The 144,179-nt window shown below is 43.4% G+C and overlaps 1 protein-coding gene across 1 annotated transcript; it reads left to right on the top strand.

The window, feature by feature from the left end:
• Nucleotides 1-53,764: 53,764 nt before the first annotated feature.
• On the top strand, nt 53,765-139,420 carry LOC126286995 (myosin heavy chain IB-like). Its single transcript, XM_049984887.1, has 2 exons — nt 53,765-53,926; nt 139,046-139,420. The coding sequence occupies exons 1-2, from the start codon at nt 53,765-53,767 to the stop codon at nt 139,418-139,420; spliced, it is 537 nt and encodes a 178-aa protein (XP_049840844.1).
• The last annotated feature ends 4,759 nt before the right edge of the window (nt 139,421-144,179 follow it).

Below are 144,179 nucleotides of genomic sequence, written 5' to 3'. Positions count from 1 at the left end.
CAAGACACACTGGCGACAGACCGGTCTTTATGGTCTAGGGTGAGACAAGGTACAACTCTTGTTCATCTTTGATGTTTCTGGAGTAAACTCTAACCAGTGCTTAGTATGTGCAAAATGTTATTAGACCCTTTCCTTTGCCATTCTTGCAACAGGAAAGTCATGTGTTGTTCCAACAGGATACTGCTTGGCCACATGACACCTATGAAACTCAACTCTCTCTGGAAGACGCTCAGCAACTTCTCTGGCCAGCACTATCTGCGAATTTATGTTCAATGAAGCACAAGAGGGATATGACAGTATGAAAAGTGACTAGTGCTGCTCGGCGCCCAACAACTCTTACAGAATTATGTAAACAGCTCGAGCGAGCAGGCATCGCATTACGTATCCCAGAACAGTATTCATCATCTGCATGATCGACTGGACTCCTGAGTCATAACCTGCGTTGCTTCTACATCACTTACAAAGATGGAGTATCAGCATGGGTCGGTACTTGGTACTTCAGAACCGCTTGTGCTATTAGTCTGTAATTGTAATTATTCGATGTACTCCATAAGCATAGTTTCAACAATAAATCTTGAGTGAATCTGAAACCTCTAAATTTGTGTACAAATTTTTTTTTCTGGCAGTATAATACATTTTCAGCTCTATTTCAACTTAACCCTTAGAAGAACCGTTATAGTAAGAAGGCCAGAGGAACAAAACCATTTAATTCTCAATTTTATCCTGCTAAAATTATCAAAATTGTGCGGAAATTTAACAATTTTACACTTATTAAGTGCAGACTAAACAGGTGACGTGTAAGGGTGAGAGGACGTAAAAATCTCGGATGGTTCTCAGTTGCGGCACCTTAGGTGACTTTTGTCGGACAATGTGGCGTTGTTGCGTTCTTGATAGATCATCTACATCTACAGAGGGTTCATCGAACCACAATCATACTATCTCTCTACTATTCCACTCCCGAACAGCGAGCGGGAAAAACGAACACCTAAACCTTTCTGTTCGAGCTCTGATTTCTCTTATTTTATTTTGATGGTCATTCCTACCTATGTAGGTTGGACTCAACAAAATATTTTCGCATTCGGAAGAGAAAGTTGGTGACTGAAATTTCGTAAAAAGGTCTCGCCGCGACGAAAAACGTCTATGCTGTAATGACTTCCATCCCAACTCGTGTATCATATCTGCCACACTCTCTCCCCTATAAAGTGATAATACAAAACGAGCTGCCCTTTTTTGCTCCCTTTCCATGTCCTCTGTCAATCCCACCTGGTAAGGATCCCACACCGCGCAGCAATATTCTAACAGAGGACGAACGAGTGTAGTGTAAGCTGTCTCTTTAGTGGACTTGTTGCATCTTCTAAGTGTCCTGCCAATGAAACGCAACCTTTGCTCGCCTTCCCGACAATATTATCTATGTGGCCCTTCCAACTGAAGTTGTTCGTAATTTTAACACCCAGGTACTTAGTTGAATTGACAGCCTTGAGAATTGTACTATGTATCGAGTAATCGAATTCCAACGGATTTCTTTTGGAACTCATGTGGATCATCTCACACTTTTCGTTATTTAGCGTCAACTGCCACCTGACACACCATACAGCAATCTTTTCTAAATCGCTTTGCAACTGATATTGGTCTTCGGATGACCTTACTAGACGGTAAATTACAGCATCATCTGCGAAAAGTCTAAGAGAACTGCTCAGATTGTCACCCAGGTCATTTATATAGATCAGGAACAGTAGAGGTCCCAGGACGCTTCCCTGGGGAACACCTGATATCACTTCAGTTTTACTCGATGATTTGCCGTCTATTACTACGAACTGCGACCTTCCTGACAGGAAATGACGAATCCAGTCGCACAACTGAGACGATACCCCATAGCTCCGCAGCTTGATTAGAAGTCGCTTGTGAGGAAGTATGTTATATTGTTTCTCTCGATTTCCCTCACGTAATTACGGTACGCTGGAAACAATTAACGTTTAAACCTGGTACTCTCTCTCAGCATGTTGGAACAACAGTCTCATTGCCATTACAGTCATAGTCCGCTGTTGTATCTGTTGCAGTGGACCGCAACGCAATGGCATGAATGCCATCCATCCTACTCGCAGGTGAGGGTGCCTAACTGTTGACGAAGACAGGTCCACAGTGGATGTGGGGTTCCAGCTCCAGGGCAACACTGTGTATGAAGCTGTGTCGTTCGTTACGTCCGGGTCGACATATTGGCGATCGTCCTGTTCTGTGCTCCTGTTCTGTGGTCCATTACAAATCAGCGGCAGTGAAGAACACTCTTCTATCCACTGTTTTCAAAAAACAAACCAAGCACGTAGTGTGACAAACACATTGAGCCCACTCTTCAAGCTCCTAATTATGTATCCTGTTCCTGATTATATATCAGGAACAGGAACTTACCGTAAGACCGTACAACATATTTATGTTACAGTAATACACAGTATGTTACAGTTTTGTTAGAAGTGTGGCTATGAAAAATGAAAGTCATGGATTGTGTTCAAAATCACTGTATTTATTCAAAATAGTCTCCCCCTGAATCAATACACAGCAGAAATAGTTCAAAAGTGTTTAGAAACGCAGTTCTTTTTTGAGTTGCATTTAGTACTGTAGTACAATTTTCTTAGATGTCCGTAAGTCCATCATAACAGTGAGTGTGGCGGCAGTTAGTAATCAGGTTGTCGTTTCTTCGGTGTGCGTAATGAAAAGGTGCTTAAATGATGTGTTATTTATACTTACCTTCGCCGTTTACAAGAGCCTGAAAACGCTTTCTTCGATCAGCCAGAAAGCGATGGAAAACATACTAAACATAATTTTCAGTTTGCAGGTCCACATTACTCTTTACACTCACGGAAAGTAAATGTTCCTACTTGCTTTTTTATACAACAGAATCAGGAACTCAGGCTATAAATAATTTGTTTTAGTTTTAATCGACTGATATATTTTGTAAAAAGTTCACACGCACAAAATGTAAGTCTTAGTATTCTAACTAATATCCCTATGGGAAACAGCATTATTGACAGTTCAGATACCACTTATACCGGAAGTTCCATGTAAAATGATTTATCGTCCTGACTGATAATCACAGAAAGTTAATTGCTCACCTCGTCATTTTCCACGCGACTATGTCAGTATTACTGGCGGCACACAAGCAGTTACTTCAATGAGATCTAAGCGATCCAGGAGGGTACACAGTCGTCACGAGTTCACTTCCTACTTTTATCGAAAACGCATTGAAATGTGACCATCTCTGACGCCAACCAAGGCACAATCCACGTGGCGTTTGACTGACAAAGACAGTTTAGTTTCTTGGTGCGAAGTACCATTGTCTCTCTGACTGTATTTAAATAGGGGACAACCAAGCGGAACTCCAGCTATCAACTTCACTATACACAGGTAGCAATATCTGAGTGACCTCTTTCTCGGAGACGTATTAATTAATAGCTCTGTTGTTTAACCATTTACAGTCGTCTTAACTTTTATATAAATAAAGTTTTCTTTAGTTACTGAAGAGGTTTTAATTCTACTGTATTTAAACTTCGCTGCCTAGAATTTTTATAACGTAACTGACAGTGGAACAGGACCTCTGAACTGCCTCATTAAGATTTCTTCTAATCATTCTTATTTACAATGCTGTCTTGAAACTTGGCACAGATTTATTACTGCGTAAATGTAATCGAGTACCGTAATTATAACTTTGTATTACAAATACAAATTATACTTAATGTACCATGAATAATGACGTTTCCTTTCCAGATTTGGTTTTTAGTAAATAACTTGAAAACTGTTAGAGGTAGCTTATTGGCGTCACGGATTTAACTTTTTAGATGCAACTGAGGCTACACACTAATTCTTGGCTTTCGCAGTCTAATATTTAATGACTCAAATTTTTCATAAAAACGCCGATTTTAACCAAAATATTGCTCTGATGAAGTTGGGTCTATTAGCTTTACTTGTGACATACACACATCAAAAAAAGTCTTGCATCACCGGTTCGGAGAGTTCCGGAAACTTTACAGAAAATTGGAATAGAGATCAACATAAACATCATTTCCGCTCTTTTTGTTGCTTATGAAAACCACACAGTCCATGTTGCAGCACCATATACCGAGACTTTCAGAGGTGGTGCTCCAGACTGCTGTGCACACAGGTACGTGAATTGTCGTCCATGAAAACGAATTCCTCGCTAATATGCTGCCGATCCGGTTGCAGTAGCGGTCGGAGGATGGCATTCACGTATCGTACAGCCGTTGCGGCGCCTTCCATGACCACAAGCGATGTACGTTCGCCCCCCAACATAATGTCACCCCAAAACAGAAGGTAATCTCCACCTTGCTGCACTCGGTGGACAGTGTGTCTAAGGCGTTCAGCCTGACCGGGTTGCCTCCAAACACGTCCCCGGCGATTGTATGGTTGAAGACATATGCGACACTCATCGGTGAAAAGAACGTGATATCAATCCTGAGCGGTCCATTTGGCATGTTGTTGGGCCCATCTGTACCGCGCTGCATGGTGTCGTGGTTTGCAAAGATGGACCTCACCATGGACGTCGGGAGTGACGTTGTGCATCATGCAGCCTACTGCGCGCGGTTTACGTCATAACACGACGTCCTGTGGCTGCACGAAATCATTATTCAACATGGTGGCGTTGCTGTCAGGGCTCCTCCGAGCCATAATCCGTAGGTAGGGGTCGTCCACTGCAATAGTAGCCCAGCCCTTGGGCGGCCTGAGCGAGGCATGTCATTGACAGTTCGTGTCTCTCTGTATCTGCTCCATGTCCGAACAACATCGCTTTGGTTCAGTCCAAGACTCCTGGACACTTCCCATGTTGAAAGCCCTTCCAGACATAAAGTAACAATGCGGACGCGATAGAACCGCGGTATTGACCGTTTATGCATTGTTGAATTACAGACAACACGAGCCATGTACCACCTTCCTAGTGGAATGTTTGGAACTGATCGGGTGTTGGACCCCCTCTGTCTAATAGGCGCTGCCCATGCGTGGCATCATTGGGAAGTTTAGTGACGTCTCTGAACAGTCTAAGGGACTGCGCCTGTGATACAATATCCATAGTCAACGTCTATCTTCAGGAGTCCTGGGAACCGGGATGATGTAAAACTTATTTTTGATGTGTGAATATTTGCAAAATCTGAACAGCTATAAAATTTCTATTATTCAGCGCCACTTCGTTTTTCTTCAGCATGTATATTTTCCCTAATGTATACATTTTATCATTTTCAGACTTTACGATGTTAACATTAATATATGCAAGCAAACACTGACAAAGTTTAGAAAAGTTATTTTAATTCCACTTTTAGATTATGGTACAATCCTTTGTATGATGAGCACAGGTGCGTTATGATGGCGTGACACTGGCAGTAGTTAACTGAGGTAAGCCCCTGCACGCTCGCTTACTCTCTGTAGCCCTTACAATGATACAACGCTTTTTCTTTCCTGAAGTGTCCTATCATTGTCAGCTTCAGTCTGGAGAACAATTAGAAGTCGTCTGGGACCAAATCTGGCGAATGTGGTGGGTGATCGATGACTGTGATCCGATTTATGGCCAAAACGTGGCACACAGTCATAGTTTTGTGAGCTGGGGAGTTGTCTTGGAGCAGCATCCAGGAAGCAGCCACTCGGTATTTGGGTCGAATTCGACGAATTCTCGCCCACAAACGATGTTGGTCTCAAACAACTTGATATTGCCACACTGCTCCACCGCCATTTTCCGACATGTGTTGTCCTTCTTTCTACACGGCTGTAGCATTGCCGTTTGGAATTTCACGTAAACGGCCCTAAAGAAAATGGAATACACTGAGTAATACAATGGTACTAAGGAAGCACAGAAAATCCTGAGTGAAAAATTGTATGGTAACAAAGTGTACTCGGGATATGAGAATATTTTTGGACAATGGAGGGAGGGGAAATGGTTGATGGCAGTTTCGCGGTGTGACTAAATTCGTTTGTAATTGGGTGGCAGATGGCTCTTGGTACCGCAAGGTGACGTTCGATGAGGTGGATTAAGAAACCTCTGTGTTACTGCTCTTTACTTCCAAATATATAATTGTATGTATTCTTTTGCTGATAGTTTTAGGAAGCGGACCATGAAGAGTCCCGTTCACAGCAGTTAATGGCAGATCACAGACTATACTTTTTATTACTGACAATATTACTTGTATTAAAGCAGTCTAACTACCCACAGTTTTAACAGCGTCCCGTATGCCATGATACAACATAAATCACTTCATACTGGAACTATGACACCATAATATAGTGGCATGAATAATCAGACTGAATAAATTGCTACCGAACACGCTAGTCTCAGGTGAGTGCGACCGATCAACGACAACTACTACTCACTCACACGCTCTGCCAAGCGCACGGCTGACACAAAACTATAGTCAGAGTTTAAAAATACACTGTCATTACTCTTAATGCTGCTCACGTTAGTATCAACCGAGGAACTAACATAACATTTACTCCAATACATCACGTATTCTGATGTAGGAGATTATAAGAACCTCACAGTATTCTGGCATCTAATCAGTAATCATTACCCCTTTTTTCTGACACTACATTGATACGTCAGTCTGTCTTGCGGGCCAGGATGTGAGTTCAACTTGGGTAGGTTTTTTTTTTCTTTCTTTTCTAGGGACAGGTGAGGAGAAGCATCTGCCCTCATCTGCCTCTGGCCGGGTCCCCTTTTGATAAGGTAAAATAGTTATCGAGCACAATATTAAATTTAATTTATCAGTAATGCTATAAGTAAAGCGCAGATTGTCACAGGGGTGCATCGTGAGCCGTAATTATCGAATGGCATAGAAATTAGGTAGATGTTCTAAAGGGTTAATTCGTCACCGATTTGCGCTAGAAAATAATTAGCTCCAACATAGACCAGCAGCGGCACATCTGGTGCTGTGAATGCAAGAAAGACATACAGTAATGTCTCCGTATATAATGGATTAGAAACAGGGTTGGTGCAGAAAAGGACAAACGTGTGAAAAAGGCATGATGTTCCTTTTATTATTAATTGCCGCTTTCGCAATTTGTTCTATCAGCGCCGGAGGTGTCGATGAGATGCTGTACAGCGCCAGATTGGCACCTGGTGGCCGGAATTAGAACTAAATTTCTTCCAGCTTCAATCGATTCTGCATTAACACATGAACGTATCTACCAAGTTTCGCTACCATACGGTAATTACGTCCTACACTGGACTTCCGTGAGTAGGTACACTTTCATTAAAACCACGCCAGTGTCTTGGGTCTCGGTCAGGAAGGCTTTACGTTGCCTGGATGTGACTTAAATTCATGCATGATATATTGGATGCTCTGAGCTGTCTCGCTGGAAGAAAGCTTTAAGTTTATCTGAAAATAAAATTTTGCATTATCCTCGGTTTTTGTATATTAGCTACCTTTCACACACGTCCAGGCAAATCGATATGTTCCTGCTTAGTACAGGTGTTCAGGTTTGTACTTCTGGTGATACTTCTTGGAAACATATTTGCACTCACTTGTATTTGGCAAAACCCTAGACAGAACATATTATAACACTTTTTATTGTTGACCCTGTCAACAGGCTAACTGTGGAATGTGGCGTTGGAACGTAATCACGAATGGGATGCTTGGTATTGTTCAGTATCTTCATACTCAGGTATCAGAGCTTCCTCCCTTCTAAATTTAGGTGGGAGCCGAAAAAAGTAAGAAATTAGCGAGCCCTACGACACCCTTCGAACACACTCACTGAAGTACTAAAATTGAGTCTCAATACTGCTGGTATAGTTGCTGTTGAGCGATACTCGTACAAGTGCTGTGCCATACACACATCTCAAAACAGGGTAGCAAAACTCTCCCCCTTGGTACCACACATCTTCTACTGCGAAGTTTGACTGCAGTATTTACATGTATATCGAAATATCAAGTATCGGTTAAGTACACTACTGGTCACAGAGCTTGGATTGCGTGTACAGGTATAGCTGCCCATGCACATTCAACACGATACCACAGTTCATCAAGAGTAGTGACTGGCGTATTGCGACGAGCCAGTTGCTCGGCCACTATTGACCAGACGTTTTCAATTGGTGAGAGATCTAGAGAATGTGCTGGCCACCGTATCAGTCGAACATTTTCTGTATCCAGAGAGGCCCGTACAGGACCTGCAACATGCGGTCGTGCATTATCCTGCTGAAATGTAGGGTATCATAGGGATCGAATGAAGGGTAGATCCACGGGATGTAACACATCTGAAATGTAACGTCCACAGTTCAAAGTGCCGTCAATGCGAACAAGAGGTGACCGAGACGAGTAACCAATGGCACCCCATACCATCACGCCGGGTGATACGCCAGTATGGCGATGACGAATACACGCTTCAAATGTGTCTTCACCGCGATGTCGCCAAACACGGATGTGAGCATCATGATGCTGTAAACAGTACCTAGATTCATTCGTGCACCCAGGTTCGTCGTTGAGTACAACATCGCAGGTGTTCTTGTCTGTGATGCAGCGTCGCAGCCACGGTCTCGAAGATGATAGTCCATGTTGCTGCAAACGTCGTCGAACTGTTCGTCCAGATGCTTGTTTTCTTACAAACGTCCCCATCTGTTGACTCAGGGATCGAAACGTGGCTGCATGATCCGTTACAACCATGTGGATAAGATGCCTATCATCTTGACTGCTAGTGATACGAGGCCGTTGCGATCCAGCACGGCGTTCCGTATTACCCCCCTGAACCCACCGATTGCATATTCTGCTAACTGTCATTGGATCTCGACCAACACAGGCAGCAATGTCGCGATACGATAAACCGCAAACACGATAGGCTACAATCCGACCTTTATCAAAGTCGGAAACGTGATGGTACGTATTTGGCCTTACAAGAGGCATCACAACGTTTCACCGGGCAACGCTGGTCATCTGCAGTTTGTGTATGACAAATCGGTTGGAAACTTTCCTCATGTCAGCACGTTGTAGGTTTCGCCTACGGCGCCAACCTTGTGTGAATGCTCTGAAAAGCTAATCATTTGCGTATCACAGCATGTTCTTTCTGTCGGTTAAAGTTCGCGTCTGTAGCACGTCATCTTCGTGGTGTAGCAATTTGAATGGCCAGTAGTGTATTTTACAGCGCACAGATTTATTTGATGTTGAATAAGACACGATGACGTCTTGAGCATTACAACCTGCTCTTCAGAAACTTGGCGCATTGCGGATATTTCAGTCAAACTAGACAAATCGATAATGTACACCATCTGACAGAAATGCTGCATACTTCAGCAGAGCGGCATGACTGTGCAATCGGTGCCACGTGCGTCTCTACTATCAGCAACCTACAGCCAGCCGCAGGCGGCCCTGCTTGGCTAGTGCAGTGCAGCGTGGCTGCTGCTGCTCGGTATGCCAGCAGATTCGTCACCACGTCCGTCATGCGGGGCTGGCTCGTCAATATAATTCTCCCCTTCAATCGGCGAAGCTTGCAGAGGAGCACTGGGCGTGGAGGAGCCAACCTAATCCGTGCTGTTGGGTTAAGCCCCACGCGTCGTTAGCAGGCGCTGCTGGTCGCGTGGGGAGGGGTGGGGTGGGGTGAGTTGGCCACGCCCCAGACGGACGCTGGCGCGTGACGGGAATTCCCCGGCAGTCGCGGCGACCACTGTTCATCAGTTCTATTAATCGCGACAGTTTAATTAGCTACGCCTTCCCTGCGGCCACAGCTCTTTCCACCGTCGGCTGCACTGGCGCTTTCCCTTATTCCTCTACAGCCGACCGTCGACCCACCCTCCCAGATATACCAGCGCCGCATCCTACTGCTGAGGGTTCCAAATGCGTCCCTGGAGGGAGAGAGAGGCGCGGAGCACGAGATGAATTTTAATAATATGTAACTAACGTGCCGGAAGAGAGCTAGGCGGAGACTGCGGTCTGTCACGAACAGAATGTCAAGTTTCCAACACAGTACAGGACTAACAGGAGATACGGCTCGTTTGCTTATACTATATTGTGTGCGCACGTTGATTCACTTTCAATATGTGCGTGTGTGTGTTTCTGTGTCTGAGCGAGTCTGCAATGTACAATGGCAATGTTCAAAGACCGAGAGAGATTTGTCAAGTGAGAGGAAGGTTAGAATAGACACTGCGCAAACTTCATAGAATTATGACAGCTACTGCAATAAAACAGTGATGGTTTAGATAGCGTGAGTAGCTCCATAGATCTAATAGAACTCAGCAGATTATTCTCATGGAGAGAAATCGTTCTATCAGATGTACAAAAATACTGTTTATTTGGACGATTTACTTAGAGTATTAACTGGATATGTTATCAGTTTCGACGAGACTTTTCGATGATAACGCTGTTCTGTACAAGGTATCGGAAGTCTTTAGGACCAAAATTATACCAGTAGTGGAGGATTGTAAAATGAATATTTGGCTGTCAGGAACCAAATGATCGGAGAGGCTGTACGAAATATTGGTTAAGTAATTCATGTCACTCGGCGCGCTTCCTGCCGTTCCTTACGACGGACCTGCACCTAACTGTGAACATTGTCTCAGCAGATCATCAGTATGGAAGCCGACCGAAACCTACTGTACTTCGACATAAACCAGGCTGCAATTAAAGTCACTAATGTACGTTTCGGGAGAAAGTTTTCACACGAAATGAAAGGTTGGAAATTTTGTCCTTAATTAATATATTCTAAAACTTAGGTGAACAAGTATCACTGCCAAGCCCGTGCTGGTCTTAACACAGTCACTCACAATACCTTTCACTCACGTTAGCAACTTCATTGTGTTGCATTTCCCCAAAACGTAATAACTACGAATGTAGGGATTGTTTTTGATTGAGAATGCTCGACAAATATTAAGTCTGTCGGTACCTAATGCAGTCACTGTTTTTAGCCACCGAGCTGCTCAATACGCCACGCGTTATTTATGTCTTTTCTCGTCAAAAATTCACTTCAAAATTCAGAAATTTCTACACACCCATCGGAATAATTATGCCGTCACTTTAGAACACTTTTGACGTATGAAACACTGCTAGAGACGGCAACTTATCATTTCCATAGGAATTACTACTACACACAACCGAACTGTTTCATGGCAAGGCTCCGTCTCCTTTCTAGAATACTCTGTCTTCTTTACCAGCAGAGAAAGGCGCTCGAATAATATTGCTAGACAATTGATAAGTTTACTTAACAGCCAATAGCAAAACAATATTCTCCCGTGTCAGTCCGCGCTTTTCATCAATAACCAATAGCAAATAGCAAACCTAACGACTGCACTTTTTACCGACGTATATATCTAATATGCTGAAGTTTTGTTTATGCATAAAGTTATTTGCTATTGTTATTCATACCTGAATTAACTTTCCCTTTACCATAAACTTACTTTACAAATCTATTCTACAAAAACCGCCTTTGTACACATCCATACTTCAAAACTTTCCCGCGCTAAATCGCACTACATATCTCGTTAAACAATTATCTTCATATTAACCTTAAACCACATTCACGCATCATTCATACTGCTAAAACACTTTTATAACGTTTTACATACCCAAAAGGACATAGTAACACTTTATGAAAATACTAGAACAGTTTATGAAAAACATTCTATTACTTTAGTGCACTCTAGTGGGCACAATCGAAACTAAATCACAGTCCCCCCTCCAATACTGTCCTCTATCGGCTGATATACACTCCTGGAAATTGAAATAAGAACACCGTGAATTCATTGTCCCAGGAAGGGGAAACTTTATTGACACATTCCTGGGGTCAGATACATCACATGATCACACTGACAGAACCACAGGCACATAGACACAGGCAACAGAGCATGCACAATGTCGGCACTAGTACAGTGTATATCCACCTTTCGCAGCAATGCAGGCTGCTATTCTCCCATGGAGACGATCGTAGAGATGTTGGATGTAGTCCTGTGGAACGGCTTGCCATGCCATTTCCACCTGGCGCCTCAGTTGGAGCAGCGTTCGTGCTGGACGTGCAGACCGCGTGAGACGACGCTAGTGGGCACAGTCGAAACTAAATCACAGTCCCCCCTCCAATACTGTCCTCTATCGGCTGATATACACTCCTGGAAATTGAAATAAGAACACCGTGAATTCATTGTCCCAGGAAGGGGAAACTTTATTGACACATTCCTGGGGTCAGATACATCACATGATCACACTGACAGAACCACAGGCACATAGACACAGCTAACAGAGCATGCACAATGTCGGCACTAGTACAGTGTATATCCACCTTTCGCAGCAATGCAGGCTGCTATTCTCCCATGGAGACGATCGTAGAGATGTTGGATGTAGTCCTGTGGAACGGCTTGCCATGCCATTTCCACCTGACGCCTCAGTTGGACCAGCGTTCGTGCTGGACGTGCAGACCGCGTGAGACGACGCTTCATCCAGTCCCAAACATGCTCAATGGGGGACAGATCCGGAGATCTTGCTGGCCAGGGTAGTTGACTTACACCTTCTAGAGCACGTTGGGTGGCACGGGATACTTGCGGACGTGCATTGTCCTGTTGGAACAGCAAGTTCCCTTGCCGGTATAGGAATGGTAGAACGATGGGTTCGATGACGGTTTGGATGTACCGTGCACTATTCAGTGTCCCCTCGACGATCACCAGAGGTGTACGGCCAGTGTAGGAGATCGCTCCCCACACCATGATGCCGGGTGTTGGCCCTGTGTGCCTCGGTCGTATGCAGTCCTGATTATGGCGCTCACCTGGACGGCGCCAAACACGCATACGACCATCATTGGCACCAAGGCAGAAGCGACTCTCATCGCTGAAGACGACACGTCTCCATTCGTCCCTCCATTCACGCCTGTCGCGACACCACTGGAGGCGGGCTGCACGATGTTGGAGCGTGAGCGGAAGACGGCCTAACGGTGTGCGGGACCGTAGCCCAGCTTCATGGAGATGGTTGCGAATGGTCCTCGCCGATACCCCAGGAGCAACAGTGTACCTAATTTGCTGAGAAGTGGTGGTTAGGTCCCCTACGGCACTGCGTAGGATCCTACGGTCTTGGCGTGCATCCGTGCGTCGCTGCGGTCCGGTCCCAGGTCGACGGGCACGTGCACCTTCCGCCGACCACTGGCGACAACATCGATGTACTGTGGAGACCTCACGCCCCACGTGTTGAGCAATTCGGCGGTACGTCCACCCGGCCTCCCGCATGCCCACTATACGCTCTCGCTCAAAGTCAGTCAACTGCACATACGGTTCACGTCCACGCTGTCGCGGCATACTACCAGTGTTAAAGACTGCGATGGAGCTCCGTATGCCACGGCAATCTGGCTGACACTGACGGCGGCGGTGCACAAATGCTGCGCAGCTAGCGCCATTCGACGGCCAACACCGCGGTTCCTGGTGTGTCCGCTGTGCCGTGCGTGTGATCATTGCTTGTACAGCCCTCTCGCAGTGTCCGGAGCAAGTATGGTGGGTCTGACACACCGGTGTCAATGTGTTCTTTTTTCCATTTCCAGGAGTGTATAAACTACGTCACACGGCACCATCTGTCACCATCCAGCTATGAGACATATCTCCCACTTAACCGCCTCCAAGGCAGGATCGGTAGACGGCGCTACGCCTCAACACGTATTTACGTAAACCACTTACGTTTCACAGGAAACATCTACCTGCTACTATTACATTGATGGCGTAGTACTGAGGTACAGTACATTGTCGACTGCAACATTCTCGTGGTGAAGTTGAGCACCTTTTATGGTTGGTGACTCGTTGTAAAAGAAGGAGCATTAGTCAACAAAGGAATGTGCAGTTTATTGTGTAGATTAGCAATGGACATAGTTCCCCATTTATCTCCCATACCTCAATTAATATTTTGTGAGGAGAGCAATAAGAAAAAGTGTAATTGAAAATTTGTTTAGTTAAGGGAAGGATTTAAATGAGCATGATAGCATTTTTTTGCTTCTATTCCCTAGCGAGATATGAACAGAAAAAAATGGTTCAAATGGCTCTGAGCACTATGGGACTTAACTACTGAGGTCATCAGTCCCCTAGAACTTAGAACTACTTAAACCTAACTAACCTAAGGACATCACACACAACCACGCCCGCGGCAGGATGTGAACCTGATACCGTAGCAGTCTCGCGGTTCCAGACTGAGCGCCTAGAACAGCTACACCTCCGCGGCCGCCTATGAACAGAAGTACATCCTGTTTCAAACAATAGCGTGTAGTTTTTATCATGTAACCACTTCCTCTCCTTAAGATGCTGAGACAAATTTGACCTGCCGGGCGGGATGGCCGAACGGTTCCAGGCGCTGAAGTCTGGAACCGCGCGACCAAAACGGTCGCAGCTTCGAATCCTGCCTCGGGCATGGATGTGTGTGATGTCCTTAGGTTAGTTAGGGTTAAGTAGTTCTATGTTCTAGGGTCTGATGACCTCAGCAGTTAAGTCCCATAGTGTTCAGAGCCCACATTCGACCTCAAATGGCTGTATGGATACGTTACCGACAGTGGTTGCTGCCTTTCATCAAATGGCTCTGTGCACTATGGGACTTACCATCTACGGTCATCAGTCCCTAGAACTTACAACTACTTAAGTCTAACTAACCTAAGGACATTTCACAACACCCAGTCATCTCTTGCCTTCCATTATTCTCTCCCGTACATATGTATATGTAGGAGATATACTATTTGTCTCACACAAAATGTGGACACATCTACCATATCAGAAACGGTGGTCGATGATTTCGTCCGAGGCTTATAGCGTTATTTATTTGCATATACGTTCCAAGTGTTCGCCGTCGGATAACACTGCGCATGTCACACGATATTTCAACTAACAACTCATCAGATTACCTTCCATCAGCAACGTGAGTGTACTCAACGACTGTGATAAGAATTTGAGATCGTAGAGCACCGAAATCAGTCGTCCTTTTCTTGGAGGTTTTATTTGGCAAATCTATATTTCCGCTAGTGTTTAGCCATTACCAATGCACCATTTCATGTTATAAATGCATATTCCATTTCGCCAGGCCCCTGTTGTTCGGGTATCTGTCACAGTTCTTTCAAGAATACTCTCTTGATAAAACTGCCCAAACAACAGGGGACTGACGCACTGGAACATGCTTAATACTATGAAATGGTGCATTGATAAAGGCTAGGTACTAGCCGAAATCTAGATTTGCCGAATAAAACCTGCAAGAAAAGGGCGACCCATTGCTGTGCTCTATCGTTTGAAAATAAAAAAAAAAAATAAAAAAAAACCTGTTCGTCATCTTCAGGAGGTGGTTGTTGCAGTGTTCACTGCTCTTAGACCTGACTGGTGACAATGGGCAGTGGCGTCTAAATTTATCAGGGTCAGAAGTAGCAAATGTGCAAGTGTCGACAGGCGTCTGCAGCTGATGAAAGTAGCTCTACTAATGTCTCTTCCGGTATCACAAGAATCCGTACGTGCGCAGTGGGCAATGACTGTGCTTCCAGACATTGCGGTTAAGAGCTGAACTAACTCTGTGCAATACACTGCGTCGGCTCAGAAATCAGATATTTGGTTTCTCCTCCTTATATTCAATGGGTGGCAGTGCTGGATTCCAAACAGTGCTTAAATGAACTCTCGAATTCCTGTTGATAAGATTGCCTGTCGTGCGGGTATGTACATGGATTCCTTAAATACGCACTCCCAGAACGATGAAGTTGTTGGTAAGATTTCAGTCTTCTCATATATCGTTTGAAGTCTCGTGTTTGCTTACGTCGATGGCGCTCAGTACGATGTTCTTGGAACGGTACAACATGTTCGTTCAATGTACGACTTCCCAAAAGGAATGGGATCTTATGGAGGCTGTGTTTCCTGAAGGAGAGATCGTCTTTGAACGAGCGTGTATCATCAGCCGAGTCTCACAGTTGTTAACTCAGCAGCAGCCACCATCTAATACGTTTGTCAGTTATTTCGATGAAACGTTGTGTGACTTGCACAATTTCAGCCAGCGGCTAGTTCAAGCTGTGTGTGTACTTAAGATGTGACATTAAGATGCTCACGAAGCCTGCAGCCATGACGTAAACTTGAGGAGACGTGTCCCACTACTGAACAAGTCGGCAGAACAAGTGATCACTTGTTGCTCAAAAAGTCTTGCTTCTTGATTCATTTCAGACACAGTGCATCAGAACTTGAAAAAGAAAAGTCTTCATACAATGTACAGAGTCATATATGTCAGCTGCCAGCATCACAAGTTAAAGAGTTGAGTTCTGATGCCTACTGCTGACACATGTAACTCTATACGGTCTATGAAGACTTTCCTTTCTGATGTTCTGATAACGATCTGCAGGGGTCGCTCATTGCCGGGCTGGAAACCCCTACTGTTTTGTCAGGGTGTAGACCCAGGACCTGTGCAGCGTCGTTAGAGGCGATGATACGGAATTCAAGGCAATTCCATTTATTATTCAGAAGGCAAGTCGCTGCTGTGTCTTCTTGGAGGGCTTGTGGCTACACAATCCGCGTAGGAATTCGCTGAATCTAACAGTGGTATCAGTTCTGCCGAGGATGCTTAATCAGCTGGTAGTGGAAGTCGGTGACATCCTGATGCGGCGGTTTGCCGCCCTTCGCCGAGGCAGGAACGCCTCTTCGACAGCCGTGCTTGGAGATGGCGGTGTGTTTGGTTCAGACGCTGTTTCCGGGAATATTGAGTTCCTCCCGCATCACTGACCGCGTTGTTCCATCGCGTGGACCGCGATGTCGGTTGCCGTGACGCCCTGAATGCTGAACGTCACCCGCCGGGACGGTATGGCGTCAGACTGGTGCAACACTGCAGTTATATGGCAGCTTCTATCCTGAAATGGAGCCGTGTTGGTAGGCCGATGGACTATCCATTACTGCTAGCTTCTGCCGTGCTGGACAGTGGACTTCATTAATCCGTTGCTATGGATCGCTGATCTTCTAGTAAGACAGCAAGTGTGAGACCAACTTTGGAAGAATCTCACACACAAGATGTTACATTATTATAACCAGAGAATCGAATTAGAGCTATATGAACGTCATCTATCCTGTTAATCTAGTACTCTAGGGTAGGGGGGGGCAGGGGGTTGGAGTATTTACGTCGCCTAGAAGTCGCTCCGCTCTACAACATTGTAGTGATGACCGATTCAGCTCTGGTCTCCTCGAGTTGACGGCAGTCTTCATTTCTGTTAGATGCTAAACGAACTTTTACAGTGTTTTTACTGCCTAGTCAAATCCCTGTTGGTGATGTTGCATCCTACTTCGACGCTCTTCCATAATGTTATGAAAGCAGTTCGGTCTGCACTCTTCTAACCATTTTCTGCTGATCTCGCTTTCATTCTAGCTCAGAAGTGGCGAGGTTGCTGTTTTCTAGAGGGAGTAACGGTGTGCAAATGTTTACGCTTCCCAGCTAGCGCCTGTTGATACTTCCGCGTGATTGAGTAATGTCGGCTATTCGAACTTAGAAAATTTTGCTCACCTGTTTCCTTTGCTACTTTGTCGCGCAATAGGGCTGTGCCAGATACGCGTCGAGAAATAAGAATTTTGAGCACCGAGTGACTATTTATTCTAGCTACCTATTCAGCAGCGGCATTTCTCTTCAAGCTGTGTATTTGAAATTGGTTCGCCGAGAAAGGCGAAACTAGAGTTAGAATCGCTGGGTTCTAACATTTGTCAGGAACTAAAAATATAAAGGAATCTTACTAAACAGTTTTCACGAAGATTCTCAGTTTCCGTGTGTACTTTCCCCTGACTTAGCCGGGCGATGTGACCGAGCTGTTCTAGGCGCTTCAGTCCGGAATCGCGCTGCTGCTACGGTCGCAGGTTCGAATCCTTCCTCGGGTATGGATGTGTGTGATGTCCTTAGGTTAGTTAGGTTTAAGATGTTCTAAGTCTAGGGGACTGATGACCTCAGATGTCCCTCAGAAGTCCCATAGTGCTCAGAGCCATTTGAATCATCCCCAGACATACGTGTAAATCTGAGATATTATTACGACCACTAATAATTGATGGAAAACTTAATAATAAAACCATTCGTCCGTGCTTTGCATACAGTTTTTTACTGTTCTAATGTACATTTTGAAGTCACAGCTAAATCACCATGGCTTGAATTATGTAGAGATCTTTATTGCAACACAAGTATGCTAGAAATGCATACCACTCATTTCCTTATTGTTTACATAATTACGGAGGACATCATAATGAAGATGCCTATATGATGCTTATATATCTACCGAAGCGATGTCGCTGAAGGTGTAACTTCTAAATGTACTGTGGAGAGTAAAACTCCTATTTAAAGGCTGTAGACGTATTTTGATGTCAACCTTAGCATTCATTTCACAATGTCGGTTTTGATAATGTGCCGTGAATTGCGGCACGTTCGTCTTTCTCGCCGTTGGTGGTGCGTGGTGAAACTGATTTAGTGCCAGAACATGCGAGAGGTCGCAAGCAGAGGACGGCACTTGCTGGGAACACCATCACCGATCGGCGACAGACAGCATCTGGAAAGGCTATCCGCCAGCGAACAGAACACTACTAGCAAGCAGCTTGGAGGACGAGATCTGCCACCTGGAGACGCGCAGAAGGAAACGTGTGGCGGAGCAGCGAGGTGGCTTGGCGGACGAAATGCCGAGGGTGACAGGCGTTTGCTGTCAATACGAGGTATCGCTACGGCAGGAACAGGGTACGGTGCTGGGCCCCGCGAATCCAAAAACTGCAGCTCGGTGTTGTGGCGTGCTCTCGGACACGACAGTGGAGTACGTGTTTGCTCTGAAAAGTGTTGGCTGTAGCGCATACGAGTGAGGTACGGCTGGCTTGCTTTAGTTGCCTATTGATTAGGCGTTGAAACACAAGAAGGTCGCTGTTGGACCTCGTGTATTCAAGGGAAAGATTACCAGCTGAAGGAAGTGTGGCTGCTGAACTTTAAGTTGCCACTGTTGTTAGATATAGTTGCCTTACCGGATTTTCTTTGTGTGGAAAATCGTACGTACACTTGGCTACATTGTGAGTTTCATCTTTCTGCTTTTATCTGGTAAGTATTAAGTAGGATGTGGGCATAGGTAGCGTCTACCTGGAATTTGGTTTTGGGGTGAGATCGATTACTGAACGTTTCATATGCTTTCATTGTGCATTGTTATCTATGTATCTTAATTCAACTTGTGTGTAGACTGAACGAACTCAGAGTTCCTGATCTATTAACATTTCGTCTATTGTATTAGGTTCTACTGTGTAATTAAATTGTATATTCATTTGTGACCCCATATTATACGTTGATTGATTCCACTGGGCCAAGCTAATTTAATGTGTTTGTATGTATTAATTCGTAAGACATATTTTGTCTTTTCGAGTGCTAAGTCTAGGTTCGTGGCTTTTTCTGCATTTGCTCCGGGTTGCTTATACAAATTAATAAACTGAACTATATTTGCCTAAGAAGTTACGAGAACACAAACTCCAGAAACTTCCCAACCCCATTAGTTCCTGTGCCTCAGCGCGTTTAACCCAATTAGTTACAGAAGGGATATTTACATAAGAGAGCACAGAAATGATAGCAATTGTTAAGGAAGATAAGACTTGTTATTTCTACAGAGGGCGGGGGCGACAACTGAGAGGCAGGTTATTAGAGTCAGGGGCAGGTAAAAATGTGGAAGAGAGAGGTACAATGAAGGAACGTGGACCATCAATTCCTTTTCGAAAATTGAAGATAGTGTAATTTCTGGGAGTCAGTTGTACAGAAAAAGTATTTATAGTAGGTGGCTTTCTTGTGTACTGATATAGTAAGGATTTTATGCTTTTTGCTAACGACTATTTTTACTACTGTTCAAAGAGGAATGATAGAATTGTGGATAAGAGGAAGTGAGCTAACAGTGTATGTGATAGTCTCTATGATTATTTGCAAGTAGACATAATAATTGTTCGTAGGTAGTGATTTGTCATTTGAGAATCTTTGGAGAATAATGAAGCACCATAAGACTCAAACGTCACCAGAATTAAAAATCAACGTAATCAAGCAATAGTCTCCTAGTCACTCCAAATCCACGCCCACTGGTCCAAATCTAGGTTTCCCGCAGATTCGTTTGGTTAACACGAGTGCCAGGATTCTTTCTTGTATATGCATACCACGTCTAATCTCACGTCGTTGCACTGTCTCTAACGAACGCGCTCTTCCTAACATTTTTTACTATTCGTGCCGTAGAGCCCTTTGGCGTATGAGCATATCAACATGGCGCACATTTAAGAATGCCGCCTAACTTTTACAAAATAAATCACAAAATGTTCTATTTGTGGAAACCAAAATTGGTGACACCATTATTTGAAGCCAGTGTGTTACACTTTTGTGGAAGCTTTGGCCATTATAAAGGGTGGTCCATTGATCGTGACCGGGCCAAATATCTCACGAAATAAGCGTCAAACGAAAAACCTACAAAGAACGGAAGTTGTCAAGCTTTAAGGGGGAAACCAGATGGCGCTATGGTTGCTCCGCTAGATGGAGCTGCCATAGGTAAAATGGATATCAACTGCGTTTTCTCTTTTTGGTTTTTTTTTTTTACTAGGAACCCCCATTTTTATTACCTATTCGTTTAGTAGGTAAAGGAATATGAATGTTTTAGTTGGATCACTATTTTCGCTTTGTGATAGAGGGCACTGTAATAGTCACAAACGTATGGCTCACAATTTTAAACGAACAGTTGGTAACAGCTAGGTTTTTTAAATTAAAATACAGAAAGTAGGTACGTCTGAACATTTTATTTCGATTCTTCCAATGTGATACATGTACCTTTGTGAACTTATAATTTCTGAGAACGCATGTTGTTACAGCGTGATTACCTGTAAATACCACATTAATACAATAAATGCTTAAAATGATGTACGTCAACCTCAATGCATTTGGCAATACGTGTAACGGCACTCCTCTCAACAACGAGTGGTTCGCCTTCCGTAATGTTCGCACATGCATTGACAATGCGCTGACGCATGTTCTCAGGCGTTCTCGGTGGATCACGGTAGCAAATACCCTTCAACTTCCCCCACAGAAAGAAATCCGGGGACATCAGATCCGGTGAACGTGCGGGCCATGGTATGGTGCTTCGACGACCAATCGACGTGTCATGAAATATGCTATTCAATACCGCTTCAACCGCATGCGAGCTATGTGTGCGGACATCCACTATGTTGGATGTACATCGCCATTCTGTCATGCAGTGAAACATCTTGTAGTAACATCGGTAGAACATTACGTACGAAATCATCATACATTAAACCATTTAGATTGTCATCGATAAAATGGGGGCCAATTATCCTTCCTCCCATAATGCTGCATCATACATTAACTTGCCAAGGTCGCTGATGTTCCATTCGTCGTAGCCATCGTAGATTTTCCGTTGTCCAATAGTGCATATTATGCCGGTTTACGTTACCACTGTTGGTGAATGACACTTCGCCGCTAAATAGAACTCGTGTGCTAAATCTGTCATCGTCTCGTCTTTTCTCTTGTCCCCAGTAGCAGAACTGTACACGACGTTCAAAGTCGTTGCCATGCAATTGCTGGTGCATAGGAATATGGTACGGATGCAATTGATGTTTATGTGGCATTCTCAGCACCATCGTTCTTGAGATTCCCGATTCTTGCGCAATTTGTCTTCTACCGATGTGCGGATTAGCCGCGACACCAGCTAAAACACCTACTTGGGCATCATCATATGTTACTGGTCGCGGTTGACATTTCACATGTGGCTGAAAACTTTCTATTTCCTTAAATAACGTAACTATACGGCGAACGGTCCGGACACTTGGGTGATGTCGTCCAGGATATCGAACAGCATACACAGCACGTGCCCGTTGGACATTTTGATAACGATAGCCGTACATCAACACGATATCGACCTTTTCGCAGTTGGTAAACGGTCCATTTTAACAAGGGTAATGTATCACGAAGCAAATACCGTCCGCACTGGCGGAATGTTACGTGATACCACATACTTATACATTTGTGACTATTATAGCACAATCTATAACAAAGAGAAAACAGTGGTCCAACTAAAACATTCATATTTATTTACGCACTACACGAATATGTAATAAAAAATGGAGGTTCCTATTTTTAAAAACGCAGTTGATATCCGTTTGATCTATGGCAGCGCCATCTAGCGGGCCAACCCTAGCGCCATCTGGTTTCCCCCTTCAAGCTAGATGAGTTTCGTTCTTTGTAGTTTTTTCGTTTGACGCTTATTTCGTGAGATATTCGGCCCGGTCACTATCAATGAACCACCCTGTATAATAATATACTCAAAGACAGAAAAGACGCACCAACAAGGGTTTACTCAAATGGGGCGGAAATCGGTAGACATGTAATCGCTGGTTCTCGGGGCTCCGTTCGAAGCTGGACTCATCACTGAAGACAATTCTATTCCAGTCAATGAGATTCCGAGCCAAAGACATGCCTGGGTACGCCCCGAACAGCTGTGCCACACCAACCGGACTGTCGCCCGACACACAGCGGAACAAACAGGAATGGTGGTGTGAGGTGCCTCTTTCCTTTCGAAGCAGGACCCCTTCGGCTGTCGTCTGCTGCACCCTCACGACAAATTGGTACGTCGACGATATTTGACGGCCCGTTTTGTTGCCCTTCATGGCAAGCGATCCTGGGTTTACGTATCACCAAGAAAATGCTCGCCAACACACAGTGAGACTTTCTACTGCGTGTCTTCGTGCTTGCGAAACCCTCTCTCAGTTAGCAAGCTCACCAGATCGCTCCCCAACTGAGAACGTTTGGAGCACTGTGATCAGTAACCTCCATCCATCTCGGGATTTAGACACGACTTACCTCAGAAGAACGTCCAACAACTTTATCTCTCAATGTCAGGCGGTGAAAGTGCTTGAATAGTGGCCAGGGGTGGACCAACACGTTGTTGTCTTGCTCAGTTTGTGAAGCTCGTTCTCCCGGATGTATAACCAAGTTTTACTGAAATGGTAACGATTTGTTTGCCTGTATACATTTATTACATTTGCCGATTTCAGTCCCATTCGGATAGTTAGTTTGCGGTGCGCCGCGTTTCTTTTTTTCTCTCTATTTTTTCTTTAATTTTTCTTAAAAAAGAATGAGTAACTTAGAAAATATCACGATTTTTCTTGCGAATATTTTCATTGAAAACTTCTTGATGTGGTATATAATTTACATTTCAACAGCTATTCAGTTTTGCATTAAAAATATTTTCATTTTTTAGGAAAGAATTAGTTTTATCAAATATACAAATACTTTCAGATGTGGAAAAGTTGCTTCGAGATGATGAACTGTTTTGGGAATATTAAGCAGCCACTTAATGCTGCAGGGCTGCGCTCCGTTCCTGCCTCAGTAAGTGATGGCGTAAGTTCACTTCGGCCACCTACTCCAGTAATGTGTCGTGATTTCGCTTTCATATTTTTTGCTCCTCAGTCTTGTAACTAGATAGATGAGGCCCGCCACGACATTCTCTCCTATGCCAGCCTCTTCATCCTGAGTAGCTCTTCCACTCATGAACCTCTGGTCTCGGTCTTTCAAGGCAATTTCTTACTCAGTGCTGCTCTCTCTAGTACCATGAAAGATATTACCTCCTGCCTTAATACGTGCCCTATCATCCAGTTCCTTGTTCTTCCTTCTCAGTGTTCTCCATATTATGCATCCTCCTCCGGATATTCTGCTCGAATCTCCTCATTTCCCGTCTTACTTTAGTATAATATCCGATCGACAACGAGGTCGTTAGGGATTTGTCGTCTCATCAATTATAACAAGCCAGGATGAATAATAACTTTTCAGATTGCGGAAATTTGCGATACAACTTTGTTGTCAGCTGTGATTGAACCGATTTTCGGACATGAAGTAAGTGATTCATGAAACTTCCTGGCAGATTAAAACTGTGTGCCCGACCGAGACTCGAACTCGGGACCTTTGCCTTTCGCGGGCAAGTGCTCTACCATCTGAGCTACCGAAGCACGACTCACACCCGGTACTCACAGCTTTACTTCTGCCAGTATCTCGTCTCCTACCTTCCAAACGTTACAGATTAGAGCCCACACAGAAGCATACCGACAATCCTTCTTTCCACGTACAATACGAGACTGAAATAGAAGGGAGAACCGATAGAGGTACTCATGGTACCCTCCGCCACACACAGTCAGGTGGCTTGCGGAGTATGGATGTAGATGTAGATGTAGAAGCTCTCCTGCGAACCATGCAGAACTAGCTCTCCTGAAACAAAGGATATTGTGGAGACATGGCTTAGCCACAGCCTGGGGGATGTTTACAAAAGTGATTCATGTTTATCCATAGTTACACAATGCATTACCAATGTAAGTTCTATATTGCTCAAAGTTGGCCCGTTAAGCATTCATCATTTAACATGGTCCTAGGCTATGCTTCGGAATTTAGTCTTAAGATGAATGTTCCTACAAAGCACGAAACATAAATATGTTTTTATTTATGAGTAGTAAAATTGACGTAACATCATTCATAACAACTGATTATTAATTTACAAACTTATACTAGGAGAATCTTGTGACGTGACATATTACGGAAAAATACTTCATTTATTTTCACACTCACGTAAACAACTTTTAAATGCGCTATTTTTCTAAAAGTTTTCTGTTTACAAAAAATACAACTTTGTTCGAATCGCTCTTAAATATGATAAGTATAAATCTTCTCGGTCTATGTATGAGTTACCAGTCGGAATATATGTACGTTTTATACAGGGTGTTAACAAACCAGAATAACTCGAAAAATAAGCTTCACACGAAAAATGTGTAGAATACAAAGTTAATTATTTTAGAGGAGGACATTTGACCCAAATATTAATTTTTTCTTCAGATTCCGGTAAGTTTTATTAGTTTCGTGGTCAACATTAATAAAAACATCAATAAAAATGGGGGTTCCCATTTTCAATTTTAAAGTTGCTTCCTGACCCACCCCTGGGGGCTAGGGTGGCGGGATAATTTTAGCACCAGCAGATGTACCTCTCGAAAACAATCAACTTTGAATTCTACACATATTTTCGTTTGAAGCTAATTTTTCGAGTTATTCTGGTTTGTCAACTTAAAATTTACACCCTCTATATGCGGGTCTAGGGGTAGTGTTTTTGATTAGTAGCCAAATCGTACTCGGTCCCATGTTCGAGACTTGCCACAAATAATCAGCATTGGCTGCCGAAGACTCCCGGCATAAGTAGTCATTCTCATTCTGTCTAATTATAGAGGACGGGGAGCGGATAGAGGTTCATGGCATTTCTTGTCCTTGGGATCGGAAACTTCCCCATAGAGGTGGAAGAATCAGCAATAATCAGCAGCATGAGTCTCACCTTGATATCAAATTTGTCTGTCAGTCTGGTTATTCGACTTCTTGTGCTGCCGTTCATGAACATCATTCCAGGGGGTGTTTTCCAATGGGATAACTATCACCACATGCCGCTGTTGTGACTGAGCATGCTCTGTAGACTGTCAATTCTTGCCTTGGCCTCCTCAATCTCCAGCTCTCCTCCAATAGAGCACAGACGGGACATCACTGCACGACAACTCCAATGCCATCCGTAAACAGCATTAACTGTCCCAGTACTGACCAACCAAGTGCAACTGTCGTGGAGCTCCATCCCACAAAAAGATACGTGGCACTTGTACAACAAAATGCAAGCAGGTTTGCATGCTTGCATTCAGCAGTCTGTCGTTAACATCGGTTGTTAATGTACCAGCATTTCACATTTGTAATTACTTATTTCGCGCTGGCGTTAACCTGTGACCTGTGACCTTATGTAGACATATGTATTCCCGAAATTACATTACAGTACATTAACTTTATTTATTGGTATTGGATTGTTTTAATATCAAAAATGATTACCAGTTGCTTTTATGGTACAATATGTGTTATCAATGGATATGTAACTGAGTTAATATTCACTGAGTTCAACGCTTAATGTTAAGCTGTTCGCAAACCTGCTTTTGTCTTGGCAAAATATGACCGTGAAGTCCATAAATGAAAGAAATACTTAAACTAAGTTATAAATACCCTCCAAAATGACACTCGCAGAACTGTGAAAGGAAAACTATCCCAAAGATTTACTACGCAGGATAACCACGCGTCCCGTTACCGGCCGTTAATAACCAATATAAACCTGTGAACCTAAACAAATTACAGGAAAAACAGTTCTTTGGATGAGCTTTCTTGAGTTATGAACCATGTAGAGCTACTCATGAGAGGTAGAGCATCATTACCGATGGTGATCTTTGATAATAGGCCCTCAAAATCTCAACTGAGAGCAACATTATTGATTTCAAGCCTAATTCGACATCGTTAAGGAAAACAACAGAGCTACTGCGGGTAAAAGTATACAGGAAATGTCATTAATTCGTAACTGACGTGAAGACGAAGATTGCTGTTACGCCCACATCTGCTGTGTCTAACACCGATCACTTATGATTAGTGAAAGAACTACGAGCGAACCACACTTGATGATTTCGAAGCAAGAAAAAGAGGTAGTCTGCTGTGCAATTTATTAATGCTAAGACACATTTATATAACGATTACTGTTTCTGTAGCTTTGCATCTGTCTTCAGTTACCTCAAGGCATATTGAGACCAAATATAAATGACGGTAGAAATCTTATCACTGAAGGTAAACGGTCTCCCAATGTTCATATGGTTTTCGAATCGTCAGAACCATTTTAAATGGATGGTTACAAAATGAAACATCCGATATCAAAGAGCCCAACTTTGTATGTAGTTGTACTTTCTAATTCTAGCATTATTTTATGACTATGGAACGGTTACTTCTTTCCACTTAGTATGTTCGTGTAATGAGTTCTGTTGCAATTTTAACCATTTTATAGGTCACTCTGTATTTTTATATTGCTAATATTTTACCACATAACACTTTTGTATGGTACTTTTAAGTTTAATCTCATTTTTTAACAGTTCACTGGATTCAGTTTGTAGGTAATCGTGTTTCTTTTCTTTCCATCTTTTGCACCCTCTAGCGGCACTTTACATGCTTCCTGTTGGGTGCTGTTCTCGAACACACTACGTGCAGACCCTTCCATTAACACTACGTCAACTGGTTTCTTTTGTGGCCTGGCCTCCGAAACTCAGACTTACTCGTTCTTTACTATATGGCTTTTACGATCATCTGTTGATTTTTCATCACTGGTGTGCCTTTATATTTTTCTTTCCAAATGCAGGTTCATTGCGTATAGTTTTCTTGCGGGATATTATTTGAATTCCTTTTTCAGATCGATGCGCACGGCACCAAGTATTCATCTACACTGCTGCCTTCACCTGCTTGGCATTGGAATTGTGGAAGTTTCGCTTTGTAACCATCCAATTCAAGCGGTTCTGACAGTTCAACGCCATCTGAACGTTGGATGACCAAGAATATTTAAAGACTAAATGCTAAATTAATTATGTGAGTATTTATTCCTCTACTTTGCTTGTTTAATTGTCATGTTTTTTACCGTTACTGTACTTTCTAAATTTCATTATATTTTTAATACATGTATACACCTGAACATGAGATTAAGTAGTCACGGAACTGGTCGTATGTGATCCTACAATAAAGAAACTATTGAAGCTAATGCATTACCAAAAGGTTTTTAGAAAATTTTAATACTTAAAAAAATTAAAATATTTCTCTTATGCATCTAAGCTTTGGAGGCCCAAACTGTACAGTTATACATATGTAAGACTTCAGATGTCGATCTGGCTCTTACTCAAAACATTAATGATACGTGATATTTTTTATGGAGTAAGTGCGTTTAATTCGTGCATCTCGTTACATATATTAACAGTACGTGGAGGTATGCGCTCTTCTCACGGCCGATCACGCGCTAGACAGAAAGGGCTGTACAAACCGCTATCATATGTATTCTTTCGTGCGACGAAAACAAGTAACAGAACAATTTTTAAGCAACACACCCAGTCCGTCTTAACAGGTAAAAATTAACGAAGAGTTTCTTTTGTTATATACCCGCTGCACAAAAAACGCCAGGGAGGGTTTCGACATGTCCGATTGGACCATTCCCAGGTCAGACTATCATCTTCAAAGTGCGAATCCAACTATTTGTTGCATTTAGTAAAATATCTGTCTTTTCCTAAAGTTTTTACCCTCCAAAATTGCCTCTGGTACCTCGTAGTTTATTCCCTGAAGCCTTAACACATTCCTGTTATCCTGAACCTCCTTCTTCTTAGCGTTTTCAATACGTTCCTTCCTTGGCCAATTCTGAGGGAACCTGTTATCTCTTATTTTATCAGTCCATCTGATTTTGACTATTCTTCTATGGCACCACGTCTCAAATGCTTCTACTGTTTTCTGTTCCAGGTTTTCCCACAGTCCAGGATTAACTACCATACTATGTTGTGCTTCAAACGTACATTCTCAGAAATTTCTTCATCAAATTTAGGTCACTGTTTGACGCAAGTAGACTTTTCTGAGCCCGAAATCCCCTCATCACCGGTGTTTGTCTGCTTTTTATTTTCTCCTTGCTCCGTGTTCATAGGGAGAAAGGCATCACCTTCATTCTCGTAACGCGAGAGGAGTTCCCGGCAAATTTCAAGACTGTGCGCTTTCATTTCAGTAGTCAGCATCGGGGGTACCCATTGTGCACAGATCTTCCTATAGCCAGGCAAAGCAATAATGTGACCCATACGTTCTTATGATATGCCGACTGTGCTTGCAATATCTCTCTGAGTGATACGACGTTCGTCCTTAATCAATCTGTCAACATTTTGCTTGTGAAACTCTGTGGTTGCTGTAACAGGACGTTCAACTCTTTCTTTGTCACGCAGGGCAGATGTTCCCGACTCAACATCTTTAAACTTACTCGTCCAACGACGCACATTAATCACGGCCACAAAATCAGCATAAACTGCTTTCACTCTCTGATGAATCTCCTTTGGCGTGACACTTTCTGCTTAAAGAATTCAATGAATGCACGTTGCTTAAATCACATTGACCCAACGTCCACGCAGGGCTCCATACTTTACACTGTAACAACACAATCATTCAGTGCTACGGCTTCTCGCCAACTGGAGCTGTCGAGAAGAGGCTACGGAACAACCCAGTACCTGCCGCATATCAATGCTGCCAACTGCTGAAGAGCTACGTAGGAAGAGGCGTTACTTTTCAGACACCCCTCGTAGTATTAGAACCCATCTCCTACCCCTTCTAAATCGACGCCTGTTTCTTCTTCTGTCACATGAGACAAACCTTGGCTCTCATAGAGGCTTTCAGTGTATTCTTTCCACCAATTCGCTCTCCCCTCTGCATTTAAGAGTGGACTTTCCGTTGCAATCTTAATGTTACCACTCCCACTTTTAATATCACTGAAGGGCATTTGACTTCCAGTATGCTGAGTCTGTCCTTCACAAAATCATTTCTTTTTACAATTCTTCACGTTTTTCATTCAGCTTTTTCGTCTTATTTCCCCTGCACTTCCTACACTCCTGGAAATGGAAAAAAGAACACATTGACACCGGTGTGTCAGACCCACCATACTTGCTCCGGACACTGCGAGAGGGCTGTACAAGCAATGATCACACGCACGGCACAGCGGACACACCAGGAACCGCGGTGTTGGCCGTCGAATGGCGCTAGCTGCGCAGCATTTGTGCACCGCCGCCGTCAGTGTCAGCCCGTTTGAAGGGGCATACGGAGCTCCATCGCAGTCTTTAACACTGGTAGCATGCCGCGACAGCGTGGACGTGAACCGTATGTGCAGTTGACGGACTTTGAGCGAGGGCGTATAGTGGGCATGCGGGAGGCCGGGTGGACGTACCGCCGAATTGCTCAACACGTGGGGCGTGAGGTCTCCACAGTACATCGATGTTGTCGCCAGTGGTCGGAGGAAGGTGCACGTGCCCGTCGACCTGGGACCGGACCGCAGCGACGCACGGATGCACACCAAGACCGTAGGATCCTACGCAGTGCTGTAGGGGACCGCACCGCCACTTCCCAGCAAATTAGGGACACTGTTGCTCCTGGGGTATCGGCGAGGACCATTCGCAACAGTCTCCATGACGCTGGGCTACGATCCCGCACACCGTTAGGCCGTCTTCCGCTCACGCCCCAACATCGTGCAGCCCGCCTCCAGTGGTGTCGCGACAGGCGTGAATGGAGGGACGAATGGAGACGTGTCGTCTTCAACGATGAGAGTCGCTTCTGCCTTGGTGCCAATGATGGTCGTATGCGTGTTTGGCGCCGTGCAGGTGAGCGCCACAATCAGGACTGCACACGACCGAGGCACACAGGGCCAACAGGCGGCATCATGGTGTGGGGAGCGATCTCCTACACTGGCCGTACACCTCTGGTGATCGTCGAGGGGACACTGAATAGTGCACGGTACATCCAAACCGTCATCGAACCCATCGTTCTACCATTCCTAGACCGGCAAGGGAACTTGCTGTCCCAAGAGGACAATGCACGTCCGCATGTATCCCGTGCCACCCAACGTGCTCTAGAAGGTGTAAGTCAACTACCCTGGCCAGCAAGATCTCCGGATCTGTCCCCCATTGAGCATGTTTGGGACTGGATGAAGCGTCGTCTCACGCGGTCTGCACGTCCAACACGAACGCTGGTCCAAGTGAGGCGCCAGGTGGAAATGGCATGGCAAGCCGTTCCACAGGACTACATCCAGCATCTCTACGATCGTCTCCTTGGGAGAATAGCAGCCTGCATTGCTGCGAAAGGTGGATATACACTGTACTAGTGCCGACATTGTGCGTGCTCTGTTGCCTGTGTCTATGTGCCTGTGGTTCTGTCAGTGTGATCATGTGATGTATCTGACCCCAGGAACGTGTCAATAAAGTTTCCCCTTCCTGGGACAATGAATTCACGGTGTTCTTATTTCAATTTCCAGGAGTGTATTTATTTCATTCCTCAGCGGCTTGTATCTGTGTATTCCTGTGTTTCCAGGAACTATTTTCTACTTTCTGTTTTTGCCGATCAACTGAAGTATTTCTTCTGTTACATCTACATCTACATCCATACTCCGCAAGGCACCTGACGGTGTGTAGCGGAGGGTACCCTGAGTACCTCTATCGGTTCTCCCTTCGATTCCAGTCTCGTATTGTACGTGGAAAGAAGGATTGTCGGTATGCTTCTGTGTGGGCTCTAATCTCTCTGATTTTATCCTCATGGTCTCTTCGCGAGATATACGTAGGAGGGAGCAATATACTGCTTGACTCTTCGGTGAAGGTATGTTCTCGAAACTTTAACAAGAGCCCGTACCGAGCTACTGAGCGTCTCTCCTGCAGAGTCTTCCACTGGAGTTTATCTGCCATCTCCGTAACGCTTTCGCGATTACTAAATGATCCTGTAACGAAGCGCGCTGCTCTCCGTTGGATCTTCTCTATCTCTTCTATCAACCGTATCTGGTGCGGATCCCACACTGCAGAGCTGTATTCAAGCAGTGGGCGAACAAGGGTACTGTAACCTACTTCCTTTGTTGTCGGATTCCATTTCCTTAGGATTCTTCCAATGAATCTTAGTCTGGCATCTGCTTTACCGACGATCAACTTTATATGATCATTCCATTTAAAATCACTCGTAATGCCTACTCCCAGATAATTTATGGAATTAACTGCTTCCAGTTGCTGACCTGCTATTTTGTAGCTAAATGATAAGGGACCTATCTTTCTATGTATTCGCATCACATTACACTTGTCTACATTGAGATTCAATTGCCATTCCGTGCACCATGCGTCAATTCGCTGCAGATCCTCCTGCATTTCAGTACAATTTTCCATTGTTGCAACCTCTCGATACACCACAGCATCATCTGCAAAAAGGCTCAGTGAACTTCCGATGTCATCCACCAGGTCATTTATGTATATTGTGAATAGCAACGGTACTATGACACTCCCCTGCGGCACACCTGAAATAACTCTTACTTCGGAAGACTTCTCTCCATTGAGAATGACATGCTGCGTTCTGTTATCTAGGAACTCCTCAATCCAATCACACAATTGATCTGATAGTCCGTGTGCTCTTACTTTGTTTATTAAACGACTGTGGGAAACTGTGTCAAACGCGTTGCGGAAGTCAAGAAACACGGCATCTACCTGTGAACCCGTGTCTATGGCTCTCTGTGTCTCGTGGACGAATAGCGCGAGCTGGGTTTCACACTACCGTCTTTTTCGAAACCCATGCTTATTCCTACATAGTAGATTTCTAGTCTCCAGAAAAGACATTATACTCGAACATAATACGTGTTCCAAAATTCTACAACTGATCGACGTTAGAGATATAGGTCTATAGTTGTGCACATCTGTTCGACGTCCCTTCTTGAAAACGGGGATGACCTGTGCCCTTTTCCAATCCTTTGGAACGCTTCGCTCTTTTAGAGACCTACGGTACACCGCTGCAAGAAGGGAGGCAAGTTCCTTCGCGTACTCTGTGTAAAGTCGAACTGGTATCCCATCAGGACCAGCGGCCTTTCCTCTTTTGAGCGATTTTAATTGTTTCTCTATCCCTCTGTCGTCTACTTCGATATCTACCATTTTGTCAACTGTGCGACAATCTAGAGAAGGAAGCACAGTGCAGTCTTCCTCTGTGAAACAGCTTTGGAAGAAGACATTTAGTATTTCGGCCTTTAGTCTGTCATCCTCTGTTTCAGTACCATTTTCGTCACAGAGTGTCTGGACATTTTGTTTTGATCCACCTACCGCTTTGACATAGGACCAAAATTTCTTAGGATTTTCTGCCAAGTCAGTACATATAACTTTACTTTCGAATTCATTGAAAGCCTCTCGCATAGCCCTCCTCACACTGCATTTCGCTTCGCGTAATTTTTGTTTGTCTGCAAGGCTTTGGCTATGTTTATGTTTGCTGTGAAGTTCCCTTTGCTTTCGCAGCAGTTTTCTAACTCGGTTGTTGTACCACGGTGGCTCTTTCCCATCTCTTACGATCTTGCTTGGCACATACTCATCTAACGCATATTGTACGATGGTTTTGAACTTTGTCCACTGATCCTCAACACTACCTGTACTTGAGACAAAACTTTTGTGTTGAGCCGTCAGGTACTCTGTAATCTGCTTTTTGTCACTTTTGCTAAACACAAAAATCTTCCTACCTTTTTTAATATTTCTATTTACGGCTGAAATCATCGATGCAGTAACCGCTTTATGATCGCTGATTCCCTGTTCTGCATTAACTGATTCAAATAGTTCGGGCCTGTTTGTCACCAGAAGGTCTAATATGTTATCGCCACGAGTCGGTTCTCTGTTTAACTGCTCAAGGTAGTTTTCAGATAAAGCACTTAAAAATATTTCACTGGGTTCTTTGTCTCTGCCACCCGTTATGAACTTTTGAGTCTCCCAGTCTATATCCGGCAAATTAAAATCTCCACCCAGAACTATAACATGGTGGGGAAATCTAGTCGAAATACTTTCCAAATTAATCTTCAGGTGCTGAGCCACAACAGCTGCTGAGCCCGGGGGCCTATAGAGACATCCAATTACAATGTCTGAGCCTGCTTTAACCGTGACCTTCACCCAAATCATTTCACAATTCGAATCTCCGTCAATTTCCTTCGATACTATTGCACTTCTTATCGCTATAAACACGCCTCCCCCTTCACTGTCCAGCCTGTCTCTGCGGTATACATTCCAATCTGAGTTTATGGTTTCTTCGCATTTACCTTCTTTGTACCTATTTTTTTCTTTCCAGCTACTGCGGTTGCTCTTTTTAGAGATGTCCATTCCTCTTCAACTGTGCTGCCCACTGAGATATTCCTTATTGATGTGTCTATAACCTTAGAGAACTTCAAGCTTATCTCTGCGTTCCTCAGTACTTCCGTGTCCCACTTCATTGCATATTGATTCTTCCTGTCTAATGTCTTAAACTTCAGCCTACTCTTCATCACTGTTGTATTGTGATCTGAATCTATATCTGCTCCTGGGTGCGTCTTAGAATCCAGTATCTGATTTCGGAAATTCTGCCTGACCATGATGTAATTTAACTTAAATCTTTCAATATCACCCAGCCGTTTGCAAGTATACCTCCTCCTCTAATAATTCGTGAACAGAGTATTCTGTATTACTAGTTGAAATGTACTGCATAACTCAATTAGCATTTCTCCTCTTTCATTCCTTGTCCCAACCCCTTATTCTCATGTAACATTGTCTTCTACTCCTTCTCCTACAAATGCATTCAAGTCTCTCTTTACATACTGTACTTATTACCCTTTCAATATCCTCATATAATTTCTCTCTGTTTTCATCTTCAGCTTACGACGTCGGCATGTGTAACTGAACTATCATTGTCGGTGTTGGTTTAATGTCGATTCTGATAAGAACAATAATATCATTGAACTTTTCACAGTAACACACTCTCTGCCCTGCCGTCCTATTCATTACACAATTTTCCGCTCTTGATATTACCGTATACTCATCTGACCAGAAACCTTTGTCTACTTTCCATTTAACTTCACTTACCCCTACTATATCGAGATTCAGCCTTTGCATTTCATTTTCAGATTTTCTAGCTTCCCTACCACGCTCAAGCTTCAGCGACATTCCACGCCCATACTCGTAAACCGCTACTCTGCGTTGATTATTCATGCTTTTTCTCACTGTCACCTCCTTGTTGGCAGTCCCCTCCCAGAGATCCGAAATGGGGGACTATTCGGAATCTTTTGCCAATGGAGAGATCGACACTTTTTCATTTAGAGACTTCATCTCCTGTGGATACACGTTACATACCTATAATGCCGTGGTTTGCATTGCCTTATGCATCCTCATGTCGTTGTTCCTTTATTCCTTTATTCGTTTTCTTTTTTTTTAATTACAGAGGACACCTAGCACTCTGCCTGAACGACCACGTGTACGTGAGTGCACAGAAGGTATGAAACCTGAAAATACAAATCCTAAGGCTCTATATAAATATACTGAGGCTCAGAGAAGTGAAGTGGAAGAAAGACGTGCATTTGTGTTCAAACGAATATAGGGTAAAACCAGCAGCAGAAGGAAATGGTATAACGTGAATGAGAGTCGTTATGAATAGGAAAGTAGGGAAGAGAATGAGTTTCTGTGAACATTTAGCGATATGGTTGCTCTTATCAAGATCAACAGCAAACCAACACCGACAACAATGGTTCAGGTATATGTGCCGACTTCACAAGTTAAAGATGAAGAAGATATAGAGAAACTATTTGACGATATTGAAAGGGAGATGAAATCTATTTGTCATGGGGTCATAAATGGTTCAAATGGCTCTAAGCACTGTGGGACTTAACATCTGATGTCATCAGTCCCCTAGACTTTGAAATACTTAAACCTAACAAACCTAAGGACATCACATACATCCATGCCCGAGGCAGAATACGAACCTGCGACCGCAGTAGCCGCGGGATTCTGGACTGAAGCGCCTAGAGCCGCTTTTGTCATGGGGGACTGGAATGTGGCTATTGGGGAAGGAGTAGAAGAGATGTTGCAGGAGAATAGAGGCTTGGAAAAAGGAATGAGAAGAAATGCACTGTGGCGAGTGCCCTCCGTCGGGTAGACCGTTCGACTGGTGCAAGTCTTTCGAGTTGACGGCGCCAGCCGGAGAGGCTGTGCGGTTCTAGGAGCTACAGTCACCACTTCGGCGACTTGCGTGTCGATGGGCATAAAATGATGATGATAAGGACAACACAAAACCCAGTCCCTGAGCGGAGAAAATCTCGTGCCTAGTCGGAAATCGAACCCGGGTCGATAGGTATGACATTACGTCACGCTGACCACTCAGTTACCAGGGGAATACGAATGAGAAGATATGAAGACTATTTGAGTTCTGTAGTAAAATTTTAGCTAGTAATAGCGAATACCTTGTTCAATAATCACAGGAGGAAGAGGTATACTTGGAAAACGCCGGGTGATACGGGAAGATTTCAACTAAATTACATCATGGTCAGGCAGAGTTTCCCAATCCAGAAACTGGATTTTAAGGCGAACCCAGTTTAAAAGATTAGTGAGGATTTCTGGAAAAATCATCATCCAAACAATTCCGAAGATACAAAGAGCCGATAGGTTCGTGAAATATAGCACAAACCGCTTAACAGTTCATCAGTGAAAGTTGCTGACACGAATTATACACACAACACCTTGTACGGAATTTGGTATCTGTTAGATGAGGATCATCTTGGCGTTAGCAAAGGTGAAGGCACCAGAGTGGCAGTTGTAACGTTAGGGCTGATAATGGAAGCAAGGCTGACGAAAAATCAAAAGACTTTCATAGGATTAGTGCCACAGTGTAAAATTGTGCAAGAGGTTTTATATTATTAGAAAAATAGGGGTACGGTGTAGGGAAAGATGGGGTATGTACAATATGTGCACGAACCAAAAGTGCACAGTGAGACTGAAAGACCTAGAACAAAGTGCTCGGTTTAAAAAGAGTGTAAGAAGGCGATGTAGTCTTTCGCCCCTACTTTTCGATCTACAAATGATATTGACAAGATTTGCTAATGGCATTTCTATCCTCAGTGAAAGTGAAAAAAAAATTACATGATCTGCTGAACAACTTGAATAGTCTAATTAGTATAGAATATGGATGGAAAGCAAACGGAACTAGTGAGAAGTAGGAGAAATGAGAACATGGAGGAACGTGACATGAAAATCAGTGAAAACGAAGTTGATGAAGTTAAGGAATTCTACAACATAGGTAGCAAAATAACCCGTCACCAGTGGAGCAAGGCGATATGAAAAGAAGCAAAAAAGGGAAATTCTGGCCAAGGGGAGTCTACTAGTATCAAACGTAGGCCTTAATTTAAGGAAGAATTACTGAGAATGTGCTTTAGGAGCACAACATTGTATGGTGGCGAAACAAGGACTGTGGGGAAACCGCAAGAGAAGAGAATCAAAGTATTTGGCATGTAGTGCTACATAAGAATGTGGAAAATTAGGTAGGATGATGAGGTAAAGAATGTGGAGGTTCCCCGCAGAATCGGTGAGGAAAGGAATGTTTGGAAACACTGACAAGAAGAAGGGACAGTATCATAGGATATCAGTTAAAACGTCGGGAAATAACATGCATGGAAGTAGAGACAGTTATAGAGAATAAGAACTCTATAGAGGAAGACAGTGTTTGGAACACATCCAGCAGATAATTGGGGACGCAGGTTGTAGTTGTTACTCAGATATGAAAACTGTTGCAGAGGAGAGGAATTCTTGGTGAGTCCCTCGAAAGCTATCAGAAGAATCGAGACTACAGAAAGGGAGATCTTCATGACATATTTTTCAATTACAGGCCTCATATCCTATGGATACACATTATGTGGCTTTAATGCAGAGGTTTCCATTGCGTTCTGTATCCTTATGCCGTTGATCATTTCTGATTCTTCCACCTTTTAGGATCAGTTTCCCACTTTAAGGGCAACAGGGTGCTCTGAACCTCTGTCCGCTCTTTCACCCTCTTTGATAAGGCCGTTGACAGAACGAGAGGGCTTCTTATGCCAGGAGTATTTCCCCGCCATTGCTGACAATTTTCATTAAAAAATTATGCAGTCGCTGGTATCCAACCCAGGACTGAGTCTGTTTATATTAGTTAGTCAAAGATGCTATCCCTATTTTCTTTCCCTTCATTTTGTTTGTGATTGTTCTCTTCGTTTGTCACAAGACACTCCTTCTAATACATCTCTGAATATGTCACTCTTGTTTTAATTTTTTTTCTTATAGAGGGCAACATCGTCAGTCCACCAGTGACTCCAGTCAGATTATTACCATTAAGTGTTAGAAAAAGGTTCTGTGTTACGTGAAAATGTTTTTTGTGTTGTTGTTGTGGTCTTCAGTCCTGAGATTGGTTTGATGCAGCTCTCCATGCTATTCTATCCTGTGCAAGCTTCTTCATCTCCCAGTACCTACTGCAACCTACATCCTTCTGAATCTACTTGGTGTATTCATCTCTTGGTCTCCCTTTACGATTTTTACCCTCCACGCTTCCCTCCAACGCTAAATTTGTGATCCCTTGATGCCTCAAAACATGTCCTACCAACCATCCCTTCTTCTAGTCAAGTTGTGCCACAAACTTCTCTTCTTCCCAATCCTCTGCAACACCTCCTCATTAGTTATATGATCTACCCATCTAATTTTCAGCATTCTTCTGGAGCACTACATTTCGAAAACTTCTATTCTCTTCTTGTCCAAACTAGTTATCGTCCATATTTCACTTCCATACATGGCTACACTCCATACAAAGACTTACAGAAACGACTTCATGACACTTAAATCTATACTCGATGTCAACAAATTTCTCTTCTTCAGATACGCTTTCCTTGCCATTGCCAGTCTACGTGTTATATCCTCTCTACTTCGACCATCATCAGTTATTTTGCTCCCCAAATAGCAAAACTCCTTTACTACTGTAAGAGTCTCATTTCCTAATCTAATTCCTTCAGTATCACCCGACTTAAATCGACTACATTCCATTATCGTCGTTTTGCTTATGTTGATGTTCATCTTATATCCTCCTTTCAAGACACTATCGATTCTGTTCAACTGCTCTTCTGAGTCCTTTGCTGTCTCTGACAGAATTACGATGTCATCGGCGAACCTCAAAATTTTTATTTCTTCTCCATGGATTTTAATACCTACTCCGAATTTTTCTTTTGTTTCCTTCAGTGCTTGCTCAATATACAGATTGATTAACATCGGGGAGAGACTACAACCCTGTCTCACTCCCTTCCCAACCACTGCTTCCCTTTCATGTCCCTCGACTCTTATAACTGCCATACGGTTTCTGTACAAATTCTAAAGAGCCTTCCGCTCCTTGTATTTTACCCCTGACGCCTTCAGAATTTGAAAGAGAGTATTCCAGTTAACATTGTCAAACGCTTTCTCTAAGTCTACAAATGCTAGAAATGTAGGTTTGTCTATCCTTAATCTAGCTTCTAAGATAAGTCGCAGGGTCAGTATTGCCTCACGTGTTCCAATATTTCTACGGAATCGAAACTGATCTTCCCCAAGGTCGGATTCTACCAGTTCTTACATTCGTCTGTAAAGAATTCGCGTTAGTATTATGCATCAGTGACTTATTAAACTGATTCTTTGGTAATTTTCACATCTGTCAGCACCTGACTTCTTGGGATTGGAACTATTATATTCTTCTTGAAGTCTAACGGTATTTCGCCTGTCTCATACATCTTGCTCACCAGATGATAGAGTTTTGTCAGGACTGGCTCTCCCAAGGCCGTCAGTAGTTCTGATGGAATGTTGTCTACTCCCGGGGCCATGTTTCAACTCAGGTCTTTAAGTGCTCTATCAAACTATTCACACAGTATCGTATCTCCCGTTTCATCTTCACCTACATCCTATTCCATTTCCTTAATAATGGCCACAAGAACTTCGCCCCTGTATAGACCCTCTATATGTTCCTTCCACCTTTCTTCTTTCCTTCTTTGCTTAGAAGTGAGTTTCCATCTGAGCTCTTGACATTCATTTAAATGCTTCTCTTTTCTCCAAAGGTCTCTTTAATTTTCCTGTACGCAGTATCTATGTTACCCCTAGTGGGATAAGCCTCTACATCCTTACATTTGTCCTCTATCCATCCCTGCTTAGCCATTTTGCATTTCCTGTCAATTTCATTTTTGAGACGTTTGTATTCGTTTTTGCCTGCTTCACATACTGAATTTTTGTATTTTCTCCTTTCATCAATTAAATTCAGTATCTCTTCTGTCACCTAAGGATTTCTACTAGCCCTCATCTTTTTACCTACTTGATCTTCTGCTGTCTTCACTATTTCATTCCTCAAAGCTACCCATTCTTCTTCTACTGTATTTCTTTCCCCCATTCCTGTCAATTGTTCTCTTATGCTCTCCCTGAAACTCTGTACAACCGCTAGTTCTTTCAATTGATCCAGGTCCCATCTCCTTAAATTCCCACCTTTTTGCAGTTTCTTCAGTTTTAATCTACAGTTCATAACCAATAGATTGTGGTCACAGTCCACATCTGCCCCTGGAAATCTCTTACAGTTTAAAACCTGGTTCTTAAATCTCTGTCTTACCATTATATAATCTATCTGAAACTTTCTAGTATCTCCAGGGTTCTTCCATGTATACAACCTTCTTTCATGATTCTTGAATCAAGTGTTAGCTATGATTTAGTTGTGCTCTGTTCAAAATTCTACCAGGCGACTTCCTCTTTCATTTCTTAGCCCCAATCCATATTCACCTACTATGTTTCCTTCTCTCCTCTTCCTACTGCCGAATTCCAGTCACCTTGACTACTAAATTTTCGACTCCCTTCACTGTCTAATAATTTCTTTTATTTCATCATGCATTTCTTCAATTGTTTCGTCATCTGCAGAGCTAGTTAGCATATAATCTTGTACTACTGTAGTAGGCGTGGGCTTCGTGTCTGTCTTGGCCACAATAAGGCGTTCACTATGCTGTTTGGGTCTCGCGGTTCTAGGCGCGCAGTCCAGAAATGTGCGACTGCTACGGTCGCAGGTTCGAATCCTGCCTCGGGCATGGGTGTGTGTGATGTCCTTAGGTTAGTTAGGTTTAAGTAGTTATATGTTCTAGGGGACTGATGACCACAGCAGTTGAGTCCCATAGTGCTCAGAGCCATTTGAACTATGCTGTTTGTAGTACTTTACCAGCACTCCTATTTTTTTATTCATTATTAAACCAACTCCTGCATTAACCCTATTTGATTTCGTATTTATAACCCTGTATTCGCCTGACGAAAAGTCTTTTTCCTCCTGCCACTTTCACTAATTCCTACTATATTTAACTTTAACCTATCCATTTCCCTTCTTAAATTTTCTAACCTATCTGCCCGATTAAGGGATCTGACATTCCACGCTCCGATCCGTAGAACGACAGTTTTCTTTCTCCTGATAACGACATTCTCTTGAGTAGTCCCCGCCCGGAGATCCGAATGGGGGACTATTTTACCTCCAGAATATTTTACCCAAGAGGACGCCATCATCATTTAACCATACAGTAAAGCTGCATGCCCTCGGGATAAATTACGGCTGTAGTTTCCCCTTGCTTTCAGCCGTTCGCAGTACCAGCTCAGCAAGGCCGTTTTGGTTATTGTTAGAAGGCCAGATCAGTCAATCATCCAGACTGTTGCCCTTGCAACTACTGAAAAGGTTGTTGCCCCTCTTCAGGAACCACACGTTTGTCCTGCCTCTCAACAGATACCCATCCATTGTGATTGCACCTTCGGTACGGCCATCTGTATCGCTGAGGCACGCAAGCCTCCCCACCAACGGCAAGGTCCATTTTTCTCCTTGTGAAGAGATCTAAAAGCAAAAAACTGTTAATACCAAGACTGTGGCACTGAGCTTCAATCTTATCACACCCGACACCTTAACCATACTGAAAATAAATGACTGAATGTTGCAAAATCATTTGATTTAGAAATAATGCATTTTGCCGTTGTTAAGCATCATCAGATTATGTAAAACTGTCAGCTGAAGTCTTTGTCAACCACATACACAAAAAAGGTCTGGATGAAAATCGGATGATCAGAATAACTTAAAGGAACTGTCGGAACCTTTGAACTGTTATAGCAGCAAAAGTTCCCACAGTTCCTGTTAGTTATTCTGACGACTGGCTTTTCATTCAGACGGTTTTCTGTGTATGTGGTAGCCGGCACAATGAACTTAACTTGACAGTCGTACATAATCTGATGATGCCTTGATGCCTAACTTTGCAACCGTGAATGTTTTACTTGCAATATAACCATAAAGATGGGTTGATATTTCAGTCGGTCAACGATGGAGTGAATACTACCCTGGACCATATTTAACTAAAACAAGTTTTTGCAGAGGAAGCTACACCTTGACGGTGACACCAGTTTAAAGTGAAGTAATATTAATAATATATTGTTGGTAGTTAGAAAAACTTTACATATTTTGAAGAAGTAGAGTATAACAGTATACTCCAATATGACATTATCACTACTACGAAGTATTCAATGACAAAATTTATTCAGCTCACCTAATTTTCAAAATTCTTTATAGCACCACATCACAAACTTTTCGATTCTCTTTTTTTTGCGGTTTCCCCGCCTTCCAAAATTAACTTTTATACAATCTTGTTCTCCAAACTTACATTCTCAGAAATCTCTTCCTCAAATTACGAACGATGTTTGATACTAACAGTGTTTTTTTTTTTTGGACTAGAATGCCCTTTTTGACTGTGATTTTGCTTCCAAGGTAGCAGATTTCCCTCACTTTATATACTTAGTGGTCAAGAAATCTAATCTCATTTCACCAACTTCTCGTTGCTGTCGTCTCCCTTCGATTTATTCTCAATCACTTTTCTGTACTCATTATACCAAGGGGTATTTTCACTGAGGATCGCAATGTCATTTGCAAATCTTATCACCAATATTTTTTCATCCTGAATTTGGATCCTATTCTCGAACCGTCCTTCTGCTTCCATAATATCTTCTTCCACATATACATTCAACGGTAGTGGCAAAACACTACATCACTTTAATTCGAGTATTTAGTTTTTCGCTCTGCTTTCTCAACGTTCTTTGTTGGTTTTCGTACGTACTGTATATTACGTGACTTCCCTTTAGCTTAGACCTATTTTTTTTTTAATTTCGAAAGTCTTGCATCATTTTACATTGTCGAAAATGTCTTTTGGTAAACCCTATGAAGGTGTTATGATTTTTCTGAAGACCTGGCTTCCTTACGAAGCACGCTGAAACTTCCTCTTTGGTACCTTTACCTTTCCTAAAGCCAAACTGATCGTCATCTAGCAGATCCTACATTTTCTTTTCCTCCTTTCTTTACAGAGTGGTTATAGCTAAACTTCCGCTATTTGGGAGGGACCTCATGAGAGACGAGTGATCATAGGACAATGACACTTCGTGAAAACATCGATAAGGACACATAGAAGAGAAATAGCGAATAAATCATTGAATGAAATATTTTAATTTGTATATGAGAAAGGGAGACCAAGAGATGACTAGACTAAGCAGATTCAGAAGGATGTAGGTTGCAGTAGGTATTGGGAGATGAAGAAGCTTGAACAGGATAGAGTAGCATGGAGAGCTGCATCAAACCAGTCTTAGGACTGAAGACCACAACAACAACAACAACAATGAGAAGGTATTATTTATTAATTGCGTACCATGTTTACGTTCCAGATTACAAACGTTGTTCAGTGTGACACCCGTCTGCATGCACGACAGGCTAGATCCACACTAGAGATCGCGGTACGGGTACCCGAAACATCTCAGATGAGATTTTAGCTACCTCACTCGCTACGCTCATTTTCAACCTCTGATGTCTAACGTGCTTCAACCATGGCAACTGCAACTCCACCAACAATCGGCCGTCGGCCTTTGCCGTGTGTAATTCGAAAATGGCCAGTTAATTAAAATTTTCGAAACATCCTCTTGAACTGATGCTTTCGTTTTGACCGTACGTTGCCATACCGTAAAGGCGACCTTACAGCAAATCACTGTATTAACACTCCTGACAACGCAGATCTTGTGCGTGCGGTCTGAACATCATTCCTACAAAGCTGCATATCTAGACGATAAATAGTTTTGTGTATACACTGGCTCAGGTGCGAAAGTTTAATTACAACTACATTGTAAATTATTCATCTCAGCAACGTACATGCATCATATGTTAAGCTGATTGTACGATAGTTTCCACAGTTACCTCCCATTGTTATTTTCGCAGTCTGTCAATGATGCTTTTCTGAAAGGTTGATGCTTTGATGGTTTATCTGCGATCTCTTATACGCAACAAACCAGCATGAATAATAGTTTGCTTACCAAATACCCTAATTATTTCAGTAGTTCCTAATGAATGTCATCCATTCCTTCTGCCTTATTTGATTGTAAAGATTCCAAATCTCCTTAGGCTCTGACGTAATACTAGATCGCCTATGTCTTTCACATAGAATACCAGTTTTCTGTCACGTCATGAGAGGTTTCATCCAATCATAGAGTCCATTAATGCACTCATTCCACCTACCCGCATTTTGCGTTTAACAAGAAATGTCCTATTCAGTTCATATTCCTGAAGCCATTGCTTTTACTTTTTAGGAAGAATGTACTGGGGTTTCTGTATGCTGAAACTCTCTGGTTACGATTTCTTTTTCGAATTTTTCTTATTTTTCCTTTAACTGTTTCGCTGTACGTTCTATGAACTTCCACCGGCCAGGGTGGCCGAGCGGTTCTAGGCGCTACAGTCTGGAACCGTAGGTCGTAGGTTCGTATCCTGCCTCGGGCATGGATGTGTGTGATGTCCTTAGGTTAGTTAGGTTTAATTAGTTCTACGTTCTAGGGGACTGATGACCTTAGAAGTGCAGTCCTATAGTGCTCAGAGCCATTTGAACCATCTATGAACTTCCTATTAAGTTCATTCGTAGGAGACAAAACAGAGATTTAGGAACCAGGTTTTAAATTGTAAGACACTTCCAGGGGCAGATGTGGACTCTGACAACAATCTATTGGTTATGACCTGTAGATTAAAACTGAAGAAACTGCAAACAGGTGGGAATTTAAGGAGATGGGACATAGATAAACAAAAAGAATCAGAGGTTGTACAGAGTTGCAGGGAGAGAATAAGGGAGCAATTGAGAGGAATGGGGGAAAGAAATACAGTAGAAGAAGAATGGGTAGCTTTGAGGGTTGAAGTAGTGAAGGCAGCAGAGGATAAAGTAGGTAAAAAGACGAGGGCTGCTAGAAATCCTTGGGTAACAGAAGAAATATTGAATTTAATTGATGAAAGGAGAAAATAGAAAAATGCAGTAAATGAAGCAGGCAAAAAGGAATACAAACGTCTCAAAAATGAGATCGACAGGAAGTGCAAAATGGCTAAGCAGGGATGGCTAGAGGACAAATGTAAGGATGTATAGGCTTATCTGACTAGGGGTAAGATAGATACTGCCTACAGGAAAATTAAAGAGACCTTTGGAGATAAGAGAACCACTTGTGTGAACATCAAGAGCTCAGATGCCAACCCAGTTCTAAGCAAAGAAGTGTGGAAGGAGTATAAAGAGGGTCTATACAAGGGCGATGTACTTGAGGACAAAATTATGGAAATGGAAGAGCATATAGATGAAGATGAAATGGGAGATAAGATATTGCGTGAAGAGTTTGACAGAGCACTGAAAGACCTGAGTCGAAACAAGGCCCCCGGAGTAGACAACATTCCATTGGAACTACTGACGGCCTTAGGGGAGTCAGTCCTGACAAAACTACCATCTGCTGAGCAAGATGTATGAAACAGGCGAAATACCCTCAGACTTCAAGAAGAATATAATAATTCCAATCCCAAAGAAAGCAGGTGTTGACAGATATGAAAATTACCGAACAATCAGTTTAATAAGCCACAGCTGCAAAATACTAACACGAATTCTTTACAGACGAATGGAAAAACTAGTAGAAGCCGACCTCGGGGAAGATCAGTTTGGATTCCATAGGAACACTGGAACACGTGCGGCAATACTGACCTTATTATTTATCTTAGAAGAAAAATTAAGGAAAGGCAAAACTACGTTTCTAGCATTTGTAGACTTAGAGAAAGCTTTTGACAATGATGACTGGAATACTCTATTTCAAATTCTAAAGGTGGCAGGGTTATGTACAGGGAGCGAAAGGCTATTTACAGTTTGTACAGAAACCAGATGGCAGTTATAATAGTCGAGGGACATGAAACGGAAGCAGTGGTTGGGAAGGGAGTAAGACAGTGTTGTAGCCTCTCCCCGATGTTATTCAATCTGTATATTGAGCAAGCAGTAAAGGAAACAAAAGAAAAATTCGGAGTAGGTATTAAAATGCATGGAGAAGAAATAAAAAGTTTGAGGTTCGCCGATGACATTGTAATTCTGTCAGAGACAGCAAAGGACTTGGAAGAGCAGTTGAATGGAATGGACAGTGTCTTGAAAGGAGGATATAAGATGAACATCAACAAAAGCAAAACGAGGATAATGGAAAGGAGTCGAATTAAGTCGGGTGATGCTGGGGGAATTAGGTTAGGAAATGAGGCACTTAAAGTAGTAAAGCAGTTTTGCTATTTGGGGAGCAAAATAACTGATGATGGTCGAAGTAGAGAGGATATAAAATCTAGACTGGCAATGGCAAGGAAAGCGTTTCTGAAGAAGAGAAATTTGTTAACATCGAGTATAGATTTAAGTGTCAGGAAGTCATTTCTGAAAGTATTTGTATGGAGTCGGACGTTGTGCCCGTGCGGTTCTAGTCGCTTCAGTTTGGAATCGCGCGGCCGCTACGGTCGACAATTCAACAACACGAGAGACTTAATTTTAAGAGAAGACTTCGTTATTACATAGCGCAGATGCTGCAGCCATAACTACTGTTTTAGTTATCCCACTGTGGAAGTGCTTAATTTTCTTGGTGTAGCATACATGACACAGGACTGCAGAAATTACGACCAATGTATGTTTAAGGTTCTGAGTAAGACGACGATATATATATTGCGCTTGTCACTTACACGATGCATATCTATTCTTGATGTGACAGAAGTTGGAGTTATACGACCCCGAAATCGATAGCATTATGAATGAAACATGACAACAGAGTTACAGAACCCATCTGAATCAGTCGTTTCACTAGACTGGATCTAATACAACTTTAATTCTATTAAAAAAGAAAAGAGAAAAAATATAACATTGTCAATACTGAAAGCTGCAGATAAAGCTATTAGGAAGAAAATGAAGTGAAGGAAAAACATCTGAAATGATTCGGAGTCAGAGCCCAGAAAATGATGAATTTTATCGAAGCTGTAGAAACACTGTCAACTCAGTAACAAAGAAACTGTAGCAAGAATCTTGGGATAGATTAAAACTTCAATAGAAGACGGTGTTCATTGTAGGCAGGAGGTGGCCTATAAATTATTGAAACATTTTAATAGTTATGGAAGAGAACCACGAACCTACTACGGTGTCGTAGCAGGCGGAGAGGTGATACTCCGACGTGGCGCGTCCCCGGTTGGCGGATAGGGGTGTCCTCACCGGTTTGCCGGCGGATATGAGTGAAATAAAATAGCTCTCGCGGACCAAACACTCAACCTCTATGCTTCACAACCATAGTTGTAATTCGCAGCTTGCTCCATCCAAGGCTCAATGCCTTCGATAGTCAAATATGGACGGAAATCTTTTAAGAAAATCTCCACCGCTTGGCACTACCCAAGGAAGACTGCACTCGGATACGGTGGGCAGTCACTTAAAAGGTAAGTTGGATGAGTCGGAGCATCTAGAAATACCCAAGACAGACCAAAGACCGAAACAGAAATTAAAAATGAAACAAATAAATTATTTAGCAACATTTAACATTAACTCCCTGGCACAAGTAGGAAAATTGAAAATTCTAACTAATGAACTAGACAAACAAGGGATCCTAATAGCAGGACTACAAGGGACGAGGAATTCGGACCAGGTGCCCACGGAATCTCAAGGTTATAGAATATACAAAGACATCCCGGGAGAAAGAGTGATGAAAAATTGTCCACAATTTGGTACGGGATTCATAGTCAACTTAAAAATAATTGATTCGATAACAGAGTTCCAGGCCCAATCTCCTAGGCTCTCGACGCTGACAGTAAAAGCATCGAATAAAATCTATACAATAATTAACGGCCATGCTCCCACGAATGATAAAAACAATAGGAGAAAAACCAGAGAAGAGACGGATGAATTCTGGGACCTACTAGATCAAACAGTGACAACTATAAACAAAAATCATAGTAAAATTTTAATAGGTGATTTCAATGCACAACTGGGCAATAAAAAGAGATACAGAGACATAATAGGAAAATGGCAGGCTCAAAAACGAACCAATAAAAATGGTATAAGATTAGTAGAATTCTGTAGAAACCATAACATGATATCAAAATCGACCTATTTTATGAGAAAACCCAATAAACTAAAGACATGGAAATACCCAGATTGGAAAAAGGGGGAATGGCCATTAGATCACGTCTGTATGGACAAAAATTACCATAAAGAAATCCAATATGTTAAAGTACTTAGAGGAATAGACATGGGGACAGACCATTACATGGTGAAAATCAAATGTAAATTCACACCTGCAAAGAAACCAAAATCCAAATTTAAAATGTGAAAAATATATGACCCTCATAAACTAATAAACAATTATCAATATAAAGAACTAACTAAAAAAATTGAGAAAACTGATAAATTAGAAGAGATAGTCCCGAAACTAAAAGGAAAAAGCATCAATGGTGGAATGAGGATTGCGATAAAGCATTTGAAAATATACACTAAGCATAGTTAAATCATCAAAGCCAGAAAACAGAGAAATCATATGAAGAATTGACTAAACAAAGAAAACTAACTCAAAAAGCAATCAGAAGTGCTAAAAGACAATATCAAAAGAGCATTATTCAACAAATAGAAATAGATCATAAAAAGACAAATTCGAGGGATTATTATAAAATACTTAGTAAACAACTTCAAAAATAGGAACCACCAACGCTCATGCTAAAAGATACAACCGAAAAAATAGCACACAACAATAAAGATAATGCCCAAATTTTAGCAGATGCATTCGATCAACTACTGAATGGTGAAGAACCAAAAGAACGGCTTCATATAAACACAGAAACGCCCATTAAAACTTCAACAGAATACATTGGTCCACCAAACATTAATGAAGTAAATCAAGCCATTAAAGAATTGAAAAATTATAAAGCTAGTGGCGAAGACCAAACATTTGCAGAGCTGTGGAATAATGCATCAGAATCAAGTGAAGAATCACTTCACCAAAGTTTAATTAAAATGTGGAATGATGAAACACTGCCGGAACATTGGACAACAGCAGTATCACACCCTCTACACAAGAAAGGAGATAGAACTAATCCGGACAACTATAGAGGAATCTCTCTCTTGGATTGTACATATAAAATATTTTCTAGAATAATTTATAATCGATGCAAAAGTGATCTGGAAAAAGAATTAGGGGATTACCAACGAGGATTTCGGCCATGGCCCTGCGGTCCGGAACAAATCATATCACTAAAATTGGTAATGGATATTTACAAAAGAAGACAGAAACAAATGATTATAACTTTCGTGGACTTTAAAAAAGCATATGATAATATTCACAGACCTTCAATGTTGAAAATACTACGAAATCTTGGATTACATCCTAAACTAGTGAAGATGATAAGCTTAACTTTAACAAATACTAAATCAAAGGTGAAGTTCAGAAGTGAAATGTCTGAACCCTTCACAATTAAAACAGGACTAAGACAAGGTAATGTATTATCACCCCTTCTGTTCAACTGTACTCTGGAATATTTAATGAGAGAATGGTATAAAGAAAATAAAAAAATATAAAAATTTGGTACAATAAAGACAAAATTTGCCTAAATTGTTTGGGATTTGCAGATGATCTGGCACTACTAGCCAATAACATTGAAGAGGCTAGGGATCAACTCACAAATCTCCAAAATATTGCAGGAAAAGTAGGATTAACAATTTCATTTGAAAAAACAAAAATAATGGCAACAGACTCCCTTTTAATAAATACTGTACAGATGTGTGGGACTGCTATAGAAATTGTAAAACAATTTAAGTACCTTGGAGAAAATATAACCTATAACTTAAATGAAAAAATTTCCTGGACAGAGAGAACTAATAAATTATCAAGAGCCCAAAAAGTATCCAGAAACACATACAACAAAAAATGTTTGACAATAAATACAAAATTAAAACATTAGAAGACTGTTGTCCTACCAGAAATAACCTACGGAAGTGAAACCCTGTTTAAGCTAAATCAAAAGAACAACACAGACAAAATTTTAAAACAGAAAGAAGAATAATAAGGGCATGCATCAATAAAAAGTACCAAAAAGCAGGAGAATGGCGTATTGTCCCAAATGCAGTAGTATATCAGAAGATAGAACCAGTAACGGACACAATGAGAAAGAAGAGAATATCATTTTTTGGCCATCTATTGAGAACACCTGAAGACAGATTAATACGCCAAATTTTGGAGACACTCTGGAAACAAAAACAATAACCTGTCTGGATAAAGGAAATAAAAGAAGACATGAAAGAACTAGACATAACGCTGGAGGACTTGAAAACCAAATCAAAAGAAGTAAATAAATTAAAAAATAGAAATATTTGATTCTTGCCAAAAATTGATAAATGAGAAACAACTAAAAAGGTATTTTCAGAAGAGGACCGAAGACAAAGATCGGATAGAATGAAGAAATACTGGAAAGCCAAGAAGGAAAAAACAATGAGAAATCTTACAAAGACTGAAGTGGTCCAATGAGGCCGTAAAAGCACAATAATAACAATAAATAATATGGAAGAGAAACTGCAAATATTAATATAACTGAAGAAAACTCGTGGATGAAGCGTTATAAGGAATTATGGTATACGAAAGCCTTAGACAGAAGGAAGTAGGCCAACGCACTGATGGTGATGCTGCAGCAACTGACCAGATAGAAGTAGAGGAACATAATATGGTCTCGAAAGTCTTTAAAAATTAGGAAGCCTCATGATAACATAAACTGAATTTGGAACTCCTCAAATACAATGCGATGATTCTTAAATTCCCGTACGTGCATTCAGTGAACCTCGATATGGAAAAGAAAATCAAAAACGGCGAAAAAATAAAGTAATCCCAATTTTTAAGGGAAGTGTTCGACGTTCTTGTGATAAACACCGTTGAAAAAGTTCGCTAAATGTGTCGGTGTGAAATATATGGTAAAATACTAAGTAGCAGGGTTAAGATTATACCATACTGTTTCACAGGAAGAAAAGTGTAGATTCAAAAATGGAAGATCTTGCAGAGGTAATGTATTTACCTTACAACAGATGTTGGAATATAGAAGAGAATTTACCTTGTAAACCTACATCATCTTCGTCTACTATGTTAAAGCTCTCGATGTGATAGATAGGAAGCAGTTATGAAGTAGAGAATGGTTACACGAAACACTTCACTGAAATCATCCAAGATACGTAATTAAACTCAAAAATGTCTTCAGGTTAGGGGCATAAGGTAATGAAAGAAACACTAGGGAATCAAGGAGTACGGTAAGATAGACAGGATGAAGGCTTGCTCGATTGGATACATTGCTGCTCTTAAATCCTTCGGGGTATAATGTCATGGTCCACGAAACTGTTCCTAACGTTTCGTCCAGAGCTGCGCTGGACATCTTCAGAGGATTTGCTCCTTCGGAGTCTTGCCGACTGACGGGTCGGACGAAATATATACTGCAGAAAAAGAGGTGTGGCTGAAGTTACACGAGATAAGGGGAGATGGTCCTTGTCAAAGATAAAACATGAACATCGACTATCGTCTTGTCAAATGTGAAAAACTGTTTGCAATTCCGGAGGTCTATTGTCACTATGTCGCCGTGGTTTATAGTGTCTTGTCAGCAGCGCTGTAGAATCGCTAAAAGATTTTTCATCTCTGACAAGACGACATTCGTTTTATCTTCGACAAGGATCATCTCTGATGATCTTGTATAACTCCGGCCACGCGCATTTTTCTGCGTTATATATGACGTCTGACCCCTCAGTCGCAAGAAACAAGGGAGGAGTAACGCATCTGAAGATATCCAGCGCAGTTCTGGACGAAACGTTACGAACAGAAGAGTTCATGGACCACGACATTATATCCCGGAAGATGTTGCAGACCGTCTGCAATGCTCTTCAATATGTAGCCGAAATAATTAGGAACAAGAAGTGATATTTGCACCCTGAAATAAAACTGAGTAACAATATGTATAAATACTATGATTTTCGTGGATGATCAGTTCTTCCTATAGGACGATAAAGATGAGCGTCAGAAATCATTACTTAAGCGAAGCATCATTTGTAAAAGTTATTATTTTCATACGTTCAGGATAAAAAACGAAAGGTATGAAATGGCAAAGAAAATATATAATTATTGCCAAGATAAAAAATAAGGATTAACAAATAGAACGAGTTTCAAGCTTTTCTTATTTTAGTAGTGATTTATCCTTTGACGATCGTAGTGATTTGTAGAAAAATACTCATTGATTTTAATGCATATGTGTCCAACATTTCGGCGTACATTGAAGGGTAACCTGTCGACTCAGACGTTATAGCACAATGGTTACAACACAGATGTATTGAAGCGAGGCGTGGATGAATAAAAGAAATCATCGAAACGAAATAGAATCATCTTAGATGCATTCCTCACATCAGGGAAATATGACTCCTTCAAAGGTAAAAAATGCAATGGAGGAGATAAGACAGATATTAAATACATCCTCGTTAGATGAAAGAGTTTCCCAAAACAAAAGAAACAGTAAAAACCAAAGTTTAGAACAGAGTACAATAGAATTCCGATGCATGCGCTGAGATGAAATACTACTAGAAGGACAGATGTTGGTCTCCATGTACGAAGAGGTGGCAGGCTAACAGGATAATCATTGATGAAGAAGAAGTAAGTGATAAGCATACTAGTTTTAAAGGGTTTATATAAGTCTTCCACAAATTTCGTTACACCAATGGTGCTATTCTTACACACTCCGTGGGAACATATCTGTGCGCAGTGTTCCAAAGTAATATGTTGAAAAATTCTGTTACGCTGAACGAATCACGAGAATATATTCGGATGCCGCAAATGGTGAACCCTTTCGTTTCTATGGGTGTGTATATCCGTGCTGCTGTACCTTTCCTCAGGTGTTTTAGTCGTGTATATGCGCGCTGCTTGGGTTTCCCTACAATGTTACGGGCGTCCGAATGCGTTCTGAGCGGCAGACCTCTCGCTGTTTGTTGGTTGATGTGGGGGAGACGAACAGCCAGCGACGACGTCGGTCCCATCAGATTAGGGAAGAATGGGGAAGGAAGTCGGTCGTGCTCTTTCAAAGGAACCATGCCAGCATTTGCCCGAAGCGATTTAGGGAAATCACGGGATACCTAAATCGGGATGCCGGACGCAGGATTGAACCGTCGTCCCGCCGAATTTAGGCCAGCGTGGTAATCACTGCGCCGCCTCGCTCAGTAGACTTCTCATTGCTGTGGACGGGTTACCTCCATATCTTGCTGAATAAAAAAAGTTTCTAGTAACTATCAAACAACATATGTACCTCGTTACGTGCAGTCACTTGAAAATAAAAAAATCGTTTCATTGTCTTGAATCGTTTATGAGATATGAAAATTGCTATGGGTGTGTGATTTGCCATGCGGGAAGACTTGAATGGACATGTCATGCGCGGCAGTCCTCCGGATATTAACGCAATGATATATCCATCTGCTCTCATTTTTAAATAAAATTTCGATATCTTATCTACACTTCATTCACAGCAATGTATGAGCTAAAATGAGCCATACGCAAAGTTTACGCAGTGCATTTTTAACTGTGTGAGCTCTTTAAAGTTTCGTGCAATGTTTTACTGTATTTGATGTAGCGCAGTAAGCATGACGCGTAAAGTTAAAAAATTCAGTTCTCTATCGATTGGAGATATCATACTTCGAAAAATCAAATTTTTCCACGAAATAGATTTCGAAAAATCGGATGATATGTATTTCGAATCGGCCGGAACGCCCTTCACGCAGCACAAACATCAGCATCCGGCGAGCATTACAGCCATAACAAAAGCTGCTTCAGCAGGGAATGCAAAGAGCACATCCGTAGCAATGAAAGGGGTTAACGTGTCTAATTTCCATGTATAGCAGATCCGGGATCTATACCGGTCTCGCACATATTTTCATTTCTCTCGACGCATTCATCACGATACAAATTTGCCCGCCTATACCCGTGGAGAAGGATTTCTGCGAACTCTGTGCGAAGGCAGGGTCTGGTGGGCCCGGTGCAGGGACACAGGGAGACAATCGCAGCGCCGTCGAACGCCGGGGGCCAGGCCCTTGCCAGAGGGTCGGAATGAAGACGGATGGACGCAGCGGCGTGGTGCGGCGCGGCGCGGCCGAACAAACAGTATCGACCGCCCCCGCGGGGCTCTCCGCTTGTCGTTGGGGGCGGCGGGGGTGGGCGTCGGGGTACGGCGGAGGGGGTGGCGCGCCGGTCCCCGTGGGCGGCGGCAGAGTCGCCTCCGCTCGGCGCGCCTGTCCGGAACATGAGTAGCGCAGCCGCCGCCGGGGCGTCGCTGATCCGGCGACAACGTTGTTACGCCCTGGCCCCGAGCCCCCAGCCGCCGGAAGGAATACGAACGCCTGAAGGCTGTGCTGGAGGCCCGACTGGCATTCCTGTCGTGACTGGCAACAGAAATTCGCGAAGAGACGTCTCGCGCTCAGTACGCGTCCCTGTAAATTTCCTAACTCAAATGCCTACGAACCTGGCAAAACTCCCAAATTGCAGTTACAGCGCGTGGAAGTGGTCGACGACTCTTGAAGAGATCCTTGCGGTATTGATGAATGCACAGGGAGTAACGGCATTGGTGACTGAGGAAAGTGTGTGAACAGCATTACACCAGCATGTAGTCATTTGCTAACTAATAAAAGTCGTATGTTTGTAGGTTGGATAGTACCTCGAAATAAGTGTGGCAAGAGCTATCCATTAATGCTTATTTTTCTCCAGGCAGCAGTTTATCTTTTGAAGTGTGGACACATGAACGCAAAACGGACACGTGGGGTCCACTTAGTGGTGCAATTACGACCCTGCAGAAAACATCAGGTCATAAGGTTTTTGACGTGTTAGGCGAATCCTTTTCGATACAGAGAAAACACAACCAACAAATTGATGGCTGTGCGTATTTAGACACCAAATATAAAATAATCGGCAATTATGACTATTATACCTTGTATGTAAGCATTCGCTATCGCATTAAATTCTATTATATGCTACCTGATCAAAAATATCTGAACACCTTGCGGGCTTTCAAAATAAAATGATGTGGTGAGTGGCCCTCAACTACCTGCCCTCCGACTTGGAGTAGCAATATTAAAAGTTTTGTCTGGTTTCGTTGTCTAGGGGTAGGATACGTAGTTGCCGCATTACAGGCCAAATACTGCTGAGTCAACAGTATACGATAAGAATACACACATGAATCGAGAGGTCGAAGGTTTCTATCACTTGGAACTGGGAATTATGAAAGTAAGATATAAATTTATAAATGAAAGATTGCAATTAAATGAAATCTGCTGGCACTATCTGAACGACTTTAAATGATGGGTACAATAGTAGAACTACATTTGAGAATTCGGTATATTTCTGCAAAGCACTTATTGGTGTCTATGGTCCAGCAATTAAATAAAATATAAGTTGAATAACAGGGAAACAATAAAAAAAATGGTTCAAATGGCTCTGAGCACTATGGGACTTAACATCTGTGGTCATCAGTCCCCTAGAACATAGAACATAGAACTACTTGAACTAACCTAAGGACATCACACACATCCATGCCCGAGGCAGGATTAGAACCTGTGACCGTAGCAGTCGCGCGGTTCCGGACTGAGCGCCTTGAACCGCTAGACCACCGCGGCCGGCAGGGAAACAATAGATTACAACCTAACGTAATTAGTTATGTACAACAACATGGCTCTCGAGATATTCATTTCTGAACGCATGCTACGACTTCAGTGCAGAATCCACGGAAATCACACAAGAGCACAGGTCGGCACTCCGAAATATTTCTATCTTCTGCGACCACACGCAAACTGCTCCATTGTCGAAGTGTTTCCGCTGACTCCGCGTCCATCGCACCGTCGCGTCCAGCAGTTACCGTGTCTCTGTGCCCTACTGTCCAGCACATCCCGTATCCTGTACCGTAGTCCTGCACTGCCGCACTGCCTCGTTTCCTCTCAGGAAACGATGCACCTCCCCAAATCCATAAGTCTCTCTTAGTAACGAGCGCTGTGATTGGCTAGAGCACTCCCTCCATGTCTCGAAGCCAAAGTGCACACACAAACATATTGAAACACATACCAAATACAGGATTTACATTTAAATAACTTGAAACTAAATAAATATTCCTACAACTGGGCCATAAACACGCTCTAACACACATTATTAAATGTCCAAATATGTGTGAATTCCTAAGGGACCAAACTGCTGAGGTCATCGGTCCCGAGACTTATACACTACTTAAACTAACTTAAGACTTAGGACAACACTCACATCCATGTCCGAGGGAGGACTCGAACCTCCGGCGGGAAGGGCCGAACGATTAGTAACAAGGCGCCTCTAACTGCGCGACCACTCCGCGCGGCACATAGTGTTAATTAAATACATAAACAGATTAAATAAACGTATATCAAAGAAATAGCAATAAAAGGCCAGTAGCCTAATGTCTCTGTGCTTTGTAAATCACAGTAAATACTTAACCAATTTCTTCATGAATAGTATATATCGGATGCAGACAAAGACATAGTTGAATAAACATATTTATAATCATGCTGCTACCGTTTTCTCGTGTAACTGTGGAGTACTTATGGCCTGGCGCGATCGATAGTAATCGGCCACTGTGACCTCCAATAACTCATGTACTATGCAAGTTATATGCCTGTAATTTATACCCATTTAGGTTTACTCTAATAGATTTATGAAGACACGTCGATCGACGAAATCGGCTGAAGCATTTAGTTTTTAGAAATTCGTTGCTGGGTGTTACTTGTATAATTTATTGTCATATACTAAACTTTAAAGTAATAAAGATATTGGAAATATGATTACACTATCAGAATCGTCGTGCATATAATGGCAATGTATATGTTTCTTTTTGAGGCATCATGACTCATCTGGCTACTATTAATTTCTATACCAACTGTGAAATGTCTGCCATTACGGTTTCACAAAGTCTGCACCCTTCGCCTTTCTGCCGGCTTTATCGCTGCCGGGTACCCTTTCAATGAAGTTTCTGAATGTCTGTGAAGGAACTGCAAACCATTCTTGCTCAAGAGCCAGAAGCAGACGCGTCTGTCACTTTATAAGCTGAGGTCTTAAGCTAAGTTGAACTTGTAACGCAACCCAAAGGTTTTCATTTGGGTTCAGATCGGGATTCTGCGGAGGCCGATCCATTTCCGGAAGGTTATTACTTCATACCATTGTCTCACAGACAGTGCTTTGTGACAAGGTGAATTGTCATTGTGAAACAAACAATCATTGTCTTCGAACTGTACCTCTACTGTATGAAGAATATAATCCTGAAACTTCCAGGCAGATAAGAACTGTGTGCCGGACCGAGACTTGAACTCGGGACCTTGCCGTGTAAGGCAAACGTTCCGAGTTCGAGTCTCGGTCCGACACACACTTTTAAGCTGCTAGGAAGTTTCATATCAGCGCATACTCCGCTGCAGAGTTAAAATTTCATTCTGAGTACTAATGCTGCAAAATATGTTTCCTTTCTTCCGCCTTTAGCGTTTTCTTGAACGTAATAAGGGGGCCGCACCCTAACAACGGAAAACACCACCATACCACAAAACAACTGCTGGTGACATTTTCGACACATTCTCCAATCTCGGGCTCCTCCATCACCCCAAATCAGGCCATTCCTGTCATCCTTTGTACAGTGGCTTGCGTCGCTCTCTACACAACCTCTAGCATCGCTTAACATTGAATATAGAAATGACTGATAATGAACTGCTCGACCTTCGTCCCATTACTTTTAACTCCCTACTCGAAGCCACTGTGCTAGCTATAATTCTTGTAACATTTTGGAACCCACGAGTGGTTCCTCCTTCTCATTTCACTTTTTTTTTAAAACTACACCCTGCAATTTCCACGGTACCTGTCCGACAGTATGTGAGGTCTGTCTGATCTAGGTTTATGTCTGGTTTTTCCTTTGTGTTTCTACTTCACAGTCCCATCACCAACAATCGACTTGAGCAGCTTTAAAAATACTGTGAAGTACATGGTTGATTTGTTACGTAAGTGACATCTAGTGATGAGTCCACGTCCGAAGTCATTGAACCCTCCACAACGACGAATTCTGGTGTTACCGGTTCTCTACTGCCGACACAATACTCCCCGCCTCGTGGTCACTCCGTCTCTCATGACATATATAGGTGAATACCACATTACACTGGCGGTGACCGAATACCTTTAGTTCGGTTTTAAATTGCTGGCAAATATAGTAGTATAGAAATGTGAAAGGAAAGCAAAACCTATTCAGGACTTTAGGTAGTCATTTTAAGTGCAATGCGAACATACGAAAAAGGTGTTCTTCATGAAATGGAAATTGGAGGCGCCATGAACAAGATAGCTATGTTCGTGGGAAACAAAAATCATTCACGGTGAATGCTGTCACCTTCCGACCAAAGCATTTAATTATCAACATTAATTACTAGCAGTAATGTTCTGAGTAGACGCTCGGGAGCTGACGGCCGCGCAGTTGAGCGCCCCACAAACCAAAAATCATCATCATTATCATCATCAGCAGCAGCATCTGAGTAGACGCTGGGCATTTCCTCACGAGATAAAATTAGTAATAAAGAAATTAACAACAGATTAGAATATAAACGTAGGCTTCCGCGGCCACAGATTAGAAATTTAACAAACCCTCTGTGATGCTATGGAAGAGAAGCCATCATTACACGGTGACTTGAAGATTGTACCGGAAGAGGCTGAGCCTTTCCAAGAGAATGAAACGAGGTTAATCAAGCAATACGTGGATGGAGGGAAACAAACATTCCTGTGGCAAGAAAGAACTTAAAACACGGAATACTTAGAGGAAAGGAACAAAAATTTATAGAGTTAGAAGAACATTACAGGCAGACGAGAGGTAACATTGGTAGTGGTTAGTAGAACACGACAAGAGACATCTGATGCTATAAAAACATACTTCCTAGATTGACCGAAGTTTTTTGTGGCTATCAGTTATAAGCTGTCCGCCCTTGGTAGCTGAGTGGTCAGCGCGACCGAATGTCATATCTAACCGCCCGGGTTCGATTGCCGGCTGGGTGTGATATTTTCTCCGCTCAGGGACTGGGTGTTGTAAATATGTAAATAGTTAACAGTACCTCCATGTCTAATACGAGCTTAGAGCTAGGTACCTCTTCAACGGACCTACGCCTTCTGTTAAGAGGCAGCGCACAATCTGGATGGAAGGTTCTTAATTGCGGTCCCTCTCTTTTGAGCCCAACCCGACGGATACTTCTGATAGATCGGGGAAACCATCGTTCAGGCTGTGTTCCTGGCGGGGCCGGAAAGAGCTAACTGCCACACCACGTATCATTATAAGTCTCATTGGCTCAGCATGAATTGTTTGTACAACCAACCTACACAACCTATACTTCAACCTCCACTACACTAATAACTTCTGATCTGAAGCTAAAAGTTAGGCACCTCTTCAAGGGACATACGCCTCCTGGTAAGAGGCGGCGCACGGCCTGGATGGAAGGATCTTAATTGTGGTTCCTCATTTGAGCCCAACCCGACGGATACCTATGGTAGATCGGGGAAAACCACTGTTCAGGTAGTGTTGTCGGCAGGGCCGGGAGGTGCTTGCGCCTGCTCTACTCTACTAGGACCCTTGTAGGCTCAACACAAACCGTTAGCGTCATTACCTTTATTACTTTTACCACAAGTTGTTGTTGTTGTGGTCTTCAGTCCTGAGAGTGTTTTGATGCAGCTCTCCATGCTACTCTATCCTGTGCCAGCTTCTTCATCTCCCAGAACCCACTGCAACCCACATCCTTCGGAATCTGCTTAGTGTAGTCATCTCTTGGTCTCCCTCTACGATTTTTACCCTCTACGCTGCCCTCCAATACTAAATTGGTGATCCCTTGATGCCTCAGAACATGTCCTACCAACCGATCCCTTCTTCTGGTCAAGTTGTGCCACAAACTTCTCTTCTCCCCAATCCTATTCAATACTTCCTCATTAGTTATGTGATCTACCCATCTAATCTTCAGCATTCTTCTGTAGCACCACATTTCGAAAGCTTCTATTCTCTTCTTGTCTAAACTCGTCCATGTTTCACTTCCATACATGGCTACACTCCATACAAATACTTTCAGAAATGACTTCCTGACACTTAAATCTATACTCGATGTTAACAAATTTCTCTTCTTCAGAAACGCTTTTCTTGCCATTGCCAGTCTACGTTTTATATCCTCTCTACTTCGACCATCATCAGTTATTTTGCTCCCCAAATAGCAAAGCTCCTTTACTACTTTAAGTGTCTCATTTCGTAATCTAATTCCCTCAGCATCACCTGATGTAATTCGACTACATTCCATTATCCTCGTTTTGCTTTTGTTGATGTTCATCTTATATCCTCCTTTCAAGACACTATCCATTCCGTTCAACTGCTCTTCCAAGTCCTTTGCTGTCTGTGATAGAATTACGATGTCATCGGCGAACCTCAAAGTTTTTATTTCTTCTCCATGGATTTTAATACCTACTCCGAAATTTTTCTTTTGTTTCCTTTACTGCTTGCTCAATATACAGATTGAATAACATCGGGGAGAGACTACAACCCTGTCTCACTCCCTTGCCAACCACTTCTTCCCTTTCATGTCCCTCGACTCTAATAACTGCCATCTGCTTTCTGTACAAATTGTAAATAGCCTTTCGCTCCCTATATTTTACCCCTGTCACCTTCAGAATTTGAAAGAGAGTATTCCAGTCAACATTGTCAAAAGCTTTCTCTAAGTCTACAAATGCTAGAAACGTAGGTTTGCCCTTCCTTAATCTAGCTTCTAAGATAAGTCGTAGGGTCAGTATTGCCTCACGTGTTCCAACATTTCTACGGAATCCAAACTGATCATCCCCGAGGTCGGCTTCTACTAGTTTTTCCATTCGTCTGTAAAGAATTCGTGTTAGTATTTTGCTGCTGTGACTTATTAAACTGATAGTTCGGTAATTTTCACATCTGTCAACACCTACTTGCTTTGGGATTGGAATTATTATATTCTTCTTGAAGTCTGAGGGTATTTCGCCTGTCTCATACATCTTGCTCACCAGATGGTAGAGTTTTGTCAGGACTGGCTCTCCCAAGGCAGTCAGTAGTTCCAATGGAATGTTGTCTACTCCGGGGTCCTTGTTTTGACTCAGGTCTTTCAGTGCTCTGTCAAACTCTACACGCAGTATCGTATCTCCCATTTTGTCTTCATCTACATCCTCTTCCTTTTCCATAATATTTTCCTCAAGTACATCACCCTTGTATAGACCCTATATATAATCCTTCCACCTTTCTGCTTTCTCTTCTTTGCTTAGAACTGGGTTTCCATCTGAGCTCTTGATGTTCATACAAGTGGTTCTCTTATCTCCAAAGGTCTCTTTAATTTTCCTGTAGGCAGTATCTATCTTACCCCTAGTGAGATAAGCCTCTAAATCCTTACATTTGTCCTCTAGCCATCCCTGCTTAGCCATTTTGCACTTCCTGTCGATCTCATTTTTGAGACGTCTGTATTACCACAAGTACCATTTCATAAACAACTTTCAGCCAAGCACAAAATCAGTTACCTCTCTTTTGTATATCATAAAAGTTTAGCACGCTGGAGATGGAGGTCTTAGTTTCTAGCTTTAACGTACCCCATTCTCTTCTAGTTAAGTTTGTTTTTAGGACGGTAGATGGTAAAGGCATGGTGAGCGATGGCCAGCGTCTTGAGGGTCATTCCAAGACCCGGGCCGCCGCCCACAACCAGCTCACGGGCAATATTATACCTATCCCTACTCTATTCAATTCTCTTCCTTTCTTCTTTCTAAATATTTAATTTCGTATTGGTTATTTATATCTCACTTGATTTTGTATTAGTTAGAAGTTTTTCTAATGCTGCACAAAAAAAGATATCAAATGGATGTAAACAAATAGAGCCCGCCTCCACGAGGCGGGACTCGGGCAACGGTGTGAGTGGGGACGGTAGCCGGGGTGGTGTTACTTTCAGTCACTGCGGACCCAATTCCTATTATATCTAATTACCTACTTTATTATTATTATAGTCCGGAACCGTGCGACTGCTACGGTCGCAGGTTCGAATCCTGCCTAGGGCATGGATGTGTGTGATGTCCTTAGGTTAGTTACGTTTAAGTAGTTCTAAGTTCTAGGGGACTAATGACCACAGCAGTTGAGTCCCATAGTGCTCAGAGCCATTTGAACCATTTGAACACTCCTGGAAATTCAAATAAGAACACCGTGAATTCATTGTCCCAGGAAGGGGAAACTTTATTGACACATTCCTGGGGTCAGATACATCACATGATCACACAGACAGAACCACAGGCACATAGACACAGGCAACAGAGCATCCACAATGTCGGTACTAGTACAGTGTATATCCACCTTTCGCAGCAATGCAGGCTGCTATTCTCCCATGGAGACTATCGTAGAGATGCTGGATGTAATCCTGTGGAACGGCTTGCCACGCCATTTCCACCTGGCGCCTCAGTTGGACCAGCGTTCGTGCTGGACGTGCAGACCGCGTGAGACGACGCTTCATCCAGTCCCAAACATGCTCAATGGGGGACAGATCCGGAGATCTTGCTGGCCAGGGTAGTTGACTTATACCTTCTAGAGAACGTTGGGTGGCACAGGATACATGCGGACGTGCATTGTCCTGTTGGAACAGCAAGTTCCCTTGCCGGTCTAGGAATGGTAGAACGATGGGTTCGATGACGGTTTGGATGTACCGTGCACTATTCAGTGACCACTCGACGATCACCAGAGGTGTACGGCCATTGTAGGAGATCGCTCCCCACACCATGATGCCGGGTGTTGGCCCTGTGTGCCTTGGTTGTATGCAGTCCTGATTGTGGCGCTCACCTGCACGTCGCCAAACAGGCATACGACCATCATTGGCACCAAGGCAGAAGCGACACGTCTCCATTCGTCCCTCCATTCACGCCTGTCGCGACACCACTGGAGGCGGGCTGCACGATGTGGGGCGTGAGCGGAAGGCGGCCTAACGGTGTGCGGGACCGTAGCGCAGCTTCATGGAGATGGTTGCGAATGATCCTCGCCGATACCCCAGGAGCAACAGTGTCCCTAATTTGCTGGGAAGTGGCGGTGCGGTCCCCTACGGCACTGCGTAGGATCCTGCGGTCTTGGCGTGCATCCGTGCGTCGCTGCGGTCCGGTCCCAGGTCGACGGGCACGTACACCTTCCGCCGACCACTGGCGACAACATCGATGTACTGTGGAGACCTCACGCCCCACGTGTTGAACAATTCGGCGGTACGTCCACCCGGCCTCCCGCATGCCCACTATACGCCCTCGCTCAAAGTCCGTCAACTGCACATACGGTTCACGTCCACGCTGTCGCGGCATGGTACCAGTGTTAAAGACTGCGATGGAGCTCCGTATGCCACGGCAAACTGGCTGAGACTGACGGCGGCGGTGCACAAATGCTGCGCAGCTAGCGCCATTCGACGGCCAACACCGCGGTTCCTGGTGTGCCCGCTGTGCCGTGCGTGTGATCATCGCTTGTACAGCCCTCTCGCAGTGTCCGGAGCTAGTATGGTGGGTCTGACACACCGGTGTCAATGTGTTCTTTTTTCCATTTCCAGGAGTGTATATACAATCTTACGTCACTGTCTACTGCGCCTTTATCTGTTTTAATTTTCCTGTTTTCTTTGACATTATGTAATATGCAATAAGTTTGTACTTCAACAAAGTATAGTTAATGATACTTTGCGAGTCCATAAATAAGCTTGTTGTGCAAAGGGTGCATCAGTCGCCAGTCAGCAGACACCAAGCCAACTGCTTGTGGTCAGTCCCTGTTCAGGTACAAAACGTAAACATAATGCAAGTCAGTCGGAGGCTTGCTGGATTTTGTTCGTAAACATCACGTGATAACGTTAATATCATGTAGGCAGTATGTATATAGCTATCAAAATCTACAGTCCGTACGCGAATCGTGTAAATTAATTTGTTAGTCAGCAGAGAACTTTATGGTTTGATATTTACTAGTGTAACTTGCTAACCTGATTCCAGTATTTAGACTCCTATTTGCTACAAACTAATAATTGAACATGAAACGTGGTGCGTACACAAATATGAAGAAATCGAAAATAAATAACTGCAGTACAGGCGTATAAATTTAACATACATTCATCAAATTAATTAACGGCTGGGGGGACAACGTCAGCGAGAGACCAGGAAACGACCGAAGTTTAGGAACATGTTAGTAAAGCGGCTCCAGAAGGTAAACATTATGGCCCAGTATTTCCGGACACACATTTATATTGAATGTGCAGGTTTGAGATTCAGAGGTTGCCCAATAACACTGCGCTCAGCACAAACTGTTTGAATACCGGCAGACGCCGAGCCGAGCAGACGCACCCCCAACAGCAGTAGCAGCATTTGACTGATACTCAGTGATTTTGTTCCGTTTATGGTCTTTTCACGAACTTCTGCAAAGGGATGAACTGTGGCTGTGTCGAATACTTTGTAGACTAGTGGTTAGCAAATTACTGTTAGTTTTTGTTTCTTGCGTGTACACCAATGTGTAAGGCGGCTTCCTAGTGTAATTTTCCCGCTGTCAGACAACAAGTCAAAAATCTTCAAATGTGTGTGAAATCTTATGGGACTGAACTGCTAAGGTCATCAGTTCCTAAGCTTACACACTAGTTAACGTACATTATCCTAAGGACAAACACGCCCACCCATGCCCGAGAGAAGACGCGAACTTCCGCTGGGACCAGCCACAAAGCCCAGCAAGTCAACCCACTAAGTTTAGCTCTAGTCCTAATGCACGGCATATAGTCTAGACTACCGCATTCTAGTTTGCTTACTTACCATGTGCAATTCCTTTCGGGTAAGCAGCGTTTCTAGTAATACACTATTGACCATTAAAATTGCTGCACCACGATGATGACGTGCTACAGACGAGAAATTTAACCGACGGAAATAAGATGCTGTGATATGCAAATGATTAGCTTTTCAGAGCATTCACACAAGGTTATAGCCGGTGGCGACACCTACAACGTTGTAAGACGCCGCGGTCTCCCGACCTTCATTGGTTACATGTTCCACCCTCACAATCATATTCTACACAACAAGACGCTTCATTCGAACTCAAATCGATAAGATAAATTCAATGTTGTATGAATTCATGTAAACTACACTCCTGGAAATTGAAATAAGAACACCGTGAATTCATTGTCCCAGGAAGGGGAAACTTTATTGACACATTCCTGGGGTCAGATACATCACATGATCACACTGACAGAACCACAGGCACATAGACACAGGCAACAGAGCATGCACAATGTCGGCACTAGTACAGTGTATATCCACCTTTCACAGCAATGCAGGCTGCTATTCTCCCATGGAGACGATCGTAGAGATGCTGGATGTAGTCCTGTGGAACGGCTTGCCATACCATTTCCACCTGGTGCCTCAGTTGGACCAGCGTTCGTGCTGGACGTGCAGACCGCGTGAGACGACGCTTCATCCAGTCCCAAACATGCTCAATGGGGGACAGATACGGAGATCTTGCTGGCCAGGGTAGTTGACTTACACCTTCTAGAGCACGTTGGGTGGCACGGGATACATGCGGACGTGCATTGTCCTGTTGGAGCAGCAAGTTCCCTTGCCGGTCTAGGAATGGTAGAACGATGGGTTCGATGACGGTTTGGATGTACCGTGGACTATTCAGTGTCCCCTCGACTATCACCAGAGGTGTACGGCCAGTGTAGGAGATCGCTCCCCACACCATGATGCAGTCCTGATTGTGGCGCTCACCTGCATGGCGCCAAACACGCATACGACCATCATTGGCACCAAGGCAGAAGAAACTCTCATCGCTGAAGACGACACGTCTCCATTCGTCCCTCCATTCACGCCTGTCGCGACACCACTGGAGGCGGGCTGCACGCTGTTGGGGCGTGAGCGGAAGACGGCCTAACGGTGTGCGGGACCGTAGCCTAGCTTCATGGAGACGGTTGCGAATGGTCCTCGCCGATACCCCAGGAGCAACAGTGTCCCTAATTTGCTGGGAAGTGGCGGTGCGGTCCCCTACGGCACTGCGTAGGATCCTACGATCTTGGCGTGCATCCGTGCGTCGCTGCGGTCCGGTCCCAGGTCGACGGGCACGTGCACCTTCCGCCGACCACTGGCGACAACATCGATGTACTGTGGAGACCTCACGACCCACGTGCTGAGCAATTCGGCGGTACGTCCACCCGGCCTCCCGCATGCCCACTATACGCCCTCGCTCAAAGTCCGTCAACTGCACATACGGTTCACGTCCACGCTGTCGCGGCATGGTACCAGTGTTAAAGACTGCGATGGAGCTCCGTATGCCACGGCAAACTGGCTGAGACTGACGGCGGCGGTGCACAAATGCTGCGCAGCTAGCGCCATTCGACGGCCAACACCGCGGTTCCTGGTGTGTCCGCTGTGCCGTGCGTGTGATCATTGCTTGTACAGCCCTCTCGCAGTGTCCGGAGCAAGTATGGTGGGTCTGACACACCGGTGTCAATGTGTTCTTTTTTCCATTTCCAGGAGTGTATATGCAATTGCCAAGTGAGCGCTCCGTGGTCGAAATACTCGAGGCTGGCGTTCGCACATACATTCCAGACGCGACGGTCACAGAGACTTTTAGCTCGGAGAGAGGCCCCACAGCGGGACACCAGGCCCTTCAGAGGACGACCCAGCCCATGTCGGCCGGTGACCGCCCGTAGCGGAAAGCGTGGGCCCGAGTGGAAAGGGGGGGACGACCCAGTGTTCGCCTTAAAAGCAAATTCCGCTATATTGTGTGGGAGCGGCCAGCCTACGCATTCTTTAAACATAGCACACAGTTTCAGAGATTTTTCACAGGGAGACAGCAAACGCCAAACGCCAAAGCTACAAGTTTCCAGATTGGTCGCCTTAAACGAAACTTCATTCTCCCGTTTTAGAAGGACAATACTGCTTGGCAGACGAAATTTCTGACGCCACTGGGAGAGCACCGCTGTCGAGAGCTTATCGAAGTGCTACTCCGTATTGAATTCCTACTATTAAGCGTTGTTCACTGTGTTGGCAGCCACACTTATTCTGCGGTGTGAACGGACAGAGTTATAGTTAAACGCCTGCAAGCGAATTTTGAGTAGCACCGCGGTGGACTGGTTATCTGACCGGTGTACCACGCAAATAGTTAGACTAGGGGCGAATAGGAATCCTTGACTTCATCAAGGCGTAGGGAGAGTTTGATTGGCGAAGGTCAATCCAGATAGAACGAGAGTTGTCTTATTTGTCATCAGCGAGCGGCGCGGGCAGCAGTCATCGCAGCTTAAGGTATTGTGCGCTACGGCTATTGCGAGCCCCACATTTCCTCCACAACAGTACACTTCACTGCATTCCGCACGCGACAGCCTAGACCATACCTAGCAACATTCTAAAGGATAATTATTCAAGTTGAGTAGGCGTGCCTCTCAGTCATTCTGCCAAGTTAACTACCATCTTAAACTTTGTGTAGAAATTTCATTAGCGAATCCTATCCTTGAAAAGTAACTTCGCATTCCGAAAAGAACCAGGATATAACTTGTTCAATTCATAACTAAAAGTGTCATTGTGATTTCTCAGAGTTTTTACAAAATAGATAATAACTTTCGTTAGTTTCATGTTTCTCTTACAGTAACTAGCACTACTCCAGTACCCAAGTATCCCACTAGTTACGTAAGAAATTTTGTGAATTTTTGTGTCATTTCTTTACAGCGGACGACTCCAGAACGTATTTATTGCTGAAAGATTTTCAGGCATTTCTCTTTAGAACGTTAGGGGCGTCTGTCTGTCTTCTGTAGTAGTGTGGGGGTGGAAATTGCATCTTGCAGGAGCCACAGGGTAAAGGGTACATCTCAGGTTAATCCGTTGCGCAGAATAACAGATCAACCCCACACCTAAGGACGTGCTGACATGAGGAAAGTTTCCAACCGATTTCTCGTACACAAACAGCAGTTGACCGGCGTTGCCTGGTGAAACGTTGTTGTGATGCCTCGTGTCAGGAGGAGAAACGCATACCATCACGTTTTCGACTCTGATAAAGGTCGGATTGTAGCCTATCGCGATTGCGGTTTATCGTATTTCTGCTCGCGTTGATCGAGATACAATGATTGTTAGCAGCATATGGAATCGGTGGGTTCAGGAGAGTAATAAGAAACGCCGTGCTGAATCCCAGCGGCCTCATATTAGTAGCAGTCGAGATTACAGGCATCTTATCAGCGTGGCTGTAAGGGATCGTGCAGCCACGTCTCGATCCCTGAGTCAAAAAATTGGGACGTTCGGAAGACTACAACCAACTGTACGAACAGTTCGCCCACGTTTGGAGCAGCATGGAGCTGAGGCTACCCTTGACGCTGCATCACAGACAAGAGCGCCTGCGATGGTGTACTCAACTACGTACATGGGAGCACGAATGGCAAAACGTCATTTTTTAGATGAATCCAGGATCTATTTACAGCATCATGATGGTCGCATCCGTGTTTGGCAACATCACGGTAAACGCACATTGGAAGCGTATATTCGTCATCGCCATACTGGCGTACCACCGGCGTGATGGTATGGGGTGCCATTGGTTATACGTCTCGGTCACCTCTTGTTCAGATTGACGGCACTTTGAACAGTGGACGTTACATTTCAGATGTGATACGACCCGTGGCTCTACCCTTCATTCAATCCCTACGAAACCGTACATTTCAGCAGGATAATGCACCACCGCATGTTGCAGGTCCTGTATTGGGCTTCTAGATACAGAAAATGTAAGACTGCTGCCCTGGCCAGCACATTCTCCAGATCTCTCACCAATTGAAAACATCTGGTCAATGGTGGCCGAGCAAGTGGCTCGTCACAGTACTCCAGTCACTACTCTTGATGAACTGTGGTATCGGCTTGAAGCTACATGGGCAGCTGTACCTGTACACGCCATCCAAGCTGTGTTTAACTCAATGCCCAGGCGTATCAAGGCCGTTATTACGGCCAGAGGTGGTTGTTCTGGGTACTGATTTCTCAGGATCTATGCTCCCAAACTGCGTGAAAATGTAATCACATGTCAGTTCTAGTGTAATATATTTGTCCAATGAATACCCATTTATCAACTGCATTTCTTCTTGGTGTAGCAATTTTAATGGCCAGTAGTGTAGGTAGATACATTCAGTTTAGTAGAGAAATTTATTTCTTTTTAAGAGTTGTCCGTCCAGGGCATTGAGAGAAAACGCCCGAGCAGATTTTAGTGTTTCTGTATTCTCATCGTTATATTCTGCGTATTTTCCAAACTCAGTATCGCCATTTAAGATCTTATATCTAATTTTACACATTGCGATATGGTTACGAACTGTGCTTTCTGTGAAAGGACACAAGGATAATTGGCAGCTGCCCGTAAATACCTGGAAGCAGCGTTGGCTACCGTCGGCATGCTTCTGGCTACTGCTCAAAGTTACGGCGGCATCGGAGCGCTGGGGACAAAACCAGCGACACCTTTTGTGCTTTTGGAGTACCCTGGCTCCCGAAACCTTAGCAGCATGTACGATGTGCTATACAGTGTAGATGATATCTGTGATGCAGCACGGACTGCCTTTCTTGTTGGGCTAGCGGCCGATTTTCCTGTCCAGTCCGGACAAGTGCAGAGAGTGGGTATGCTGGTCATTGGAAACTGCTATGTTAGGTGGGTGATGGAGCCCCTCTGGACAATAGCAGGCAAGACGGGAAAGAATGCCAGTGTGCATATGCTATGTTTTGCTGGTGGGTCTCGTCCTTGATGAGGAAGATGCCCTGCTGGCACCTATAGAGCGCACTGGGTACAACCAACTCCATGTAGTGGCACATGTCGTCATGTCCCTTGGCTTGGAAGAGAGTGGAATTCCTAAACCAGGGGCTCAACGACTCAGCGACGAAATCGGAAGCGAGTTTCTCGACCCCCCATAATCGGGTACAGAACTGCAGGGTTCCTCTTAATACGTCAGGCGTGCACTATATGGAGGAAGCGCCTACTAGGGTAGCGGACTACGTTTGGTAGGTTAAAGAAACCTTCTCTTGGGTTCAAAGACGATTTACTCATGAGTTAGCCACGATATCCCCAGAGAACGTTCGTCATTGCAAATCAGAGATAGAAAAGGTTAATACAATTTTAGTAAAGTGTAGGAGCATCAAAGGAAAGGTCAGAGATTTGGTACCGCTTACTGAAGGTTATAATCCACAGATTGTATTAGCAACAGAAAGTTGGTTGAAAGCGGACGTTAATGACAAGAAAATCCTAAGTTCAGATTGTAATATTTGTCGTATGGACAGGTTAGTCGCCAATGGTGGTGCCATCTTTATTGCCGTAAAAAATGGTTCAAATGACTCTGAGCACTATGGGGCTTAACTTCTGAGGTCATCAGACCCCTAGAACTTTGAACTACTTAAACCTAACTAAACTAAGGACATCACACACATCCATGCCCGAGGCAGGATTCGATCTTGCGACAGTAGTGGTCGATTGTGAATTAATCTGGGTCAAGCTAGGTATCAAAGATGAGTAAAAAATGGTAATTGGATGCTTTTATAGACCGCATGGTTCAGTAGCTCTAGTGGCAGAGCGCATCAGACAGAACTTACAGAATATCGCTAATAATTATCCTGATTATGACGTTCTAATAGGGAGTGACTACAACTTGCCAGGTATATACTGGGAGTGTCATACTATTGGTGCCAGAGGCAGGGATTCGTGTAACAACATTCTGGATGTCTTTTCCGAAAATTACTGTTAGCACGCCGACCGGAGTGGCCGTGAGGTTCTAGGCGCTTCAGTCTGGAGTCGAGCGATCGCTACGGTCGCAGGTTCGAATCCTGAACCAAAGAGTGTTGAGAAATGTAGGAAGATATTTTTGCTTAGCAAGACTGACAGGATACAAATGTCAGACAATCTGAGCAGTCAGCATCAACTATTCGGTGATGAGGAAAAAATTCAAAGGAATCGTGCAATATTCCCTAGACAAATACGTTCCAAATAACGTCTTAATGTACAGGAAAGACCCACCATGATATAATATTCGTGTTAGAAAACCTCTAGTAAACAAAGGGAACTTCATCTCAGATCACGAGAAATGAAAACTTGGCTAAAAAACAAAAGCTGAACGAAGCGAAAATGAGAGTAAGGAGAGAAATGAAAGGAGTGTTACAGTGACTTTGAAAGATGAACTTTATCAACCAATTCGGGTAAAAATCTTAATAGGTTTTGGTCGTATGTAAATTCAGTAAGTTGGTTAAAATCATCTTTTCATTCACTCAGTCACCGTACTGGCACTGAAACGGAAGATGAAGGAGAAGACCGAGGTACTGTATTCGGCCTTCCAAAATCGTTTCACCGCGGAAAATCGTAACACGATAGAAAAATCGCTTAGCAGTGGTAAGGCGTCAGGACAATTTGAGATACCTCTAAGATACTACAACGATTATACGAAAGCACTTGCTGCCCTTCTAGCAATAGATCGCTTGAGTAACGAATGGTCCCTAGCGACTGGATGAAAGCGCAAGTCATTCCCGTTTTTAAGGAGAGCCGTAGGACAGATGCATATATTTATGGATCTTTATCGTTGTCATCAATGTGTTGCAGGTTAATAAAACATGTTTTACACTCAAGAATTATGACGTTCTTGAAGAAGAAAAACCTCCGCTATAAAAATCAACTTGGATTCCGCAAAAAGAGGTACCGCGAAACTGAGCTCGCTGTGTTCCTGCATAGGAGCCATAGTTCCGTAGACAACTGCGTTCAGGTTGATGCCGTGTACCTTGCTTAAGGAAGGCATTTGACACCGTTCCGCAATGACGTTTAGTGGAAAAAATTCCATGTTATCAAGGATAGGCCCAAATCTGCATCTGGATTTATGACTTCCTTGAAGACAGAACTCAACACGTCGCTTGTTAACGGAACAAATTCGACAGATGTAAAGGTAATTTCCGATGTATCCCAAGGACATGTGGCGTAACTGTTACTGTTTACAATATATAGAAATGATCGAGTAGAAAGCGTCGGATGCTCTCGAAGATTCTCCGCAGATGATGCAGTTATCTATAACAAAGTAGCAACGCCAGATGATAGTGACGATTCGCAGAATGATCTCCAGAGAATTAATGAATGGTGCAGGCTCTGGCAATTGGCTCTGAATGTCAATAAATGAAACATATTGGGCGTATTCAGGAAAAGAAATCTACTACTGTATAGCTCCACTATTTATGACAAACCGCTGGAAAGAGCATCTCCCGTAAAATATCTAAGAATAACAATCTGGAGCGTCCTTAAGTGGAATGACTGTATGAAATAAATAGTAGGAAAAGCAGATAGCAGCCTCAGATTCATAGGAAGGATCTTACAGAAATGTAACTCATCCAACATAGAAGTGGCTTATAAGTCGCTTGCTCGACCCATTCTCGAGTATTGTTCATCTATCTGGGATCCCAACCTGACAGGACTAATAGAAGACATAGAGAAGATCCAACGAAGAGCTGCACGTTTCACCACGGGATCGTTTAGTCGGCACGACAGCATTGAGGAGATGCTCAACAAACTTCATTGCCAGACGTACAAGAGAGGCGTTGTGCTTCAAGGAGAGATGTAGCATTGACATTTTGAGAGAGCACTTTCCGAGAACAGTCGGACAACATATTACTTCCCTCTACATCCGTGACGGGTAATAACCATGAGGAGAAAATTCGAGAAATCAGAGCCAGTACAGGGGTTTACCGACAATCGTTCTTCAAACGCGCTACTCGCGAGTGGAATAGGGTTGGAGGGCTCAGTTAGTTGCACAAAAGGTACCCTCCGCAGCACACCATAAGGTGTTTTTCGGAGTATGATGTGGACGTAGACGAAATATATTGCTGTGCTATTGGCAATATCCCTGCCAATATCTTGAGTGCTACAGTCTCTGGTTGTCTCTTCAATCGCTGTTCGATTCGTTTTTGTGTTATAAATGAGTCAAAACAAGACTATTATTATTATAAAGCGTCGAAATTTATAAACCATTGTCGGCATTGCCTGATGTTAAGGCAAATGAGTAAAAAAACAGAGGTACCAAGAATGAATCGTATAATTTTTTTACTCAGAAAATGCTGGAAACAGTACCCTACAGCAACAGAGAAAGACGTTTTTTCATTAATTGATGCAGTTTATGAATTTATGAATAAAAGAATATACAGACATTTATGTGCGTGTATACTCTACTGAGCCGAATATAATCCTTTAGCGTTCGTATTATCCATGACAGATTTCCAGAATTATGTCTCAAATACTTTGAACTGCGTTTGGAAGTTTCAAGTCTTCGATAGAATTTGCAGTAGCAAGATATCGTAGCGCAACAGATAAGCACCGACTTGATGGAACTGAGGCTCTCATTGTAATATTTTGGTTTTTTATGATGACGGTATGGACGTCCGTAGATCCCCCTGCTGGTCTGAGGTTTAGAATAGGCCCGAGGTATCCATGCCTGTCGTAAGAGGCGACTAAAAGGAGTCTCACACTTGTCTGCCCTGTTAAGTTCAGGTCCCATTTTATGGTCTGATCTATCACTTACCAAATTCTACAGAAGAGCAGGCCATGTGGGGAAGGACGCCTTACGTGGTGCATGAGTTATCCTTAGTACCCTTGGATTCGATCTCCGGAATGTCTTGTCATGGCTTTACACCTCCACCTGCAATTCAACTATTTGGGCGAGGACACTTATGGGGTATGTCATCTTCTTCCGTTGTCTCCTGTCCTCTTTCGCCCCCATGACAGTATTGGATTTCTCTGCACCCAGCATCCAGCACGGCAGCCAGTACATTGTGATGGGGCCGTCATTTACCCATTTGGTGGTTGCCCCCTGACAACCAGGGATCGCACTGCTGATGCCTGAGCTGTTAACTCCCCAAGTATGCCAACGAGTAGATCCCTGTCTTCCTGAGGCATCAGGACTCCCAGCAACGGCTATCATGCCAGCTGGTCTTTGCTGTGGATGGGTGGCGCCCGTGGGGAGAGCCACTGATCGGAGTGTTTGGCATCAGGTCGGGGGACAAGGAATGAAGCTGACTAAGTCAGCCCTTGCTGATGACTGTACAGTAAGAAGGGCCAGATCGAATACACTGCCGACAGGTGTGACACTAAATAGTTTCCCTCCCTCGCTACACCATGGGGGGAACGTAGGGCTACAGAACGGAGAGAGCCATATTCGCCTTGGTTTTTAGTCTGTAGCAGAACTGATGAAGACTCCTTTCTCCCTACGAAGCTTCAATTTTTCTTTGAACACCTTGAGGATAGGTTTAGAGAAGTGACAGCCCTGTCCAAGATGCGAAACTGCGCAGTCTCGATTCAGACAGTATCCCCAGCCCAATCACTAGCGTTACTCGCCTGTGACAAGGTGAGCGATATTCCTATTTCCCTCAACATGGTCCAGGGGATCATTTTCCATCGCTATCTCCTCTTGCAGTCTGACGACGAGCTGCGGACCAATTTAGAACGGCGGGGTGTTCATTTCATCCGGCGTGTTTACAGGGGACCCAAAGACAACAGGGTTGATACCAGTGCCTTCATCTTAGCCTTTGAGGGTGATTCATTGCCTGAAAAGGTCAAAGTGAGGGTTTACCGCTGTGACGTTAAACAATACGTTCCTCCCATATGCAGTGCTAGACGTTTGGGCACATGTCTTCCCACTGCACTTCCAGTGCCACGTGCCGAGGCTGCGGACATCCACTGCACCCAGATACTCCATGTGCGTCACCTCCCACTTGCATCAACTGTGGAGAGCACCACTCCCCCTGCTCGCCAGACTTCCCAGTACTCCAAAAGGAGCGGAAAATCATGGAGTACAAGAAACTGAGAACGGTTGACTTACACAGAGGCTAAACGTAAATTTGGAAGATTACACCTCCTTCGGTTGATGTCGACATATGCTGCAGCTACGTCACTATCTCCGTCCCAAGTGACAGTGGTTCCTCACTCTATGGCACAAACAGTGGGCCCCCCAGGCCACCAGAATACATCAAACCCCTTGGTGGTAGGGGGCAAATCTTCCTCCTTTGCTCCCAAAGCACCTAGATTGGGAGCAAGGTGCCCCCAAATGCAGGGGACATCGATCCCCTTCCTCCTGCCTAAGAAACCCCTCTCATGAAGAAGGAGCCCTTGGGGCCACTCTCTGCCATGGTCTCCACTAATGTCATGGCGGACACTCGCCAGTGGCTCAAGGAACCAAAAGCTGTTGGACGAAGAGCTTCATGGTCTTCCTCCACGCCTGAAGCTGTTTCGGAGAAATCTCCGCAGCAAGCCCCTAAAGAGAAGCGAGAGAGCAAGCAAACTCAGATGAAGTCTGCTAAGAAACAGGACCCTCTGCTAGCCCCAACACCACCACTCCTTATCAGTGCTGCATCTGAGAATACAGTGGGGATCTTAGCTTCCTCTACAGACCTGGATCTCACTGACGCCTGATCCACCATAGTAATGGCTACAAATACTCAATCGGTGGCAGCAGGTGACCCTGAGGCATATACTTCCTCCTTGCGCGCTTAATGCCTTCCCAGCCTCACTATAGCGTCGTCCCCCAGTGGAATTGCGGCGGATTTTTCCACCACTTGGCTGAGCTATGGCAACTCTCAAGCTTTACACCTGCTTTCTTCATTGCCCTTCGGGAAACCTAGTTCCTCGAAATGTGAGATATTACAAGAACCATAGTGACTTTAATAGTGCGTCAGGTGGAGTTTGTGTCTATGTCCTGAACTCAGTATGCAGTGAAACTCATCCCCTTCCAACCCCTCTAGAAACTGTGGCTGCCAGGATAAGGACGATTCAGGAAATAACTGTCTGAAACGTATATTTTTCTCCAGATGGTGCAGTACCCGTGAACGCATTGGCTGCACTGATTGATCAGCTCCCTAAACCTTTGCAACTTTTGGGAGATTTTAACGCTCATAACTCCTTGTAGGGTGGCACCGTGCTCACTGGCCAAGGCGGAGATGTCGAAAATTTACTGTCGCAACTCGACCTCTACCTCTTAAATACAGCTGCCGCCACACATTTCAGTGTGGCACGTGGCACAGATTCGCCCATTGATCTCTCGATTTGCGGTCCTGGCCTTCTTCCATCTATCCACTAGAGAGCACATTACGACATGTGTGGTAGTGACCACTTCCCCATCTTCCTGTCGATGCCCCCGGCATCAGGCCCACGGACGCCTGCCCAGATGCGCTTTAAACAAGGCAGACTGGGAAGCCTTCACCTCTGCCGATACCGTTGAATCTCCCTCACATGGTAACATCGATGTGGTGCTAGAGCAGATAACAACAACGATCGTTTCTGCTGCGGAAAATGCGATCACTCGTTCTATAGGGTGCCTTCGGCGAAAGACAGTCCCTTGGTGCCTTGGTGGTCGTCGGAAGTCGCTGAGGCGATTTAGGAGCGTCGGCGCGCTCTGCAGCGGAATAATCGGCACCCTTCCCTGGAGCACCTCATAGCCTTGCCCGCGTTCTCCAGCTCATCAGTTGCTAGAGCCATAGTATTGTCTCACTGGGAAGAGCTAAAGGAGAGGTTTCATGGAAACACAGGAAATCCTTTCTTGAGGAACGTATGAATGTTGCAGTGAGCAAAAACTCTGTACTCCAGATTCCTGGGATCGTGGGAGGGGGGAGCGACTGCATTTATTTGGAGACCAGCAATTTCAATAATGTATCAAATTTTGAATTAAAACTCACCGTCCGAAAAGGCCTTGGAAGACCCAGGGACCCGACCGGCCGCCTATAGGCGTCACTGGATGCGGATATGGAGGGGTATGTGGTCAGCACACCGGTCTCCCTGACGTACGTCAGTTTACAAGACCTGAGTCACTACTTCTCAGTCAAGTGTCTCCTCATATTGCCTCAGAAGGGCTGAGTGAACCCCGTTTGCCAACAGCGCTCGCCGACCGGATGGCCACCCATCCAAGTGCTAGCCCAGACCGATAGCGCTTACCTTTGGTGATCTGACGGGAACGGTGTTACCATTGCGGGAAGGTCGTTGGCAAATGTTGAATTCCCAACACGTTACCATGGTAATATTTTTTTTTATCTTCATTTTCTCAAGTTTCCATCAGTGATTTTTGGCGCTCCTTGGACCAAGTTTTCATTCACCGTTTTCTTCGGGTAGAAACAAAGTAGAGCTGTTCCCATAGCGGTGATGTCTTTGTCGTCCGTCATTCCCAACCTCAGTGCTATTGCACAGTATTACTGACGAGTCTTAGAAGGACTTCGGTAATATTGCATAAAATTACTAAGTAGCTAGGAAGCCCTTAAAGTTACAACACCCGACTGGACTCGTTGAATGACTAATTGTGGGAGATGGACAAGGGACTCGTGCAGAGAGTGGAGAACTTCGGAAGCACAAAAGAGAAGCTTGAAAAAGTTTCTGATGTGCCAATATTCGTACCCTATGCCTCGAAAGTGATTCATGAATGTCTGTGCTTGGAGCATAAGGCTATGAGTCCGGATCACAGGCCACAGGGAAGACAGAACTGAAACTGTTTCAAGCTTTTCAAAGTGTTGTTGCGGATGAACACGTGAACTGATCGAGTATGGTCTTGCAACTAGATTAAAACGTCGAATAAAGCATATAACGTGTGTAATAGGCAAACGGGCACACAGTTAGATTTCAAGAAGGAACTTTACAAGAATGGAATCACGTAGCGGCCTAGTTGTTACTATATAAGGCAGATTATCTGTGATATGGCGTGCAACAGATATGTTAGCAAGGGACAGCTTTATAGCTGTGAACCAAATAACTTTCGGAAAGCAATTTGAATCAACCCCTTCTGGCATCTATGTTATATGCCATTATTTATTCCAGAAATGGGCACTCAATCAATAACAAAGTATTCACTTCCAAATATCGTCTGAAATAAAGCCGAAAAGCTTTTGTATCAATTCGAAGATATCATTTCGCAGCAAAATCGCAACTTATTCCAGAAATGATAATAAGTTGTGCAGAATTTTCATTTAATATCCATCAAAGGTGATAAAAGTTACACCACAGTAGAAATTTGAAAACGCCTTAGAGAAGAAGGATATTTCCGTTCTGAAAACGGCTTTGTTTTCTCTCTGACGTATTCGGATGAAAAGGAAATGTATATTAAGAAACTTTGAAAGAGCAACAGTAACAAAGATAGGACAATGTGCCTTTTCTACTTCTTTTAACTAGTAGATTATTAATGGTAAAGAAGGCATTACCCGAAATATAGCTAAGAATGGGACAAGAGAGTATGATTCGCGCTAAGTGGGTTCCGTACAAATTGAATTATGTTTGTAGATAATAATAATAATTTCATGTGGCACAATGATTTTATCATTCAATTGGACCCCAATTCAGCAACTTGCTTGTCCCTGACGTAACCCAGATATCTAAATGAGAAAGGAGGATCTTCACCTTAATTTGGAACCCGAACCACATGTTCTTTCTGGCTACTCCCCACATCGTTGAGAAGTGAAGACTAGGTTACAGCGCATCGTGTTCCGACTAAGATTCAATGGCGAGACCTTTAGGTTTCAACGTATGTGCTTTACACAAGACCACCAGGTATTTGAAACCATATACATCTGTTACACATGATGACAGGTATCTGTAATTAAATGATATGCCGCATAAGGCAAACCTAATCTTTGCCAGTAAAACTGCGATAAAATTCATCAAGAAGTTACCACCGAATTTTTGTAACTGTTCATCATTTGTTTCGAGACGTTTTTCTTATCTTCTGATTCAGCTGCAGTACTCTACTCTGCCTTGGACATTTCTTATGTAATAATTTTTAATTCTTAGTTAATAATAATTGCAGTAATTGGAAATGGTGCGTTTCTTTTAAAAATAGTAATTACCATTTTCACAGCGACCAACCAAACCTTCCAGTTTCTGTAAGTAGCTGTAAAGATTTCTGGAATAGCGGCTTGCCGACGGACAACTATCAACCAATTTTTACATCTCACACAGATCACTACTGACGGTAGAAAACTTTTCCAAAGCGCGCTGCTATTATTTCGCTACGAACTCCGATGACCAATAAGGAATAAAATTTGAGGCACTCGTAATAATTAATATTTATGCGTTCGCGTAAAAGAAACTGCGAGCCTGTTATCCTGGCAGCGGACATTTAGTCGGCATCTACATTTTCAAATAATTTCCTTCATCAGTGTAAAGCTTTTTCTCGGTCCGAGAGGTAGAGTTATAAAGTTCACCTATAGGTTTTCGTCTAGGAAGTTATGAATATCAAAACGTGTGACATATCTGGAAGTATTCTCTGAGTGAATGACTTAGAAGCTGAAATTAGTCACATAGTTAAGAGGCAGTATAACTTACTATTCGAAATGAATTTCAACTTTATGCCTCTATTCGTCCCTCAGAAAAAGGGGTCTTAACAGAAAAACAGGTAGACATTCATGTGGTCAAACGGATGGATAACAAGGTAATCCTCTAAGAGTTCCGCTTGTAGCAACTGATGTAAGGAATCCTTAAAATGGAATTTCTAAGTGCTTCTCTGGTACGACGCGTTCTTGATGTATATGAAATCATTCGTAGCCAGAAGGGAAATAATTCCAGATACCTGAAAAACCAATTACTTGCATTCTTAAAATTTGAAAATATGAGAGTCAATCAAAACGAAATAGTCGGAAAGAGTAAAATGAAATCCAATGACGGGACAGTAATGCCGTCGCCTATTGAACAAGGTGTCGTTCCTGTAAAAACGCTAGAGTCCCAAACTCGCCGCTAGAGGAACATGGGTGCTTACACACGACCAGAACGATGACGTGCACGCGTAGACCGCCCATTTCGCGCACAAGGGAAATTCCCCAATTCCCCACCGCATCCCCCTCAGACTTTGTGGTAACATGGCCCAGTGGATAACCCATCAGAAAATGGACACAGCTCAAGCCTGAAAACAGGAATAGGGTGTACTGAACTGAGGAAAAAAGCTAAATAGAAACAGTGAACGATCTGAGGACAAGAAGTGCAACACAGAGCAACCCAAAAAAGCTATGGCGTTATGGTTAAATGGATCTCGGTGTTGGAGTACCAAATGGGTGAGCCGTGTTCAAAAATTATCTTGTCATTTATTTTTAAAAATTTTTTTCACATTATTATGAACTGACCGTCAATTCAGTGAAATGTTTATCCTCTTCCTGAAGTCTTGGCAGTTGCTGCACCATGAATTGGTTATAGAATATGAGTCATATGGTTGAAATACGTTACCGCCGCAAGTAAACGTGATGAATAGTGAGAGCAGGAGTGATACCACATAAATATAACACAGAAATGAAAACAACAAATAAAAGGGAGTGAACTACGTTACAACAAAGGAATTCAAGAGCGAAAATTTCCGAAACGGAACGCAAATTGAAAAATGTTAAAACAAACGTTTCGGCAGAGCTCAGAGGAACTGTGTGATTGTGAAACTGTTGCGTTCATTTGTTGCAGCTTACGTGACAAACTGTTATGTTTTCATCATTTCCTTGGGAATCATCACATTCACATTCATACGAACAGATAAATCGGGCAGGGAGGCAAACCTCACTCATTCATCATGCGTACAAATTAGGTGCGTTGATAAGAAATTCCTATCACTTTCTGTCACCAATGTTGTGTATGAGACACCAGACTTGTTTTCCGGGAAAGGATTAAGTTGAGTTGTCGCCTTGTCATCAAACCTTTGCGGTGCCCTTTCGAAACCCACTTCCTTTCGACTGCTAATAGAGTAGCTGTGCAGAATCAGCTGCCATTACAAGTCCCTTCCATACACCTTGCCGTTTCAAACGGACGTAACGTCACGACACGGACACAAATCTGACTACAGCGAACTGCGGAAGAAAAGCTGGCACGAGGGAACTTTGAACTCGGCTCACCTGCTTTACAGTCTGTAACTGGGTTTTCTCTTTTGATACTAGTCAATTGTCAGGATGAGTATTACTATGAAGGGCATTTGATTCTAAACCATTACATCAGGGTGAAAAACATTAAATAAATTATTTTTCCTCTTTTAACAACATGTGGGCAGTGTGGGTTCTTCCTTGCCTCGGGTATGAGGTAGAATGATACAACATTTTTACATAAGATAACTTTACTGAAAGTTTTGTGGGACGGTTTCCTTACTGGATTGTTCTGGCTAGGAGAGCGGCAGCTGTGTCGTCTGCGAAGCCTTTTGCTGCGGCAGCGGCGACGTCTGATTAGGCCTGGCGGTGTGTATCTCGTGTCGCCGTCTCGCCCAGTTGTCTGGAGACGCGCATCGTTAGGTGGCCCGCTTAATTATTGAGAACGAATTCGTGAACCGGATGGTGATACCTTGGATATGGCGTCCCAGTGTTTCTCTTCTCTATGAGGGGGCGTGTGACAGTGTTACGCGTCGGCCAGCGGAGAGGTGCGGCGGGGGAAGACCAGTGTCCCGGACTCGAACAACGGACTCCAGCTTGCCAGTCTTCGGCTGTCAGATCTTCATCACCAGCTCACATGTGACTGCTGATGTGAGGCCGTCTCCTTCCCATCCTCACGAGTCACCCGGGTACGTAAAAATCAGTCTTCAAATATCTTCTGTCTTCTGGCGGCAAGGATGCTGCTTGCTATTCCACTACAGCGGCGGATATGGTGCTTCTGGGTATGATGTAGTCTCTTCCTGCATGACGGTCTTCAGCTCCGAAACTGAACTGAAATCTACTCCCTCAGGCCCACTGCGTCTCGCGTATTTATTCACTTCAGTTCACTGGAGGTGAAAGACTTTACGGTCATTGCCTCTTCTGTCACGTTGAAAAACTTCTCGAAGAATCTTCTTAACGTCGGTCATAGGCTCTTGGAATGTAGGCGACGGCCTTTGATCACACGTGACAATTGAGAAACACGTGAGCCGTTCGGGCGATGCCCTGACGGCTGAATCTACAGCTTCCGGTTATGTGGGGAGGGCGATGGCTTCTCTTGAATGTGCTGACTTGCAAGCGCCGGCCGTTGCCACTGCTGCTTAGCCTGCTGTTTGTTAGTGTATATTCTAAACTGAACTAAGTTTTAAATTTATTTTCTAATTTCTACTTCATTTCACATTGATTTCACTAATTTATTTACCTATCTTAAGTTTCACTCAACAAGTCCAACACCGTGATGACTTTTTCCTTTTTTTTAATCTCGTGCCGCTAGATGCCGCCTGTCCCTCTAAGAAGAAAAATGAACTTTTTTTTATCGTCAGCCTATCCGACACTGCTATATATTCCAATTCCGTTATTTTTTTTCACAGTTGTATACACGTTCTTCCTCTTTTCGTGCTTGCTCTGTGTTCAGTTTTTGATTGGCTTTCCACTGGCCTCCATTAAATGCGAGAGGGTCGCGATGGGGGGTTTCCCTTGTCAGTAGTGTTTAAAAAAGAGAAATAGTCTTCAAAAGGAGAACGAATGGGTGTACAGCTTTTAATTATTGCGGACGGAGTTAGGGAATGGAAATTCACTAAATAATGGCACATGTGTACGAAGAGCACTGCATGTACGCAGCAAGGGTTGAGGCATGCCAGAAGCTGGTCAAGGAATGACGGATATCGTTGGCCGATGACGCACGATCTGGATCGTCACAGTGCATTGCCGATACCATTAACGAGCAGGTGGCTGCCCTCGTTGTAAAGGACTGGCGAGCTACAGTGCAAGCCATGGTCAGACTGAGCGTCGGAAATGCAAAGGACATTTAGTGCTCTCCGTACTCTTGTGCTATTCACTGATGAAATTCCGTCCCCCGCTCTGCTTCTGCTGCTCCTCTTTTGAAGCCTTCAATTCTCTTTTCTCAGCACGACTAAGTGCAATGAACGGTCGACACGTGTACAGACTCGCCATATCGTCAAGTGGGAGTGCTCCTGTGTCCTTCTAGATGCGGGTTTATGGCCTTAGAGCTCTTGTAGGTGCCACACTTACTTCCGTATGTAGTGGTATTACAATACCGTTAGGGATTTCAATTTTACAGCCTCTTTTAGTTACTTTTTGAATGGCCTAGTGGGGTAGAAGACAGGAAAGTGGGGGGGGGGGGGGCAGCGGACCATGGTTAATATCTGTTTTCACCTTTCTACTAGCGTTCTGTAAGGAAAAACACTTCCACTTTGTCAAAATCAGTGGCCTCAGACATTCCTTTGGACTGCCTCAATTCGTCTGTGTTATTGCCAACACTGACAGTTGGTGTTCTCGCTGCCAGGTCGGATGTGTGGTAGGCAGGCCGATAAATCGCATCTGACTATTCATGAAAGCGTTAACTGCTGAGGTGCGTGGTGTGTGCAACTAAAGTGATGTTCATTTTATCTATAAATTATTTTATTTGCATGTGGTTTTAGCACTCTATCTTGAAAGGACGAAATAAACGGAAATATGGAAATGAATGGGAACGTGGAATGAAAATTTTTTAGGATCCACATATATGTAATATTATTTGTTCTTCTGTGTGTGAGATATGTGCCCTGACAGTTTGCGCCTATCTTTTTGAGATAATCTCCAAAATAAAATGCTTGCAAACTAAACTAATCAGTGAAATGTAGCAAGAAATTCAAAGCTTCATTCCGACCTCCTGATCTGTCTCTCTCTCTCTCTCTCTCTCTCTCTCTCTCTCTCTCTCTCTCTCCTCTCTCTCTGTATGTGTGTGTGTGTGTGTGTGTGTGTGTGTGTGTGTTTGTGTGTGTAGTTATCTACCACCCCTGACAGCTTGGTCTTGCAACGTCATAGTAGCCATCTCGAAAAATACACTATGACGACGGTATACTCGAAATTAAAAAAAATTCAGACTAGCTCAATTATCCTGAGTTAGAAATTGTGGGAAATTCGGAATTTAAAATAGCGGCCATAGTGATGGTATTGAAAAATTCTAGGTACTATAGCTCAGCAGTAAACTCAAAATCCAAGAACACTTGAACTTTAACCCAGTTGTGCTAAGTTAAAATCATGGTGGCCAACTTAAAAACTCTATGATGGTCGACCTAAGTGGGAAATTCAGACTCCAACCAACACACTGGCGCCTTAGCCCAGTTACCCTAAGATAAAATGGCGGGAAATTAAATCACTCTTCTCCACTGCGGAATGTGACGGAAGACTTAGGTTATATGTTATTGTAATTCACCACAAGGAGATTACTCTGTTACTGCAGCCCACATAACCCATCAGGGTGGTGTCAGCTAAGAACATTATACTACTCCTCAATCTTTTGGCTACAAAACCCTTTATCCAGCGCTCTCTCTGTTCAGTGTGAGTGCCTGTATGTTCACGAGGTACCAGTCTACTGCTCTCCTTTGTAGCCCACGCCTTGCTGCAACATCCCCATCATCGACGTACTGCCTCCCGCCCAGTGCATTTTCACTAGACCAAATAGATGGAAGTCGAGAGATGCGAGATCGGGGCTATAGGTTGGATGAGGAATAACAGCCCACTCAAGTTTTGTGAACTCTTCTCGAATGCGCAGATTTGTGTGAGGTCCTATGTTGTCATGGAGAAGAAGTTCGTTTTCATTTTCGTGGCGACGAACATGCTGAGGTCGTTTCTTCAATTTCTTGAGGACTCGTGCGTCAGCCGGCATGTGGGAGATGGGACAGGTTTGCACAATCTTGTTGCGACGATGACAAATGCTTCGCGCAACGACTAACTGTGCTTTCGTTCACTGCTAGCTCTCCATAGACATTCTGCACGTGCCTGCGAATATCTGTGATACTATGGCTTCCCCGCAAAAGGACTCAATGACTGCTGCCCGTCATAGACGTCATGTTGAAGGTTATATACAACACCGCCGCCTATCGGAACATCGTGAAAAGATAGGGGCCGAAGCGTGAATATACCAAGATGTCCCTCAGAAAATTCCACATTTTTCCAGCCAAAACTTTTCGAGAGAGAGAAATGTATTGCACTGCGTATTGAACGTACCGAACGTCCCGGCGTATCACAGACTTCTTTCTGTAGTACTGTGGATCTAGATCGATAGAGCAGAAAAAGTTTTATTAAATTAAAAGTGTCTCTGAGACCAAACTAAATTATAGCACTAATAACAAGAAGAAAATAGACCCTCCTGAACATCCGAGCGCGTTAAAGCGCTACCTCCCGATTGAGAGATGTAAGCCTCATCCGGACCGAGTCCATCTGGCGGATTAAAGATGAAGATGGTGAGGTGGAAAGCGTTCCTGTGGTTTTTATGGTGTTTTCCACACCCAGCGAGATAAATAACGGCCCACTTTAAGGCTCAAATATACGCTATAAAAATTCCTAAAACGTTCTCGCACTTGCACATTAGGTTTACTTTATACGCAGACACATGGGGCAGAGTTAGAGTCAGGGCTCACCATTTGCCCACCTCCTAACATTGCTTCAACCGGTAAAGGAGTACTGAGCCCGCAGAGAAAAGGAACAGGCGAAGAAGAAAAATGGATCCAGAACAGATAATGTGGATGAGGCAAATGCTACGACTAGATAAATCCAGAGTAGTGCAAGATATTTTTGCAGAATGTATTCTGAAGCATTCAGACAGAAAATTTTCTCTAGGTGTCTGTGATTGCCGGCCGAAGTGGCCGTGCGTTTCTAGGCGCTGCAGTCTGGAAACGCGAGACCGCTTCGGTCGCAGGTTCGAATCCTGCCTCGGGCATGGATGTGTGTGATGTCCTTAACTTAGTTAGGTTTAACTAGTTCTAAGTTCTATGTGACCAATGACATCAGAAGTTGAGTCCCATAGTGCTCAGAGCCATTTGAACCTTTTTTGTCTGCGACATTGTGGACTTTTGTCAATAACACACCGACGGAAAGTAATCGCAACACAAAAACATAATAATGTTGAGTAATGGAATTTCAGGAGTACATTTGTCTGGGTAACACATGTAAGTGATTAACACTACTGCAAGTTCACTAGTTAATGCAGCTACTAGATAAGTTATTGCAAAGGTAAAATATTGGTGCATTGATAATAGGTGTATCCGCCAGGACATTCAATGCAAGCATGCAAACGTGCATGCATTGTGTTGTACGGGGCCGGATGTCATGGAGTACCATGACTATTGCATTCGGTTGATTAACACAGGGACGGTTGTATGTGGATGACGCAGGAGTTGTCGTCCGATGAAGTCCCGTGTGTGCTCCATGGAGACAGATCTGGTTACTGCACAGGCCAAGGCAACTGTCGATATTCTGTAGATAATGTTGGGTTACATCAGTTGTACGTGGGCGAGTGTTATGCTGATGGACAAGGCTCCTGGAATGCTGTTCATGAATTGCAGCACGACAGTTTGACTCACCAGACTGACGTACAAATTTGCAGCCAGGGGCGTGGGAGAACCGCGAGAGCGCTCATGCTGTGTTACGAAATCGCACAACGAACCACGTCTCCAGAGGTAAATCCAATGTGTCCAGCATGCCCCCGACTGGCCTCCTTCTAACCAACACACGGGCTTCATTGGCATAGAGGCAGAACGAGTTTTCATCAGAAAACACAACACATATCCACCCCGCCCTCCAGCGATCTCTTGCTTGACACCACTGAGGTCGAAAACTGCGGTAGTTTGCGGTCAGTGGCATGCACCCTACAGGGCGTCTGGCTCTCAGCTGTCCTTGAAGTAGCACATTTGTAGCAGTTCGTTATGACATTCTGCGCGTAACTGCTGCTCAAACTACTGCTGCTGATGCAGTACGATGCATCAGAGCCATGCCTCCGGTAGTACCAAATGGCCATCCGGAGCCCGTTCTTCTTGCGACCGTAGGGTTCTCCTGACCACCGTTTCCAGCAATCATGTGCAGTGATTACATCCCTGCCACGTCTTTCTGCAATATCACACAAGGGATATCCAGATTCTCGTAGCACTATTTCACGACCTCATTCTGCGAGGCGTTGATTACGGTGTCTTCATCGCTTTAAAGGCTGTCTTGCCTAACGTCAGCTCACCACGTCCAGTCTCAAAGCTAACTAACGCTGACAACTGTTTACAGTCTGTATTTAAAATAAACCTAATTTGTATCCTCATAGTGGTGCAACTAGCCCCACTCATGCGTCTGGCTGGAATCTGAACAGGCATCGTCTTTCAGATATAGAAACAGGCCTACCAAAATACTTTTTTATGCTCAAATCTTTCTTGGAATTGCGATTTTTTTTCGTGAGTGTATATACCTTTTGCAGTGAGTAGACTGTTTAGCATCAGTTTTGTTGTAACTGACGTTGAACATTGTTTTACAACTCTGCGTTTCACCCTGATGATGGCAGCAGCCGCACCGTCGTTGTACACTGAGGCGCCAAAGAAATTAGTATAGGCATGCGTATTCAAATACAGACATATGTAAAAGCTTTAATTCCGCCAGCACCTCACTTCCTACCTTCCAAACTGCACAGAAGCTCTCCAGTGAACTTTGCAGAACTAGCACTCCTGGAAGAAACGATATTGCGGAGACATGGCTTAGCCACAGCCTGGGGGATGTTTATAGAATGAAATTTTCGCTCTACAGCGGAGTGTGGGCTGGTAGGAAACTCCCTGGCAGATTAAAACTGTGTGCCGGACCGAGACTCGAGCTCGGGACCTTTGCCTTTCGCGGACAAGTGCTCTACGGACTTTTTTGCGTGTTTATTTCTCAAATTTTTATAACATTTTTTGTGTTTATAGATTTATTTTTGTTTCATTACAAAGAAAGATCCTACAACTGCCATAGCCGAGCGTCCGAGTCGTCTTCTCGTCTGTTGGGAGGGGTTCCCCCTATTCCGTGCGTAGAGGATCAATATGCCCCAGGATTCTTCTTCATTTTCAGCGTCCATACCCGGAACGCCCCAGTGAGCAGGAGGATCCGCAAATAATGAACCTAAATAATTTGCGAAACGAGCTCTGTACTTCGGGTGGCGGCTGAAAGCTGCATGTGTCGTCAGCAATAGGGACCAAAAGTCCAGTGCCTTTGGGAGCATCACTAAATATGTAGCAAACGGCCATGCCTTTTAGCCAGTTAACGGCGTTCGTTCTGGTTGATGGAAAGTATACACCGGCGGGGCGCAATACATCATCAGGGGAGATAGACTCAGGCAATCGCGGCAAGAGTAACGCCAGCATGCGCTGCGTCAGTAGCCAACACTCGCTGGTCGCGGCACACGTCAGACGGTGTGCATCCGAGTCAGCGACTGAGCATGTCGGACACAAGGGGTCGTGGTCAGATGTATGGAATGTAGCCTCTGACGAGAAGCGAACTTCCCATTCACAAGTACGTACCACAATGAACGCACCGTCGTAGATAGAAAAGGCGTGTGTACCGCTCGCCACACATGTTTCAGGCAACTTCAGGATGTCTGTGGGTGACCGTATTTACAGGTTGCTGCTGTTGATAGAGGCAATAATAGTCTTTTGTGTTGGGCTTCCGTGTCGTCGGAAGTTCTGACCGTAAGTAGCTGAAGTCAATCAAGAACTCTCTGACGTCGGTGAGTGCCGATGAAATGTGTCCTACAGAAACATGGGGATGCAGAGAGTGTGGTTCCACTTCCGCTATCAGGGTGCCCGTCAGAGTGGCGTGGGCAGAGGTCCACGTGCGACGCATAGTGTTGAGATAAAGCGATCGCGCACGGTTATATACATGAATGAAGTCGATGCCGCACGCCCGCTGCGGCACTGTCAGGGTGGCGCATCGGACTTTAAAAACAAGACCGGTGCTTACGAAATGTCCATATGCTGCTTGAAATCTGTCGGCCATCGTAGCCGTCAAAGGAAGGATATGTGCAAAACAGTTCAGTTTTGAGACAAAATAGGTGTTGACATAACGTGTTCTGAGGAGCATACCCAAGCGACGCAGTTTGTTGTCCTGCAGCAGAGCACGTGTCTGGTGTAGGAGCCGGTGGTACGTAGCCGCCGCCGTGCGGCGGACATTGCTGTAGAATTGCACTCCTAAACACTTGAATACGGACACCTTGTGAAAGGGCACCGCCGCTGTGTGGGAAAACCCCCCTCCGACATCCATGTATTTTGTCTTCTTCACGTTGATGATTCTCCCAGCGACCCCCCCGTACTGGCGTAGCTACTGTAGCGCCATATGCATTTCATCGTCTGATCTCGCCAGGAACACCACGTCACCGGCGAATGCACCACAACTAAAGGTCACGTCCCGCAAGGAGATACCAGTTAATCGTTGCCGTAGACCATGTAAAGCTGGTTCAAGCGCTGCAGCAAATAATATACCCGACAGGGGGTACCCTTGTCGCACTGGCCGTCCAAACTGAGCTACGCAAGCACGACCCACTCCCCGTCCTCACAGCTTTAATTCCGCCAGTACCACACCTCCTACCTTCCAAACTTCACAGGAGAGCTTTCATATTAGCGCATATTTCGCTGTAGAGTGAAAATTTCATTCTACAGACATATGTAAACAGGCAGAATACGGCGCCTCAGTCGGCAACGACTATATAAGACAACAAGCGTCTGGCGCAGTTGTTACATCGGTTGCTGCTACTACAATGGCAGGTTATCAAGATATAAGTGACGTTGAACGTGGTGTTATAGTCGCGCAACAGCGATGGGACACAGCACCTCCGAGGTAGCGATGAAGTGGGGATTTTCCCGTACGACAATTACACGAGTGTAGTGTGAATATCAGGAATCCGGTAAAACATCAAATCTCCGACATCGCTTCAGCCTGAAAAAGATCCTGTAAGAACAGGATCTATGACGACTGAAGAGAATCGTTCAACGTGACAGAAGTGTAACCTTTGCGCAGATTGCTGCAGATTTCAATGTTAGGCCATCATTAAGTGTCAGTTTGCGAACCATTCACGCCGCGCCTAGTGGCCGAGCGGTTTGAGACGCCATGTCACGGAATGCGCTGCCCCTTCGACCGGAGGTTCGAATCCTCCCTCGGGCATGGGTGTATGTGATGGTCTTAGCATAAGTTCGCTAAGTTAGCTTAAGTAGTGTGTAAGACTAGAGACCGATGACCTCAGCAGTTTGGTCTCGTATGACTTCACACACATTTGAACCATTCACGAAACATCATCGATATGGACTTTCAGAGCCGAAGGCCCACTCGTGTACCCTTGACGACTGCAGGACGCAAAGCTTTACGCCTCAATTGGGCCAGTCGATATCGACATTGGACTGTTGGTAACGAGTCTCGTTTGAAATTGTATAACGCAAATGGACATGTGCGGTTGTGGAGACAACCACATGAATCCATGGAACCCGCGTGTCAGCGGGGGAGTGTTCAAGCTGGTGTAGAGCGTGTAATGGTGTGGAGTATATGTAGTTGGAGTGATATGGGACCCCTGATACGTCAAGATACTACTTTGACAGGTGACATTTACGTAAGCATCCTCTCTGAGCTTTGCGACGGATTCTGGCAATTCTAGTAAGACAATGCGACACCTTAGACATCCAGAATTGCTACAGAGTGGCTCCAGGAACACTCTTCTCATTTTAAATACTTCCCCTGGCCTCCAAACTCGCCAGACATGAAACATTATTGAGCATATCTGGGATGCCTTGCAAGGCGCTGTTTAGAGTAGATCTCCACGCCCTTGTTCTCTTACGGATTTATGGACAGCCCTGAAAGATTCATGGTGTTAATTCCCTCTACTACTTCAGACATTAGTAGAGTCCATGCCACGCCGTGTGGCGGCCCTAGTTAGTGCTCACTGCCTCTTCAGTGTAAATAAATAGATTAAGCCTTTTAGCTGCTTTTATTCACATAAATATTTATACGGTGCCACTCGTGCGGACATACTGAATTAAAAACCGGTGCCCATCCACGTGTATACGGTGCCTCCTCCCAGCGAGTGCAGCTGGCGCGCAGTCGTTGGCAGCTGGGAGCGGCAGAGCGCGTTGGGCCCCGCAGCCAGTTGCGCGGAGATTAATTGGCTGCATTATGCGCACCCGTTCATCAGAGTGACACCAGGCCCAACAGAAGCGGCGCAGGTACCCGCTGCGACATGGCCGGCAATAATTTGCGACCGTAAATTACACCTGCCTGCACGCTGCTCTTCCTGGTAACTGCCTTCGAGACCTGCATAATGCGACCCGAGAATTAGTGTAATGCTCTTGTTGGCGTGTTTCTGATAGCGGCACCTCCTGCGCAGTGACGAGTGTTCTTCTGACGTTAACGTCATGTACGATAAACCATCAACATCGATAAATTTTCGGAAATATAACGTATGAAACATGGTTACTTCAACGGACCTACATTTCATTCGCTTGAGGGAAGGTGGAAAATGAAGACGTTCATTTTTTTCATAAACGCCGATCAACAGTTTATATAATGACTGTTTTGTGGACCTGTCCGTATATCAAGGCAAATGTTCCACATCCTGGATTCACAGATTGAAGTGAAGAAATCGAATCTATGGGAGGTCATATCGTGAATGAATGGAATAGGTGTACAGAAAACGATGTACGACTATATATCTGTATTTTGCTTCAGTATTTAATCATGAATTTCTTGTACATTGATTTATATTTCCACAGACACATCGTCATTACAATCTGATACATAAATAATTTGTCTGAAGACCTACACATTTTAAGCGTGATGTCTACAGCCCATAAGTAGTGTACTCTTGCAGTGGATCAGTTCAAGTTGGAACTGAGTGGAGTATTATACTACATCCATATTTTATTGAATGGCGCTATCTGATATTTTAACAAGCTAGAAGTGGAAAAACACCAGTAATTCTTGGCCTAATTGCTTTAACTACTGATCAAGAACACTTTCCAAGGCCACACGTAATTGCTTAAATGTATCCTCCTAGGATTATAAAACTATTTTCGGGAAATTGCAATATTACGCTTCTCAATAGTGTATCATTACACCTCGTATCATAAAACATGGATTCAATCAACCTCCCTATCTACGGATCAGTGCCAGATGTCTCGAAACTTCCTCATATATTAATGTCGTTTTCTGATCAGGGACTCTAACCCGTTTCGCCCTTCCAGACCCAGTCATCCGGAATCTCCCCTATATTTTCAAAACTTGTAAGATTACCAGCGTAGTCTACCTTGAGAAATAACGGTATGAGTCCTCTACCTGATCTACTTGAGTGTGCTTACATGAGCGGCAGATCGCTCTCCACAACTGAAATGCTTGATAAAAGTTAGAGAACGGATCTAATCAACAGAATTAATGAAGGAAGGGTGACCCCAGCATTGAATTCCTGGTAAACTGAATTGCAGGCACTTTTTTCTGTCGACCAAATTTATGAAAGGAAGATTTAACAATTACGCGACAGATTAAGTCAGTGGAAGAGCTAGGTAGAAGTGAGTGTGGCACTTTCATGTTGTATTTCAATTTTGTTACATAAAAAATTTTTTGGCAAACTCTGCAATACTCGTAACAGAATGTCTCATCCATTCACAAGTATGTCACAGTTTAAAATCATCAGAATCATCCATGATTTTAACCAATTAAGTGGATACATCACCACTATGTCAGCATACAAGATGGCAAGCTACAACCTTAGGAAAACAATCAGATAAAGTAATGTGCTTAAAATTAGTAATTTCTAACCATATATTATTCATGCATGGAAAATACTGCCGTGACGTGAATTGCATTATAACTCCATAAAACAAATTTTTATGTAGACGAAACGACGTCAAACGTTTATGAACACGGTTAACCTTTGTACTGCTGTTGACTTGAATATGCGTCCCGTTACCCCATTACCCAGGTACAGCGGTCGTGTGTATGCGAGCCGCTGGGTTTTCCTACAGCACTCTGGACGTCTGTATGCATTATGAGCCCTGACGTCTCACAGCTGCAGACAAGTTACTTCCAGATCTCGGTGAACAAAATATTCTCAATCATATGTCATACAGTATACATATCTCGTAGCGTGCTGTTATTTGCAGGAACCTCATTTATGAGATGTCCAAAAATAGTTCAAATGGCTCTGACCACTATGGGACTGAACATCTGAGGTCATCAGTCCCATAGTACGTGGAACTACTTAAAACTAACTAACCTAAGGACGTCACACACATCCATGACCGAGGCAGGATTCGAACCTGCGACCGTAACGGTGGCGCGGTTCCAGACTGAAGCGCCTAGAACCGCTCGGCCACATCGGTCGGCTTTGTGAGATGTGACGATTGCTATGGCCACATGAATCATGATGCGCAAGAACGTCAATGGGCGCGTCAGGCTCGACCATCTGTCGGACATAAAGATCAATAACTCGAGAACGAAAAGAGATATTGTTTTGCTCTTGTAAGTAGGCTGTTTAGGTTTTCTTATTGGTAACGCCACATAGCGCTCTGTATGAAAAATCACTGGCTGTGCTGTGCGCAGTCTGTGGCTAGTTTGCATTGTTGTCTGCCATTGTAGTGTTGGGCAGCGGCAGCTGGATGCTAACAGCGCGTAGCGTTGCGCAGTTGGAGGTGAGCCGCCAGCACTGGTGGACGTGGGGAGAGAGATGGCGGAGTTTTGAAATCTGTAAGAATTGGTGTTATGAACTTATATATATATATATATATATATATATATATATATATATATATATATATATAATGACTATTAAGGTAAATACATTGTTTGTTCTGTATTGAAATCTTTCATTTGCTAACTATGCCTATCAATAGTTAGTGCCTTCAGTAGTCTGAATCTTTTATTTAGCTGGCGGTAGTGACGCTCGCTGTATTGCAGTAGCTTGAGTAACGAAGATTTTTGTGAGGTAAGTGATTTGCGAAACGTATAGGTTTATGTTAGTCAGGGCCATTCTTTCGTAGGGATTTTTGGAAGTCAGATTGCGTTGCGCCAAAAATATTGTGTTTCAGTTTAAGCACAGTCTTGTATAATTGTTCAAAGGGGACGTTTCATATGTCGACCCTTAGTCAAGGATATCTCACTGGAATCTTCGGATATTTTCTTGTGGTTTGTGTAGTTAGTGTAGCCTTTGTTTATTGCTAGCACGTAATCATAGAGAGAATTTCCTTTGTAGTTGCAGTCTTTCATTGTTGTACAGTAAAACAGTTGTGGCATGCATGTAGATTTGCACCAAGTATTTCGCAGCTTCGCTTGCAATTAACTAGATATTATTTTCAGTGCTATGTTAATGTGTTCTCTTATTTTTACTCTTCAAATTATGCTCTTCTGTGTTATCGTGTGAAATATTGTGACAATAATGGCGAGTGAAAAACCTAATACTAGGCTACAAAGTAAACTGAGAAATGACAGTGAAGACGAAAGCAGTGTGTTAGCGCCACCATGTAATGAATTCACTCATGTTCAAAGTAGTAATTTGGTAATAGTGCATAGGGAAACGGAGCGGGCTGCAAATAATGGTGTAGGCAGTGAAACAGTTAGTGAACAGGGAAGCATTATCGATCGATCGGTCGGCAACACCTCGCGTCAAGAATCCGATATGACAGGACACAATCTTGCAAATACTGTACATTCAGGTTTTGCGTCCTCACCGTTTTCTCAAATAAGTCAAGACACATTTTCTGCTTGTCAAACTGTGAATGTTGCCGGTGCAAATGCACTGCCGAAAAGCATAGAGGAACAGATTCCAGACACTAATACATTATTATTGCAATTAATGCAACAAATGAAACAAAACCAGAGACAAACACAGCAACAGTTAGACACAATGGAACAAAATCTTCAAAAGTTAGACACAATGGAACAAAATCAGAGACAAACACAGCAATAGCTTCAAAAGTTAGACACCACACTTGAACAAACACGTGAAGATTTAACTACTGAGTTACATAACATTGAATCGAAATGCCAAAAAATCCGTAATGAGATAAAAACACAAATTTGTGAGCATTTTCAACCTATTTTTTCCCGGCATGAAAATGCATTACAGAATCATGAAGCAGCCATAAAAGAACTGCAAACTATTGTTCGTGAAAATCACGATACCTTGCCAGCTAAAATGGACTCAGTTGCATCCACCGATTCGGTTACGCAACTTGCAAGAACTCAGGAAAACGTAAAGGACACAGTAGATTCGATTTCAACACAAATGGACACTCTGAAACTAGGTTCAGAAAAACACACTGAGGAAATGTCTTCACTATCGGAGAAAGTAGCCGAACTTTCAGATCAGTTCATTAACTTATCTACAAAGGTAGATGATGATCTGAATGATACAGAAGAGTGCGAACAAATTAGGAAATTCAAACAAACTCAGAATCAAATTAATATACAACACCAAAGAGAAATCCGGGAAATGCTAGATCAGCTGACACAGGTAATACAAGAATTACGTATTTCAGAGGACACTCGCGCTCCAACACGGGAAGAGAGACTTAGAAATACGGAAAAGCCACAAAATAATAACACAGGGCATTTCGGAAATTATGAAAGAAATTGGCAAGGTGCACCGAATTTTGAGATGGAACCGCCGACACGACGTAACAATGACCGATATGCTACCCGCCAACATGATGATTTTGACTATAAGCTGTTAATTACTGCACGTAAATTCAAAACATTTAAGAATTCTGGCAACGACATTCATCCACAAGCGTGGCTCCATCAGTTCTCTCATTGACATCTCGTGGAAATCGGGTTTTCCGCCGGATGTCAGCGTCTTCCAAACACGATATTTGGACGTCATTACTTGACGACTTCATCAGGTGTTCCCTGAGACTGGCTGCTTGCTGGACCGGGTCGCATATTTATGCCTGCCCGGTGGCTGGTGTTCTGTTTGCCGCTCCCTAGTCGGTCCGCGCCCGCTATCCTGCCGCTCTAGGTGTTCTCTATTCCGTCCGCGCCCGCTCTCGCCGTCTCCAACTGCGGTCGTGGCCTCCTGGTGTTCCCTTCTCGGTCCGCACCCGCGAGTGGCGCTGCAATGCCGCTCTGGACGTTCCCTATTCCGTCCGCTCCCGCTCTGGCCGTCTCCGACTGCGGCTGAGGCTTCCTGGTGTTCCCTTCTTGGTTCATGCTCGCAGTGTGCGGATATCTGAGGCTCGTTGTTGGTGTTGGAAACATATTTTCTCCGGCATCGCTTCAGCAGTTCAAATGCCGGGTTCCATGCAGTGCTTAGCTGGTATCCTGCTTCCCGGTTAATCAAGTTTTGTGCCATCTTTATCTCTATAGATTCAGTGATGACACTATCCCAGAACCTGGGGGTCTGGACCATGACCTTGGTGTTCTCATAATGCATGGAATGTTCCAATTCTAGGCAGTGTTCTGCTACTGCTGATTTTGTGGCCTGCCTTAGCCTGGTATGAAGCTGGTGTTCCTTACATCTGATTTCCACCGTTCTAGTCGTTTGGCCAATGTAGGACATACCGCATTCACAAGGAATATTGTAAATGCCAGGCTTCCTTAAGCCCAGGTCATCTTTGACTGTTCCAAGTAAAGCCCTGATTTGGCTAGATGGGAAGAAGACACTCTTGATGTTATCTTTACTTAGTATTCTGCTGATCTTGGCAGAGACAGCCCCGGCATATGGTAAAAATGCCAGTGTCTTGATTTCTTCTTCTTGCTCGTTCTCCGGTGTATCCTGACGTCTGGTGGGATGTAGAGCTCTGCGGATGTCCCTGGACGAGAATCCGTTGTTAGCAAACACTTTTTGAAGATGTTCAAGTTCCCCTGCCAGGCTGTCAGTGTCAGACAGTGTCTGGGCTCAGTGTACGAGTGTTCTAAGCACCCCAGTCTTTTGTGCTGGGTGGTGGCAGCTGTCGGCCTGTAGGTATAGATCTGTGTGTGTTGGCTTTCGGTACACACTGTGGCTGAAGGTGCCATCCGTCTTCTTCTTCACCAGGACATCCAGAAACGGCTGATGACCATCCTTTTCTAGCTCCATGGTGAATTTAATATTTGGATACCTTGAGTTCAGGTGGTCCAGGAAGTCTTCCAGTTTTTCGCGACCGTGTGGCCAAATGACAAATGTGTCATCAACGTATCTCAGGAAGCATGTTGGCTGGTAAGTGGCAGTTGTAAGAGCCTCGTCCTCAAACTTCTCCATAAACAGGTTGGCCACTACTGGTGACAAGGGGCTACCCATCGCCACCCCTTCAGTCTGTTCATAGAATTGACCTCCACAAAGGAAGTAAGTCGATGTTAGAATATGCTTAAACAGATCCAGGACAGCTCCATCAAACTTCTCACTGATTAAGTCAAGCGTGTCCTTAAGGGGCACTCTGGTGAACAGGGACACCACGTCAAAACTGACCATTAAATCAGCATCTGAGAAACGTAGGTTTTTAAGACGTTCCACAAAGTCTTGTGAGTTGCGAATGTGGTGTGCACACTTCCCCACATATGGTGCCAACATTTTCTTGAGATATGTAGCAGCTGGATAGGTGGCTGCCCCAATATTGCTCACAATGGGTCGTAGTGGTACACCCTCTTTGTGGATTTTATGTAGTCCATAGAGTCTGGGTGGGACTGATGCCTTGGATTTGAGTTGTTTCATAACTTTCTCAGGCCAGCCAGTTTCCTTCGGCAGAGACTTGGTTCTTCTGTCCACCCTGTCAGTTGGATCCTGTTCTAGTGGTTTGTAAGCCGGGTCCTCCAGAAGTCGCCGGATCTTCAGGTCATAGCCACCTTTCTGCAGTGTGACTGTGGAGTTCCCTTTGTCTGCTAGTAACACCACTATGTCGTCATCTTCTCGTAATCTCCTGAGGGCCATCCTCTCGTCTCTTGAGATGTTAGACATAGGCGGCCTGGCTCTGGTAAGGGCTCTGCACGTCTCTCTCCGAATATCTTCAGCCGTACTTGAGGGTAGTGTGTTGACGACTTGTTCCACAGCGCTGATGATATTGGCTACCGATAGATCTCCAGGAGTGACAGCGAAATTTAGGCCCCTGCCAAAAACCTTCAGCGTAGCTTCATCCAGTGTTCCACGAGATGTCATCAAATCGCCGGGAAAGTCTAAGAAATTACATCGCAATTTTCTCATTGGTTTCCTCCCAACTGGTCATTAGAGCACAGATTATAATTTATGTGTGGCTACTTGGAGAATGAATCAGCTGTAAGAATGCGATCGGTCATTCACGATTGGCACAGTGAAGGAGAATTTTATCATGCCTTCCTCTCAGCATATTGATCTCAAGCTACACAAGACCGAGTAAAACATAGCGTAATAATGATGAAACATTTCGAACAATCTGAATTTTCCAGTCTTGTCAAATATTTTGAAGACATGTTACATAAGAATCAGTATCTTTCAAACCCATACAGCCCCTCAGAACTCATCCGCATTTGCTTAATCAAATTACCTGAACATTTACGACAGATTATTTTAGCAGGACGATGCAAAGACGACACTGATGCTTTTCAGGGACTGTTACAAGAACTGGAAATTGACACTGACAATCGCGGAACGCGAAAACAGGAGCACAACAATTACAGTCCACACCTGTCACAATTCCGCGATGACAGAAATAATACACGACAAGGCTATTCTTACAACGTAAATCGTGACCAAAACAGACACCACCCGTATGACAACCGTTGGCAGAGTAATAATAATTACTGAGAAAGATCGCATCTCCGTAATAATGAATATGACAGAGGAAACCATAGAAACAGACAACATGGGAACCAAAATAATTATTATCAGGGAGACAGAATAACTTCAGACGCAACGGTCCACCACGCAGTTACGATTCCGGGAGAAATTCTTCACCACATGACCGACAAACAAGAAACTATGTAAACTATCGACAAAACGACAGACCTGAATTCCATCAGAACTGGCGTGCTTCAAACAGGGCAGGGCATTCTCGTCAAGGTGAATTTGTAGAAGTTAGGTCTCCAAATCCCAATAACGGCGCGCGGCAACAAAGAGACAGACAATGACTCGCACCGCAGGCAGCCGCGTGCGCCGGCTGGCTCAGAGAAAAATAACACAGACGCTAACCTTGAGAAAAGATTTAGCATTCCTTACCGACGTACAAAACATAATTGCTTTTCAGTTGACAGTCTGCGTACTAGGAAGAGTAAAGATTTACACCACATTTCACATGTAAAACCGTTTATTGAAAGATAATCTGCTTTTTAAATTTGTCTTTGCCGTTAAATTTTTCACTTCACGTTACTAGTATGCTTTGTCAGACTTAGAAACTGTTAACATGCAACAATGTTTTGAAGTTCACTATCCAGCCTAAAACCTAGGGAACATATTTAAACAGAAATTACGAATGCACAGTGTTGTTATTTGTACATTCTTGCTTGTTAGTTGCACGATTACGTAACGACTATCAGACTTACATACTTAGAACATATACTCGTACTGGTAATGAGATTTCAATGCAACATTTTGGTTTACTTGAAAATACATTCTGGATTTAAAGTACTTTCTGCAAGATACCAGATGACACAGTGGTTAGTTTATGTGACAACTACACGATTTCATCACGATGCTACAGATGAGTGACAATTTACGATGTTGCTTTTGCGGTGTATCTGTTTTATATCTGCACAGTTTTTCTGAATTCTTCTGGAAAGGAAAACATGTTTTAGTAGTAACTTTGTGGTATAGCTACAATGAGATAGACTTTTCTGTAGCACAACAATACGTTACAGTACAGTACTTACTTCATCACGGCAATAAGCATAGTAACTACGATATCTATACGCAAAGCATTTCACTTTTGTTTATCATGAGGTAAGTACATTGACTTCTGCAGAACTTAGCTTTCGGAGGATGATAACTACGACACTTCCACAGAGATTATCTTACAACAAGACGCACAGTTTAGCGCTACCGTACAAGTATTTGAGTGATTAATTTTGTACTTAAACATTTATTTTTAAAGGTATTTGAAGTACAACGATACAAAGGTTTTCCATGATACATTTCATTCCATTGCTGTAATCTGTAACACCTGAGGATATAATTACATTACGATGACTTCACACTTATGAAATTTCAATTTTGTCTGTACTTTGTGAAATGTTCATATTTTTTCGGAACCACTGTGATACTATGAGAGCTTTGAATGATGTATTTGGTATGGGATCATGATTTTTAAGGTACGTTTGAGGCAGATGACACTTTTGACATCAGCAGAGAATTTTTTTTAGGTTTTGAAATTATTGGAAGAAGCTACGACGATTTTGATATTTGGCTGAGGTTTTATGATGTTATGATGAAGATGTGTATTACGCTGTTGCGGTATGTTTATGATCAATAAGCTGATGCTATATTACTTATTTGATTATGCTACATATATGTTGTGATAAAATATTGAAGAAGTGTCGACGAATAAGGTAAGGAACAATGAGTAGTGGTTAGAGACTCTGGTTTGTGAAAAAGGTGGTTGGAAACCAAGAATCGTACTTTCAGAGTTATGAAATGTATGTAAATGCGTGGATGTATTAGAATAGGATTTTTTTCTACAGATGTGTAACGCAAATTCTTTACCTGTGAAACTTTTTATATGAGACTGCCACTAAAGCGGAAACTGCTGTCATAAATATTTCAGTAAGAAAGGTAAGTGACCTTGACGTAATGCGTTTTGCGCGCCCGGCTGAGAGGTAGTCGTCTGACAACAGTAAGCCATTAGGTGGAAAAAAAAGGGTCATTATCCTCGCTATTGACATTCCTTTGTAGAAAGCATCGCAAATACAACACGCCCATTACTTGGAAAGATACTTACATCTGACACCTGATTATAACAAACGTCTTTCTACGAGAGTTGAGAGAATTCTACTAACTTATGAAATGTCGCATGACTATTGAATGAAATTTTTATGCTTTGTACATAGTTGCTTATTTCATTTGATATCTGTTTTCCATCTGTGTAGCAGCATTGGTTTTATAAAATAAAATTAAATGCATTTGCTAATGTGAACACTTTCTGTCAACATATCTATTTAATAATTATTTTATGATCCACATTTTTCGAAAAAGGAGCTCTTGGAAATGAAACAGCAATAAGAAGCGACTAATAACAGTAACTGTATATATAATATTCTTTTCAAATACTTGGTAATTTGTTGTAGCATTAGTTTTTGTGGTGCACCACTTTAATTACATAGACATTAAGATGTGATTATAACTTTCCCTTATCTGCATTGTTGTCTTTAGTATACTATTTTTTCTGCTTGTGGGTTTGTCATGTTTAGATATAAGTTATTACATTTACTGATACTTGCTTTGCAAATCTGCATTTTTTTGGGTCATAGCTGTTTGTGTTAATTCGTTTTGTGCTGCTGCATTTTCTCGTCCCTTAGTTTAGCATCTGAGCTCAGTAGATTTTAAATTAGCTTAATAGGGGTAGACTATATAAGAAAATAACTATGATGAATTGGAAGAAATGCATTGAGAAGCTATAAGAAAATGGTTTGGTCAAAGAAGTAGTGTATAGTGGAGAAAAACTATTTTTGAAAGAGGATGTGAGCATAATACAGAAAGCAGGCTTCGATATGACTTTTTAGAAATAATGAAGAATGAAGGGAGATCTCCGAGAAGTAAAGAAAGTTTTGTTTGCAAAATACTGCTGTAAAACAAACCCTGTCCTTTCTTTGTGTTATCCCACTATGTGTTTGTGTACCCTTGTGTATTTGTTTTCTTCCTGTCTCTGTGTACTGTTTCATAGAATTTTTTCTCTTATAATACTAAGCTACGTTCACTATGATGAGGAATACTGTTATCCTCAAATATAATTTGCATTAATAACATGTTATTTACTTCGTAAAGATGTTTACACATTATTTTTTCTGTTTTGTTCTAATGCTCATCTGTGAAGTTGAGGTTTCAAAAGTTATTCTGATCTTTTATGTATGTACTTATGTCATAATTTTTGTATCACTGATGTATTTGTTATTTCGATTCTTTTGTAAAGGCTGTATTACTGCAAATGTTATCTGTACTATTATGTTCTTTAATGATATATTTTGTGCCTTTGTTATTGTATTCTCATGTTATAAAATTGTAATTGACACCAGTCCATCAAATTAAGTAACTTGTAAATTACATTTCACTGCACACGTTTCTGTTGGTCATAGTATATGGACAATATGTGAGAAGTAGGGACTGATAGTGTTTGCACGTGTGTTAATAATTCAGCAAGGGACTGGATAACAGCATTGCTGGTTCTAAGGACATTTCAAACAAATTCTTTGTGATTGGGCAAGTGGTGGTTTATGGACTTGCTATATTGTCCACAAGACTCTTCGAGGGTGATTGTGCACCTGCACAGTCGCAACAGATGGCTGTTGGCCATCTCTACAAGGACTACAGTGGGTCTACACCTTTGATGACCCACAAGTACCATTATTTCTACAAGGACTGCAGTGCGTCTGCACCTCTGGTGGCCCACCAATAGTAATCTCTACCAGGACTACAGTGGGTCTGCTCTGTGATGACCTACCTACTGACAGTCTTCAACGTCGACTGACTCTGCTGTGGCCCATTACCTGTCTGCATGTCAAGAGTCAGCACAGTCTTTCGTTGGAAGGACAACACCACTTCTTCAAGACTGCTTACAAATCCACTACTTCCAAGTGCAATTTCTTTTATTGCTCAGACTTTAAGAAAAACACTGCAATTTTACTGTGATGAACGATCAGGACTGTCTTTATGGACTGCGAGAAAATTTTAGCTTCTGACCAACATTGTATCAATAAGTGCGTGCATTTGATATCTTTGTTATAGTAATTATGAAAAATTTTATCAAATCATTATTGGCCACTGCCCAAAACAATTTGTACAAATTTTTTGTGGGGAGTATCGGGGATATGTAAGTAAGCCTTTTAGGTTTTCTTATTGGTAACGCCACATAGCGCTCTGTATGAAAAATCACTGGCTGTGCTGTGCGTATCTGTGGCTAGTTTGCATTGTTGTCTGCCATTGTAGTGTTGGGCAGCGGCAGCTGGATGCTAACAGCGCGTAGCGTTGCGCAGTTGGAGGTGAGCCGCCAGCAGTGGTGGACGTGGGGAGAGAGATGCGGAGTTTTGATATCTGTAAGAATTGGTCTCATGAACTGATATATATATATATATATATATATATATATATATATATATATATATATATATATATATATATATATATATATATATAATCTTTCATTTGCTAACTATGCCTATCAGTAGTTAGTGCCTTCAGTAGTTTGAATCTTTTATTTAGCTGGCAGTAGTGGCGCTCGCTGTATTGCAGTAGCTTGAGTAACGAAAATTTTTGTGAGGTAAGTGATTTGTGAAACGTATAGGTTTATGTTAGTCAGGGCCATTCTTTCGTAGGGATTTTTGGAAGTCAGATTGCGTTGCGCCAAAAATATTGTATTTCAGTTTATGCACAGTCTTGTATAATTGTTCAAAGGGGACGTTTCACATGTCGACCCTTAGTCAAGGATATCTCACTGGAATCTTCGGATTTTTTCTTGTGGTTTGTGTAGTTAGTGTAGCCTTTGTTTATTGCTAGCTCGAAATCATAGAGAGAATTTCCTTTATAGTTGCAGTCTTTCACTCTCAATTTTAAGTAAAATGTGAATGTCTTATCTACATCTATTTTACTGCAATGCATTTTCTAAACTCAACCATAAGCAAAGTTTACACAGTGCATTTTTAACTTTGCGAAATATTATAAATATTTTAATGTTTCACTTAATTTGAGCCGTGCAGTAACTACGGCATATAACCAAAAGAAAGCCTGACCTCTATCGAGCAAGGTATCACACTATAAGATGAGCAAAAATGAAATTTTCATATAATATTTTTCTTAAAATCCGAGCCGGTCGGCGTGGCCAAGCGTTTCTACGCGCTACAGTTTGGATCCGCGCGACCGCGACGGTCGCAGGTTCGAATCCTGCCTCGGGCATGAATGTGTGTGATGTCCTTAGGTTAGTTTGGTTTAAGTGGTTCTAAGTTCTAGGGGACTGATGACCTTAGAAGTTAAGTCCCATAGTGGTCAGAGCCATTTGAACAATTTGAGCCATAAAATCAGGAGATAAGAACTTCATAACTGCCAGGAAGTCAACATGGACAGGAGAAAGCGTACAGCGTGCAATCATCCTCCGGCTATAAAACCCAATAACACAAGAACGAAATGAGTTATCGCCCTGTTCTCGATTTTAAATAAAATTTTGATATCTTATATGTATATACAGGGTGTCCATTGACAGTGACCGGGCCATATATTTTACGAAATAAGCTCCAAACAAAAATATTACACAGAACGAAACTCGTCTAGCTTCAAGGGGGAAACCAGACGGCGCTATGGTTGGCCCGCTAGATGGCTCTGCCATATGTCAAACGGATATCAACTGAATTTGTTTAAATAGGAACCCACATTTTTATTACATATTCGTGTAGTACGTAAAGAACTATGAATGTTTTAGTTGGGCACTTTATTCGCTTTGTGATAGAAGGCGCTGTAATAGTCACAAATTTACAAGTACGTGGTATCACGTAATATTCCGCCAGTGCGGACGGTATTTGGTTCGTGATATATTACCCATGTTAGAATTGGCCGTTTACGAATTGCGGAAAAGGTCGATATCGTGTTGACGTATGGCTATTGTGATCAAAATGCCCAACGGGCGTGTGCTATGAATGCTGCTCGGTATTCTGGACGACATCATCCAAGTGTACGTACGTTCGCCGGTAGTTACGTCATTTAAGGAAACAGGAAGTGTTCAGCCACATGTGAAACGTCACCCACGACCTGCAACAAATGATGATACCCAAGTAGGTGTTTTAGCTGACGTCGCGGCTAATCCGCACGTCAGTAGCAGACAAACTGCGCGAGAATCGGAAATCTCAAGAACGTCGGTGTTGAGAATGCCAAATCACCATCGATTCCAACCGTACCGTATTTCTATCCACCAGGAATTGCACGGAATTTGAGCGTCGTGTACAGTTCTGCCACTGGGCACAAGAGAAATTACGGGACGATGAGAGATTTTTTACACGCGTTCTATTTAGCGACGAAGCGTCATTCACCAACAGCATAATATGCACTATTGGGCAACGGAAAATCTACGATGGCTGCGACAAGTGGAACATCAGCGACCTTGGCACGTTAATGTATGGTGCGGTACTATGGGAGGTGTTGTGGTTGTTAGGAGAGCGCACACCGTGCTACTAGAAGAAGCCGAAAGACACGCGATTTAGCACACGCAGGCTGGCGTGAGGTATGGAACAGGACAAGGAAATTAGAATTTAGAAACAACAGACGTATCTGGTAGAATACTTAACTTTAATCCATTAATGACGAACGTCGCTCTTGACGGCACATGATTCATAATATCAATAGTAACTGAATATGGCGCCTTGCTAGGTCGTAGCAAATAACGTAGCTGAAGGCAATGCTAACTATCGTCTCGGCAAATGAGAGCGTAGTAGTCAGTGAACCATCGCTAGCAAAGTCGGCTGTACAACTGGGGCGAGTGCTAGGAAGTCTCCCTAGACCTTCCGTGTGGCGGCGCTCGGTCTGTAATCACTGATAGTGGCGACACGCGGGTCCGACATATACTACCGGACAGCGGCCGATTTATAGGCTACCACCTAGCAAGTGTGGTGTCTGGCGGTGACACCACATTCCTCCCCCGTAAATCGGTGTATGGTTGTGGCATAAGGCCTCCTCCCGCCGTAGGGAGGACCCCATGTTGACTTATGCGACGAGGTGGGGAGCCTAACAAAACGCGAGGCAGTGCCACCGGCACCCTGCCATTCGGACCGCGGGGAGCTAGGATACGCCTGAAAACCTGCTCTAGGGTGCACGCCAACAAGCGGTGTATGCACCCGTAGAGACACAGGAGGGGCGGAACGGTCGACATCCATCGGGCCGGGGCACCCGATGGGCGATGACGACATATGGTCCGGAGCGGGCAAGAGTTCCATGTCGGAGGACAACTGGTCACGGGAAGCGATCGGCGGCGTGTGACCCAGGGAGGCGCCCGTCGGTTGCAGCGACGCGTCCACTGCGGGCGTCGCCGGCGGGAGAACAGGCGGCGGCGGCGGTGGCGGCGCGTTGCCATGGGACAAAATGGAAGGCAGCGTCGGTAACACCTGGTGCTGAGGCGAGCCAGTAGATGGGTCCCCGGGGCGCTGACCGGACGGCACCGTCGCTCAAAGAAGACGGCGAGCGGCGGATCCCGTGCGACGACAGAGGCGCAGCTGATTGAGATGCCGACGCACCTCACCAGAGGCCCCCAGAACCAGATACATAGCGCTGCCGAGGCAGCGAAGAATGCGCCCTTCGAGCCAACGCCCTGAACCTCGTTAGTGGCGACAGTAGGCAACGTCGCCTGGAGCAAAAGCAGGTGTCTGCCGCTGCATAGGAACCTGTTGCGGCGGATGTTGCAAAGACATCAACGTTCGATGATGACGACCTTGGAGCAACTCAGCCGGCGAGCGACCATCTCGGGGCTGAGAACGATACGAGGACAAAAAGAGCAATAACGCGTCCTCCCGAGAATGCGACTCTTTTAACTTCAACATCTGTGACTTGAAAGTCCTGACCAATCGCTCAGCGGCACCGTTTGACTGTGGCGAAAACTGCGCGGAAGTCAGATGTTGAGTACCATTGGCCTTGCAGAATGACTGAAATTCTGGGGACATGAATTGTGGGCCATTGTCGGAAACAATAGTCTGTGGAAGACCTTCAAGGCTAAAGATAGCAGATAACGCTTGGATGATGGCAGATGACGTCGTGGAAGACATCCGGACAACAAAAGGAAAACTACTGAATGAATATACCACAACCAACCATCGAGCATTCCAGAATGGACCAGCAAAATCGACGTGTAAGCGTTGCCAAGGGGAAGTGGCTTTTGGCCATGCAAAGAATTTTCGCGGTGGTGCTGATTGTTGTTCGGCACACACCATCCAAGAAGAGCACATATTCGTAATCGCGGCATCGATTCCGAACTAAGTAGTGCTGGCGAGCAAGTTGTTTCGTTCTCACTATACCCCAATGTCCTTGGTGGAGAAGCTGTTAGACAGAGGACTGTAACGAACGTGGTACCACGACCCTGGACTGATCATTATCAGAAGGCAACAGCAAAACACCACGTCGTACAAAAAGACTCTCCTTGTGAGCAAAAAATCGGCGGACCAACGGGTCCCTGATCCGTGACTTTGACTAGGGCCATTGCGTAGCAACAAAACGCAGAACGGGAGTAAGGACAGTGTCGGCAGCTGTGGCTGTAGCTACACGACTAAAATCAATCGGAAACAATTTCCGCATCAATGAACATGCAAGCAAGTTCGGAGGAATCGAATGCCCTATCCTCAGCAACAGGCAAGCGGGACAACACATCGGCGTTTCCGTGCTTAGCGGAGTACCGATACAACATATCGTAGCGGTATTACGAGAGGAAAATAGACCAGCGAATGAATTTCTGCGCTGTACGTGGAGGTACAAGCTTGGTCGGATGAAAAAGCGATGTCAAAGGTTTGTAGTCTGTGATTATGGTAAAGTGACGACCATAGAAGAAATCATGAAACTTTGTAACACCAAATACGAGAGACAATGCTTCTTTCTCGATCTGTGAATAATTTCTTTGAGCAGACAAGAGCAATTTGGACGCAAAGGCAATAGGGCGATAGTGCGGTCCATCTTTGTGCGCAGGCACAGCTCCGATCCCGAAATCCGATGCATCCACCATCAACAAAAGGGGCTTCTGGGGATCGAATGGCGTAAGGTAAGTATTGGAAAGCAACGACGTTTTTGACTGGCGAAAGGCGGGTTCGCATTCCGTCGTCCAGACGAACCGAACACCTTTACGGCGTAAGCGATGAAGTGGAGCTGAAATGGAAGAGGCATGCGGAACATTGCGGTTATAATACGTAATTTTTCCCAGCACACTCTGTAGCTGCTTCAAATTCCTCGGCGACGGCAAGTTTTGCATGGCACGAAGGTGCGTGGGACTGGGATGTATGCCTTGGGCATTGAGTACATGTCTCAAGTATTGCAAGTCCCGAGCAAAAAACACACATTTGTCCTTCCGCAAGCGAAGACCATTTTGTCGCAAGACCTGAAATAATGTTCTGAGATTGGCCAAATGTTCTTCCTCCGTCTTTCCGGAGATCACAATATCGTCCAGATAGTTTTCTACAGTAGGGACCGACGCACAAACACTTTGTAAATACTGCTTAAACTATGGAGGGGCGGATGCACACCCGAATGGCAGTCGTTTGAATTGATACAACCCAAGATGCGTGTTAACCACCAAAACGGGCTGGGATTCTTCGTCCACCGGTATTCCCAAGTACGCATCTGCTAGGTCCAACTTCGAAAAATATTAACCGGGCACAGTTGGCAAAAAGATCTTCCCGGCGGGGTAAAGGGAAGTTGCAATCACTAGTTGTGGATTCACTGTTGCCTTGAAGTCCACACAAAGTCTCAATTTGCCGGAAGGTTTTGGCAAAATTACTTGGGGTGATGCCCAGAGAGAAGCCTGCACACGTTCAATTACACCTCGTGATTTCACATCGTGTAATGTTTTTGCGAACTCATCACGCAATGCGGAGGAACATTGCGCGCTCTGAAAAATTTTGGTTGCGCGTTTACTTTCAGTTCCAAATGTGCTTTATAGTTCTTAACGCAACAGAGGCCCGGTGCAAAAATGTATGCAAATTCTTCACATAGACGAGAAACACTGTCTGAAGGCACCGTCTGGTTCACTGATAGGACCTGATTTACTATAGACAAGTTAAACAACTGAAATAAATCGAAACCAAACAAGTTCACTGCAGAAGAAGAACGAAGAACGTAAAACGACACAAGTTTTGTTTGTCCTTTGTATGTTGCAAGAAGGCTGCACTGTCCTAACACGGGGATATCTTGATCTGAATAACTAGTTAACATTTGCGGCACGAAACGGAGGTGTGCCCAAAAGTTTATAAGTGTCTTGATTGATCAGTGAAACTGCAGCTCCTGTATCGAGCTGGAATGGTAGCACTTTGCCGTTAATGTCCAAGTCCACGAAAAGTTTATTGTCCTGCTGACGACAAGAGCGACTGTCTCTTGCAACGTGAACTGACACTGGTACATAATCACTTGCGACTTGACGGGAGTTCCGGCTATGTCGACGCACACTATTTTTGGGACAAACACAGTCACTGTTAGAGAGAGTGGTACTGCGCGGAGTGGAATGAACTAAATGAATTTCCATGGGCGAAGTTTCGCGAGCCTGAGTATCCTTGGTTCGATTCCGATTCCGGCGCGAAGCAAAGGGCCTGGAACGGTTTTGAGCTCCACATCTGAGCTTTTTCTGGCAAACACTCTGAACATGTCCTTTTTTATTACAATAAAAGCAAATAGCTTGGCGTGACGGGCAATTCTCACGCGAATGTTTGGTAGCACAAGCGGGCATGATGGGATCACTGCATTCGCTTGCCGGCGCGACACACGTGGCTGAGAGCGCGGCCGGGCGCGAGAGCTATTTACTGCTCCCTGCAGCCCGCCCGGCGGGCCGGTTAACCTGACACACTGCTGGCGAAATTTCAAATGATTTCTGAGCAAAGTCAAGTGTGTCCTGCCGATCCAATATGTCCATCACTTGTTGAAGGGAGAGGTTTACTAGTTTCAAAATCTGTTCGCTTATACGAAAGTCAGAAACGTTCTGTGCAATTGCATCACGTGCCATAGTATCTGAATAAGGGAGTCCACATTGACCCTCAAAAGCAAAATCCCTAGTAAGGCCTTGCAAGGTTGCAACCCACTCCTGATTAGTCGGACCTGCCGTACGTTTTGTACGAAAGAAGGTATACCGTTTGGCAACTACATTGACTGATTCTTTGAAATATGCATCTAATGCAGACAAAATTTCTTCGTAGGACAGAGTTGCGACGTCGCGTCGGGGAAATAATTTGACTGTCACACGGTACGTGGTCACACCTACTGAAGAAAGGAGAAAAGGCTGCCGCTCGTTACCTTGAATTCTGTAGGCGGCGAGATGGAATCCAAATTGGCGTGACCACTCCGTCCAGCTTTCCAGTGCAGCATCAAAAGGTCGAAAAGTGGGTGCAACAGCGTGGTGTGGCTGCGTTAGCGGTGGAGCGGCTGCTGTCGCATCGTTTTGCATTGCACGTTGACCCTGGACGAGCTGTCCAAGGGCATCCAGTAAGGCCTGCGTCTGCTGATTCTGTAAGTGATAAAATTCGGAGAGTACATCTGGAGATTGTGGCGAAGCCATTACACAAGTAAATCAGGGCAATATCGATAAGAACGCTGTTTTACCTCGTCGCCAATGTTGTGGTTGTTAGGACAGCCAACACCGTGTCACTAGAGGAGGCCGAGAGGCACGCGATTAAGCTCACGCAGGCTGGCGTGAGGTCTGGAACAGGACAAGGAAATTAGAATTTAGAAACAACGGACGTATCTGGTGAAATCGTAACTTTAATCCATTAATGACGAACGTCGCTCTTGACGGTACATGATTCATAATATCTACAGTAACTGAATATGGCGCCTTGATAGGTCGTAGCAAATGATGTAGCTGATGGTTATGCTTACTATCGTCTCGGCAAATGTGAGCGTAGAAGTCAGTGGACCATCGCTAACAAAGTCAGCTGTACAACTGGGGCGAGTGCTAGGAAGTCTCTCTAGACCTTCCGTGTGGCGTCGCTCGGTCTGCAATCACTGATAGTGGCGACACGCGGGTCCGACCTATACTACTGGATTTATAGGCTACCACCTAGCAAGTGTGGTGTCTGGCGGTGACACTACAGGAGGAAGGATAATTTGCCCCCATTTTATCGATGGCAATCAAAATGGTGCAACGTATGCTAATTTCCTCCGTAATGTTCTACCGATGTTACTACAAGATGTTTCATTGTATGACAGGTTTGCGATGTACTTCCAATATGCTGGATGTTCGGCACATAGCTCGCGTGCGGTTGAAGCGTTATTGAATAGCATACTTCATGACAGGTGGATTGGTCGTCGAAGCACCATACCATGGCCCGCACGTTCACCGGATTTGACGTCCGCGGATTTCTTTCTGTAGGGGAAATTGAAGGATATTTGCTAGTTGTCAAAAAAGATAACTTCCAAAGGTACATGTATCACATTGGAGCAACCGAAATAAAATGTTCAAACGTACCTACGTTCTGTATTTTAATTTAAGAAACCTACTTGTTACCAACTGTTCGTCTATAATTGTGAGCCACATGTTTGTGACTGTTACAGCGCCATCTATCACAAAGAGAAAATAGTGGTCCAACTAAACCGTTCATATCTCTTTACGTATGACACGAATATGAAATAAAAAATGGGGATGACCCATTATTAAAAAACGCATTTGATATCCGTCTGACGGTCCCGGCGGAGGTTCGAGTCCTCCCTCGGGCATGGGTGTGTGTGTTTGTCCTTAGAAAATTTAGGTTACGCAATGTGTAAGCTTAGGGACAGTTCAGTCCTATAAGATGTCACACACATTTTGTATCCGTCTGACCTATGGCAGCACCATCTAGCTTGCCAACCATAGTGCCATTTGGTTTCCCCCTTCAAGCTAGAAAAGTTTCGTGCGTTGTAGTTTTTTCGTTTGACGCTTATTTCTTGAGATATTCGGCCCGGTCGCGATCAATGGACCACCCTATATATTAATAATTTGTTGTGATGTATGAGCTAAAATCAATCAGAAGCAAAGGTTATGCAGAGTGTTTTTACCTCTGCCAACTCTTTAAATTTTGGTGCAATTTTTACTTTATTTGAACGCAGAGTAGTAAGTATGACAGGTAACGAAAACAAATTGAGTTCTTTATCTAATGAAAATACCAGAATGAAATACGCGCTAAAACAAATTTTTTCAACCAATATTTTTCGTAATATCGGTTCAAATGGTTCAAATGGCTCTGAGTACTATGGGACTCAACTGGTAAGGTCATAAGTCCCCTAGAACTTAGAACTACGTAAACCTAACTAACCTAAGGACAACACACACATCCATGCCCGAGGCAGGATTCGAACCTGCGACCGTAGCGGTCACGCGGTTCCAAACTGTAGCGCCAGAACCGCTCGGCCACCAGCGGCCGGCGTAATATCGGATTACAGGTATTTCATATTGGTAGGAATGCCGGCTCTCAGAACAGGGCACCAACTTTCTGTGAGCAACAAAAACGGCGCCCAGCACGGAACGCAGAGTGAACGTCTGTAGCAGCGAAAGGATTTTCCAAGTTTGATTAAATACAGCAAACCTGCAAGATGGGAGGCACCGTGCTCATGAACTCTTGAGACAATCAACTTGCCTTATGTCAGCATCATCAACCGTTTTGTGGATAAAGACTAGAACTATTGTGGATAAGAACCAGACCACCCAGTACATCCAGCGACATGTTTCTGGGTTCACAACTCCAAACAAGCAACTTTAACACAGTGGACCACTTGACAGTGGAAGCCGCATCGGCAATACGGAGCAAAGAATGAAGCACGCTGGAGGGCGTGGCAAGGGTGTCCTCCAGCCTGTAGGTCCCGTCGATGATCGTTACAGGCTGAAAAGTGGTTTCGGAAAAACTCCGCTGTTGTCATTCTACAACAGGAAGCTTCGATTAGGAGGTGCCACAGTCTCGCTGGCCACAGCGTCGGTAGTCCAAATACGTCGCAACACTCTACATATACATCTACATCTATACTCTGCAAATATCATAATAATTATCTATTATTCCAATCTCATACAGCGCCTGGAAGAAACGAACACCTTTCTCCCCATGTACGCATGCGTCAACTAAATATTTTCGCTATCGGAACAGAAAATTGGTGATTGAAATTTCGTGAGAATATTCCGGTGCTATGAAAAACGCCTTTGTTTTAATGATATCCACCCTAAATCCTGTATTATTCAGTGATACTCTCTCCCCTATTTCACGACAATACTAAATGTGCTGCCCTTCTTCGAATTTTCTCGATGTACTCCGTCAGTCCTATCTGGTAACAACCCCACACAGCGCAGCAGTATTCTAAAAGAGGACGGACAAGCGTCGTGGAGTCAGCCTCTTTAGCAGATCTGCTACGTTTTCTGTCATGCCAATAAAACCAGTCTTTGGTTACCCTTCCCGCTACATTTTCTATGTGTTCCATTGTAATTGTAATTCATAGGTATTTAGTTGAATTTACAACCTTTAGATTGGACTGTAACCGAAGCTTAACCGATTCCTTCTGGCACTCATGTTGATGACCTAACGCTTTTCGTTATTTAGGGTGAACTAACAGTTTTCGCACCATACAAATATCTTTTCTAAATCATGTTGCAAGATGTTTTGATCTTCTGACCTCCTTACTACTCAATAAACGACAGCGTCATCTCCAAACAACTTAAGACGGCTGCTCATATTATCTCCCAATAGATAAGGAACAAGAGCCTGTAACACTACCTTGAGGAACGCCCGAAATCATTTCTGTTTTTTGAAATCACGAATCCAGTCTCATAACCGAGATGGTATTCCATACGAACGAAATTCCCTTGTATGGTACAATGTCAAAAGCCCTCAGGAAATCCAGGAATACGGAGTCAATTTGGAATCCCTTGTCATTAGCCCTCAACACTTCGTGCGAGTAAAGAGCTAGTTGTGCTTCACAAGAACGATGTTTTCTAAATCCATGTTGACGGTGTGTCAATAGACCGTTTTCTTCGAGGTACTATGCAACGTTGGTACACAGAATATGTTCCAAAGTCCTGCTACAGATCAACGTTAATGATATGGTCCTGTAATTTAGCAGATTACTCCTCCTATCGTTTTTGAATATTAGTGAGACTTGAGCAACTTTCCAGTCTTTGGGTACGGGTCTTTCGTCGAGCAAAAGATTGTATATGATTGTTAAGTATGGAGCTATTGTATCAGCATTTTCTGAAAGGAACCTAACTGGCATACAGTCTTTGTCAAGTGATTTCAGCTGCTTCACTACTGCGAGGATATCTACTTCTACGTTACTCATGTTGGCAGGTGTTCTGGAATATCTACTTCGTCTACTTCGACGAAGGAATTTCGGCTCTGTTTAGTAACTCTACTTTGGCAGCACTGTCTTCGATAGTATCTCCGTTGCAATCGTGCAGAGAAGGCTCTGATTGTTTCTTGCCGCTAGCATACTTCACATACGACAGGAATCTTTTTGGATTTTCTGCCAATTTTTCAAACAAAGTTTCGTTGCGGAAACTATTATAAGCATCTCACATTGAAGTTCGCGCTAAATTTCGAGCTTCTGTAAAAGTTTGCCAATCTTGGAGGTTTTGCGTCTGTTTAAATTTGGCATGTTTCTTTACATTCTTGCTGCAGCACTGTTCTGACCCGTTTTGTGTATCAAGGAGGATCAGTCCCGCTGTTCGTTAATTTATTTTGTATAAATATCTCAACTGATGACGATACCATTTCTCAGAATTCAGGCCACATCTGGTCTACACTAACACTGTTAATTTGGAAGAAGCGGAGATTGTCTCTCAACAAGACGTCAAGTGAATTTTTATCAGCTTTTTCGATTAGGTACAATTTTCGTTAATGTTTGGAGGCTTTGGGGGTTACAACATTCAGTCTCGCTACGACAACCCTGTGTTCAATAATCCCTTTATCCGTTTTGATGATCGTTTTTAACTCAGGCTTATTTGTTGCTAAGAGGTCAAGTGTGTTTTCACAAACGTTTACTATTCGCGTGGTTTCATGAACTAACTGCTCGAAATAATTTTCAGAGAATACGTTTATCACAAGTTCGGATAATGTTTTATGCGTACCTGCGGAATTAAACATGTATTTGCGCCAACATATCGAGGGTAAATTAAAGTCATAACCAACTATAATCGTATCAGTCAGTTATGTGTTTGAAATCAAATTCAAGTTTTCTTTGAACCTTTCAGCAACTGTATCATCTGAATTGGGAGGTCGGTTAAAGTGATGCAATTATTTTATTCCAGTTACCAACAATGACCTCTGCCCATACTAATTCACAGAAATTTCAGTTTAACGACAAGATAAACTGCTTGTAACAGCAACCAATATTCACCCGCAAACCGTGTTTAGCCTATCCTTTCGGAACACCATAAGGGTCGTCGCAAAAATTTGGATGGAGTTTATCTTCGGTCTTAGCCAGCTTTCAGTGCTTCCTATTTGCGATTATAGCTCTGTTACTTTCCCAACACAGCTACGACAACTTACAACTTACCGATGGTTCCTGTAACTAGGTTCTTCCTGTGTTCGGTTTGTACCTCTTGTGATCGAAGCCCTTCTTGTGTTTTCCCGAGACCCTCTAACCTAAAAAAACCGCCCAGTCCACGCCATACAGACCCTGCTAACCGTGTAGCCGACTCCTGCGTGTAGTGAACGCCTGACCTATTCAGCGGAACCCGAAACCCAACCACGCTATGGCAATTTGGCAACATTTAAGTCGTTACAATTTGAAAATCAAAAGCTTGGACCAGGTCATTCCCAATATATATTAGAAATGCAAGTGTGACGAAATTGGTAAAGGACATTAAAAGATTTCTAAAGAAGCTCACAACAAAACATCGAAGCGAGTCATGACACTAACATGCAATACGCAGTTGTACTGTTGGGAAAGATAATTTAACATGGAAATGCGTTTGATACAAATTGACTCCCTGGTGTATTAACACTACACAACATAGCCTCGATACTAAACCATTGATTGCATGGCTGTGCTATAAAGAGAATGTAAGTTACTTGCAACTGTATATGTCATAAAAAGCCAGCTTGTGGTATCGATAGCTACGATGCCACAGCTTAGGTCCGCTCTGCTAGGTTGGCACTACGAGAGACACCGTCGACAGCGCCCTTTAGCCGGCGCTGTCCAGGTCGACGAGCTCAGCGAGTGCTTCAGCCCATTTCATCAAATGCACACGGCCGGGACACTTCGCAACTCACCTAAAGTTATGTAATATGTTTCCTTATGTTTATCCACTAGTAAAGGTGTTTTTACTGTGTTGACAGTACCGACGTAATTTCCCTTTCCCGTTCCTACTCACGCGCCTCCTCCCAGGAGGGATACAAAACAGCTAGTATCTGACTATAACGGTAGCAAATCAACTGACGCCACTAGATGATTTCACGATCATGTGTGTGGGTGGACGAATAGAATGACTGTTGCAGATGGATATATCGCCCATGCGGTTCCGCAAGTGAATTTAATCTGTCTACATCTAAGACATTTGTCAGTCTGTTCTAGCTAAGAATGTTTAGGAAATATTGCGATGAACCTGTGCCAAGCTTTGGAATTGCAATTAGTAAATCCCTTTTAGGAAGTTATTTAAAAGTAATTATGGGATATAGGTACCTGGAATTCAATTCGTTAATTACGTTAATCACATCCGTTTCGTAACTTTTGTTGAGTTTATTTGAGTCTCGACGATCGATCTGTCGCAAAGAAGGCTCACTGATGCAGATCAAGTAGAGAGTTCACATCGGTATTTCATATATACACGTGCTACACATGCGAAATTTAACCGACAGGAAGAAGATGCTGTGATATGTATAAGATTACCTTCAGAGCATTCACACAAGGTTGGCGCCGTTAGCGGCACCTGCAACGTGCTGGCATGAGGGAAGTTTAGAAGCGATTTCTCAAACAGCAGTTGACCGGCGTTGCCTGGTGAAACGTTGTTGTGATGCATCGTGTAAGGAGAAGAAATGCGTACCATCACGTTTCCGACTTTGATAAAGGTCGGATTGTAGCCTATCGCGATTGCCGTTTATAGTATCGCGACATTGCTGTTCGCGTTGGTGAGATCCAATGACTGTTTGCGGAATATGGAATCGGTGGGTCCAGGAGGGTAATACGGAACGCCGTGCTGGATCCCAACGGCTTCGTATCACTGGCAGTCGAGACGACAGCCATCTTATCCGCATTGCTGTAACGGATCGTGCAGCCACGTCTCGATCCCTGATTAAACAGATGGGGACGTTTGCAAGACAAGAACCACCTGCACGAACAGTTCGACGACGTTTGCAGCAGCATGGACTATCAGCTCGGAGACCATGGCGGCGGTTACACTTGACGCTGCATAACAGACAGGAGCGCCTGCGATGGTGTACTCAGCGACGAACCTGGGTACACGAATGGCAAACCGTCATTTTTTCGGATGAATCCAGGTTCTGTTTACAGCATCATGATGGTCACATCCGTGTTTGGCGACATCGCGCATTGGAAGCGTGTATTCGTCATCGCCATACTGGCGTATGGCCCGGCGTAATGGTATGGGGTGCCATTGGTTACACGTCTCTGTCACCTCTTGTTCCCATTGACGGCATTTTTAACAGTGGACGTTACATTTCAGATGTGTTACGACCCGTGCCCTACCCTTCATTCGATCCCTGCGAAACCCTTCTCTCACCAATAGAAAACGTCTGGTCAATGGTGGCCGAGCAACTGGCTCTTCACAATACGCCAGTCAGTACTATTGATGAACTGTGGTATCGTGTTGAATCTGCATGAGCAGCGGTACCTGTACAAAGCTCTGTTTGACTCAATGCGCGGGCGTATCAGGGCCGTTATTACGGCCAGAGGTGATTGTTCTAGGTACTGATTTCTCAGGATCTATGCACCCAAATTGCGTGAAAGTGTAGTCACATATCACTTCTAGTGTAATATATTTGTCCAATGAGTACCCGTTTATCATCTGCATTTCTACTTGGTGTAGCAATTTTAATGGCAATATTGTATCTAGCTGAAACGTTTGGTGGAAAGACGAAAGGAGCTTTCCTCTCAAATTAATGATTATATGTACAGCAGTACTGAAACAAAATGATAGAAATGACTAAGTAATATGATGTAAACTTCGTCTTTCTCTCTCTTTCACTATTCTGGATTTTGACATTTCCCTTGGGTTCTTTGAACCAACGCTGACGAGTTGCTGTATACATACAGCACATAAATTATATTCTTTTCAAAAAGAAAATCCACATATAATGCACAGTTTTCCCTTTTGGTTGTAACAGTTCCAATGGCTGTTCTCAATACATAGCCTGTAAAATAAATTCTAATTAAACAAGGTGTATAAAGTCAACATGATTCTCCTAGAAGAAAGGCAACATTTGCATACTAAGACTCTAACTGTCCGATGGAAAATCTTTCCAACCGTGCCAGCAGGCTATCTAATTTAACTGCTGCAGGAGTTCCTCTCACTCGATTTCTCGGATCTCAAAGAACTAACTTACCGAAACTTCGCGGTCGACGTCAGAGGAAGCGACACGGCAGAGATGCGTCGCGGGTTCCCTTCGTTTCGTGTTTCCTTACTGTATTCCGCCTCACGGTTTGAAACTCTTGACTTAATTGCTCTGTCAGCTATGTTTGTGCTGCACAGTTTTGCGAGTCATTATAAATTATTGTGTTCATCTCCACTGAGAGTGAGTTTTGTTAAAAGGTTCATAAGTATACAATTTATAAGTATTTTATCCAGTTTACGTAGAATGGTGAAACTTCTACGACTACGTGTTTTTCAAGAAGAGCATTACATCTCTCATCTTGGACGAAGATACTGCGTCTCCCTAACCTGGGAGCTGTTGCTCCGATGTGGTACTGGTTGTCTAAACATGAATGTATACAGAAAGCATCATGGAGAGAAGTAGGTCTATCTTTTCATCAGAATTTTGTACGATCACGACTGCAAGCCTGAAAAGGTAGTTTCTTTTACATCTAAAGTCAGTATTCTTGACCATGGTATAATTGAGCTATTTGTGTAACGTGTGCTACACATAACTCATTTAAATCTTTTAAAAGATGCTCCCGAGACATTGAGATGTCGTCTATAATGTTTTTGTACGTTCTGTGGTTGACCGTTGGGTCGAGGCTGTAGCATATCTTTTTCACAACTTGTGAACTGCGGACAGCACTCTGCAAGTTGTCTAAACTGCAGACAGAGCTGAACTGGGGAAACGTGGACTGCGCACAGAGGGTTCGTCCACCAGTTAATGTTACCCGGGAGACACTATGAGGAGGCTGGTTGACTGTCTCCCATCGAAATTACAACTAAAACTCAACAAACACATCATTAAGAAGCAGCAAATTGTCAAAACAAATCTTTCGGTCACTACTTCTTCACTTCGGGTTTTTTCTTTCTTCCTTTTTTTTCGAAACTGCGTCGATCTATGACTTCTTTCCTGAAATCTTCCATCTACTCCCACAGTGCTTCCATCTCATTAGTGTTTTTGACCGTTTGCACTCCTGATTTTCATGTAACCTCGTATGTTACTGCTTGCCGCTTAACCAGAATCTCCCTAAAACGGAAGGCAGAAGGATCGGCAGAATAAAACGAGCCTTTCGGTTTAAGACGAAAAACTTGAAAACGATAGGTGGTACGGTTGCCGGAGGGCGAAGTTCGGCCCAGATACTTGGCACAAACAATGATTCGGCTATATACAGGGTGAGTCACGCACGTTTTAAGACTCAATACCCCTCTTGTTTCGTGAACGGTTACACATATCGAAACATGGTTTACGGCAAAGGTTAGAGATTCGAAAGTACGTATTTTTTTGTTTGGTTAATGTTTTTAGCGCTGACATTAACGGTGATATTGAAGTAAGTACATTTTTAAAGTAGAACTGTATACGTTTTATAACTGCTGTTGATGGCTCTTCAGAAGACAATTTCAGTGATATAACCTTTATTGAAGTTGACAAAAAAACCTGCAGTAAAAAATTTGAGAAATATCCTCTAATTTGAGAGCACGATGGCCAGAATCGGCATTAGCGGTGCAAACATCCCAAGCAGAGCTTCCATGCTGCGCTCTGTTAGCATGTTGTCTGTCTACTTGTCTGCACCACAGGCTGCTCATTTCTGCTTCAATACTCGTTGCGTACAGACATGTACACCAATGAGAAGTTGGATATACTACTTTAAATTTGTGAGAGTAAAAGAAATGCGGCAAAAACAGTACAGCGGTATAGGAGTATCTATCCAGATCGCCAACGTCCGACGCGGCCGGTAATTGCACGAATTATTAAGACGTTAGTGCGAACAGGCTGCCTGAACGTCAAAAAGGAGATAAGAAAGAGGTCTGTGACTGACAGAGAAGACGAAGAAGCTATTCAGGACACGTTAATGAATCTGCAAAGTGGTTCGAGACATATTGCCAAGGAATATGGAATCATCCAGACGAGTGTCGTTCGCATCGTATATCGACAGAATTTCTATTCGTCTCATCTGTTATTACATCAGGAACAATACCGTGATTTCGAACGTCGTACAGAATTTTGTCGATTTACTAACGACGCTAATGTAAATTTTTCATATATGCATGCGGTTCCGTTAAAGGAAACGTATTTACTTAAATATCTTCATTGATACTAGCGCTAGAAACATTAACCGAACAAAATATCTTAGAGTGTTTTTCTTTTCAGTGATTTGCTCCACATTATACATTTTATTGAGTACAAGTACATCTCAGCGTACCATCCTCCTACGCCCTGTGAAGCCTAAACTTAGCCGGCCGCGGTGGTATCGCGGTTCTAGGCGCGCAGTCCGGAACCGTGCGACTGCTACGGTCGCAGGTTCGAATCTTGCCTCGGGCATGGATGTTTGTGATGTCCTTAGATTAGTAAGGTTTAAGTAGTTTTTTTAAGCCTAAACTTAAATCCGTCCATTAGAAACAGTCGATGTGATCTTTCACTGACCGTGAAATCTGTGGTCACTTCCATTACTGTCTGAATAGAAGAAAATGTGAAACATCTGAATGAGTAGTTTAGTAATAAGTTGCGGTAAGTAACTTTCATAATATAAATTACTTTAAGTTATTTAGATATTATTTTTTAGAAGTAGATATCAGTGTTAATGTCAGTATTTGTATTTTCACTTACCCACTGTTAACAGGAAAACGGTGCACCCGATAAACTGTTTCTTGGAACGCGACCGGCGGTGTGTTTTACACGTGGTTTGTGGTTCTGTGGTGGCGCTTCCCGCAGAGGCACGGTACTTCCTGCGTCCAGAGACTGGGCGGCACTAACCCTGTATCTGCCTCTAGCGGTCGCTGCTGTACTCTTCATTGCCAACTTCTGTGGCTGAATCGATTGCCTTCTTTGTGGCATCTATGGGCGATAATACCACATACAAGAGATGATGAAGCGGGAAACTGAAACATCTAAATGAGTAACGAGTAAATAATAGTGAACAAAAGTGAGTGGATGAGAAGTACGACCAGTTTCTCGAATGTGAGGAAATGAATGCCAGCAGTTCACAAGTTTCAACAGTTAGAGTCGAGGGGCGATTATCGGATTATCGGTAAGTCGATAAGCCGGCTCGGTCTGCTGTTCACATGGCAACAAGTGAGGTGGATTCCGTTGTAACGCAGTTCACAGGCTATCCGTTTCCCCGTAAACAATGTTATCATTTTCTGTTTTTTCGTAGAATGGCGATGGTACGAGGTGAACAATATTAATATGTTGTAGTTGGCAGCCATGGTTGCATTTAAACGTGTCAATGACCCTTACTGCCTTGCTGTCGCTGTGCCGGTTAAGTTGTAGTTCAGAGCCTCCTTGTCAGCATACCACTAAGACTTCCGTAAACGCAGAAGGATTCGTCTGTACGAGCTGCCCTTGTGCAAATCTTCGGCCTCTCAGCCTCGTTCCAGTCACTTTCGGTCAGCCCTGAGTCCTTCGAAGGGAAGACATCGCTTTTCAATGGTAGTCGTAGTCGCATCCTTAACCAACTGGTCGGCTTCTTCGCCCTCCACAATCCCAGGATAGCCCTTGATCAGCACAAATGAGACCTCAATCGATTCGGTACAAATCCGATACTACAGAAACTATTTAGTATGTGAGGTAACATCTCCCCACTTCCCTTTGTCTTTACCAATTGAAGTAAGTGCTTACATGCCCGTGTCGTTAGCCGAGCGGTCGAACGCACTGCTTTCCGGAGTGGGAAGGAGCGCCTGGTCTCCAGCACGAATTCGCCAGGCTGACTTGTGTCGAGGTCCGGTGAGCCGGCCAGTCTGTGGATGGTTTTTAGATGGTTTTCCATCTGCCTTGGTGAATGCGGGCTGGTTCCCTTTATTCAGCTTCAGTATCTCGGCGATTGCTGCCCAAACAAGTTCACCACGTACGCATACACCACCATTACTCTACCGCGAAAACATAGGTGTTACACTCATCTGGTGTGAGATGTCCCCTGGGGGGAGGGTGCACAAAGGGGGCCGAACCGCACAAGAATTCTGGGTTCGGTGTAGGGCGGCGGACGGTTGAAGTGGAGTGGACTGCGGTAGTCGTCGTGGGGTTATGGACCACTGCGGTTGGAGCGGGGACCGAGCCTCTCCGTCGTTTTTAGGTGCCCGATTAACATACAATACATACAAATACTTACATCCCACTGAGCGAGTCCCTAAGTATGATGATGTGCTCATGCCGTAAGTTAGCCGTCTCCCAGTGGCTAGAGTTCACTCGTGGAAATTGATGCCTCTTCCGGTAGACTAAATGGTTCACTCGATGGAGCCCTGGTATACATACACGTGGCATTGGGCCAATGCTCGAAATGCTGTTGTTGATAACTGGGTTTTCAGTGTTATGCATATTACTGTGTTTGTCTAGCACATGGTTGATCTGTTTATATCTTGATCGGAGGAGACTACCAATCCCGTTCTACGAATTAGGTATTGGTTTCTGGCCAGTGATGAAAATGTCTCCACAAGTGTGGTGTCTATTTATGTATCCACTAACGGTCGGCGTAGAATTACACTTTGAGATTGCAGATTTCATTTCTCAGCACAACCCCTAAACGCTGTGTATATTTCAGAATAAATTTTCTGCTGAGCTATTGTCTATGTAGTCTTCCAGTGTCTCGACTACCATTTCGTTCGTTGGGGTGGATTCAAGGGCTCCTACGCATAATCGTAGACCTTTGTCGAGCCGTACAACGTACTGGCGTTATTTAGGCGAGGTCGTAGCAGTGAACGCTATTTATGTAAAGTTATTATGTGATTCGTACTGTGACGTCTCCTGGAAATCCCTATGAAAATTAAACTAAACCTATACCAGACGTGTAAATGTGAAGTGTAAGGAAAGTACAAAACTGAGTGCAATTCTGTCGATAAGAACCGTAGCTAATACGACGGTTAATTATAAAACTTACAACTCGTTAATATGATACATTTGGGTTAAAAATGTTAAGAAAATATGTATTGTAATATCAGAAAATAGCTATACAACGCAAAGACATTTTTTGTAACCGTGGAAATCCTATGTCATTAACGTTAAAAAGATTTGGTTCAAAGATCTAATCCTACTTTTGTCTCTGTTGTTGAAGAATTAAGTAGCTTTGCTGTTCAGACGCACTAAGAATTTGATGTACGTATTTTCTGTTACAACATATGGTAAAAAGTTAATTTCTCCTGTTCTTATCCGAAAGGTCCTCCTATCTGTCGAAATATTTAAGTGAAAATAATTATTTAAAGTGAGTCGTGTGGAAGATATCCATCTCGCTTTCTTTTGTCGTAACTGCAATGGGCGACCATGAGGCGGAATTTAATTAAAATATTAAATATTAGGCGTCACCCTCAAGTTAACATAATAAATAATTAATATTTTCAAAATGATATTTTCACTCTGCAGCGAAGTGTGCCTTTCGCGGGTAAGTGCTCTACCTTCTGAGCTACCGAAGCATGACTGACGCCCGGTACTCACAGCTTTACTTTTGCCAGTATCCCGTCTCCTACCTTCCAAACTTTACAGAAGATCTCCCGCGAAAGGCAAAGGTCCCGAGTTCGAGTCTCGGTCGGGCACACAGTTTTAATCTGGCAGGAAGTTTCATAACAGCACACACTCCGCTCCAGAGTGAAAATCTCGTTCTGAAAACATCCCTCAGGCTGTGGCTAAGCCATGTCTTCGTAGTATCCTTTCTTTCAGGAGTGCTAGTTCTGCAAGGTTCGCAGGAGAGCTTCTGTAAAGTTTGGAAGGTAGCAGAGGAGATACTGGCAGAAGTACAGCTGTGAGTACCGGGCGTGAGTCGTGCTTCAGTAGCTCAGATGGTATTTTTGCGGAATTGAGTTGATCAATTTAATGGCAGTAGGCAAAAAGGCTTAGTTTGCTTCACCATCTACATGGGTTTGCAATTACATTGCTTTCTTTCATGTAAATGCTTAATAAAACTGAAGCCATTCTGACATAAATGAAATTATTTATCGTGAGTACAAATCCTTACGCCTCTCTCCTCGCAACAATTAATTTATCGGGCAATAACAGTAATAATTTAATGCTACTTCTGATTATCTTTGAGCTAGCCGCGAGTTTGGATGACGTAATTAAACCATTGCAAGCGAAACAGCACTCATTTTTACTAATATGTAAATATTTTGGCCTGCGTATCAACTTTCTTTATCGTCGGCTTATATGTCAGGCACATTTATGAGCGTGCAGAATATACGAGATGCCAACAGTTATCAGTTATCCTTTACCTTTTTCCAAACAATCCCGACCAGATCCTACATTACATTCAAAACAGTTTAATACCAATGAAGAGAGAGAGAGAGAGAGAGAGAGAGAGAGAGAGAGAGATACGATTTAATACCCCACGTGTTTGCCGGCGTGGACGAAGTATATTTCAGAGTGATATCAAATTTATCTTTGATACGGGCTGTGTTGAGGGACCGTAGAAATTTATGCTAGTAAGTAAGTTCATGGAGCACATTGAAGGGTCCTTCCAGGGGTAAAAGCTTGCGCACTCAAGTTTAAATCGCGGTCGCGCTACAGTCTTTAACAGCGTTGAGTCCGCGGACTGTTCAAAGATAAGTGGCGTTGACTGGAGAGAGCAACACACTGTTACGCTCATATCATACACCAGCATTAACTATGCGGATGGTTTAAGGGTTCTGTGCCAACGTCTCTGACGGTTCCGGGTTTTCCAACTCCGTAGGTAGTGTACTTAATTGGGTGGCAGGCTTCTGAGTGAGAGGGTCGTTGCTAGGACGCTCGCTACTCGGGACAGGCTTGGTCTTTTCTGGGATTCGTGCTTCCGCGTGCAAGGGCGGGAATTAACTGTACACTTGATTTAGACATCCGTCCTCGTTTAATTCGTCGCTGTCAATTTTGGAAACTAATTTGAATTTGATAGTTTATCACTCGTTAACCCGCTTTCAATGTTCAACATAACGTACGGCAAAATGTTACTAATTTCATTGCTTTTCAAACCACATGGTGACTTGAGAGCTCAAGGTGTTTCGTTTCATCTGAATAAAGAGGATAACATTCATATAAATTTCAGGAAATATGAATGTTATTTTAGGTGGCAATGTAAGTGATACGTATTTGATTCAGTTTGGAGAATTTTGTATTTTTATTTTAATTCTGTAAAACCAAGGCCTTCAAACGGTTAGAGGACTTCGTGTTTTCTGTATTATCCGTGATTCACATATGTGGCTTTTTGAATATGCAACTTAAGTGCGAATAGATATCATCAAGTTTGGTTAGAGATACCCTAATTCCTGATTGCTCTATTCTAGGGGAGCTATCTGTGATCGTGATGAGCAAGTGGGCATTCAGTTGAAAGTATTTTGAGAACGAATTTTTCAGACCGGAACCACGAACCTGCTACGGTCGCAGGTTCGAATCCTGCCACTGGCAAGGATGTGCGCGATGTCCTTAGGTTAGTTAGGTTTAAATAGTTCTATGTCTAGGGCACTGATAACCCCAGATGTTAAGTCCCACAGTGCCTAGAGCCATTTGAAATTTGAACGAATTTTCGCAAATCTAAATGACCTGCTTTTCTTGTGTTTGCTAACCTATAACGATCTGCTCTACTCTTTTTCATCTCGTTCCGGATTTGTCTCCAGCTTCAGTGGCCTTTTTTTTTCTTTACTAAGACACCGTACGCCTGAGTATTGCACTGTCACGTCAAAACATTTTATTCAAAATATCTATTAAAAGTTTTGATAAACACGTAATCAGGACCAAGTTAGATTACTGCATGTTCACGCACTGTAAAGTGTAGAACAGGAGCACTCTGTTTATTATTTCTTATTACTGTATGGAGTGTTGGGATCGAAGTCAGAGATGACTCCAGATTGGGTCTGAACTCAACAAGCACGTTAAAATACCCAACACGTGGTTGAATAAAGCATAATAGGGCAGATACCCACATTTTCTCCAATGCAGTCACAGAACATTTAGGAGCACATTTAAATTTAATTTTCATGTTACACATGTCACCGTGAGGTGACAAAGGTCATGAGACAGTGACAAGCACGTACACAGATGGCGGTAGTATCGCGTACATAATATATAAAAGGGCAGAGCATTGGTGGAGCTGCCGTTTGTACTTAGGTGCTTCATGTGGAAAGGTTTCCGACGCTGTTGCACTCGCACGATGGCCATTAACAGATTGGAACGTGGAGTGGTAGTTGGAGCTAGAGGCATGGGACATTCCACATCGGAAATCGTTTGGGAATTCAATATTCCGAGATCCGCAATGTCAAGAGTGTGCCAAAAATACCAAATTTCAAACTTACCTCTCACCATGGACAAGACAGTGGCTGAGGGCCTTCACTTAACGACCGAGAGCAGGAGCGCCTGAGTAGGGCTGACAGTGCTGACAAGCAACTCTGCGTGAAATAATCATAGAAATCAACGTTGGACGAACGGCGGACGCGTCCGCTAGGACAGTGCTGCGAAAGGGGGCGTTAATGGGTTATGGTAGCAGACGACCAAAGTCGTTGTCTTTGTTAACAGCATGAAATCGTCTACAGCGCCTTTCCTGGGCGCGTGGCCATTACAGTTGTACCACAGACGACTGGAGAACCGTGGCCTGGTTAGGTGAGTCCCGATTTCCATCGGTAAGAGTAGATGCAGGGTTCGAGTGTGGCACAGACCTCACGGAGCCATGGACCCAGGATGTCAACATGGCACTGTCGAAGCTTGTACTGACATCATAATTGTGCTGGCATGAGATTACACAAAATGGACTGGGTCCTCTTGGCGACTAAACTGATCATTGACGCTAAATCATTATGTTGGGCTACTTGGAGACCATTTGTCACCATTCAGTGATAGACCTTTTATGGTGCAAAAGCACCACGTCACCAGGCCACATTTGGTCGGGAGTAGTTCGTAGTAAATTCTGGACAGTTCGAGTGAAATATTTGGCCACCCAGATCTCCCTACATGAATCCCATTGAACATCTATAGGACACAATCGAGTGATCATTTCATGCACAATATCTTATCCTGCACCGGCAGCACGTTGGCAATTATGGCAGCATTGTTCAATATTTCTGCAGGGTACTTCCAACGACTGGTTGATTCCTTGCCACGTCAAACTCCAATACCACACCGAGCAAAACGAGTTTCGACACGATGCTACAAGGAATCCCCCGATTTCTGTCACTTCAGTGTAATTTCCGGTGCGTTTACAAATTTATTAGGCTCAGAGGCAAATTTATCATCAAAGTGTTGCACTTTCCTTCAACGCTTGTCTGATTAGGACAAAACTTTGCATAAACTGAAGTAAAACATTTAAAAACCTCCTTACATGGCATGAATATGAAATGGTTACTATTAAGGCAATTACTCGTTTCTGTGATAGATATACAGGGTGGTCCATTGATCGTGACCGGGCCAAATATCTCACGAAATAAGCTTCAAACGAAAAAACTACGAAGAACAAGCCTTGTCTAGCTAGAAGGGGGAAACCACAGGCGCTATGGTTGGCACGCTAGATGGCACTGCCATAGGTCAAACGGATATCAACTGCGATTTTAAAAAATATGAACCCTCATTCCTCATTACATATTCATGTAGTACGTAAAGAAATATGAATGTTTTAGATGGACCACTTTTTCGCTATGTGATAGATAACACTGTAATAGTCACAAACGTGTGGCTCACAATTTTAGACGAACAGGTGTTAACAGTAAGGTTCTTTAGGTTAAATTGTAGAATGTAGGTCCATTTGAACATTTTATTTCGGTTGTTGCAGTGTGAGACATGTACCTTTGTGAACTTATCATTTCTGAGAAAGCATGCTGTTACAGTGTGATTACCTGTAAATACCACATTAATGCAATAAATGCTCAAAATAATGTCCGTCAACCTCATTGCATTAGGCAATACGTGTAACGACATTCCTCCCAACATCGAGCAGTTCGCCTTCCGCAATGTTGCATTGACAATGCGCTGACACATGTCAGGCGTTGTCGGTGGATCACGATAGCAAATATCCTTCAACTTTACCCACAGAAAGAAATGCGGGGACGTCAGATCTGGAGAACGCGCGAGCCATGGTACGGTGCTTCGATGACCAATCCACCTATCATGAAATTTGTTATTCAATACCGCTTCAACCGCACACGAGCTATGTGCCGGACATCCATCACGTTGCAAGTACATCGCCATTCTGTCATGCAGTCAAACATCTTGTAGTAACACCGGTAGAACATTACGTAAGAAATCAGCATACATTGCACCACTTAGAGTGCCATTGATGAAAATGGGGGCCAATTTCTTTCCTCCCATCATGCCGCACCATATTTAATCCGCCAAGTCGCTGATGTTCCATTTGTCACAGCCATCGTGGATTTTCCGTTGCCCAATAGTGCATATTATGCCGGTTTACGTTACCGCTGTTGGTGAATGACGCTTCGTCGCTAAATAGAACGCGTGCAACTGTAAGTAGGCTGTTTAGGTTTTCTTATTGCTAACGCCACATAGCGCTCTGTATGAAAAATCACTAGCTGTGCCGTGTGCAGTCTGTGGCTGGTTTACATTGTTGTCTACCATTGTAGTGTTGGGCAGCGGCAGCTGGATGCTAACAGCGCGTAGCGTTACACAGTTGGAGGTGAGCTGCCAGCAGTGGTGGATGTGGGGAGAGAGATGGCGGAGTTTTGAAATTTGTAAGAATTGGTGTCATGAACTGATATATATATATATATATATATATATATATATATATATATATATATATATATATATATATATATATACATATATATATATATATAACGACTATTAAGGTAAATACATTGGTTGTTCTCTATTAAAATCTTTCATTTGTTAACTATACCTATCAGTAGTTAGTGCCTTCCGTAGTTTGAATCTTTTATTTAGCTGGCAGTAGTGGTGCTCACGGTATTGCAGTAGCTTGAGTAACGAAGATTTTTGTGAGGTAAGTGATTTGTGAAACATATAGGTTAATGTTAATCAGGGCCATTCTTTCGTAGGGATTCTTGGAAGTCAGATTGCGTTGCGCTAAAAATATTGTGTGTCAGCTTAAGCACAGTCGTGTATAAATTGTTCTAAGGGGATGTTTCATATGGCGACCCTGCCAGGATACCTCACTGGAATCTTCTGATTTTTTCTTGTAGTTTGTGTAATTAATGTAGATTTTGTTTATTGCTAGCGCGTAATTGTAGAGAGAATCTCCTTTGTAGTTGTAGTCTTTCATTGTTGTACAGTACAACAGTTGTGGCATGCATGTAGAGTTGCACCAAGTATTTCGCAGCTGCGCTTGCAATTAACTAGATATTATATTGAGTGCTATGTTAATGTGTTCTCTTATTTTTTGCTCTTCAAATTGTGCTTTCATGTGTTATCGTGTGAAATATTGTGACAATAATGGCGTGTGAAAAACGTAACACTAGGCTCCAAAGTAAACTGAGAAATAATAGTGACGACGAGCGTCGCTTATCAGCACCACTGTGTAGTGAATTAACAGACATTCAAAGTAGTAATTTGGTAATTGTGCATAGGGAAACGGAGCGGGCGGCAAATAATGGTGTAGACAATGAAACAAGTAGTGAACAGGGAACAATTATCGATCGATCAGTCGCCAACAGCTCGCCTCAGGAATCCGAAATGACTGAACACAATATTGCAAATACTGTAGACTTAGGTTATGGGTCCTCACCGTTTTCTCAAATGAGTCAAGACACATTTTCTGCCTGTCAAAATGTAAATGTTGCCGGTGAAAATGCACTGCCAAAAAGCATAGAAAAACATATTCCAGACACTAATACACTATTATTGCAATTAATGCAACAAATGGAACAAAATCAGAGACAAACACAGCAAAAGCTTCAAAAGTTAGACACAATGGAACAAAATTAGAGACAAACACAGCAAAAGCTTCAAAAGTTAGATACAGTGGAACATATGCTTGAACAAACACGTGAAGATTTAACTAATGAATTACATAAAATCGAATCGAAATGTCAAAAAGTCTGTAATGACGTAAAAACACAAATTTTTGAGAATTTCCAACCTATTTTTTCGCATTACAGAATCACGAAGCAGCCATAGAAGAACTGCAAACAATTGTTCATGAAAATCATGAGACCTTGCAAGCTAAAATTGACTCAGTTGCATCTACCGATTCGGTTACGCAACTTGCAAAAACTCAAGAAAACTGAAAGGACATAGTAGATACTCTGAAAATTGGGTCAGAAAGACACATCGAGGACATTAGTTCATTATCAGAGAAAGTAGTTGAACTTTCGGATCAGCTAAATAATTTATCTACGAAGGTAGATGATAATCTGGATGAGACAAAACCGGTAGTCTTTAATGACACAGAAGAGTTCGAACAAATTAGGAAATTCAAACAAAATCAAAATCAAATTAATACGCAACACCAAAGAGAAATCCGGGAAGTACAAGATCAGCTGACACAGGTAATACATGAATTACGTATTTCAGAGGACTCTCGCACACCAATACGGGAAGAGGGGCATAAAAATACGGAACTGACACAAAATAATAACACAGGGCACTTTGGAGATTATGAAAGAAATTGGCAAAGTACACCGAATTTTGAGATGGAACCGCCGAAACGACGTAACAATGACCGACATGCGACCCGCCGACACGATGATTTTGACTATAAGCTGTTCATTACTACACGCAAATTCAAAACATTTAAGAATTCTGGCAACGACATTCATCCACAAGCGTAGCTTCATAAATTCTCTCATTGTTTCCCCCCCCCCCCCCCCAACTGGTCATTAGAGCACAGATTAGAATTGATGTGTGGCTATTTAGAGAATGAACCAGCTGTAAGAATGCGATCGGTCATTCACGATTGCCACAATGAAGGAGAATTTTACCATGCCTTCCTCTCAGCATATTGGTCTCAAGCCACACAAGACCGAGTAAAACATGGCATCATAATGATGAAAAATTTCGAACAATCTGAATTTTCAAGTCTTGTGAAATAATTTGAAGACATGTTGCACAAGAATCAGTACCTGTCAAACCCATACAGCCCGTCAGAACTCATCCGCATTTGCTTAATCAAATTGCCTGAACATTTACGACATATTATTTTGGCAGGACGTTGCAAAGACGACACTGAAGCTTTTCAGCGACTCTTACAAGAACTGGAAATTGACACTGACAATCGCGGAACGCGAAAACGGAAGCACAACAATTACAGGTCATATCCGTCGCAATTCCGCGATGAAAGAAATAATAACTGGACACGACAAGGCTATTCTCACAATACAAATCGTGACCAAAACAGACACCACCCGTATGACAACCGTTGGCAGAGTAGTAATAATTACAGGGAAAGATCACCTCTCCGCAGTAGTGACTATCACAGAGACAATCAGAGAAACAGACAATATAGGAACCAAAATAATTATTATCAAGGGAGACAGAATAACTTAAGACGCAACGGTCCAGCGCGCAGTTACGATTCAGGGAGAAATTCTCCACCACGTGACCGTCAAGAAAGAAACTATGGAATCTACCGACATGACGACAGACGATATGATCGTAACGACAGACCTGAATTGCAGCAGAACTGGCGGGATTCAAACAGAGCGCGGCCCTCTCGGCAAGGTGAATTTGTAGAAGTTAGGTCTCCTAATCCCAATAACGGCGCGCGCCAACAAAGAAACAGACAATGACTCGCACCGCAGGCAGCCACCTGCGTATGCTGACTCAGAGAAAAATAACAAGAGACACTAACCTTGAGAAAAGATGTAGTATTCCTTACCGACATATAAAACATGATAATTGCTTTTCAGTTGACAGTCTGCGTACTAGGAAGAGTAAAGGTTTACACCACATTTCACATGTAAAACCGTTTATTGAAAGAATATCTGCTTTTTAACTTTGTCTTTGCCATAAAACATTTCACTTCACATTTCTAGTATGCTTTGTCACACTGAGAAACTGTTAACATGCAACAATGTTTGAAGTTTACTATCCAGTCTAGAACTTAGATAACTTATTTAGACAGTATTTACGAGTGCATTGTTATAGTGAACAGACATCACAGTGTTATTGCGTGTGTACATTCTTGCTTGTTAGTTGCACGATTACGTAACGACTATAAGGCTGACATACTTAGAACAGTTACCAGTACTGCTAATGAGATTTTTTGGTTTACTTGAAGATACATTCTTTATTTGAAGTACATTCGGTGAGAATAAAGATGACTTAGCATTTGGTTTCTCTGATAGCTACACGATTATATCACGACGCTTCTAATATGTTGCGCGACTTACATTGTTGCTTTTGCGGTATATCTGTTTTATATCTACACAGTTTTTCTGAATTCTTCTGGAAAGGAAAACATGTTTTAGTAGTAACTTAGTGGTATAGCTACAATGAGACAGCCTTTATCGTAGCACAACAATACGTTACATTATAGCACTTTCTTGATCACGGTAAGGTACGTAATAACTACGATATTTATACGGAAAGCATTTCACTTTCGTTTATGATGAGGTAAGTACATTGACTTCAGCAGAACTTTGCTTACAGAGGACGATAGATACGACAGTTCCACAGAACTATCTTACAGCAAAACGCACATTTAGCTCTACAGGGCACGCATTTGAGTGATTAATTTGGTACTTAAACCATTTATTTTTCAAGATTGTTGAATTACAAAGAAAGTTTTTCGTGATACATTTCATTCTATTGCTGTAATCTGTAACACCTGAGGATATAATTACATTAATCCTCAGGGGGGTACACACCTACTTTGTGTACCATGTGTCTGGCAAGCACAAGGAGCCCTAGCTGATATGGTATTTGCTTATACAATTTTACACATCGGTACCATATTTCTCTAACACATAAATTACACAGAGATCTGATTATTTAACTGAGAGAGACAAACATTTTTTTTACTACGTCAGTGACAGATGTTTACGCAATTACACAGCTGGATAACTTCACACTTATGAAATTATATTTTGTCTGTACTTTGTGAACTCTTCATATTTTTTCAGAACCATTGTGATACTATGAGAGCTTTTAACGATGTATTTGGTATGGGATCGTGATTTTTAAAGTACGTTTGAGGCAGATGACACTTTTGACATCTAGCAGAGAATTTTTTAGGTTTTGAAATTATTGGAGGAAGGTACGACGATTTTGAGAGTTGACTGAGGTGTTATTATTACGATGACTATATGTATTATGCTGCTGAGGTATGTTTATGATCAATAAGTTGATGCTATATGAGTAATTTGATTATGCTACGTATTTATTATGACGAAATATTGAAGAAGTGTCTACTAATATGTATATGTATAATAAGGTAAGCAATAATGAGTAGTGGTTAGGGACTCTGGTTTGTGAAAAAGGATGTTGGAAACCGAGAATCGTACTTTAAGAGTTATGAAATGTGTGTATATGGACACTATTCTATTTATAGGATTTTATTTTCTACACATTTGTAACGCAAATTCTCAACCTGTGAAAATATTTTTATATGAGACTGTCACTGTAGCGGAAACTGCTGTCGTAAATATTTTGGTATAAAAGGTAAGTGACCGTGACGTAATGCCTTGTGAGCGTCCAGGTATGCCAACCGCCTTGAGAAAAAGTCATTAGTGTGTCCCTTTCAGAGGCACAGGTGGAAAAAAAAGAGGCCACTATCCTCGCTATTGACATACCTCTGTAGAAAGCATCGCAAAAACGACACGCTCATTACTTGGAAAGACACTTTCTCACATCTGCACTCCTCATAATGACAAGCGTCTTTCTACGAGAGTTTAGAGAATTTGTACTAACTTATGAAATGTCACATGACTATTGAATGATATTTTTATTCTTCGCCTTTCACAGTTGCTTGTTTTATTTGATATCTGTTTTCCAGCTGTGTTACAGCTTTGGTTTTATAAAATAAAATTAAATGCATTTGCTAATGTGAACACATTCTGTCAACAGATCTATTAAATAATTATTTCATGATCCACATTCTTCGAAAAAGGAGCTCTTGGAATGGAAAGAGCAATAAGAAGCGACTAATAACAGTAACTGTATATATATATTTCTTTTCAAGTAGTTGGTAATTTGTTGTAGCATTAGTTTTTGTGGTGCACCACTTTAATTGCATAGACATTAAGATGTGAATAGACATTGTCCTTATCTGCATTCTTGTCTTTAGTGTAACATTTTTTCTGCTTGAGCTTTGTCATGTTTAGGTATAAGTTATAGCATTTTCTGCGGCTATTTGCCATTCATAGTGCTACTGAATGTCACTTTGTATTACTGGGTTAAGCCAACTTTATTACTGATTTATTTTTCTTGTTTGCTGCGCATTGCCTTATGTTAGTTGTAATATTGCTGCCTCTTTTTGCCAATTTCCATTTTTTATCATTGCTTTTTGTGTAAATTGTTTTGTGCTGCTGCATTGCCTCGTCCCTTAGTTAAGCATCTCAGCTCAGTAGATTTAAGTTAGCTTAAAAGGGGGTAACATATATAAGAGAATGAGTTGCGATGAATTTGAAGAAATGTACTGAGAGGTTATATGAGAAAAGTACAGAAAGCAGGTATAGATAGGACTTTTTGGAAATAGTGAAGAACGAAGGGAGATCTCCGAGAAGTAAAGAAAGTTTTGTTTGCAAAATACTGCAGTAAAACAAACCCTGCCCTTTCCTTGTGTTATCCCAATATGTGTTTGTGTACCCTTGTGTATTTATGTTCTTCCTGTCTTTATATGTTCATCTGATAAGACATATGTTGTAGAATTTTCTAATATTCAGCTACATTCCCTATGATGAGGAATACTGTTATCTTCAAATATAATTTGCATTAATAATATGTCGTTTTCTTTGTAAATATGTTTCGAATTATTTATTCTGTTTTGTTCTAATGCTCAAGTGTGAACTTGATGTTTCAAAAGTTATTCTGATCTTTTATGTATGTACTTATGTCGTAATTTTTGTAACACTGATGTATTTGCCATTTCGATTCTTTTGTAAAGCCTGTACTACTGCAAATGTTATGTATATTGAGTTATGTTCTTTAAAGATGTATTTTGTACCTTTGTTATTGTATTCTTATGTTATAAAATTGTAATTGACACCAGTTCATCAAATTAAGTAACTTGTAAATTACATTTCACTGCACACGTTTCTGTTGGTCATAGTAAATGGACAATGTGTGAGAAGTAGGGACTGATAGTGTTTGCACGTGTGTTAATAATTCAGTAAGGGACTGGATAACAGCATTGCTGGTTGTAAGGACATTTCAAAAACAATTTTTATGAGTGCACAAGTGGTGGTTATGGACTTGCTATATTATCCGCAAGACTCTTCAATGGTGTTGTGCACCTGCACAGTCAAACAGATGGCTGCTGGCCATCTCTACAAGGACTACAGTGGGTCTACACCTTTGACGACCCACCGATACCATTATTTCTACAAGGACTGCAGTGGCTCTGCACCTCTGGTGGCCCACCAATACCGTAAACTCTACCAGGACTACAATGGGTCTACTCTGTGACGACCTACCTACCAATATTCTTGAAAACTTCGACTGACTCTGCTGTGGGTTTGCTCTGTTGTGGCCCATTACCTGTTTGCATGTCAAGAGTCAGCACTGTCTTTCGTTGGAAGGACAACACAACTTCTTCAAGACTGCTTAGAAATCCACTACTTCCAAGTGCAATTTCTTTTATTGCTCAGACTTTGAAAAAAACACTGCAATCTTACTGTGATGACGATCAGGACTGTCTTTATGGACTGTGAGAGACTTTTAGCTTCTGACCAACATTGTATCAATAAGTGTGTGAATTTGATATCTTTGTTATAGTAATTATGAAAATTTTTATCAAATCATTATTGGCCACTGCCCAAAACAATTTGTAAAATTTTTTTGTGGGGAGCATGGGGGCTATGTAAGTAGGCTGTTTAGGTTTTCCTATTGGTAACGCCACATAGCGCTCTGTATGAAAAATCACTGGCTGTGACGTGTGCAGTCTGTGGTTGGTTTGCATTGTTGTCTGCCATTGTAGTGTTGGGCAGCGGCAGCTGGATGCTAACAGCGCGTAGCGTTGCGCAGTTGGAGGTGAGCCGCCAGCAGTGGTGGACGTGGGGAGAGAGATGGCGGAGTTTTGAAATTTGTAAGAATTGGTGTCATGAACTGATATATATATATATATATATATATATATATATATATATATATATATATATATATATATATACTCCTGGAAATGGAAAAAAGAACACATTGACACCGGTGTGTCAGACCCACCATACTTGCTCCGGACACTGCGAGAGGGCTGTACAAGCAATGATCACACGCACGGCACAGCGGACACACCAGGAACCGCGGTGTTGGCCGTCCAATGGCGCTAGCTGCGCAGCATTTGTGCACCGCAGCCGTCAGTGTCAGCCAGTTTGATGTGGCATACGGAGCTCCATCGCAGTCTTTAACACTGGTAGCATGCCGCGACAGCGTGGACGTGAACCGTATGTGCAGTTGACGGACTTTGAGCGAGGGCGTATAGTGGGCATGCGGGAGGCCGGGCGGACATACCGCCGAATTGCTCAACACGTGGGGCGTGAGGTCTCCACAGTACATCGATGTGGTCGCCAGTGGTCGGCGGAAGGTGCACGTGCCCGTCGACCTGGGACCGGACCGCAGCGACGCACGGATACACGCCAAGACCGTAGGATCCAACGCAGTGCCGTACGGGACCGCGCCGCCACTTCCCAGCAAATTAGGGACACTGTTGCTCCTGGGGTATCGGCGAGGACCATTCGCAACCGTCTCCATGAAGCTGGGCTACGGTCTCGCACACCGTTAGGCCGTCTTCCGCTCACGCCCCAACATCGTGCAGCCCGCCTCCAGTGGTGTCGCGACAGGCGTGAATGGAGGGACGAATGGAGACGTCTCGTCTTCATCGATGAGAGTCGCTTCTGCCTCGGTGCCAATGATGGTCGTATGCGTGTTTGGCGCCGTGAGGGTGAGCGCCACAATCAGGACTGCATACGACCGAGGCACACAGAGCCAACACCCTGCATCATGGTGTGGGGAGCGATCTCCTACACTGGCCGTACACCTCTGGTGATCGTCGAGGGGACACTGAATAGTGCACGGTACATCCAAACCGTCATCGAACCCATCGTTCTACCATTCCTAGACCGGCAAGGGAACTTGCTGTTCCAACAGGACAATGCACGTCCGCATGTATCCCGTGCCACCCAACGTGCTCTAGAAGGTGTAAGTCAACTACCCTGGCCAGCAAGATCTACGGATCTGTCCCCAACTGAGCATGTTTGGGTCTGGATGAAGCGTCGTCTCACGCGGTCTGCACGTCCAGCACGAACGCTGGTCCAACTGAGGCGCCAGGTGGAAATGGCATGGCAAGCCGTTCCACAGGACTACATCCAGCATCTCTAAGATCGTCTCCATGGGAGAATAGCAGCCTGCATTGCTGCGAAAGGTGGATACACACTGTACTAGTGCCGACATTGTGCATGCTCTGTTGCCTGTGTCTATGTGCCTGTGGTTCTGTCAGTATGATCATGTGATGTATCTGACCCCAGGAATGTGTCAATAAAGTTTCCCCTTCCTGGGACAATGAATTCACGGTGTTCTTATTTCAATTTCCAGGAGTGTATATATATATTACGTCTATTAAAGTAAATACATTGGTTGTTCTCTATTGAAATCTTTCATTTGCTAACTATACCTATCAGTAGTTAGTGCCTTCCGTAGTTTGAATCTTTTATTTAGCTGGCAGTAGTGGCGCTCGCTGTATTGCAGTAGCTTGAGTAACGAAGATTTTTGTGAGGTAAGTGATTTGTGAAACTTATAGGTTAATGTTAATCAGGGCCATTCTTTCGTAGGGATTTTTGGAAGTCAGATTGCGTTGCGCTAAAAATATTGTGTGTCAGCTTAAGCACAGTCTTGTATAAATTGTTGTAAGGGGACGTTTCAGAAAAAATCTGTCATCGTCCCGTAATTTCTCTTGTGCCCAGTGGCAGAACTGTACACGACGTTCAAAGTCGTCACTGTGCAATTCTTGGCGCATAGAAATATGGTACAGGTGCAACCGATGTTGATGAAGCATTCTCAACCGATGTTTTTGAGATTCCCGAATCTCGCGCAATTTGTCTGCTACTGATGTGCGGATTAGCCGCGATAGCAGCTAAAACACCTACTTGGGCATCATCATTTGTTGCAGGTCGGGGTTGACGTTTCACATGTGGCTGAACACTTTCTGTTAATAACGTAACTATCCGGTGAACGGTTCGCACACTTGGATGATGTCGTCCAGGATACCGAGCAGCATACATAGCACACGTCCGTTGGGCATTTTGATCAATGGTTCAAATGGCTCTGAGCACTCTGGGACTCAACTGCTGTGGTTATTAGTCCCCTAGAACTTAGAACTACTTAAACCTAACTAACCTAAGGACATCACACACATCCATGCCCGAGGCAGGATTCGAACCTGCGACCGTAGCAGTCGCACGGTTCCGGACTGCGCGCCTAGAACCGCGAGACCACCGCGGCCGGCGGCATTTTGATCACAATAGCCATACATCAACACGATATCGACCTTTTCCGCTATTGGTAAACTGTCCATTTTAACACGGGTAATGTATCACGAAGAAAACACCGTCCGCACTGTCGTAATGTTCCGTGATACCACGTGCTTATACGTTTGTGACTACTACGCGCCATATATCACAAAGCGAATAAAGTGGTAAAACACTCATATTCCTTTACGTACTACATGGAAATGTAATAAAAATGGCCGGCCAGTGTTGACGAGCGGTTCTAGGCGCTGCAGTCGGGAATCGCGCCACCACTACGGTCACAGGTTCGAATCCTGCCTCCTGCATGGATGTGTGTGATGTCCTTAAGTTAGTTAGGTTTTTAGTAGTTCTAAGTTCTAGGGGACTGATGATCTCAGATGTTAAGTCCCATAGTGCCCAGAGCCCTTAAACCATTAATAAAAAATAGACGTTCCTATTTTAAAAAACGCAGTTGATATCCGTTTGAACTACGGCAGCGCCATCTAGCGGGGCAACAACAGCCCCATCTGGTTTCCTCCTTAAAGCTAGGCGTGTTTCGATCTTTTTTGTTTTTTCGTTTGATGTTTATTTCGTAAGATATTTGGCCCGGTCACTATCAATGGACCACCCTCTATACGGTGTACATTAATTAACAGAAATTAATGCAATATAACTACGCTGAGTACACCGGTTCACATGGAGACTACGTCTTCCCTCAGCACTCCGAGCTTTTTACTCTCATGTTAGCTTTAAATACTTTCTAATAAACGCACACGAAGAGGAAAACCTGCGTTATTCTCTTAGCTGGGGCCAGGTCGTCTCTGAATGGCTTCTAAAGCGGACGGAGTGAAGGCGCTGCCGCCAGGGCCACTTTGGCTTCAGCCTGGCGGCGGGCGCATCGCCGCGGAGAGGCAAGTGCGCCCTCGGGCGAGACGCCGAGCCGGCAGCGGCGCCGCCCCCGCGCCTCCCAGTAGGAAGCGGAGGCTTAATAAAAGCGCCGCCGGCCCGCCGGGTAACGAGGAGTAGCGGACGAGGCCGGCCGTCCGCCCCGGGCTGCGAGGCGAGCGCAAACCAGTGTTTACTTGCGCCGGAGCAGGCAGCTACCGGAAGACGGGAGGACAGCCACCCGTCTCCAGGGCAGCAGCGCCCGGGGATTCCCCGCGCGCTGTCGCAGCAGCGCGGCCAGCCGTCCTACTGGGACACGCACTGCGTCACGCTTAACTGCTGGTATATATCATAGTTACGACCTCTGTAGCAGAAGTTGCATTTCCACTAAGTGCTTAAAGTACTTCGACGGTGACGAGTTAGAAACAGTATTTTCTGCAAGCGTTGTTACAGTCTGCCTCTCCTCTTTAAAGCCGAAATCAGGGAAGCAGTCAGTTCAGTGGTTTACACGACCTACGTGCTATATGCTCACGACCCTACAATACGAAGTAACTACACACGTCACCAGATTTTTTGCATTCATGGCACTGAAAACAGAAACTGTGTTGAGGCATCTGTGTTAATCATTTGATAAGTGTCCAGGAAAAAAATTGTGTCACCGCAAAGCCATCCGTTCCCCATTGGTAGAGTTCGACAGCACTCCTGAGCAACGTCAACATTTGGTGGGACGTAACCTATGTTCGGGTGTATGCTTCATCCGTCGTAGCATACCATCGACGAGATCATCGAACCAGACCTGGTCCACATTGTTCCAGGATTCACTGGTGGTTCTGCATAAGTCAGAGAGAGTACGTGATCATTGTTAGCGTCAGAGAATATCTCGTCTGAAATGACTTCATACTCGTTAGGCTCGATTACTACCGGAACAGGTTGGGCCGGCCGGAGTGGTCGTGCGGTTCTAGGCGCTACAGTCTGGAGCCGAGTGACCGCTACCGTCGCAGGTTCGAATCCTGCCTCGGGCATGGATGTGTGTGATGTCCTTAGGTTAGTTAGGTTTAATTAGTTCTAAGTTCTAGGTGACTGATGACCTCAGAAGTTTAGTCGCATAGTGCTCAGTGCCATTTTTGAACAGGCTGGCCACTCGATTCTGGTGATCTCGCCATGCTGAAGAGCGTGTTCACGAGAACGGCTAGTTGTCATGCTTCAAGATGCAATTAGCCTCAAGATGTTGTTGGTACGTTCTGACTGTTGGTCACAGAAACTCGTCCCTGCACCGTAGAGCCGTGAGATTGCCGTCACGAGAGACCTCTGTAATGCCATACCAGAACGTCACTCCACAAGCACCTTGTTCCGCATGTGGGGAGCAGTATGGGGGGCGTTCAGTATTATCGGGTTGTTTTCAAACAAGTTGTTTGCCGTTTTCAGGACATAAACAGATGCGAGTTTCGTCGTGAACAACACATGACGCCAATCCTGTTGAGCCCATAGCGCAAGTTTCCTGCTTATCTGTAATGGACTCCATAGTGATGTGATGTACGAAGCTGTGCTTCCCATGATCATCGTAAATTGGGATTCGCATTATGCAATAGTCTCCTAACAATTCGATGTGATATACGTAGCTTCTTCGAATACCATATTCAGTTATGGAGCGCTCAATGTTCGCTTCGCCCAAACGTCATAGTTACTCACTCCTTGGCCCTTGTAGGGCCTTAGCCTCCCGGAGAACCTCCGCCCACTCTTCTCTGTATCTGCCTTGGTTCTCCATCTTCTAACCCTGTCCTTTTCAAGTCCTCCTCCACCTTGTCTAGCTATCTGGTCCTTGGTCTGCCCCTTATACGACGTCCACCGAGTTTTCCTTTGAAAACTTTCTCTACTATGCGCCGTCCTGCACTATTCTTTTTACATGTCCCACCCAACGTAGTCTACTACTCTTTATTTCAGACACGATATCTGGTTTGTTGTACAACTCTCTGATCTCCTTATTATTTCTGATTCTCTAAAAAACCCTGTCATTCACTGGCCCGTGCATTTTCCTAATTACCTTCGTTACCCAACTCACCAACAACTCCTCATCCTTTTGCGTTATAGTCCAGGTCTCCTAACCATACATCACCACAGGTTTAACTATTATACGATACACAGTCAGATTCAGATTCCTGCTAAGGCTCCTTGCTTTAAAGAACTTTTAACTAGTGCAAAGTAGCTGCTGTTACCAGCTGCAATTCTTGCATGTGTTTCATCTCTCGTATCATAATTCTCAGTTACCAGTGACGCAAGATATTTAAAGCTCTCACAGCTTTCATATTTGTTTACGTTCAAAATCATGTTTCTTTCTCCTTCACTATATCTTTTCCTATATGTTACCATGTACTTGGTCTTTGACTGATTAACATTCAGCCCCATTTCCGCACCACATCTTTCTACTTTCTCAAGGTTTTCCTACAGGTAATGTTTCCTCCTGGATCACAAATCAATATCATCCGCAAATGCAAGCTTCAGAGTCAGAGAGTTGTTGCTTTGTGTCTTTCGCATTACACTCTCCAAGGCAACATTAAACAGAATAGTGTAGAGCACAACACCCTGCTGTAGTCTTTGGTTAACTTCAGATGCCTTTGACAAACTGCCCTCGATCTTTACTTTGCATATTGCTCTTCTCAAAGTCAATTGAACTAATGTTATCAGTTTGTTAGGGACTCATACCTCTTGCATTGCCTTCCAAAGTTGATCTCTTTTGATACTATCATAAGCTTGTTTGAAATCAATGAACAGCTGGTGGACATCGATGTTATAACATTTTTCGAGGGTCGGTCTAATAGTGCAAATCTGATCTGTAGAGGATCTATTAGTTCTGAAACCACACTCCCCTAATACTCATCTACGTATGTTCTTAACCGCCCAGCCACGACTTTTCCTAATACTTTATATACTATAGAGAGCAGTGGGATACCTCTATAATTCCTGCAGTCTGCTTTGTCATGTTTCTGATGTATTGGGCAGAGTACTGTTGTAGTCCACTGTTTTGGCATGTTTTCTTTCCGCTATATTTTCACTCTAATCTCATGCTAAGCACTTACTAGTTTTCTCCACCATATTTTATCATTTCTACTGTAATACTGTCTTCTCCAGGAGCTTTAATGTTTATAAGAGTCTTAATTCTAAATGTAACTTCTTCCAGTGCGGGTTGTGCTACTGATCCCTGGTGCTTTTCACCTCTGTTTACTTACTGCTCCATCTCGTATGTCATGCCGGTATCAACCTCACCTTCTTTTTCCAATTCTACGTTCAGTAATTCACTAAAATACTCCACCCATCCGTCTAAAATCTGGTCTTTTCCTTTTATCAGACTTACCTTCTTATCTTTACAGAAAACTACTCTGGGTTGGAATCCCTTCCTTATATCTTTAACCCTCCTATAGAATTTCCTTGTTTCTTGAGCAGTATTTCTCTCTTCTAAGTCATCAAGCCACCGTTTTTCAAATAGTCTCTTTTTTCTCCTACATTACTTATCTGCTTCACTTCTGTTCTCCTGGTAGTCTTTTATAGTACCTCTAGTTCTCCTCTACAGCATTCTTTTTCTTGCATCATTTCTTTCTTTAATCTTCCTCCTACAGTCTTCATCAAATAAGCTCGAGGTTCTTGATTGATTCTTTCTGCCCAGTACAGTTTCAGCTGCCTCATTTATTTTTCCTTTAACCGTTTTCCAGCATTCTTCAATATCCTCTCCTGCCCGCTCTTCAGCTTCTGTAAGTCTATATGTGAAGACAGTTTTTTGCCGTTGTATTGTATTTTAATCATTTCTTAACATGGTATCATCAAACCTTGGCATGACAGCTTTCTTGGTCTGTCTATAATTGGCTGTCCTCTGACTGCATTTGATTCTTAAGAAATAATGATCACTATCCCCAGCTGCACCACGACAGCTATCCATCTCTAATATATATGAAACATGTCGTCTATTTATGACTATGTGATCAATCTGATTTTTTGTGATCCCGTCTGGGGAACTCAATGTAACTTCCCTTACATTCTTCCTTTGCATCTATGTGCTTTTAATAATAATGTTATTGCCCATGACAAAATCAATGAGTCTGATATCATTATCTGTAGAAACTTCATGCAGACTCTCCTTAGCAGGTGTTTTCCTGCATGCGATTTCTTTTCCTACTTGTGCATTGAAGTCCCCCATAATCACCTTAACATCATGCTTTGCCACTCTTGTTATTTCCTGCTCCAGTTGCTCATAGAATATATCGTCGTAGGTATCGATTATACTGTGCAGGTATCGAACGTGGATTCTTTGAGCGGTGTAAGTTCTGAACACCACTAGTCATTCGGAACCGATTCCATGTCCGCACCATGTCACTTTGACTCGAGTGTACTCTTCAAGTAACTTCCCTGATTGACATGCCTTCAAAGCCTAACGTGATGATGCCAACCAAATTATTTGTTGCGATTTCCGTGGATTTATGGATGTTCACTGTGCTCTTCCACAGACGTCGATAATGCCTTTCTATAGGTGCTTTACTTTCAACTGAAATGCTGCGATTAATCTGACGGCGTTCTACCCGAAGGTAAAGCTCATGGTAGCTGTGTGTAACGTCAAAGTGATCTTCCGATCGGTATAAGAACAGTCACAATAAAAACATATCTGTACGAAATATCGGGGAGAAGAAAACTTTGCTTCATGTGTGTAAAACAACTGCACGAAATACTTGTCAGCGAATCGAGATCACTCTTTACAGTACTAACTAAATGGTTTTTTTTTTTTTTTTTTTTTTTTTTTTTTTTTTTTTTTTGTAAACGATCGTCAGCCTCACTTAACCTCACGAAATACTCCTTGGCAACATGAGTTTTCTGAAAATAGGCTGCGCTCTAGGTCACATTTCTTTTTACTAGCACCCACTATAGCAGTGTGGAACAACTACCCCAAAGATATAACTACAAAGGCAACTTGGTTGTCGTAGATGGAACATTATGGCGAAAAGGATGTTGCATCCAGATTAGAAAATTCTGATCACAAAGTTTTTTGAGAAATGTATTTCGCGAAGGAATAAATTAGCTTCACTAAGACTTGCTCGAAACCACGAGTTTACGACACGACCCTCTGACTGGAT

This window comes from Schistocerca gregaria, chromosome 1, assembly GCF_023897955.1.
Source record: "Schistocerca gregaria isolate iqSchGreg1 chromosome 1, iqSchGreg1.2, whole genome shotgun sequence".
Taxonomy (NCBI): domain Eukaryota; kingdom Metazoa; phylum Arthropoda; class Insecta; order Orthoptera; family Acrididae; genus Schistocerca; species Schistocerca gregaria.
This window is presented reverse-complemented; position numbering and strand designations above follow the sequence as displayed.

Coding starts and splice junctions, on each gene's coding strand:
- LOC126286995 (XM_049984887.1), top strand. CDS start 53,765: ATGAAGACGGATGGACGCAGCGGCGTGGTGCGGCGCGGCGCGGCCGAA. Junction 53,927..139,045: donor TCCCCGTGGGCGGCGGCAGA/GTCGCCTCCGCT, acceptor CGCTGCCGCCAG/GGCCACTTTGGCTTCAGCCT.